The 144179-nt window shown below is 36.6% G+C and overlaps 5 protein-coding genes, 1 long non-coding RNA gene and 1 pseudogene across 7 annotated transcripts; 4 read left to right on the forward strand and 3 right to left on the reverse strand.

Annotated features, from left to right (window-relative positions):
• The first annotated feature begins 2557 nt into the window (after positions 1 to 2557).
• On the forward strand, positions 2558 to 2988 carry LOC120264628. The gene is made up of 3 exons (XR_005537500.1): positions 2558 to 2584; positions 2668 to 2745; positions 2845 to 2988. It is a non-coding gene; the product is annotated as an uncharacterized LOC120264628 (long non-coding RNA).
• A 3073-nt stretch (positions 2989 to 6061) lies between these two features.
• LOC120264541 (glucosidase 2 subunit beta-like) lies at positions 6062 to 12200 on the forward strand. The gene is made up of 15 exons (XM_039272360.1): positions 6062 to 6242; positions 6332 to 6445; positions 6562 to 6657; positions 7041 to 7280; positions 7872 to 8047; positions 9175 to 9267; positions 9683 to 10022; positions 10130 to 10234; positions 10307 to 10408; positions 10967 to 11024; positions 11120 to 11188; positions 11529 to 11616; positions 11706 to 11767; positions 11846 to 11897; positions 11982 to 12200. The coding sequence occupies exons 1-15, from the start codon at positions 6125 to 6127 to the stop codon at positions 12042 to 12044; spliced, it is 1776 nt and encodes a 591-aa protein (XP_039128294.1). The 5' UTR covers positions 6062 to 6124; the 3' UTR covers positions 12045 to 12200.
• Positions 12201 to 40262: 28062 nt separating this feature from the next.
• Positions 40263 to 41459, reverse strand: LOC120265287 (protein FAR1-RELATED SEQUENCE 7-like). Its single transcript, XM_039273160.1, has one exon. The coding sequence runs from the start codon at positions 41457 to 41459 to the stop codon at positions 40263 to 40265; it is 1197 nt and encodes a 398-aa protein (XP_039129094.1).
• A 26807-nt stretch (positions 41460 to 68266) lies between these two features.
• LOC120265288 lies at positions 68267 to 69026 on the reverse strand (annotated as a pseudogene).
• Positions 69027 to 83761: 14735 nt separating this feature from the next.
• Positions 83762 to 87861, forward strand: LOC120264265 (disease resistance protein RGA2-like). The gene is made up of 2 exons (XM_039272065.1): positions 83762 to 84052; positions 84586 to 87861. Exons 1-2 carry the CDS (start codon positions 83947 to 83949, stop codon positions 87696 to 87698), a joined length of 3219 nt encoding a protein of 1072 aa, XP_039127999.1. The 5' UTR covers positions 83762 to 83946; the 3' UTR covers positions 87699 to 87861.
• A 12391-nt stretch (positions 87862 to 100252) lies between these two features.
• LOC120265690 (alpha-ketoglutarate-dependent dioxygenase alkB homolog 6-like) lies at positions 100253 to 102578 on the reverse strand. Of its 2 annotated transcripts, XM_039273638.1 has the most exons (7): positions 102432 to 102578; positions 102287 to 102347; positions 102153 to 102191; positions 101232 to 101344; positions 100856 to 101129; positions 100659 to 100705; positions 100253 to 100582 (listed from the first exon to the last, which is right to left on the reverse strand). In XM_039273638.1, exons 1-7 carry the CDS (start codon positions 102567 to 102569, stop codon positions 100412 to 100414), a joined length of 843 nt encoding a protein of 280 aa, XP_039129572.1. In that variant the 5' UTR covers positions 102570 to 102578; the 3' UTR covers positions 100253 to 100411. The 2 variants fall into 2 exon arrangements, with proteins under 2 accessions (XP_039129572.1, XP_039129573.1); XM_039273639.1 differs by lacking the exon at positions 100659 to 100705 and having other exon boundaries at positions 100406 to 100582.
• An 8753-nt stretch (positions 102579 to 111331) lies between these two features.
• Positions 111332 to 113946, forward strand: LOC120265289 (putative disease resistance protein RGA1). The gene is made up of 3 exons (XM_039273162.1): positions 111332 to 111785; positions 112149 to 112238; positions 112832 to 113946. Exons 1-3 carry the CDS (start codon positions 111332 to 111334, stop codon positions 113944 to 113946), a joined length of 1659 nt encoding a protein of 552 aa, XP_039129096.1.
• Positions 113947 to 144179: the final 30233 nt, after the last annotated feature.

Here is a 144179-nt window from a genome sequence, read left to right on the forward strand (position 1 = left end):
TAATTCTAGCAAAGGTTGCAATAGAATAGGTGAAATTGAAACTGTTCATCTGGATGCTGACCATGACATTCTCAAAGTGACAATGACGGTGAGTCGGGGAAAAAGATAATGATGAGACATTAGTTGATGTCCCATTTATAGAATACAACTCAGATGCTGATGAGGAGATACAGGAGGCTAGAGATAAGGTGAAAAGGTATGTTGAGTTCAAAAAGACAATTCAGAAAGAAATTGGAGAAAACAGTGGTGATTGTGGTGATGAAAACCAGGTTGCAGGAAAAAATGGAGATGACCAAGACAATGTTAAAAAGGGTGCAGACATTGGTAAGGTGCATGGCTATGAAAGTGACTATTTAGAGTCTTCAGATCCTGGTAGTTATGAAGACACAAGTGAGGGTTCTATAGGAGATGACGCAAGAAGGCATAGATCCAGCGAGAGGGTGTTTAACCCAAGCATGAAATTGGATGATTTCTTTCTAGACTTAAGATTCAAGGATTTGAAGCAATTCAAAAATGAGCTGGTTGAACATTCAACAAACGAGAGGGTTTGAGTTCAAGTACCTCAAAAAAATGATTCAAAGAGGGTTAGGGCCACATGTTCGGCTACAAAGTGCAAAATGGTTGATCTTATGTTCTTGGTGCAGTGGTAAAAAAATGTTTGTTGTCAAACATTATGAATCAGAACACTCATGCTTACTTGGAGCCACAAAAAACAGGAGGGTAACAGCTCCTGCTAGCTAGCAAAAGATTTGGTGAGATCATCACTGCCATGCCTTTTATTAGGCCTAGACATCTGAGGGCATTAGTCAGGAAAGAATTAGGAGTCTTCATCACCAATAAAGTATGCGTAAAATGCCAGGATCTAGTGCTCGAAAAATTGAACAACAATTTAAGGAGGATTTTGGTGTGATAAATAATTATGCAATGGAGTTGAATGTAACAAATCCTGGATCTAATGTGATTGTTGAGTCTAAAAGGCAGCACCAAAATGAATTACCAGCTTTTCCAAAAGAATGTACATATGCTTGCCAGCTATCAAAAGAGGGATTCACTAGAGGTTGTAGAAGGATCATAGGTTTAGATGGGTGTTTCCTAAAAGGTATGATGAAAGGACAATTATTGGTGGCTGTAGGAAGGGATGCAAATAACCAAATGTACCCAATTGCATGGGCAATCGTGCAAAAGGAGACAAGTGAGACATGGGCATGGTTTTATTGATTTGTTGAAGTCTCGATCTTGGGATTATTGATGGGCTTGGATGGGCATTGGTCAGTGATATGCAAAAAGGTATACACGTAACACTTCAATTATCATTTTTTTATATTAAATGACACAACATTTACAAATTCTGTTTTGTAGGGATTAATACATGCAGTCAATGATCTTCTACCAATGATTGAGCATAGAATGTGTGCAAAACACATTTATGCTAGATGGGGAAAAAGACACCATGGCAAGGACCTCCAAATTAAATTTTTGGAATGTTGCAAGGTGTACTAGCCAACCCGAGATGCGGAAACAATTGGATCGGATGCGTAAACTTCCGTGAGGAGAGAGTGCTATAGAGGAATTGATGGAGAAATGGCCACTTTCAAAGTTGGTGTCAAGCCTTTTTTACTGATATTGTTAAATGTGAGGTAGTTGATAACAATATGTGTGAAGCATTTAATGGTGTCATTCTTGAATCTAGGAGTAAACCAGTTATTAGTATGCTAGAGGATATTAGGCAATATGTAATGACCAGGATAGCTATAAAAAGAGAGTATACCAAGAAATGGAGGTGCGATTGTGGTCCTAGCATAGTTAAAAAAATTGAAAAAGAAAAAGAAAGGAGTGCTAAATGGCAAGTCCAATGGAATGGGGGTGCATCTTATGAGGTGTACTGGGATAATGTGATACTACATGAAAGGGAGGGGTTTGTTGTTGTCCTAGCAGATCAAGTGTGCTCTTGTGGAAAATGGCAAAAAACAGGAGTTCCTTGCCAACATTCTCTTGCAGCCATTGCTTTTGTAGGAACAGATCCACTTAATTATGTCTCTAATTGGCTCAAGAAGGACATGTATTTGAAGACATATGGCTATGTAGTTAATCCAGTGAGGGGTAGACCATTCTGGCCAACAAGTGTAGAAGGCCCCTTGTCTGCCTCCCCATAGCAAAGAAGGATGCATCGCGGGTGCCCTACAACAAAAAGAAGAAGGGAGCCTTTGGAACCCAAAACCAAGAGGAAGACAAAGTTATCCAGTGAAGGAAGAGCATTTAAGTGCAAGATATGCCATACGGAAGGGCATAACAGCTTTAGTCATGTCCAAGAAGAACTTCATTGGTGAGTAATTTTTACTACATGTAAGGTTAAAAATTGCTTGTATAAAACTTAAATTTCTTCATTGTGATTATGCAGTTTAATAATGATGTTATCCATCATGAACCAACTTCAACAACAAAACATGGTAATATTACTTCAGATGTGGAGGTAAACCGACTTATACAAAATGCAGGAAAATCAAAAGATAAAGACAAGGTTGCCGCATCTAGAGGAAAAAGGAAAACACCTGCATCTAGTCAAAGTTCATTCCAAATTTTCAGAGTATGAATTAATTTAATTGTTTTGGTCTTGAATTGTTTTATTATAGGTCACTAATGCTGAAATTTATTTCTCTTAAATTGTAGGGTGCCCATAATGGTGGAGTTGTCATTGGAAGGGAAGCTCCTGATTCTAGTACATTTGTCACTGGCAATGAACTATTTGTAAGATTTTTTCCATTGTTTGAAACCATATTAAACTAATTTTAAAGGTATACTTTTTTTTTTATGCTAACAGTAATACTTCTTCCTTGACTTGATTAGAGGATGAGAAATAGAAGACTTGCAGAAGTTGGTGTTTCAGAAGTTGGTGTTTCAGAATTATCAACTCAACATAGTATTTCAGATGTTAGCACTAAAAAAAATCATTGAATTGTTACTAGGATCAATGACTGAATGTAATTTTTTGTTGGGATTTTGTTTTGTGCAACAATGGTAACTTGCTTTATTTGCTATGTGTAAACCTTGAATGAATGACTCAATGAATCAAAAAGCTTGATGATGTTCTACTCTAATTTCTTTGCTATGTATCATAATGTATGTTTAAATAGAAAATGATGTTCTTTTTCATTTTTCTTCAATTTTTTTGGACACATTAACCTAAACACAATTCAGCTTATTAAAAAAATGAATGAATGAATCAATCAAATTTTTGTAATTTAAAAATTTATGCAAAATTATTAGGCTATAATATATATGACTTTTTGGTGCTTCTTTAGTTTATCTATTTTTATATGTATGGACTTATATATATATGTTATAGATATTGGGTGATGCGTAGAAATGGTTGCTTTGATTAATGATAATGATTAAGCTCGATGATGCTAAGCAACTCAATTCTTTTTGTATCATGAAGTGCGTAGATTATGTTTACTTTTTAGTGTTGGTGGTTGGTATTGTTATCAATAAGATTTATTAATGTTAATATGACATGATTTTGTCCCGATCATGTTCTGACTCAATGCTTAGTGGCCTCGAAACTTTATACAAGAATCTTTAATTTTTGTTCTTTTCTTCTCATCTTTTTCATCTTGCATGTCCGGGTTGTTGACGCGGCACGCTGATGTCCTCCCGATCTTCGCAGAGGAAGTTGTGGCCGTGAACGAAAAATAGTGTCGCTTGTTGATGTGGGTTGATGATGAAGAGGGGAAGTGGAGAGTGGAAGATGATGAACAGGGAAAGTAAAATGTAGATGATGGAGTGAAAAGAATTCGATCCGGGTTTAATTTTTGGACCCGGATCCAATAACTTAAGATTTTGTTAGTTTTATCTCGATTTCTAGATATTTTAAACCGGTTTAGCATTATTTTTAATCTTTTAAAAATGCCACGTCGGCAATATTGGATGGAGAAACCAACCTCCGTTAATGGCAGGACCAACATTTTCCAAACTGAAAAATAGAGGGACTTCTGTGGGCCAAATTAGAATAGGGGGACCAAAAGGGCATGTTTATGTTGTTAGAGGGACTAATTAGGGGATTAAACCTTTTTTTATCATTTAATTATAATACGCTTTAGTAGCGGATGTGAGGTGGACAAATTGAAATTTAGGGATATATTGTTCTACTTGGTGTTATGAAGGGCATAAACATAATTAGAAGAAACTTATGAGGTTTATAAAAAAAATTTAACAGTAAACCATTGGTTTACTGAGTCTTTTGTATAAGGTATTCATCCCACTGAAGAGACGAGTTTGAATTTAATTTCACTTGGAGGTTATAGTGTGTTGTAGACCTCAATTTATTATTATTTTTTTTGAAAAAGTGGATAAACCACGTTCATTAAGAAAGAAACACCAAAAGGAGCAGAGGCTCAAACAAAATAAACCACCAGAAGTGGTTGAGAAAACAACAGACACAACGAAAGCTAGAGAGAAAGAAGGGGAAAACACCTAAAGGAAGGGAAGCTCCTTTAGGGATACAAGTAAAAAAGACTAAATCTCGCCCGGGGAAGAAGGTCTCGATGACGGGGCATCTTGCACCACATCTTTGGAACTCAGGAAATCCAGACTCCTCTTTATCTTTGACACATGTTCCTCAAGTTTCGCCTTTTTAGCTTCAGGGGCTGCATCGAACCATGAAATTATCATGTAAATAATCTTTAAAATAATTGCAACAGTCGAAAGGCAATTGGAATTAAAGATACGAGCATTTCTTTCAAGCTAGATATTCCAATTAATAGCTCTTACAAGCAAATCCCAAAACGGGATTAGATTTTTAGACAGATTGCTTCTCCAGTTTCCCCAAAGGTCCGAGATGGATCTAGGGGAAAGAAAGATCCCAAAAAGTTGTCCAAAAAAATTCTAGATATGCGAGGCGAAGGAGAAATGGAGAAGGAGATGATCAGCCGTTTCAATTGCCGCGTGACACATCACACAAGTAGCAGAATGAAGGAAATTGCATCTACGCAAAGCTAAGTTATCCAGTGTCAAGATCTTGTAATCCCAGGCAAGCCAGTTGAACAGATTAATTTTTTTTGGGCATATGCTTTTCAAGATAATAGGTGACTTGGAACACCTCAACCCGCCGTCATTCAAAAAATTGTAGAAAGATTTGACTGAGAAACTGCCATTGGCCGTGAGGGACCAACGTTTTTCATCATGCTCCGAAGAGAAAAGCGCAATGGATAAGAGTGCTCCACTCAAGGGAGTTGCTCAAAGGAGACACCGACTGTCGCTTCAAATAATCCCCGAATCGTGATCTCCCTAAGAGTGGAAAGTTGGAACAAATGAGGCCAGATGTCTGCAGGAGCACGCTCATCCACCCAATTCTCCAGCCAAAAGAGCGTGGAAGCCCCATTCCGAGTGATGGAGATTAAATTTTTCTAAAAGGTGGAGGGAGTGCAAAGATACCATTCCGTAAGAAGGATCGCTCTACAAGGTTTATGGTACAGGTTCCACATTGGGGAGTTCCGATAGTAATTTTCGCTGAGAATATCCTTACACACCAACGGGTCTCAGAAGCAATCTTCCACCACCATTTTCCCAGAAGGGCATTGTTAAAAGTATGTAAATTCAAAATTCCCCAACCTCCTTGCTCTTTAGAACGACACAGTCTAGTCCAGGAAACCACCGATTTTTGCTCTGATGATTGTCCGGTTCTGACCAGAGAAAATCTCTGCGAATCTTATCGATACCCTTAATAACCCAGGAATGAAGTTTAAATATCGACATCCAGTAGATGGGGATGGCAGTAAGCACTGAGTTAACCAGTGTGAGTCTCCCCCCTAGGGATAGTAATTTAGATTTCCAAGAAGCGAGCCTCAACCGAATTTTGTTAATTAGGATATCCCAATCCTGTTTTCTTAGTCTTCTTAGACCTCAATTTATTGTGTATATATGTTTTTCACGCAATTATGCTTGATTTATTTATATTTATTAAAAAAAAAAATAAATACACTCGGGGAGACTTTTTGAACATACAAGGGAGTAGCATATAAAAATTCCAAAAATACAAAAAATTTGCAAGTTTGTCCTTATTTTCTTATTTATTTCTTAATTTTCGTTACTGGAAATAAGCGCCGGTTTCCGATCTTCTTCTTCGGAAATGGGATTCATGGGAGCCGATCTTCGAGTCTCCCTCGCGATCGCATTGTTTTCTCTTCTTTGGATTTCTGGATTTTCCGTTGTTCCTTCGAAGGATTCCCTGGGCATAGCTCCACAAGGTACAATTTTGCTTGAAAATTTCTGTTTTTTTTCCTCCATTTGGTTTGGAGATGGATTTTTGTGCAAATTTTTGGTTTTGATTGATTAGATGAGGGTTACTATAAGTCCAGTGTGATCCAATGCAAGGATGGATCGAAGAAATTCACCAAAGAGCAGCTCAACGATGAGTTTTGTGATTGCCTGGATGGAACTGATGAACCAGGTCAGATAAACATTTCTGTTATTGTTGGGAATTTTATGATATGCTTTTTTTTCTTATTTATTTAATTTTTTTAATTTTTGGTTTTGTTGGTGAGTTTTTCTTGTTTGGATTCGCAGGAACATCCGCCTGTCCAGAAGGGAAGTTTTATTGTCGGAATGCAGGTCATATCCCTCTTACAATTTTCTCTTCCAGAGTTAATGATGGTATTTGCGGTAAGATCAATTTTTTTTTTTCTGTTGATAGTCTTGTGTGTTGTCTGTTATGCTCAAAGCATAATTAATCCTGGTTTTTCCTGAAATAATAATGAATCAATTGTAATGAAGGTTTGGTATGTGAAAAAGCAGAGACTTATCATTGGTGAGTTTGGTGATGAATTCTGTCATCCTTGGAAATATGGAAGGTTGCCAAGTTCTTTGATGTAATGAGCCAAAGGCCAGATAGAATCCATCCAGAAAGATCAAATTATGTTTATTTCATGGACTTAAGTTGCTGTTCTTCACTTATCTTTTGCTAACCATTTGAGAAACTCTTTCTTTCTGCAGTATAATTTGGGAATATACTAGTTAATATCTTGTATTCGTGTTCTTATATGCAGATTGCTGTGATGGGAGTGATGAATATCATAGTCACATGAAGTGCCCTAATACTTGTTGGGAAGCTGGGAGAGCAGCTCGAGAAAATTTGAAGAAGAGGATAGCAACTTATCAGGAGGGAGTTCGGATACGGAAGGGGGATGTGAACAAGGCAGAACAAGCATTTGATAAAGATGAGGCGGACTTGGCAAAACTAAAAGCTGAAGAGGAATCACTTAGTGCGCTTGTTCAGAAGCTTAAAGGTGTGACCTTGTTGATTGACTATTCAGATGTTGTGATTCAGGTTTTTTGTTTTCTTACATAGATATCATTATATAATATTCCCTGCTCTTTGCTGCATGTTTTTAACATTTACCATTCTTTAGTATTCAAATGATTCATATATTTTTAAGAAACTTGACGGAAAGGAGAGTTAGAGGTCCAAATTCTGCATTCTGTCTACCTGATCTTAAGCAGCGATTTAGACTTGCTGGATCAACTTTATTGAAGTTATTAGGTTTTGAGCCATTGGATTGTTCTTAGCCATTTATTTCTTAGACCTTGTTAATTAGTTGTTAAAAAATCTATTATATCTTGAATTATATATCTGGCTCTAGATCTGCACCATGCTCCTTCAACAGTCTTTCTAAACTTGAACCATGAACTTGTGGATTTTATGTGAGACTTCTCTGCTTTTTTAATTGATGAAAAAGAACTTGGTTAAAATGGAATAGTGGTAATGCAAATTAAGTGAACAAGATAAGCAAGCTATTTTTATTATTTTGACCGTGACAGAGAAACATAATACCTGAATAGTTTTCCTATTTTATTGATTTTCAAAACTTGCTGTGTAGAAAACAAAGAACGGATAGAGAAGGCAGAGGAAGAAGAGCGTAAAAGAAAAGAGGAGGAAAAAAAGTGGATGAGCGAAGAAAGCGAGAAAGTCAATGTGCAAGAAATAGCTCCTGAAGAGACTTTGCACAGTAATGCTGAGGCTCTTCATGCTGAACTTTCAGCTTCTGCAGATAAGGTAAGTCCTTTTTTCCTTTATTTTTTTTGTACAGTAGACTTGCCTGCAACTTACCAGGTAGGAATGGTATACTCTTGTTTGCAGTTAATATTTTTGCTTGCAAAGCTTGAGATGTATATTCAATCAGTAGATATAAGGATAATCTTGTTTGATTTGCATAGCATATTGATACTTTATTCATTGAAATGGCAATTGCCTTTGCCAATCACATTTCAATTATATGAGTCTTATGCACACCAATTTGGATTTTTTCCTTGTAGAATTTATGCCCACGCATTTGCTTCACTTTCTAACTTGAAATGGTTTTATGCTTTTAGATTTTTGTACAGGAGTGCACATTGCTGCTTGGAATCTGTGTTTGTATGGCTAAAAAGAGTAAATTTTTTTGTTCTAATTAAAGATGTTTTGATAGCATATTTGGGAGACATAGCTGAATCGCAAAAAGCAATCTGACCTTTATTATTGCATTATGTCCTTGTAAGTTTAAAAGTTCAGTCATGTTTCATTTTATATAATATGCTATTATATTATTTTTTAAATACCAATTAATTAGAGGACTCCAATGATAAAGGAATAACAGACTAAAACGTTCCTGTAGGAATTTTCATGCTCATTGGTCTGATGGTTTTGGAGTTATAGATGTCCTTTTTTTCGTAAAAGGAAACATAAAAATCGGGTGTAATCAAAACGAACAGTGAAATGGGATTTTTAAAGACCTTGTAATAAAAAATAAATATGGTAGATATCTAGCAGGCCTTATGGCTCTGATCTGGCTGTAGTAAATTAAAGGGCTTGCTTGAGATGGCTGTACTGTTGGTATCTGTCCCCATGTCTGTCTTATACATTTTGCTCAACTTCTTAAATTTCTTTTGAAGTTTGCTCTGTTTTTTGATCTCTTGGAAGTACTATTTTATTTTAATTTGTTTGAAACATGTGGAGGAAAAATATGATGATATCGTGTGAAAACTGGAAATAATAATGATGCTAGAATTGGGGTGGTATCATCTAATAATGCTTTTCAAGTTTTGAAAAGTCCTTTATAATTGTGTGATTTTTGCTTGCTTTTTTTTTGGTTTGGTCATAGACAATGCTTTTAGCTTTCTTGACCTTTTTGAGTCTCGTGTCAGCCTCTTGACGCTCAAGACGACCCATCACTTAAAGCTGAAGCTGGTGCTGAGAGTGAGGCTAAGGAAGTATCCCCTGAACATGTAACTGATCAGGTAAATGGAGTTGTTTTCCCCAGTCATTTGACCTTTTGCAAATTTCAATTATTTTTGTAACCTGAGGTTTTTCTTTACATTAAGTAAGCAGTTCTACCACATATTTCTTTTAAGCTTTTAATTGGTAAGAATGGACACATAACTCACTAAGACACTAGTGCAGCTATTGCCCTTTGCAATATAAGAAAACCGCACTGGGAGCTTGGGAATCCATGTAGGGGCATATATGAGCACATATTTATATATCTGATACACTGATCCATCTACTTAAGATTGTATATTAGCATTTATATGATAACTGCGTGTATTATGTAACAGTTATATATGTTGTATAATCATCCATGTGCATGAATAATCAAATTAAATAGTTTCTTGGAATTGAATTGATATCTATTGACTTGATCTAATCTTTCAGGTGCAAGAAAACGTTGATATGGAGAAGTTGTCAAAGGAAGAGTTGGGTCGTCTTGTGGCTTCTCGATGGACTGGTGAAAATGCTGCACAAAAGATGGATGGAGATACTACAATTAAAGAAGAGCATAGTGATGATAATAATCTTGATATGTCAAACAGTGGCAATGTACGAGGCGATGATGATGATGATAGTTATACTTCAGGAACAGATGCAGATAGCAAGTATGATGATGATGATGATGATGATGAGGATGATGATGATATCTCAGATGATGAATTTGAAGATGTTGATACTAGTAGATCTTTTAACCCTGAAAATGATGAGAAAGCCGAAGTTTCAGGTTTGTTTTTGGTGTTGTTCAATAGGAATAATCTTTTTCCTTCTTCAAATTATATTTTGTCTGTTTATGTCTTGAGAAGTTTGTTTTTAATGGTTCTACGAATCCAGATTTGACTAGCTCATCTACATCATCTTGGCTGGAAAAGCTTCAGCAAACCGTTCAAAATGTTTTACAGGCTTTTAACTTTTTCAAGACTCCAGTGGAAATATCAGGTAGTTTTTCCTATTGTGAATTGTTAAAGACAAACGAAGAGATTGCTCATCTTATATAATTTTTCCTTCCAGAGGGTGCTCGTGTTCGGAAAGAGTATGATGATTTGAGCTCAAAGTTGTCAAAACTTCGATCAAGAATTGCTCGTCTTACTGATATGCTTAAGCATGACTTTGGTGAGTAGGATATAGTGTATGAGTCATATAAAAATTTATATTTTCTGCTGATTTCTATAAATTTTGCTTTCATCTGTACATACAAATTTATTTTCTTAATGGGCAGCATTGCATTTGACAACTTGAATATGGGAGATGGATGCTTGGTCAAATTTTTTGATTGCTTCTATTCATGTATAGTTATTATATCTAATATATATTGACTATTGAGCACTTGAGAAAGTTAGCTCACCAAATTGTCTGACATTGATAAGCTGTTTTCGAGTTTTATCCCTCTTTCTTTCATTATTATGCATACTTTGCAAGTGTAAGATTTTAAATTATTTGTTTATTTATGGAGTTTAATTCTATATATAGTGGTGCTAGCTGCACCTCCAATATGATCAAGTCATCTCAATCAGCAGCTGCTACCTGTTAATTTCTCATTCTATGAAAAAAGTTCCACTTGGGTTAAGATGGCTTGAGGTTTCTAAGTAAAGATAAAAATGAGAAATTTTTTAAGAGCTTATATTTTCTAAGAGATGCTTTGATTGCTGAATTCTGTTATCCATTAACTAGGGAAGGAGAAGGAATTTTACTCATTCTATGACCATTGCTTTGAGAGCAAGCGGAACAAGTACGTGTGGTGTTACTTTTTCATGTTCTAAGGTTATCCTTGGTATAGATAATACTAATGTTTCATCCATGTGTGTTTGACAATTCTCTTTGTAGGTATACTTACAAGGTTTGTCCATTCAAGGAAGCCATCCAGGTTGAAGGCCATAGTACCACACGATTGGGGTAAGTTTCACCGTTTTTTCACCGTTTGAGCTATTTTTCTCATTACAATAAGGTAATTGTAACCCAACTAACGACCATGGTCTTGTCCTGGCTGTCCTCCTTTCTGTGGTAACCAAGTAAATCTTATTCATACATTTGACCTGTTTTTTGTTGCATAGTCATACAATGTTCTCATTTTATGATAGCAATGCCTTTTTCAGACTGAGGGCATTGTGGATTCTAGTATTATGACTGTTGTCTTGGGTTTTCACATTTTAGAAAATTGGAACATATGTGATATTAATCATTCTCCTGAACTCAAAAATAAAACAGCAGTGCTCTATCTCGTTTCTGTGAGCAGGAACTGGGATAAATTTGAAGACTCGTACAGAATCATGCAATTTTCTAGTGGTGCAAAATGCTGGAATGGCCCTGATAGAAGCTTAAAGGTGCATGGGTGATTTCTGATGAAAATTAACTTCTTCATTTCCTTTGCTCGACGCAATACAGATCTTCATCACAGGCTTTACTTCTTCAGGTTAGGCTCCGGTGTGGATTGAAAAATGAGCTTACTGATATAGATGAACCAAGCCGATGCGAGTAAGATTTTTAATTTTTATTGTAGTTTTGTTGAATTTTTTGATTATATAATATTGCATATACTGCTGTTCATTATAGATACAAAGCCATGCTTTCAACACCTGCAGTATGTTCAGAAGAAAAGCTACAGGTATTTTATTCTGTTATCTGATGCCAAAGTTGCGCCTATTTTCTCCAGCAAATTATAAAGTTTGGATCATCGTAAATATTACAGGAACTGCAGCAGAAACTAGAACAAATGAACTCCAATCAACCGTTGCCGCACGATGAGCTTTGAACTTATATCAGTGTATCACTAGAGGATCGTCAATCTTGGAAGGACCAAGAATTTTTTGGGCAGCATGATACTTGTTTGTGTTAGTGAAGTTTATATTTATTAAGTTAATTGAATCAATAGTTATTCAAAAGATTGTACAATGATATTGATTGTGAAAAATTGATGAAAAGAAAATCATTTTGAATTTGAATCAGTTCTGATGTTATTTCTTCTTTTATTTTAGTGAAGTTTGTGGTTTATCTAGTTTTTTTCAAAAAGTTGTAGGTGCTTAATATCACTAATAATATTGTTTTAATTGAAAAATTCTTTCATGAACGTATCACTGAAAATAATAGTGTGGCACGGACCATGTCAACTATTTTTTTTTTTAATTTTTTTATCATGATAGTTCAAGCATTAAAGCATTAATAAGGTAATTTATATTAAATTTAAGATTTAAAAACTAAGAGTATCTAATCCAGTTTATGGTCCACCTTAAGGGGATTTTTTTTTAAAAAAAAAATTAATACTATACAAAATTTTGAGCAACACTACTCAAAATTAATATTTTTAGTTAATGATAAGTGTATATTAACAATAATTTTTTTTAAATAGTGAAAATATTAATTTGAATAGTTAACTCTTATAATAAATCGATGAAGGAAGCATTTGATTGGCAAGTAAGACTAATTATAATATCAAAGTCACTCAAAAAAGGGTGCCTAGTCTATTGATATTTCGGGTTTCTTTTAGGAGAAATATAAGCCTAATATCTTTACTTCCCAATTTTAAAGAGGGTGAAATGCCTGCAACATTTTTTTTCCAGCCAGCATATGCCCATGAGTGTTAGTGCTTGTCACTAAATAAATTAAAAAAAAAGGAAAATCATCTCCTCCAAAATCATTATTAAATAAAAAACGAAAAAGAAAATTCTCAGTAACAACTTATCAGACTCAATTGTCAAACCAACAGAAACTGGCCTCAACCATTCTTTCAAGTTTCTGAATACATTCTTGAAGGCACATTTTACAAAACTCATGCTCCGTCTCTTTCTCAGGGGAGTAATTAAGCTTGGAAGCATCATTGTTCATCTTTTCCAACTCGCTTAACTCCGATTTCAGCCGCTTAATTTGCTCTCTTCTGCACGTGATCCGGGACGATTGTCGTCGAGATATTTGGAGAAGTCACCGAAGTGGATAGACGGCACCATACATTAGGTGCCCACGTTGCATGGGAAACCACCACGTTGCCATGAATGATGATCCAAAACGGCTGCTGAAGTCGGAGCACGTGAGAAGGCTGAAGGTGCCTGGGAAATATGGGTGAGTGGGGTTACTAGTGTTCAGGATCGGCCTGTCAAAGTTTGGTACCCAAAAAGATACAGTTTCAGTAACCAGTTTGAAACGAATTTTTCTCACTGTGGTGGAGTGTATTTCAGAGAATACTTTGCCCACAGATTTCATTGGGCCAGAGCAAATCTATTAAAAGGTTTTTCAAAAAGTTTCTCATCATAACATACTAGTTCCAATGCAAACAACATTAATAAAAACCTAGTACTATAAAGGTAATCAAAAAAGCTGGACGCCCATTGGTTGCAGTGGAGGCGGGAGAATCCTCTTCAACTTTAATGTGAGGTGAAAGCATTAATGCTGAGTGGAGAAAAGCCAACCCCATTGGCTTGTTGACAAGTCAACCATTCCTTTTCTTCTTCACAGCATTTCCCTTGACTCGCTGACCAGTCAAACATATCAGACCCAGTTTCAAGCACACTGCAACACCCTTCCTTGCTTGAAACATCCTCAATTCCAAATTTGAATTCTCGGGATGATTATGCTTCTTCAACGGTAGAGGTTTTTGTGAATATATCGGCCTTCGATCCTCGGGTTTTGCAATAACTTAAGATAATTAAACCATCGACAACTAACCCCGAATAAAATGAAAACGAATGTCGATATGCTTCGTTCTCCCATGATGTGCCGGGTTCTTTGCAATTTCAATGGCTGACTTGTTATCACACCAAATTTCAATAGCTTTCTCATTCTTCATTCCACAGTCCTCCAGCATTCTTCCTAGCGGATCCCTTGACGAGTTGCGAGCGGCAGAAGAACATACTCGGCTTTCGAGTTGTGCTCGGTCGTCACCTCTTGCTTCTTGGAGCTCCATGAGATGGCTCTCGAACCAAGATCAAAAATCATTCCCGAAGTGCTGCGTCTATCATCTATCGAGCCTCCCCAATCACTATCACTGTAACCCCTTAGCTTCCACTCTTCAACTTTGGTGTATTTTATTCCAAGATTAATTGTCCCTGCTATGTATCTTAGCAGATGTTTTGCTGCCCCGAGATGAGTCTTGCTGGGTTTACTAACAAACCGAGAGAGTAAGTTCACAGTGAAGGCGATGTCGGGGCGAGTGTGTGTTAGATACAACAGCCTTCCAATCAAGCTTCTATAAACCTTTGGATCTACATTTCCTGAATCATCACTGCACTGGAGCTTCTCACTGGTTTTCATGGGTATGCAAACTGGATTGCAGTGCTGCATCTGAAATAGTTTCAACGTTTCTTCTGCATACCTCCTTTGTGAGATAGAGATTTCACCTTGCTTTTGTTTCACTTCCAATCCTAGGAAGTAATTTAACAATCCCAGATCTGTCATCTCAAAACACTCCTTCATTTCATTCTTAAAACTCTCCACCATTGCTTGAGATGAACTCAAATAGATAATATCATCCACATAGATGCTCACTAACAGTAGATTGCCATCTTCATCACTTCTTTTATATAGAGTATGTTCATTCGCACTTCTAATGAATCCTCTACTCTGAAGATACCCATCAATTTTCGAATACCAAGCTCTAGGGGCTTGTTTCAGACCATACAGTGCTTTCCTTAACTTAAGCACCTTGTTTTCTTCTCCTTCCTTCTCATAACCTATTGGCTGCTCGACGTACACTTCCTCAAGTATTTCTCCGTTCAGAAATGCTGACTTGATATCAAACTGATAAACCGGCCATCTCTGTTGAGCTGCCACAGCAAGGAGAAGACGCACGGTCTCCATCCTAGCCACTGGAGCATAAATTTCTTGGAAATCAATCCCTGCTTGTTGAGTGTAACCCTTGGCAACCAAGCGAGCCTTGTGCCTTTGGACTTTCCCATCTGAGAGGTACTTGGTCTTGTATACCCACTTCAATTGTACCACCTTCTTGTTGTGAGGAAGCTCAGTTAATTTCCAGGTGCCATTTCTTTCAATTGCATCCATTTCCTCCTTCATTGCTTCTCTCCAAACCTCAGTCTTCACTGCCTCTTCGTATGTAGTTGGATCACAGACATTTAGAGCAAATGTGCAGCTCTCGTAAATGTCACTCAGCAACCTTACCTTTCTCACAGGTGATTCCCCAACTTGATCATGATCAATGTTTCCTCCTGCCTCTCCTTCAGTATTAACTGTATCAACTTCACTGGTTTGAATTGTTGGAGAGGAACTGTGACTTGAACAAACATCTTCACCTGAGCAACATGTGTCTGTTGCTGTGTCTTCATAGAGAATCAGTGGGGAATTCTCAGTTTTTGTATTGGAACTCCAGTCCCAACCTGCAACTTCATTAAATATTACATCTCTACTTACAATAACCTTAGATGTAATAGGATTATACAACCGATATGCCTTAGAGTTCAGGCAATATCCAATGAACACACATCTTTCAGATTTTGTGTCTAACTTTTGCAGTTTGTTTGAAGGAATTAAAGCATAAGCTATACACCCAAAAACCTTGAGATGACTCACCTTGGGCTTTCGATTATACCAGGCCTCATATGGAGTCACATTCCTCAGAGCACTGGTAGGTGATAAGTTGATAAGATACACAGCTGCATTTACTGCCTCTCCCCAGAAGCAATTTGGCAACCTTCTCTCCTTCATCAGGGCTCTGGCCATGTTCATGATGGTCCTGTTCTTCCTCTCCGAGACACCATTCTGTTGAGGTGAGTATGGAGCAGTGAGCTGTTTAATGATCCCGCACTCCTTGCAGAAAGAATTGAAGTTATTTCCAGTGAATTCACCTCCTCTGTCCGTGCGCAACACCTTGATCTTCAAGCCAGATTGTGTTTCCACCATTCGTTTGAATATTATGAAGGTTTGCAATGCTTCGGACTTTTGTTTCAAGCAATAGATCCAGCACATCCTGGTGTGGTCATCAACAAACAGCAAGTAATACTTGCTCCCGCCTAGAGAACTTGTCTGCATAGGTCCACAGATGTCTGCGTGAATCAAATGCAATGGAGCACGAGCATTTCCAGTAGTCTTTGATTGAAAAGGTTTCCTAACTTGCTTCTCCATAGCACAAGTTTCACATTGATTCACCTTTCCAATGTTGCCAAGCCCCAACACCATTTCACTGCTCTTCATATACCTTAATGCATCAAAATTCAGATGCCCAAGCCTGAGATGCCATAGCCTGGTTGTTTCCTTCACATTCATTGCAACATTTGCATGTCCCACATCTGAGACATTGAGAGGATACATGTTATTCCTTGTCACGATAATCTTTGCCATTACCTCACGGTTTTTATCACTACTGAATCACACATCCATCCCTTGCAAAGATTATTGAGTATCCAGTGTTTACAAGTTGGCTAGCTTCGGAAGATTGTGTGCCAACCCGGGAACGTACTGCACACTATGCAATAGCCTGGTTCTTCCTTCTGAGACAGCGAGTGACACCGTTCCTTTCCCTTGAACCATCATCTCCTTGTTATCTCCCTGACCCTTACGTTAATCTTCGGGTCTCATCAAGATTGGAGAAGCGACTCCCTCATGCCGGTCATGTGGTTGGAACATCCACGTCCGGCTGACCCACACCGTTGTAATCTTTTTCTCCTTCTTCACCCACTGACCATGAATAGATTGCTTGTCTCCTTTTTCTTGACAACCATAGTAGCTTCTTTTTACGTGTTCTTGTCTCTATACCGACCAATCCATCTTCATGTGGCGAATTTCTTGCATATATGGTATTGAATGTTTCCTTTGTAACTCCTTTGTTCACTTGATTGTTGTTGTCGATTCTCACTAGATCGACCTCTCCCTCGACCTCTGAATCTCCCTCGAGAACAACCTCTTCCCTCGACCTCTAGAGGCGAACTTCTCTTTATCTTTGCCTCCATATCCTTCACTCTTGATATGAAAAGCTTTTTCCTCCTTCTCATGTCGGTCATCGACTTGTCTCGTGACTGGCTTCATGTGCAAGCAGTGAACCACTCACGTCTTCGATTGTGAGCTTTGTTAGGTCCTTTGACTCTTCAATAGCTGTGACAACATGATTGAATTTGGATCCAAGGCTTCTCAGTAGCTTCCCAACAACCATAGCTTCCGAGATTGTGTCTCCCAGACTCTTCATCTGGTTTGCCACCTCTTGAACCCTTGTAATATAGCTTTGAACACCTTCATTTCCTTTTATCCTGAGATTTTCAAAGTCTTGTCTCAGTGTTTGAAGTTTAACAGCCACCACCTTTGGATTTCCTTGAACAACCTTTTTCAAGGTGATCCAAGCCTCATTAGCTGTGTTGGCCGAAGCAATCCGTGCAAGGATGGGCCGAGAGAGGGCTTGCTGTATGAAGAACAGCGCCTTGGCATCCTTCTTCCTATTCTCTCTCACCTTGACTTCTTCTTCTTTCTCTGAAAATCCTTTCTCCACTAGCTCCCATAGATCTTGAGATCTAAAGAGGGTCTTCATCATAAGACACCAAAGATCATAGTCTTCTCCATCAAAAGTGGGAACAGCTGGTCCTGAAACGCCTCCTGGTGGATTGCTGCTGGATGCCATGGATGTTTGACACAAGAACCAGCTCTGATACCACTGTTCAGGATCGGCCTGTCAAAGTTTGGTACCCAAAAGATACAGTTTCAGTAACCGGTTTGAAAGCGAATTTTTCTCACTGTGGTGGAGTGTATTTCGGAGAATACTTTGCCCACGATTTTCATTGGGCGAGCAAAATCTATTAAAAAGGTTTTTTTCAAAAAGTTTCTCATCATAACATACTAGTTCCAATGCAAACAACATTAATAAAAAAACCTAGTACTATAAAGGTAATCAAAAATTTGAGCGCTCATTGGTTGCGAGTGGAGGCGGGAGAATCCTCTTCAACTTTAATGTGAGGTGAAAGCATTAATGCTGAGTGGAGAAAAGCCAACCCCATTGGCTTGTTGACAAGTCAACCATTCCTTTTCTTCTTCACAGCATTTCCCTTGACTCGCTGACCAGTCAAACATATCAGACCCAGTTTCAAGCACACTGCAACAACTAGCCCCTCGTTGCCATGCATGATCCCATGCATGAGAAAAGTCAGATGCATGGTCCCACGTGTCCAATGCATGAAAAGAAAAGGCTCTAGCCCCACGCGGAGAAGAAGGATCCGAGGAAGGCAGACCTCTACAAGAGCACCTTGATGTAAAACTGGGGGTAGCTGGTAGAGAGAGAAAGTGATAAATATTATAGAAGTTTTTTTCTTCTTGATCCCACTTTGTTTTCCTGGTACCTTGTTTCCATTGTATTTGTGTTTTATCTTTGTATTGCTGTTGGAATTGTTTTATTTTGTCATCCACTCGAGGACGCCCTGTCATCGTGATCCTCCGAGGAATCAAGTGGTATCAGAGACTGGTTAGTTGGCCTGTGCAAACCAAGTCACGTTACAAAGCATCCGGTGAGTCATTTAAAGTGTTGGAGAGACATCGACGACCACCAAACAAGAGCCGGCTGACGTCGACCATGGCAGCCGAAGGAAGTAGCACACAGGAGCAAAACGAACTTTCTATGTAGGTTGATAAGTTGACCAATCAACTTGAGTCCGTGCTTGCATGGGTTCAATCACAATCATCTATTCCGCCTAGAGCTCAACCAACGCCATTGAAAGACATATGAAAGTACTGCAAGTTTAAAGGAAGATGAAGACGATAATCCAAATGGCGAGTCTAGTGCAGCGATGGCTCGAGTAAATCAACTGCCATTTAAGGTATAGGCAAGGATCGTCATCCCGACGTTTGATGGCACTGTCATCGATGCCAAGAAGCTAGACTCTTGGATTGACCAACTAGAAACTTACTTCACTTTGTATGATTTCAATAGTAGTGAAAAGGTTGCTTTCGCAAGACTGAAATTAACAATCCATGCCTTGGCTTGGTGGAATACTTATCTAAAGAAGAGGAGCGATGAGGACGTGCGGTGGAGTGAATTCATTTGTCTCTTATGCCATGAATTCTATCCAATGGGGTATTTACAAGATCGATGGTCACGGTGGGATAACCTTCGGCAACAACGTGGGTAAACAGTCCAAGATTACACCACGGAGTTTCAACGACTCGCGGTGGCGTTGGAAATTTTGACGAACAACGAAGAAATCTTCACCAAATATGTTGTGGGATTACACCGGTATGAAAAGAGATTAAAGAATATTTCTCATATCTCAATTAGAGTACAATGAGGGAATAAATAGAAGAGAGACAATAATCAATTCCCTAATTTACTCCCCAATATCAAGCCTGGAATCATGCTATCTCCTAATATAGTACAAATGATAACATAATTACAATCAATGACGACCCAATGCCTTCCTGAAGATATCAGCGAGCTGGAACTTGGTAGACACATAGGAAGCAGTAAGCTCACCAGACTGAATACGTTCCCGAACAAAATTATAGTCAACCTAGATGTGCTTAGTCCATTCATGGAAGACCGGATTAGCAGAAATGTGTAAAGTAGATTGATTGTCACAATATAAGCGAATAGGGACCGAGTGGCGCATGCTGAGATAAGTTTGCTGGTGGTGAAAACCATGGAACAGTACTCGGCTTCTACAGAAGAGCGAGAAACAGTGACTTGCTTCTTTGTGCACTAGGATATTGGATATCCTCCAAGAGTGATGAAATAGCCGGTAGTAGATCAGCAAGTGGTCGGGCAGTTAGCCCAATCAGAATTGCATTAACTAATCAACTGAAAAGAGGTCGGGCGATTGAGGAAGATTCCTTACTTTGGACTGTGCTTGAGGTATCAAAGAACACGAATAGCAGCGTCCCAATGACTCTCATGAGGCTCGTGCATGAATTGAGCCAGTAAATAAACTGTGTAGCAAAGCTCAGGACGAGTGATGGTGAGATAGAGAAGATGACCTACAAGGCGGTGGTAACGAGCACGATCGGATAGAATTAGAGCAGTTGAGGACGCAAGTTGATGGCGTTGTTCAATAGGGAATGCGGCGGGTTTAGCAGCAGATAAACCGCAGTCTTCCAATATATCAAGATTATACTTCCTTTGTGAAAGAAAGAGACCAGTGCGGTTGCATGTGATCTCAATGTCCAAGAAAAACTTTAAGGGACCCAAATCCTTGATCTTGAAGCAACTGTCAAGATAGGACTTGAAGGAAGTGCACCGACTGGTATTATTCCCAGCAACAATGAGATCATCAACGTAAACAAGGACCGCCAAAAAATCAGTACCCGAATAAAATGTGAATAAAGAATAATTTGCCTGAGACTGACGAAAACCATAAACTCGTAAAGTAGTAGCAAATTTAGCAAACCAATTATGAAAGGCTTGCTGTAAACCATATAGAGACTTACGTAACCGACAGACTGTCCTAGCAGTAGGCACTGAATACCCTGGAGGCAAATGCATATAAATGCCCTCGTCCAAGTCACCATGAAGGAAGGCGTTATTCACGTCCATCTGATGTAATTCCCAGTTATTGGCAAGGGTGATTATGAGAAGGCAACGTACCATGGTCATCTTTGCGACCGGGGCAAATGTTTCATGAAAATCGAGCCCTTCAACTTGAGTGACACCCTTCGCCACAAGGCGGGAATTGAAGAGCTCAATACTACCATCAGCCAGACACTTGATTTTATACACCCATTTGCAGCCGATGGGCCGCTTGCCCGGCGGTAGCAATTCAATTATCCAGGTCCCATTATTCTCCAGTGCCTGTATCTCAGTGGCCATAGCATCCCACCAACGTGCATCCTGAACGGCATCCTTGTATGATATGGGCTCAACTTCTGAGTCAAGAGCAGCTAGATAGGCAAGGTGAGACCGAGAAAAATTATGGTATGTGATAAATTTTTGCATCGGATAGACCATACTTAAGGAGCGAGACGAGGTGGGTGCGAGACAAAGGAAAGGCGTTGCAGCTGTGTAGCAGATATAGTCGTTGAAATGAGTGGGGGGTCGACGAGGATAACTAGATCGGTTTGAAGTAACATAGGAAGCCAAGCTAGTAGTAATGGCACTCAAAGGCTGGGCCGGATAAGAAAGAGTAGGTGGGTCATTGTGGGGTGTAGGCAGTTGAGACGAATCGATGACGGGGCTAGGAATAGATTGAGCCAAAGGTAGGTTGATGGTAAATGGGCTCATTAGGGTAGATTGATCAGACGAACGATGGGGTGGGCTGATTTGTGAATTAGGCGGTGAGCTCAAAGGTGATGGGGCGAGTGGAGAGGTGATGGGCTGGGTCGAAGTTGGAACAAGGATCAAATTAGGTTGAAAGTCTAAGTTAGTGGAAGTAAGATATGAGGAGCTTGAAGGAGGTGGAAAATAAGTTGGAGAAGTAGTTGAGTTTTCTAATGGAAAAATGTGTTCATGAAAAGTCATATCCCGAGAGATAAAAATTTCTTTTGATTCTAAATAATAAAACTTCCACCCTTTGGTAGCAGGAGGATAACCCAAGAAAATGCAATGACGAGCACGAGGCGCAAATTTATAGGTATTATATGGAAGAACCTTGGCATAACACAAACAATCGAAAACTCTAAGATGATCATAAGAGATGGATGTGTGGTAAAGAAGTTCAAGAGGGGATTTGCTGGACAATAATAGGGTGGGGGTATGATTAATCAAATGAATGGCTGTTAAAATACATTCACCCCAAAAACTTAAAGGGGAAGTGCTTGAAAGCGAAGAGCCAGGGCTACATTAAGAATATGACGAAGCTTTTGCTCAACACGACCATTTTGTTGAGGACTATAAACACATGTTGTTTGATGAATAATGCTATGATCATGAAATTTGTTTGAATTCTTTGCCTTTATTAGTACGAACAAATTTAATAACATGCCCAAAGTGAGTTAGAACCATTGTGCAAAAGGAAGTTAAGAAACGGAAGACCTCAGATTTTTCTTTCATCAAATATATCCATGTGGCCCGACTAAATCATCTAGAATGGTTAGGAAATAGTGCTCCCTAGAAAGAGACTTAGTATGATAGGGACCCCAAATATCAAAATGTAATAATTCAAAAATAGATTGAGCTCGTTTATAGCTTAATGGAAAATATGAGCGTGCTTGTTTTGCACGGTGACATGCATCACAAACATTTTCATGTTTCTTATTAAAGGAAATACTTGAAATCATACTCATGACTTGAAAAGACGGATGACCTAGTCTTCTGTGCCATGTATCGGTGATTGTCAAGGTCTCGGTAGAAGCACTCACGCAAATCTCCGCTGTCCCGATGTAATAGACTCCCCTTTGTAACTCACCCACTCCGATCAACCTCCTCGAGGTTAGGTCCTATAAAAAAATCGAGAAGAGGAATATGTCACATAACAATTTAAATCGGCCGTAAGCTTACCAATCGAAATTAGGTTGCATGAGAAATTAGGAATGTATAACACGTTATGTAAAATCAGATTTGTCCCAATACGTACATTCCCGCGTATTGTAGAATGTGAGATGTTGCCATCTGCTGCAGTAATAGGATAAGGTCCGTGGACTCGTGCTTGGTTGGTTAAAAATGCAAGTTGCCCTGTCATGTGTTCAGAGGCATTCGAATCAAGAATCCATGTACCATAATTACCACTGATAGTACCTTATAGCAGTTTAGCTGCTTGATTCGGCTTGAATAAGCCAAGAAGTCGAAGGAGTTACTGAATTTCTATCTCGGTCAGTTGACGTGAGGCACCGCTAATCTGAGCCGCAACAGTAACCCCGTCTTGCGCTGCATGAGCCACCGTTCCTCCCTCTACTGGAGCTGTCTTTTGGTCGTTGCTTCTCATGCCCACTGCTGCCAACATTGGCACTTTTCTTGTCTGAGCCATCACAGCGTGGCTCCCAAAGATCAAGATAGCCAATGAGCTCATAACAATAGGTCTTTTTTGCCCTACCTATCCACAATGATCACACCTTGGCTTTCCATCCTGACCAGTCCCTCGAGTAATGTGGAATCCAATAGCCGCCTCCTAAGACTCGCGGTCTCGAACAATAGCTCACTGACGTTCCTCCTGCATTATCAAAGCATATACTCGGTTTATTACAGGGAATGAATCCATGCTGAGGGTTTGGGATCGAATGGCATCAAAGGTATCCACATTGGGACCCATTAAAAACTGATAGATCTTCTCGACTTCTTTCTCCTTCATGTATTGTTGGGCAGCTTCACACGTACAGGAAAGCGGTTCGGAGTAGTTGTCGAGTTCATCCCACAAACATTTGAGGGCCGTGAAATATTCAGTCACGGACTTTCCCTCTTGTTGTAGAAGACTCAGTTCGTTCTTGATCTAATGCAGTCATGGTGCATTGCCTTGGGAATAGTGCCACTTCAGCTCCTCCCAGATGGCGTTGGCGTCACTCGACATGAAGCTATTCTGCAACGGCTTGTCTAGCGAATTGTAGATCCATGCCGCTACCATGTTATTGTAGATAATCCACCAATGGCGGTTCGGGTCATCAGTTCCCAATTTCTGGATCGAGCCGTCCACAAACCTGAGCTTGTTTTTCACCACCAAAGCATTCCGGATTGTCCGTGACCATCCTGCTTAATTTTTCCCTGTGAGCAATTGTGTGGTCAGTATCATTCCTGTATGATTAGACGGGTGGATGTAATAAGGAAAGAAGATGGCTGGAATTTTGATGTTTTGCTCGGCGGCAGTTGTTTGTGTTTGATGACAGCTAGGGTTGGCTAGGGTTTCGTGGTTCAGGCAAAGCTTTGATACCATATGAAAAGAGATGAAAGAATATTTCTCATATCTCAATTAGAGTATAATGAGGGATTAAATAAAAGAGAGACAAAAATCAATTCCCTAATTTACTCCCTAATATCAAGTCTGGAATCATGCTATCTCCTAATATGGTATAAATGACAACATAATTACAATTAATTACAACTAATTGATTAATTGATATAATGATGAATTCATTCCTTAATAATCGACAAATTTAAAATGAGTTGCAGCTACACTCGGCAAAGGATATTCCTAGTGCGAGTAGCATTACTATGGCCATCTATTTTAAAAAAGAACCAATGGGTAAAAGTCAGAAGAAGGTTGGAAGCAAGGAACATTCAACAATCGTCATTCAAATAAAGATCTTAAGAAGAAAGTGACAACACCCTTTACCAGAAGTGCAAAGAAGTTTTGTGAGCATTGCAAGATTGCAGGACACATCAAAGAGAAATGTTGGAAGGTACATCTAGAGCTTTTCCGAAAAGAAATAGAAAAAAGGTGACCCAGAAAAGTGCACTGTGGTAATAGTCATTTCTAACTACATAATCGAGCTGGGAACAATCGAAGCGGTAGACAAGATGGTTTTAATGGTGAGGCCAATGGAGGAATCGATGAACTCTGCTGGTGCACTTGATGAGAAGGAGGAATTATTTACACTGAAGATCCAAGTGAAACAAGAAGTAATTGAGGCAATCATCGACACCGGAAATCAAAAGTATCTAATCTCGGCTAGCCTTGTCTAAAGGTTGGGTCTAGAGACGACACCACACCCTCATCTTTATTTACTAGGATGGATTTAGAAGGATGTTGAAATGCAAATCAATTAGCAATGCAAGTTTCGGTTCGCCATCACAAACCAATACATAGATGAAGTCACATTCGAGGTGGTTTCATTGGACATTTGCCAAGTGATTTTTGGCAGTCCATATCTTTGGGAGCGGAGTGTAGTATATTTTCATCATGCACAGAAGTACCAGTTGGAGAAGAATGGACGCAAATATCTTGTCAACAGAAACAAGATCATGCAGAGGGTAGAGTTGATGACAGCTTGCCAAGCAAGAATAATGGTGAATGCTTCCCAAAGTTTTGTTCTCATCTTGATACATCCAGTGGAATGTGAAAGAAAGGTATCTACACTAACCCTTGTTTGTAGGGACGTGAAAGTAAACTTGATAACCTCATTGTAGAATATTCTTCTCTTTTTGATGATGTCCTTGGTTTTCCACCACGTTGAGCCATGGAACATGAGATCCTGTTAGTAGCTAACTCAACCTTGCCCAACATTGGCATGTACCGAAACTCAGCACTAGAAAATGATGAGATCAAGCGATAGGTGGAAGAACTAATCAAGGTGGGCGTTGTTAAACCAAGAAACTCTCCTTGTGGGTCACCGGTGGTTTTGGTACCAAAGAAAGATGGGGGATGGCGTATGTGTGTTGATTATAGAGCTCTTAACAAGGTCTCCATCAAGAATCAGTACACTCTTCCACGAATGCCGTCATTTTTACAAAACTCGACTTAAAGTCAGGATATTATCAAGTTTGAATCCATGAGGATGATACATGGAAGATGGCGTTCAAAACACGGCAAGGATTATATGAATGGTTGGTGATGCCTTTTGGCCTTTGCAACGCACCGGCAACTTTTATGCCACTGATGAATGATATTCTCCGACCCCATATTGATGATTTTGCCATTGTCTACCTTGATGATATACTCATCTATAGTCACACATGGGAAGAACATATGGAGCATGTGAAGAAGGTGTTCAACCTACTCAAGCAGCACCAACTTCGCTTGAATTGGAAAAAAATGTGAATTTTGTAAGAAACATTTGATATATCTTGGATTTGTGGTTGGTGGTGGTGAACTGCAGGTTGATTCTGATAAAGTCAAGGTAATCAAGGAATGACCATGACTAATGTCCGTCACCGACGTCAGAAGCTTTATGGGAGCATGTCAATATCTCTGGAAATTCATCCACCATTTCTCTATTCTAGCTTCACCTTTGCATGCTTTGACTAAGATGAATAGCAAGTTTGAATGGGCTACAAAACATTTGTGGACCCCACTCCTTGATTAGATCCTAGCCGCTAGATTTAATCTTAGATTTTTTTATTTATTGTAACTTTTCAGTTACCTTTTATACAAAACCCTACCCACGTCTCCTTCGACAAACCCACACTCTTCGCCTCCTCATGTTTTGGTAGTGGCGTTTAAGAAAAAGTGAGATCTAGCATCTTTCCTTAGTTCAACGTGGTTCTGGCGGCGAAGGTGAGGAACTCACCTCTGTGGGTGCTTGATTGCATGTGGTTGAGGTAAGGTTCTGATTTGTTTTTTTTTTTTTCCTTCTTATGTTAAGGATTGGATTTATTTGAGGATAAAATTATGAAATTGCTGTTAGCATAGCATAGATCCCTCTTTAATTTTGGAAGACCTAGAGACCGAATTTGGAGTAGATTAAAATACAGAATATGTAGATCTTATTCTTATCTGGTTTACTACAAAATTTCAGATTTTCTACATGTGTATTCTATAAGTTATAGCCCTTAAAATTAGTAGCCGGATAAGACTTTTGTGCAAACCTTGAGGAGGTTTTTATTTTTTCCATGACTTTAAAGTTTTAATTAGGTACTGAATTATATAGTAAAGTTGTAGAAGTTATCATTATATATAGATCTGAGAAATTTCAGAATTTATGCATTTGCAATGTTTGAGTTATGACCATATTAATATACTTGTACTCAAATAATATTTCTGCAGAAAGCATAAAGATTGCTTAGACAATTTGATGGTCATGTACATTGAATTTGGAGAAGAGTAATATAAAAAAGTTATATATTTTGATGTTTTCTAGATACCTGTAAAAATTTAGATTCTTTGGATGAATAGTTTAAAGGTTATAGCATTATTAGTGTAGTTGTGCCCAATGATATTACTGTGCAGAATCTGAAGTTTGTTTGGTGTTTTTCATGGTCTTAGATGTTGTATCTGATAAAGCATAAAATAAGAAAGTGATGAATTACTGAATTATCTTATTTCACGTAAAATATTATTGCTTTTGAAGTTTTATATTGAGAGATATCCATATTTGAAAGGGATACATCTGAATTACAAGCCTGCAGAAATAGTTGGAGATTCAATTGAATGTTATAAATTGTGTAGTACTCTAAGTTGTGTGAATTTCGGATATGTCATAGTGTTAGGTGTCTACGTTTTTCCCAAAATTTTGAAATTTGTGATTTAGAAAAGTGTATGTGAAGTTATGAGGGCTTTAGTACTCATTGATCATGTTGGAATTATTGATATGGCTTTTAGAGTGGGTAATTGTTGTTGTACCCTCGCAATAATCAATATTTGGGAGTGTAGAATAATAGTTTGAACATTTTGCATTTGTACCCTTCTAAAAATCTTTTTTTTTAATACTATTGCTTGTTAGCCTCAATTTTGTTATTGAAAGTTAATTGGATCTTTTCCCAAATATAGGACATGCCAAAGGTGTAAGGTTTGGGAGTATTTAATTTTGGGCGTTAATCAAGTAAGTATCTCACATATAAATCCTATTATATGTATATACTCAAAAATTCTAGTTTACTAAACTTCTGGAATTTTTGGGAAAGATACTGACTACTTTGATTTATAATTTGAATTATCATTATTATTTTCTGAGTTAGTTTAAATTATTTGAAATTTTTAGTTAATGATATTTTATTTTGGATTAGAATTATCTGAAAGGTTTGAATATTTATTTAAATTTATAATATTAAACTTTTGAATTTTTAGATAAATTATTTAAATTCGTATTATTTAATTTTTGAATTTCAAATATTTTCTTTAATTTTTAATTTTTATTATTTTTATTATTATTATTATTTTTATTATTATTATTATTATTATTATTATTATTATTAGTGTTATCTGTTTATGTTTGGATTCAAATAATTGGTTTGTTTTTATATGATAAAAATGGGATCACGTGACTGCTAAAAATTTTGCCTGGCAAATTACTTATATTTTGCAAAATCTAAAGTTTGACAGTTTATTGTTTTGTGAACAAAAAATATTTTGACATAGTACTCGTAGTCCCCAAATTAACTTTGTAATAACCCTGTCACTAGGGTTAAACACTAACTGTGTCGACATGTACTATGATACAGAAACTATAGTTTCCCACTGCTTTTCGTCGGTGAAGAATAACAGCCTCTGATAATTCTGGCTAGGGTCACTGAGGGTAAACATATGAATTATGTTATTTTGTTTTGGCAATAGTTGTTTGGGGGACCTATATGCTCAGTTTTTGATGTTTGTGTTTATTTGAAATAAATTTGATTTCTGATATTGATTTTGATAAATTGTGATTTTTGTAAATGATCCCTATATTTTTAGTGGGTGCTTACTGGGCGATCAGGCTTATAAATGTTGCTGATATCTTTTTTTAGATCAGGAGTAGAGTTGAGTGGTGGATAGCTTAGCGGGGATCGTTGGGCAATTGCCAAATAATTAGCATGTAATAAGTCCCTTTTTTGTGGGCCTAGGTTTTATTTGAATAAGTTTGTTTTGTTTTGGCAAACGACCTAGTCTGATTCTTTGTTCTATTTTGGATTAGGTTTTGAGGCCTTGCATGCCTATTTGGTTTCGGCCTTGTAGGTGTGCAGCCATTTGTCAGCGCACTGGGCCTGGCAAGCCGGGTTCAGGGCGTGACAACATGAGGAAGCGTTTATGGTGTTAAAGAAGAAGATCAGTGAAGCACCCATTCTTGCACTACCAAATCTACAACGGCCATTCGAGTTAGAGATAGATGCTTCTGGGTACGCGATAGGGGCTGTTCTATTACAAAAAGGGAGGCCAGTAGCATACCATTCGGAGATGTTCCAAGGAGCCCAAAAGAACTATCCAATATATGACAAGGAGTTGTTGGCTCTACACCAAGCAGTGAAGCATTGGTGTTGCTACTTGCTGGGCAAAGAAACAGCGATACACACTGATCACCAACTATTACAATATTTACAACACCAAGTCAAACTACAACAAGCACGCCACATGAAATGGATGACCTATATGCAACAATTCAATATTGTGATTAAATACAAGAAGGAAGTCCACAACAAATTGGCAGACATGCTATCTCGACCACCTGTTACCACACTTTGTTTGTCAGTATTCATGCAAGTACAATCATCATGCCATGATGATTATGCTGATGAGTATATAAAGGACCTGAATTTTCAATGAGCCATTGAAGATCTTTAATGTAGAAAACCATCAGAATTTACTTGGTAAAATGGACTCCTTTATAAGGGTTCATTATTATGTGTATCAAAAATAGAGGAAAGAGTGCGATGGATGCACGAAGCACACACTTCCAAAGTAGCAGGGCATTTCAGAGTGACAAAGACTCTCCAAAATCTCCAACGATATATGTTCTGGACACGAATGCATCAAGATGTTGCTCATTTTGTGAAAGGCTGCATGTTTGTGGTGGTTGATAGATTTTCAAAGATGGTAGTGCTCATGCCATGAAAGAAGACAATAACTGGAGAAGAAGCAATAAATATTTTCTTTGAAAATGTGTGGAAGATCTTTGGTCTTCCCAAGTCCATAATATCGGATCGTCATAGCTATTTTCTAAGCAAATTTTGGTGTTCTCTTTGATCTAAAATGGACACAAAGCTAAATTGAAGCACGACTTTCCATCCACAAATAGACGGTCAGACGGAGATGGTTAATCGTACAGTTATATATCTTCTTTGAGGGTATAATGCAAGACATCCAAAAACATGGGATGAAGGCATTCCATTTCTTCAGTTTGCTATTAACCAACAGTACATAGTTCTACCAACAAGGCTCCTTCTGAAGTTTGCTTGGGTTTTCTACCTCAAAGTCCGTTTGATTTGGAGTTCACAATCCAACCTACACCAACAGTGCTGGAAGAAAGCGGGGATACTAGAAAAGCACAAAGGTTTGTGGACAACATTAGAAAGATACATCTTGAAGTTGAGCAGCAGCTACAAAGGTCGTAGCAAAAATATAAAGAACGCCATGATCGTCATCGAGTTAAGGAGAATTTTCATGAGGGAGATCTTGTTTGGTTGTATCTTGGGAAGGATCGAATAAAGGATGAAGGAAAAAAGCTCAAACCTATTTGCTATGGACCATTCCGAATTCTCAAAAAATTGGTGACATTGCTTGCCAACTTGAATCACCCGGCTACATGGAATTATACTCTATGGTTAATGTTGATAAGTTGAAACCATTTGAGCCATCGATGCTTGATGATGTGATAGGTGAAACACTACCGACTGTGAATGACTTGGTGACTGAGCAAGAAGCCGTGTTACATGAAGATACTATTGTTGAATGGAAATCAAGCTCAACTCGACTGGGTGAACGGATGCCCTATCGGATAGGATGCAAGGGACAATGACCCAGTACAACAAAGTAGTTTTCTAAGGAAGTTGGTAAAAACCAATTTCCTCATCTTCAATTTTAGGACCAGCAGGAGCTGCTCCATTTCTCCGACGAAGGGGAGACATAATCCGGGATGATTGTCGTCGAGATGTTTGGAAAAGTCACCAAAGTGGATTAAAAAAAAAAACATGTCACCATACATTAGGTGCCCACGTTGCATGAGAAACCACCACTTTGCCATGAATGATGATCCAAAACGGTTGCTGAAGTCGGAGCACGTGAGAAGGCTGAAGGTGCCTGGAAATATGGGTGAGTGGGGTTACTAGCCCCCACATTGCCATACATGAGAAAAGTCAGATGCACAGTCCCATGTGTCCAATGCATGAAAAGATAAGGCTCTAGCCCCACGCGGAGAAGAAGGATTTGAGGAAGGCAGACCTCTACAAGAGCACCTTGATGTAAAACTGGGGTTAGCTGGTGGAGAGAGAAAATGATAAATATTAAAGAAGTTTTTTTCTTCTTGGATCCCACTTTGTTTTCCTGGTACCTTATTTCCATTGTATTTGTATTTTATTTTTGTATTGTTGTTGGAATTGTTTTATTTTGTTATCCACTCGAGGACACCGTGTCATTATGATCCTCCGAGCATATCAAGTGGTATTAGAGACTGGTTAGTTCGCCTGTGTATGGTGCAAACCAAGTCCGGTTACAAGCATCCGGTGAGTCATTTAAAGTGTTGGAGAGCAATCGACGATCACCAAACAAGAGCCGGCTGACATCGACCATAGCAGCCGAAGGAAGTAGCACAAAGTAGTAAAACGAACTTTCTATGAAGGTTGATAAGTTGACCAATCAACTTGAGTCCGTGCTTGTATGGATTTAATCACAATCATCTATTCTGCCCAGAGCTCAACCAATGCCATTGAAAGACAGATATGAAGGTACTCCAAGTTCAAAGGAAGATAGTCTTTTTCTCCTTGTTGTTGTTGTTGTTGTCCTGTGCTTCTTTATCTTTTTCCTCGTGCCAGGTGTTTGCTATTAACTTAGAAATACATTAACAAAAAATCGATGGATGATGATGAAGCACAGGACAAGAAGAATAATAAGAAGAAGAGGAGCAGCACAAGAAGGAGAAGAACAAGAAGACGAAGAAGGAGAAGAGCAATAGTAGAAGCTGCAACAACAACATAAGAAGAAGATGAAGAAGATGAAGAACAAGAGAAATTCCAGCTCGGGAGAAGAGGGATGAAGAAGGTGATGATGACGTGGCCCATTTTTTTAAATGACGTGGCTTATCTTTGGTGACATGTATTAAAATAATAATAACGAGCGGTCCACGTCAGCAGATGACCTGTCAAAATACTCACCACATCGTTACTCTGGTGTCCACGTCAACTTATTCCCATTGGAAATGCACGTGTATCCTCCAGTTGAACAGAAATCAAAGTGTAGTATTTGATAAAAAACAAATTGAAATGTGGTATCTGTTTTGAAATATGGGTATAGTTTAGTACCCAAACAAGATTATTACCCGAGTTGGTTTAGTTCTATCTTGTTAGTGAAATTGTACCACGTAGGCATTACCTTCAAGGGGGGGAAGACTGAGTCCAATGAAGAGTAAAACATTTCACTCAATCCTATTATTCTTCTTCATCATTGTTTGTACAAGACGACGCAGTTCAGTCGCTGGCAAGGGAGGAGTCAAACAACTAATCTTTGGTGATGTGAGATGTCTATGAATTGGGAGATACGACTGGATAAGGAGGAGATACTAGAGTATATTGTAAGTGCATGTCTAGAAACCCTAACCCTATGCACTTCTTTCTACTTTGTCTGTGAGCTCTATATTGTAAATGAGGTGTGAACTGAAGTTAGGGTTTACATCTCAAGCTAGGGTTCTGACTTTTTATTTTGGGGGTTTTCACCAAATGCCTTATATTTTGTTGTTCTGTTTAGTTATGAAAGTAATGTTTTGTTTTGTACAAGAGTTGAAGCAATTGTCTTCCTTCTTGTGGCCTCATTGCATGTTTGTGGAATGTACAACATACTTAGTGAAATTAAGCTCTCTACAAGTTAAATTAAGCAATCTTCTCTTTTTTTTTTAAAGCAAGTGTCTAGTTGTACATTCAACTTAATGCACAACATGTAATGACAGCCTTCCCTTTGGTTAGGACTTCTCAAATTAAATGTTTGTTTGTCTTTTTATACCCCCTTGTAAGCTTTAATCAGTAGCACCCAAAAATAAACAAAATAAAAAGAAATTTTTGTTAAGCCCTTGAGATGTGGTACATTGTAAATCCTACTGATTCTTTGTTAAATGTTGACACAGTTAATTGATACCATTGACATGGAATTAATTAGGGCTGCAATGAAAAGAAAAAAAAATATCTACAATAGGAGCAAAGGTACTTCCACAATTCCTACAAGAGATGCTGCTCAACTTAACCAACTTGCTAAGGTGATAAGCAGCACTAATCTATTCTTAGATGTTGCCAGGTAGCAGGTTTAAGAAAAAGAGAAGGATAAAAGGCAAACAAACAAAGGAGGAGGGTGTCCTGCAAAAAAGAGGAAGGCACGGGTCCCTCCAGGAAGTCCTTCTAGTGGTTGTGTTGCATAACATGGTCATTTTTAGTTTTGGTTGCAGATCTGATGATTTTTTTTGTTATTGTTGCTTCCATGTAATTAGAGCTGTAGTTAGATTTTCTGGATTTATTTCCTCCCAGAAGTGTTTCTATGTGTGTGTGTGTGTGTGTGTGTGGTAATGAGTTTTGTGAATGGTGAATTAGTTAATGTTTGACAAGACAATCTGTTCAATATTATGTAATTGGTTCTTTTACTTATTTGGTGTATTGTAAAACTTTTACACTTTGAATTAATTGGAGGTCTACTATGTTATTGTATTCCACTAGATCTCCTTATACACTTATAGTAATGAGATGTGGGTATCTTGTATTCAGTATACAGACATATGTTTTTAACCAATATCAGGTTGTAAATCAGTATGGTTTGCCTGTAATTCAGTATCATTGTAATTCAATATACATACAAGTCTTCAGTATACAAATATTCCTTTAATAAGGAAATTCATTGAATCAGGATTTTCGTTGAATTGGGAATTTCATTTCACCAAAGAACAAATGCAGTCATTGTTTGTAGTCAAGGGAACTAATTAATTGAAATTAGAAACAAAATTGCTCAAAAAATTTCACTTTCTTTTAATAAGCACATCTTCTACAACTACATTCCTAGGTTTAACTTAACATTATTAAGCACAACAAGAAATAAATTGCAAAAAGCACAAAAATAAATTTCAGAGAGCTTCATCCTTCCAACAACCTTAACTTGAATGCAAAATTTTAAGACAGGTGAATCCTCCATCACGATCAGTTTCAAACTTTGACCATTATTCCAAAGCTAGCTAGCTTCTCTTTCACCACCTCACAACCAGTGTAAGTGCTCTAGGCCTTCTTGTCTCATGAAGAACAAAGGAACATAATTCCTGATCTAGAGAAGATGATGACAAGGCAGAACTAGGCTGACTCATTATACCACATAAGCCATCAACGTGGCGTGGTGATGATGACTGGGATTCTCCGGTGGCCATGTTAGGAATTGGGTCAGAATTCTCTGGGTGGCTGATTTGATGTAAATTGAAGTTTGGTGACCGAAGTGAAAATAGATCATAGTTTGATGACTTACCCAAAAACTTACTCGTTCTTTCCTTGTGGTTGTCTTTTAAGAATCTTTTCTCAAACAGAAGAAACACACTGAAGTCAAAGATCTTGATGCTATTCCATCGCAAATTTTTTATTTTTATTTTTTGATAAAAATGATAAGTGCTGCCTCACATGGCCGTGTCAAGAGATTGACAGGTAAACATTTTGATGCTCTTTTAGATGAGAAAGATAGGAACCATACAGAAGTGATGGTGGCACTGCCGTCTTGGCATGCTCGGGAAATGGAGATTACAAATCCTATAGTAGAGGCTGTTGTCTTCCATAGGCCTTAGGATAGAACCAATTTGGTTCTTCTGGTAGCATTAGGGGGCGTTTGGTTCGCAGTTATGATATATTACAATGGTAATGAGATTACTGTGGTAATGAGATCGGGAATGTTATATGCCCAGGAATGTTGTGGTAATGTGAGATTACCATTTTGATTGAGAATTTATATTATTGGTAATCTTTTATTACAATCTTTGGTTAGTCATGGTAATCACCTTAGCAATATGTTAAATTTACCAAAAAACCCTTACATATAAAATTTTGAAAAATCTAATTTAAAATATTTAGATAAATAAATAATTAAATTATAATATTAAAAATTATTTTTTAACAAAATTTTAAAATACCTTTGTATTTACCAAATTACCCCTAAATATAAAATTTTGAAAAATATAATTTAAAGTATTTAGATTAATAAATAATTAAATTATAATATCAAAAATTATTTTTTTACAATTTTTTAAAATACCTTTGTATTTACCAAAATACCCCTACTATAAAAATTTGAAAAACTTAATTTAAAGTATTTAGATAAATAAATAATTAAATTATAATATCAAAGATAATAAGGGAAAATAAAAACTAGAGTTTTGATAATGAGTGTGATAAGGAATTAGATTAAATGAGTGGGAGCACAATTGAAAAAAAACATTACACATTACCACCTACTTGATAATCTGAATGGACACCTATTTTGGTAGTAATCATATTACCACCTTATTTGGTAATATTTCACTATTTATAATCTCACATTACTATCAACATTACCACTGCTGCAGTAACCAAACATGGTAATCTGAACACATTACTGCCAGATTTCCAATAATGTTTTCACTTTCGCTGATCATCCGGCTATGACCATCAAGATGGTCAGTATTCTGGTGACTGTGCTTGGTGTTGAGGCCATCTCCAACCCAAAACTCTATACTTGTTGTTTTAATATACCAAAATACAGCTTCTACAATGAAACTTTTTCCAACCACCATCTCTACTTTTAACTCTAAAATAGAATATTCTAAAAATATTCTTCTTACTTCACAATTTATATATTCACACTAGCAACAAATTTAAATATCTTTAATTCTTTTTCACTTTTAACCATTGAATTTAAATATTATACTATTTAAAATGTAGTTTTATTTTTTATATTTATTATAAATAGTTATTAAATATAAAATAAAATCTGGTTGATAAAAAAAATACAAATACAAATACAAGCATTACATTAATTACTTAATAAAAACATAACATACAGATAAGCACTATTAGTGTAAAACCACATTATTGGAAAATGAAAAATATTGTCCATGTAATTTTCATTAATTTTAATGAATTTATATTTAGTGTATTATTTTCTTTAATTTTTTGTTTCTTATTAATTAAAAAAATAAAGTTAAATTACAAGTTATTAATTTGATTGAAATATAAAGTTATAAATATAAATTTTATAAAAACAAAAAAAAACAAAACAAAACAAAAAACAGAATTACAAACAAAAAAAGAAAACTAAAAAGAAAATTAAAAAAATAACGCTACTATAGTAGTATAGAGTGGCAAAGAAGTCTTGCTGTTTTAGTTGAAGAACCAGTTAAAGTTCATATTAAACCTGAAGATCCTATCAGTGGTATCAGAGATGGCGAGTTCTTCTTCAGCAAGATATCCAAATGTTCCATTCTTTGATGGTGAGAACTAGGGGTGAGCATCTTAAACTAAAGTGTCTCCCATCAACCTTTCCTAATGTTACTGACCTAGTAATGATTAATGCATATGAAAGGGTGCTACTAATTGCCCTCGGGGATAGTGCCTTCCCAAATCTAGAGGGACGCTATACTTCAAGTGCTTGAAGATACAAGGCCCTCTCTATAAATTGAGTTAGAGTGGTGAATTGACATAGGCACCGAAGACGCGATAGAAGACAGCGGACTAGCGGAGCCAGACGATTTGTATGCGTGAGGCAGGCGCTTCTATGGATGTACTCCTCCTAGTTCTGAATTAGGGGTTATTAAAATTTTTTTAAATAATTATTACCCTAGAGTTACTGAATTTAAAAAATTACATAAATGAAAAAAATATTTATATTAAAAAAAAAATATGGCGTCAAGATAGTAATAGTATATATATATATATTGAACTCTAGAAAATAAAAACAAATACTTCACAATAATAGGATAATAATTTTTTTTTTCTAGATGAGAGGTTGAAATATCAATTTTCTCTCACAACATTGGTTAAAGTGAGAAGTTTGTCCATCTCATCCATATATATATATACAGATATAGAGGACCATTTCTCTATAGACGTCCAAAGATAAAAAAATCTATGAACATCCATTATCAGTCGTTGGATCTCGATCCAATGGGCAACATTGATAAACACTAGTTACCACAGTAACTGTACAACAATTACTATTTGGAACATTAATTATTGTTCATCAATGTCAGCCATTGGATCGTGATCTAACGGCTAATAATTGGACGTCCATAGATAAGAAATCTATGGACGTCCATAGAAGATGTACTGTCATATATATATATATATATAGGGAATTCATCTCCTGGGGACGTCCCTAGAATTCATTTCTAGGGATGTCCCCCATCAGCCGTTAGATGGCCATCTAACGACTGATGTATAATTTAAAAAAGATTTGGAGAGCGGTTGATGCCCACCCAGATCTTCGCCTCCCTTCATTCTGACACCCACCCAGATCTTCACCTCCCTTTCCCTTGCAGCAGCCGGTGCTGCCGTTGTTCTCTCCCCCCTCTTCTCTTCCATTCTCGAGCCGATGCTCGAGAAGATCTTCACCTTCCTCTCCTTTGCAGTAGTCATCGCCGCCATTGTTCTCCCCCCTCTCCTCCTCCATTCTAGAGATGACGCCCAGGAAGATCTTCGCCTTTTTCTCCCTTGCAGCAACCACCTCCACCGTTGTTCTCTCCCCGCTCTCTTCTTCCATTCCCGAGCTGATGCCCACCCAGATCTTCGCCTCCCTCTCCCTTGTAGCAGCTGTCACCTCTGTTGATGTCACCACCTAATCCGATCTCACCTACCAACTCCAGCGGTAAAAATGAACACATATAGTAGTAATGGAGTTGATTATGGAGCACTCATAGAGTTGATTATTTGGGGATAATCAAGAATCTCTTGGTCCCTATGCGATCTCTGATTTGCAAGGTAAGCTTTAGTAAATCTTCATTTTAGTGGTTGCAATCCTCTTTTATTGATTTGATTCTAAAACAAAGAGGGAAGACAGAAGGAAAGAAAGGAAATCTAAAACAAAAATAAAGATAGATTTTTTTTAATTGTTCTTTGAATGTGATGATATGGATTCTGTATTAATGAAATTTTATTTGAATATTTTTTTTTGGTTATAGTTTTGTTTTATCACCTTTTCCATGTTCTTGGATTTATCTTTTGGTAAAAGTAATTTAAAAAGTTATGGGAAAAATATGTGCGTATATGACGTTTGTTAGTTTTTGTTTTGGATAATGTTGTTTAACATAAAAATTACTGTATGATGATGTCAATTTTTATTGTATTATATATCTTTTAAATGATTTTTCAACTTTTATCTGCAAATATATGATTTTAATTGCTTTATATTTACATGCATAATTATTGTATTGTCTATCTTTTAAATAAGGGATTTTTCAACTTTTATCTGCAAATATATGATTTTAATTGCTTTATATTTAAATGCATAATTATTGTATTATCTATCTTTTAAATAAGGGATTTTTCAACTTTTATTTGCAAATATATGATTTTAATTGCTTTATATTTAAATCCATAACAATAATATTGTATTCTACTTAACTTATGTCAATTAGTGGAATTGTTGTCTAAGTTTTAAATTATTTTCAAGTCATGTTCAATTTATTTTAAAAAAATTATCACTCCGGAAATATAATGGCGTCAAAATTGAAATTGGAATCCTCAACTGCAATAGGAGCAACAGGGTTAGCGCTTCAGAAGTGATCGTAGCCGCCGGGGCTAAACGAGAACAAGAAGAAGATCTATATGTTGAATGAAAAATTATCAAGACTTGTGTGGGGATTGAACTGAAATTGTGTGGTCAGTAAAATTGTTTGTTGAATGAAAAATTAGAATGTCATTTTCTTTATGTAGGCCAAGCAACTCTTCAAGACTTGTGTGGTCAGTAAAATTGATTGTTGAATGAAAAAACAGAATGTCTCTAGGTGCTTTGAAGATTTGTGTGGGGATTGTAACTGAATTATTAAATTTGATTGATAAAATAGGAAGTCAAATGTTACATTATAGATACATTTCATTACAGAGATCCATTTGGACCTTCCCTTCGATGCAAAATTTGACACAAAAAAAAACCAATATGGAAAACATATTGTGATAAAAAAAGGAAACAAATCACTTTTCTGCATGCTTTGAGAAAATGTGAGCATAAAGAAGCTTGTTCCAAACATCTGAGCATAAAGAAAATGTAAGCATAAATTAACACACTTATTTCCAATTCATTATCCATATTTTCCTGCAACTATTGTGACCAAGTCTTCAGGGCTATCTCAAAACACTTAGTAATCACAAGAAGAAAAATGCACTACTATACTCACCAAATCATTCTGAAGTTCCCAAAAACTTCATCCAAAATTAAAATACCATAAAACATGACCATGATCACTATGTAACCATTAAAGATTCATCTTCCATATTAAGGTATACAATAAAATATAAATTACATAAAGCACTTGTCCTAGATAAAAGCTCGTTTTTAACTCCAAAATGAAAATCACGTGTAGATTCAAAAAGTAAGTGCTCCTTGTTTCTCAAGGTGGATCTACATTCACAAATAAAAAGTTTCATTTAGTAAATAACAAAAAATGATTAAAATATAAAATAAATCGATGCAACTTTTAAAAGAAAAAATGTCTTACTAAATGTGCAAGTAGTCATGTAATGACCCTTTCCTCCACATCTACTACAAGTTCTTTTTCTCTTGGCTGATAATTAAAAGTCGATGCCGGACTCAATCCTCGTATTCACTCTTGGTCGACCTTTGCTCTTGATAGGTTTTGGATCAAGAATACTAATGTTTGACCCATAAAAATTATCTTCACTTGAGAAAGCAAGGCAAGAAGATGAACCAATAATCTCTTGATTTTTCCCATTTTGCACGGTGCAAGATCTATGTTCTGGGGCACTAGACATTTCACCAAGAATTTCAAAAATGTCTTTAAGCTTAGGCATAATTTTCTCATACATCTCTAGGTATGATATAGATTGTGCAGTACGAAAACACATATTTTGTGCATTCCACTTCATCAAGGGTGTGAAGACATTGTTGCATGTCTCAACCATCATAACACTTGATCTATATCTTGCATCTATAGTCCAACGGTGTAGAATATATCTTTTGGGAATCTTTGCAACCACTTTTTTTTTTTTTAAATATTTTCAATATATGGCGACACAACACACCTTCTCTCTCAAACTTCTTACAAGAGCATGTAGCCAAAGGCTTCCCATCTTCACTACAATCTTTGCTGTAAATTATATATTTTGCATTTTAAGACCCATCTCGAATACGTTCGGCAAGCATACTATCACTTTCTTGCAATTCTACCAAAAAGATATTAGACACAACTCTTGTATACACTTCTCTTACATGTTTCTTAATCGGATGACTTGTGTAATAGTTAGCTATAGAGTCCAATGTTTTGAAGTCTTCATTTTCTTTATCATTTCGCCGAGAAAACAAATACTTATCATTATGCATAACAAACTCATCCAATGGAGTTTGTGCATTAACAAAGCCATAAAAAATGAGTTAATACTTTTGCTATGTTGTGTAGAAGTCATTCCAACTGTAAATATATCTTACCAATATAAAGACACCCATTTGTGTCGAATGTTATACATCTTACAAAACCAATGTTTATCATCAAAGTTATATGTTGCATGAAGTTCACCCCATCTATTTTCAAATGGTTTAATCGATTCACTACGATGCAACCAATTATTGTAGTCCCTCATGAAGCCCTCTTTACTCTTCAAATCTACTAAATACTTCATTGAATTTCTTCCTATGTTCCATGAGCAAAGTCGATGGCCAGAATTTGGAAACACTTTTGCAATGGCCTTCCCCATAGCCAAGTCTTGATATGTAATTATGGTTTTTAGATGTTTCCCTATCATACATCTCAACCATGTTTGGAATACCCATAAAAAACTTTCTTCTTTTTCATCTGCAATTAGAGCACAACCAAATAAAATTGATTGTATGTGATGGTTGGCACCAACAAAAGGAGCAAAAGGGAAACCAAATCTATTGGTTTTATAAGTAGTGCCAAAAACATCAACATCTCTAAATTCTGAATATGCCATTCTAGATCTTCCATCTACCCAAAAGACACATCTAGTTTGACCAAACTCATCAAGCTCCACATCAAAGAAGAAAAATCCATCATTGAGTTTTTTTTCCTTGAAAATTTGAACAATAGCCATGCATTCTTTCCCAATATTGTTGCTTCGGACTCCCCTCAAATGATTGGAACAATCAACCCTTGTAATTAGTGCAGATCCTGTATTTGGAAGTGTTTCATTTAATATTTGACTCATTTGGCTCAGTCCCACTCTACTCTTATGCAATGTCTCCCTCAAATTTCTACATGTCTCACTAATATGGCGGCGAGACCTTATCTTAGATGGAGTTGTTAGTAAAACATGATTATGCACATCATCAAATGTCTTTCTAGTCCATCGTCCACTCTTCATTTTTGACACTACCATTCGAGCTTGGCAATTTGTCCTTGTATCTCTATGCCTTTGTACAGTTTTTCCTAGTTGTCTTTTGTCTGACATAGATTTAGCTCCTTCCTTATCACAAACAAAGTATCGACAAGTAATCACTTGAGAACTTGATGAACGATACACATGAGCTTTTCTTTCCCCAAAACCTTTGGACTTTGCATAATCCAAGTAATATTGAAATGCTTCATCCTCATCCTTGAACTCCATACCAACAAATGGGATTCTTACCTCCCGTTCATCTTGAGATTGTGGACTCATTGCCATTTCTTGATCATCTTGTGTTGTCAATTCATGCATATCTTCAACTTGTTGGCTATCAATTCCTTGTGTCACATAACCTTCACCTTCTTCATGTAATCTGCATTACCCGAGCTCGTTTCTATCCATTTCAATATCCTCAAAGATGGAATTGTCATTTTTGTATAATTCATCGATGATATTTGCCATGATAGCCTATAAAGTAAACTACAACCAATTAGAATATATCAAAGCATATACCCAAAAAATATTTATTTTTGAAAGTGGAACAAATGATACATGAATTGCCACTGATACATGGATGGCAAATTTGTGTGTGTTGACTGAGGAGAAGGGTGAGATTAGGAGGAATTGCCTTTTTATTAATGCTGATAATCCTGGTAATTTTCTAATTGAGGGAAGGAATGTTATGTGGTGTGTCTCTGTGCTTCCTTTGTCTTCTTTTTTTAAAAAATTGTTATTATAATTATTATTTATTTTGGTTTTCTTATTTCTTGTTTGATGTGGCTGTTATTGTCAGAATAAATTTGGGAATCTTGGAATCTCTATGTTTTTCTTGTTTACTTGGAACATAAACAACGTATATGAGTGAATCAGGGTGTTAAATTTTCTTGAGGTAAAAGAGATGCAAGTCCATAAAGCAAATCAAAATTGCTTGGCATTTGATCTATTTGTTATTTAATAAATAAATGAATGTGAATACCTTACAGGCACATTAGAATTTTGTGCATGAAATCAACTGTGGCGGCGACTGTTGGAGTTGGTTGGCGAGATCAGATTCTAGCGGTGACATTAATGGTGGGCATCGAATCGGGAATGGAGAAGGAGAGGGGAGAGAACAATGGCGGCGGCGGCTACTGCAAGGGAGAGGGAGGCGAAGATCTTCCCGGGCGTTGGCTCGAGAATGGAGGAGGAGAGGGGAGAGAACAATGGCGGTAGTGGCTGCTGTAAGGAAGAGGGAGGCGAAGATCTTCTTGGGCGTTGGCTACGGAATAGAGGAGGAGAGGGGAAGAGAACAACGGCGGCACTGGCTGCTGCAAGGGAGAGAGAGGCGAAGATCTAGGTGGGCGTCGGAAATGGAGGGAGGTGAAGATCTGACTGGGCATCAACCTGTCTCCAAATCTTTTATAAATTATACATCAACCGTTAGATGATGGCCATCTAACGGCTGATAGGGGACATCCCTAGAAATGAATTCTAGGGACGTCCCCAGGAGATGAATTCCCATATATATATATATATATTGTTTTGGTAGTTTCCTAATTTGCCTTTTCCACCATGTGATCCATATATTTAATTTGATAAAAGTAGATAAACAAATACTTCATTAAAAGAAAAAAACTGGTACAAGGGAGGGTTACATCTTTCACTAGATGTGGAAAACAATGGAGAACACATACACAAGCTAGGAAAAACAACAAGGAAGTGCAACAAACCCTCGACGATGATTTGCTATTTACAATTTACGGTTTAGTTTTGGGTTTAGAAAATAATAAAATAATAAAATATTTTTCAAAAAATAGAGAGAATAATATGGATGATAGCAAAAATGCCAATTTGGCATCCACATCACTCATTTAATAATATGTATATAAAAATTATACAAGGAATAAAATTATTTATATACCCCCATGAAAATGATATTTATTCATAATTTCATATACCCTTAGAAATCTTTCCAATTTGTTTATATACCACTTTAAACTGAAAATCAATTAAAAATTATAAAAAATAATTATTTTTCTCTTCTTTTAATTCATTTTGAGAAAAAAAACAGAAATCAATATATAATATTTTCATGTAAGTTATTTTAATTATCAGATCATAAAAGCAAATAAAATTATTTTGGGGATTGACCCAAACCAATATGAATTTTATGATAGTATAGTAGCAATTATATGCTTTTATAGGTGTATGCAAGCAATTTTCTCATTAAAATATACAATGCTATTATAAATAATGTGACAAATAATATTTGGAAAATGGTGCAAGTAGAAACCTTTTTTACTTTTAATTTTCATAAACAAAAAGTATGAATTAAGCCAAAGGCCTCTTGGCCTATTGGCAATGGGTCTCTTAAGCAAGGTGTTCATTTTAGGGCAAGGTGAGGGCATAGATACTTGTTGAGCTTGCTCCACGCTTGTATATGTCTCTAATTTTCCTTTAATAGGGGCACTTGTTTCCTATTTATTAAAAAAAAAATGAAAACATGAATTGATTCGCCATCTGTTCAAACCCAAATTAATAGACTACCAAATCTCAAATAAATCCAAATACAAGTTAGAACATCCACTCACTAGTGAGGGTTGTCAAGTTAATTTTCAGTAAATCATTTAACTATGTTTTTTTCACTTTGGTAATCAAGATTTAATTTGTATCAAAGTGGTCACTTAAATTTGATTTGTTTCACCAGTAGGTCATCCAAGGAATTCATGTTATGGAAAAAAAATAGAGAACTATGGTAGAAATAAATAAAGAGAGCAACAAAAGAGGACAACAAAAGGTTTAACAAGGTTTGACAACTTGCCTATGTCCTTAAAGCTAGCCTATATTAATTGCATAAAGAGGAGAGAATACAAGAGAGATTGAGTTGTCATTCTACAAGTGAGACCTCTATTTATAAGGTAATTGGTATATTAAACACCAAAGATTTTTCTTGTTTTCCTCCAAAATATTTTGGTAAATATCCCAATATAACCAAAATATTCTACCAAGTAATTTCAAAAGAAATAACCTGTCTTCTAGACCAAAGAAAAAATCTACCTATCTTTGGATACTGCCATCTTTGAATATTTTGAATCTCTCTAATATTTCCCGCCAAGTTATGCTTTCACACCTAACAATCTCCCACTTAAAACAAAACTTGGTCCTAGTGTCCCAAATGGACTGTCTTCCTTCACTTCACATTGCCAACTTGTTATGTCACACCATTGAGCTACATCTCTGTCCAGGTGTATTCCAGCTTCTCCTCTTCTCCATGCAATTTGCATTGACCAGCGTTAGCTTCCACTCGACTAATGTTGGAGCTTGATTGAGGCAGCGCGCAACCTCAGTTTGTCAATAATGATAACCTTCATAAGCATGTCTTCTTGATTCTCTGTCCTTGCAATCTTTCTCAATGTTAAGATCCCATTATATATCACCTCATGGATATAGTGGTACTTTAGTTGGATGCGCTTTGTCCTTAAGTGAAATACAAGGTTTTTCGTGAGACACAAAGCACTTTGGCTGTCAATGTAAAGAACCCCATAGCCTTCATCCTTTCCAATCTCCCCCAGAAAATTTAGTAACCAAACAATCTTTTTTCCGGCCTTAGAGATAGCCACATACTTCACCTCTACTGTTGAAAAAGCAACACATTTATACAATTTAGACATCCAACTCATCGCCTTATCTCCCCATGTGAAGACATAGCCAGATATGCTTTTCTGACTATCTAAGTCACCACCTAGGTCCGCATTAACGAACCCTTGAAGACTCATGCTGTCTTTCTTGAAGCACATTGTCATACTTGTAGTACTCTTTATGTATCTCAACAACCACTTCACTATCTCCCAATGAGCGACCCTTGGGTTTGTTATGTAACGGCTCATATCTTCTACTGAATGAGAAATATTAGGTCTAATACATATGGTGACATACATAAGACTACCGATCTTGAGACATAAGGCACGGTCGCCATGTAGTCACGCTCTTGTCTTTGGTGATTGGTCCTTCAAGAGCTAGAATTGTCCTCCCAATGGCGTGTTTCTTAGCTTGGCATCTTTTACTTGAAATCTCTCCAACACTTTGTTGATGCACTTTTCTTGCGATAGAGGAAGGGTGCCTGCCGCATAGTTTTGAGAAATGCGCATACCATGAATTTTATTTGCGGAGCCCAAGTCCTTCATCTCAAACTCATTTGCTAACTCATGCTATGTGTAGATCACCTTCATGCTTGCCCCTATAATGAGCATATCATCCACATATAAAAGCAAAACAACATAGGAGTCACCAAAATCTTTGAAGTAGCAATAATGATCTATGCGCTTCTTTAAAACCTGCTATCACACATGAACTTGTCGAATTTTTTTTGTACCAATGCCTCGGAGCTTACTTCAAACCGTGCAAACTTTTCTTCAACTTGCTCATAAGACCCTCTTTTCCCTGAGATTCGAACCCCTCGGGTTGCACCATGTAGAATTCTTCATCCAAGTCACTATGAAGGAATGCCGTCTTGACATTAAGTTATTCAAGATGTAAATTTTTGGTTGTTATAATACCGAGAACCATGAGGATGGTTGTAAGCTTCACCACTAGAGAAAAGACCTCTGTGTAGTCAATACCCTTCTTTTGCAAAATACCCTTGATCACCAGCCTTGCTTTGTACCTCTTACTACCGTTCGCTTCTTCTTTAACTCAATACACCCACGTGTTTTGTAGCACTTTCTTCCCCTCTGGCAATTTACTTAGTGTCCATATCTTGTTCTTTTCAAGGCACCCCAATTCCTCCTTTATGTCCTACTCCCACTTGACCGAATCACGCATCTCTAGTGCCTCAAGGTAGTCTTCCCGCTCACCTGAGTTAGTCAAGAGTAAATAGTCTTGAGAAGATGAATACTTGGAAGTTGGCTTACAAATTCTAGTAGACCTCTTCAACTCTGGTGTTTGTGGATAAGATTCTTCATCTTGATCACATGCTATGTTATTAGCATTATCGTTTTCTTAAGCTGCATTGCCTTCTATTGAGCAAGTTTCACTGGTGGCCACAAATGTTTCATCATTATAACGCTGTGGCCACAAATATTTTTTTTGTAACGTTGTAACCACAAAACTATTCTCCAGTCGCACTGATGATCAAAATTTTTTTTTAGTAACGTTGTGGCCACAAATGTTTCATTATTATAACGTTGTGGTCACAAAGGCTTCCTATGTGGATAATGTGTTTTGTGGCCACGTCATCAACTTCACCGGAAATAGCCTCCAAATATGCCAATGTGGCCATTAGTGCAATTGGAGAATAGTTTTGTGCCCACAATGTTACAAAAAAAAATATTTGTGGCCATAGCGTTAAAATGATGAAACATTTATGGCCACCAGTGAAACTTACCTACCTTCTACTCCATCATCTTTAGTGTTTTTGGTATCTTCTAGAACAACCTTTCTTACTTCACTTTCATTGGATCTGGACCTTTCTTTGTATAATTCATTTTCATTGAAGGTAACATCCCTGGACCTAATTATTTTACAATTTTCCTCATCCAAAAACCAATAACCAAAATAATTAGTCCCATGCCCAATGAAAATAAATTTTTTGGCCTTGGCATCCAACTTGTCCCTTTTGTCCGAATCCATATGCACATATAACATACACCCAAAGTTTTTCAAGTTAGATAGAGATACCTTTTTACCCAACCACTTATATTCTAGCAACTTAAACTTTAACGCCACTGATGGACTTCAGTTGATGAGATAAGTTGTTGTGTTGATTGCGTCCGCCTAGAATGCCTTGAGTAGACCCACATGAAGCCACATGGCCCTAGCGCACTGGATGAGGGTTCAATTCATCCTCTTCACGATCCCTTTTTGTTGTGATCGATTTGGGACCACCCATACTAGTTTGACCCTTTCCTCCAAATAGAATGCCATGAAGTTGGCCCTGTCATACTCGCTACCATTGTAAGACCTCTAGCATGTAATCTTTAAACCATTCTTTTTCTCCATCTCTGTCTTCCACTTTTTAAATATTTCAAACATGTCAAACATGTGCTTGAGAAAGTAAACCCATACCTTGCGAGTGGAATCATCGATAAAGGTAACATAGTATCGTGAGCTATCATGAGATTGGACTGATGCCGGCCCCCACACGTCAGTGTGTACTAGTGTTAGCTTTTCCTCCTACCTTCGAGAAACTAACCCGCTTCTATTTGTAGAGCACAAAATTTTCACAAAATCCAATCTCGTTGGACCCCATGGTCGGTACCAACTTTGTTGATGCCAGAACTTTTAATCCCTTATCACTCATGTGCCCAAGTCTCTTGTGCCACAGGTTTAGATTAACCTTTGCAGCTACTACTGCTACCAAATCTCCACTACCATTGGTTAAATAGAGTGTACCCAACTTGGTGCCATTTGCCACTGCCATTGCTTTTTTGATAAATTTTTGAGAACCTTCCTGAAAGACAGTTTTATACCCCCCTCCCCGACCCCTCATTATCCAATTGACCTACTGAAATTAAATTCTTTTTCAGCCCAGGAATATAACGAACACCCCGCAATGTCTTCATTATTTAATATCATTTTGTATGCTGATTAGGCATGTATTAGAATGCTATTATGGAATTCTATGCTAAACATGGTGAATATTGTATCTTCAGGTTTCGGGTAGTGCTTTAGGATGAGAGAGTGAGAGAGAGAGAGAGAGAGAGAATAAGCATTCTAGAGAAAACGAGGAAGATGGAGCTCTGCTGGCATCAACCATTAAAGAATAAGCCAGACAAACCCCACTTACAGGCATCTTATGATCATGTTTATGAGCGTAAGCCTCATTTAGAGAGCCTTACGGGCATGCTTGTGCCCGTAAGGAGGAGCATAAGGACAAAATAGAGGGACTTACTGATGGGGCTTACGCTTGTAAGTTAGATCTTAATGGCTATCCAGAGGATCTTACAAGGATCAACATATGACCGTAAGGGTGGTTGTAAGGGTAATCTAGACAAGTTTACGGTGTAGATCTTATGGACATAAGTTGGACCTTAACACCAAACAAAAGACCTTATGGATGGGACATACGGCGATAAGTGATCCCATAAGGCTCGTGACCCATCATCTCCAGCTCCTTACGACCATTTTTTTAAGCCTGTCAGAAGCCTATAAGTGGCTAGGTATAAATATCCCTAAATAGGGTTTTGAAGGGGATCTTTTGTTCTTTGGACTATGAGGCTTGGGAAAGGTAAGGGGGCGATTCTCTAGAGATTTGGAGGTGAATCAAGATGGGGAAATAGCCCACCTACCTTGGAGGATAGAGATTAGAGTTGTCAAGGAGTTTATTGGGGGTGTCTTTGGAAGGTTCTTAGAAAGATTCGATAGCAATCTCAATGGCGCAATTGAGAAAGGGGTAGATGAACTCTAGGGTTTAATCTATTTTGATATTGGTTATGGATCTTTATTCTTTAATTATTTTCTAATTGCAATTCGCAATATTTGAATTCAATCATTTGTTATCAATGTTTTGAATGCTATCGTTTTGAATGCCCTAGTTTCATGTATGATTTGTTTTTGTTACTAGTCGAACGACCCAAATAGTATAGGCATGCTGTGATTGGAGGCAATTTTAAGTAAGCCTAGAAATAGGGTACTTTGGAGTTGAGAGTTCTCCTCCCACAATCTTCCCAAGTGAATTAGTAAGTAATTCCATGCTCTTTGCAATCATAGAGAATAAATTTTAGGAGAAATCACATTTCTATTATGTATGGAATTAGAGGCAATCATTTTGCAAGAACGGTTGTTTATTTATTGTATTCTTGTTAATTCACATTGAGATTTCATAGAGTGCAATGCAATCGTGGGGTGTCTGTATCAGCATTGTACTGGATTAATTACTATTCACATTTGCAATAGGGGTAGTATATTTTATGATTTCTTTCGAGTCAAATCGGATTGCTAATTAAAAACTTTTGTTCTTGATTTATAAAACCCTAGAGGGATTATATGCCCAAGCATCCTGTTTCCCCTTGCTTATTCGACTGATCCTTTCATATTCTTGATTTCTGTTTTTGTTTTTTTTTATTCACCTTCACACATCACAACTTTTGGGAGGGTGGTTATCGGAATTAGGATTAGTACTAGTACTCTCTATTTTTTTCCTTGTGGATCGATACCCTGCTTTTGAGCACACTTAACTACTTAATATGCGCATACACTTGCGTCTTCCATTAGGGGTACAGCTCACCTCCTCTTAGATCCGCCATTGCTGACTGACCCAATGTCTTTTAATATCACATAACAAATTATTATGATTTATAAACATAATAATTAGCATGTATATAGATGAAGTAAATCATTAGCATATATTTGATGACTTTATATAAAAAAAAAGAATAAAAATGTAATCCTAGATTTAAGATTGATTCGAATTAAGTTGATTTGATTCTAAAAATCTTAGTATTAACTGATATTTAATTAGATTATGCATATGAATATTTATGGCATGCGTTTGAGAATTAAGAGGAAGATGAATTTTTATTTCTGAAAAACAGAAAATTACAATTTTATTATAAAGTAAATTTTTATATAAAAAAACACATGATTTTTTTAAGATTTAAACCCAAAAGCTCACCTTTGCTTAAAAACCCACCTAACCACTTAAACTCGAGTTTTTTTATAAAAACCCGATCCGGTGGCCTGGCTGGGTCCGCTCGAGCAGGTTTCAAAACACTGTGTTTGTTTGTCTAGGTATCAATCCTCCTAGAGCATCCAACTAGTGTTTAGTGATGTAAGATAATATATTGCCAGTCATTGTGTTGGCCCTAATTACGAATAACGCATACTAAACCGAGATAGATAGTTATATTTGTAGCAAGGATATGTTTCAAGTCAACGGTTGCTTAATGGTTGCATGATTGCCTCAAAACAAAGAATAATAGGCTTTGATCTCAATATATATATATATATATATATATATATAGACAATACGTCAATCTATGGGAAGTTCGTAGAATGTCCGCAGCATGTTGTCGTGGAAGAGAGAAATAGAGAGAGGAGCGGGTACTTAGCTTGTTTTGTTTGGTTATATAGGTTTCTTGTAAGTCTATTAGAACTATGTTTAGACGGTTATGATTTGTTGAGGTACTGTGCTAAAATTAATTAGACGATTCAGATTAAAATATTGTGCATCTGATTTTTCACTGTGCTACTATTTGTAAGCACAATAAAACAACATATGACTTTGTGGACAAGACAAAACATAAGTTAGTTATAATATTAAAACTAATCTTATTAAAGGAAATTGGAGTAGAGGGTTCAATTAGTGGCAGAACTAGAACTAAAATTAAACAATGTTGAATCTAATTTTAAAATTATTAATATTAACAAATTATATTAATTTAAGTTTACACAAACCTCTCCATATTCTCATAATTAATAACTGATTCAACTAATAATTAACAACCAAAGTAACAAATAATTAATGCAATTAAAAAAACAACACATTCACAATCTAATTCCATTAACTAAACAAATATCTTACCATTTGCACAATAAATTTTTCAATAGTTATTCAACAAATATCAAGTATTTTATTTTTTTGGATTTTGAGAGGGGTTATGTCTTGCCGAGACAGGTTGCAACTGTTTTAGGGTATTTATTATTATTATTATTATTATTATTATTATTATTATTATTATTATTTACATGGATATCCTAAAAAATTGATAATTATGTATCGACAAATTCAATTAAAAATATATCTAAAATAATTTTTTTTAAAAAAAATATTATGAAGATACAACCATATTATTTATTATTGTCACTCAATATCAGTTTTATTTAATATAATATTTTTATTGTTTTTATTTAATTTATTGTAAATAGTGAGCGGTAGAATTAAAAAAAAAGTCACTTGTGATCACAAGTGCCTTGTTTTCATTTTTAAAATTCCATATGTGAATTAATTATTAAAATTTTAATTATATATATACATTAAATCATTTGAGCAGTGCGTACAACCCCTTTCACTTACATTTGAGCAGTGCAAGCATCAACAGTAAAAAAGGCGTTCCCGAACGGCTTCCTACTCGTACTAGCTCTGATAGGATTTCCTCGCTCCCCCCTTGCCAACCTCCTTTAACCCCTTCCGGTGTCCTCTCTTTAACCTCCTTCCCCCCTTGCCATGGCAAGCGGGGGGCAGATAGATGACCATTCAAAGCAACCTCTGCCTAGGTCTTGGGCTCAAATCGCTTCCCAAGCCACCCGCACTGTTTCTAGCTCTCCCCTCCATAATCCCGTGATTTTTGACAAAATCAAGGCGTCTTCTTCACAGTTCGTGCTGGTAGATGATGAAGCTCTTGGTAGAGCTCGTATGAAATTTTAGAACGCACTCTATGGTAAGTTCTTTGGCAAGCCCCCGTCCTTTGAGCAAGTGAAGCTGATCTTGCTGGCGAAATGGGCTGAGATCGACGAGGTTTGCATTTTTGATCTCCCGAATGGCTTTCTCTTAATTCGTTGTGGATCTCATATGGTCATGCAAAAGCTCCTTTAGGATGGTCCTTGGTCCATCAATGGCATCATACTTCAGCTCTCTCCTTGGAAGCTGTTTTTTGAGCCGACGTTTGCCAAGCTCAATACGGCGGCCATCTGAGTTCAACTTCATAACCTTCCTGTAGACTTTTGGGATGGTGAGACTCTTGAGTCGCTCACTGCTCATCTTGGCCCTTTGCTGAAGGTGGATGATCTTACTATTTCGTTAGCTCGGTCCAAGTTCGCGAGAGTTTGCATTGAAATCGATCTTTCAAAACCTCTGTGTCGTGGATTTTGGGTTGGAGATAATTCTCATCGTGTCTTTGTTTTGGTTTTGTATGAAAGGCTTCCTACGTTCTACTACCCTTGTGGGATGGTCGGACATGGGTCCAGCTCGTGTCCAGGAGTTGCGGCAACTGGAAATAGCGGATCCAATCCACCCCTCCGTTCTCAACGGGGGTTGGAGGTAGGTTCTGGCTCGATTACAGGTGTTGCTGCTCGGACGATGCTGTTCCGGATTCCTCGATGATGGATGCCTCAATGGAGCCTCCCGTTCCTATCTCGGAGTCGGAGTTTGGCCCTTGGATGCTGGTTGCTCGCCGGCGTGGTCGCGAATGCGGTCGCAGTGATAGGCCTCGTGCTAATCACGTGACTGCAGCCGAGGCAGCCAAGAAGCATCTCGATGCGACCAATGTCAGAGGCTCGGGTAGTGGGGGTATACGTGGCGGCTTCAGAGCTAGGGGTCGGGGCGGCTTGTTTGTCTCACATGCTCCTCGTTCTGAGACTCTTAATGGTGAGGTGACCTCTTCTGCAGACCCTGCTCTGCAGACGAAACTTCCGCTTGTCAGTGGCACGTCTTCTTTCTCTCGGGACCCTAATGTTCTCTTTTCTGGGGACCCCAACGGTGCTTTTCCTAGGGACCCCAAACCTGCCTCGTCTAGGGATATGATCTCTGACATTATCTCTAACCAGCAGACCGACCCCATGCCCCATGTTTCACCTACCCCCCTTGGGACTCTCAACCCGACTCTTTCTCGTGTGAGAGCATCCTCGCCACTCCTGGTCGTCCGTGCTTCTTTTCCTTTGACCTCTCCTCAGGAAATGGATAACTCTCTCCCCTCTCATTCGATGATTATTGATCACGTTTCCACATCCCTTCGTGGAGAACCTCCTGATGCTGAAGTAGATGATGCAGAAGGGTCCTTGGAGGAGAGCAGTGATGAAATGACTGACGGTGAAGAGCCTGATGACTTAATGACCCTGAGTCAGTGTCAATCGGAGGCGAGGCGAGACGCTTTGATTCGGAAAGGCTCGCAAGCTGCTATGCCTTCTCTCAAGAAGGGCAGGGTTGAGCTCCCGGGGAATGGGGCGTAGTGTTTGATTGGTCTTAGATGATGGGCACAATCTATCTCTCTATGATTATTCTCTTTATTTTTGTGTGTTCCTTTCTTTTGTTTATGAGTATGTTCAAAGCTATTTGTTGGAATTGCAGGGGAATCTCTGCGAGGGATACCTCTAATCAAGTTACTAAACTCATCCGAAAGCATAAGCTATCCATGATTTGTCTTACAGAAACGAGAGCTGATGATACCCGGGTTAATCGCTTCTGTCGTCGTCTTCCTAGTTCTTGGGATTGGACGGCAATCCTTGCAGAGGGGTATTCAGGTGGAATTCTGGTCGCTTGGCAGAAATCTCTCGGTAAGGTTACTCTAATTGCCATTTCTAGGCGGGCTCTGCATCTCATTATCTCTTCGGATTATATGGTTAATTGTATTATTTCTGTTATTTATAATTCTTCTCGTTTCCATACTCAATATTCTTTGTGGAATGAGTTATCCAGGATCTCCCCTGTGTTGGTTCCGTGGCTTATTATTGGTGACTTTAACGCCATTTGTAATAGGGATGAACACATGGGTGGTTCCTATTCCTATTATGCTCGTAAGGCCCGTCACTTTGTTGATTTTATTGATAATAATAATGTCCTCGATTTACATTTCTATGGTCCCAGGTTTACTTGGTGCAATAAGCAATCCGGGACGGCTAGGCGTTGGGCCCATCTTGATAGAGGATTGATTAATTTGGATTGGACTTCGAAGTGTCATTCGTATACTCTTAAGCATCTTCCTAAGATTTTTTCTGACCATGCCCCTCTTTAGCTTATTATTAGATATGCTAATAGTTATACTCGTAGTCCTTTTTGTTTTAATAATTATTGGTTGGATTATGTTGGTTGTCATTTGGCAGTCCGCAGGGCTTGGGAGTTCTCTCCTAATGGTAACCCTCTTCATTCCTTTACTCATCTATTATCTCGTTCGCGCTCTAATATTTTAAATTGGTGTAAAACTGGTCTAACCAATCTTGATTCTGGCATTCGTTGCACTGAGAATGTTATTTCTACTTTGGAGTTGGCTGACACTCTTGATGCAGAGTCCCAGGTTCATTTAGAGGAGATGTATGCTAGATACTCTGCTCTCGAGAAACAAAACACCAAAAAATGGGCCCAGCGTGCACATCTGAATTGGGTTTGTAATGGAGATAATAATTCCAAATTCTTTCACAATGTCACTCGTATTCGCAAGCATTTTAATTCCATATCCCAGGTACGAGATATGTCTGGTAATTTAATTTCTGATCGCACTTATATTGAGAATGCTTTTATGAATTTTTACTCTCATCTCTGGTCGAGCTCTTCTTCTAATTCTTTCTCTAGCATTCTGAATGATCTTCCTAATGATCTCCCTCACCTGTCGGCTCTTGATTGTGACTTTTTGATTCGTAATGTTACTCGAGAGGAGATTCAATTGACTATCTTTGACCTTCCTCTAGGTAAGAGTCCGGGTCCTGACGGGTTTACTGCTGAGTTTTATCATTTTTTCTAGGCTGACATCGGTGATAGTCTTTTTGCTGCTATTAATCATTTCTTTACTAACTCTTCTTTACCGAGTTCTTGGGGTAAAACCTTCATAGCCCTTATCCCTAAGAAAGATAATCCTAGCTCTATTTCAGACTATCGTCCTATCTCCTTATGCAATGTTTGTCTGAAGGTTATTTCTAAAATTCTGGCCAATCGCCTGAAGCTTGTTCTCCCAAGTCTCATTGGGCGTGAACAGGCTGGGTTTGTTTCGGGTCGCTGTCCCTTCGATAATATCATAGCCTTGCAGGAAGTTGTGCATAGCTTGGAAAATGATTGTAAAAACCCCCCTAGGATGTTAATTAAGATAGATGTGGAAAAAGCTTATGACACCATTAGCTGGAGTGCAATTCTTGCTACTCTTACCGAAATGAATTTCCCTTCTATTTGGATCTCTTGGATAAAAACTTGCCTCACTTATACCTCTTTTGCTCTTCTTATCAATGGCAATCACACCCCCTGGATTAGCTCCTCTCGTGGTATTTGCCAAGGAGATCCTATCTCGTCCTATCTTTTTATTCTTGTTGCCCAAAATCTCACTTCCATGCTTAATTATGCCCTTACCAATGGTCTGATCCCAGGGTTCGATAATCGGCTTAGAATTAATTTTAATCATCTTATGTTCGCTGATGATCTTGTCATCATTACTCATGACTCCAGACCTGCTGCTAGGTCTATCAAGTTTTGTTTGGATTTTTTTGGTAGAGTTTCCGGTCAATTTCCTAATGCCTCTAAATCTGCTATCTATTTCCTTTCTTGGATCAACAAGTATATGGCCTCTAGAATTCAGTCTATTCTTGGGTTTTCTGCTGCCTCCTTTCCTTTTAAATATTTAGGGATCCTTATATCTCCTAAGCGTTTGGCTAAAGCAACCTTTAATGTTCTTACTGATAATATTAAGTCTCGTTGCTCTAGATGGATGCATTCCAAGCTTTCCCCTGCTGGTAAAGGTGTCCTTATTAATTCTTCTTTGTTTTCCCTTCCCATCTACTATCTCTCAGTTTATCCTATCTATGATTCTATCCTAATGGAGATTAATAGAATTGTTAGGAGATTCTTTTGGAGCAAGAGTAGCAATGGAAAGGGCATCCATGTTGTTGCCTAGAATGAACTCACCATTCCTAAATCTGAGGGGGGTCTTGCAATCAGAAACCTTGTTCTTGCTAAACATTCCCTTATGGCTAAAAATGTCTTTAAGTATCTCAATGATGATGATTATTACTGGGTTAATATTTTGCATGTTAAATATGGTGTGTTTAATGTTTAGAGGGACCCTATCCCGGCGGGTTGTTCTTGGTTTTACAGGGGGCTCTGCTATTCTGGTTCTAAATTAAAATCTAATATGCGAGTTAGCTTTGTTAACCCAGAACAAACTTCTTTGTTGCATCATCCTTGGTGTTCTGAAATTCCTTTCTCATTAAAGCCTACATACATTAATATGTCTTTGGACCTTATATCCTTGAATGTTGCTGATTTCTGTAACAATGGAGCATGGGATTTTCAGAAGCTTGCTCTGTTGTTTGGTAATTGTTTGGATGCTTTTCTCCCAACACTAGCCACTATTGATGATACTAACTGTAATCATTGGGTTTGGTCTCATAATGCTCAGAAATGCAGTCTTTCGGCTAATGTTTATCAGAGTTTGAATTGTTCCCGCGTTGGGGCTGATAGCTAGGTTGGTTGGTAGAAGCTTTGGGGGTTAACCGTGGCACCTCGTGTCAAAAATTTTTTATGGCTTGCTTTCAAGGGTAGAGTTAACACATCTGAATATTTATTTGCTATCAACTTGGGTCCCCGCAGCCTCTGTGCCATGTGTAATATGGCCTATGAATCCATTGAGCATTTACTTTATACTTGCTGTAAGGCCCAGCTTGTTTGGAGCCTTGTCCAAGATAAGCTTAATGTTGCTATTTCATTCCCTACTGGCTTCTGTTCTGGAGAGTAGCTTATTTGTGCTTCTAATAATTCGTATGTTAAAGCTGTTGTTGCCGCCACAGCATGGTTTATCTGGAAGAATCCTTGTGATAAAATTTTTCGGAATTACTCTGTTTCCAGTCAGGTTATCATTTCTCGGGCTATTGCCCATGCTAAGGATTTTTCACTTGTTCATGCTGATCAGTTTGGGTGGCGGTTGCTCCTTAACAATTTCATTATGAATGATTGTCCTTTTCTATTCATTGCTAGATTCTGGAGTGAGGCATCTGAGGTAGGTGGTGCTGGTTTCTTTTGTGTTTCCACTAATTGTTCTGTGTTGGTTGCAGGTGCTTGTTCTATTCATGCCACGAGCGATGCAGAGGCAGACTTATTGGCAATCAACCTTGCTCTTCAAGCCATGTTGGACACTGGGATCATGATCAGGCATCTTTTCATCACATCCCCTGCTGCTGCCAAATCGCTCTCCTCAAACCACATCTCTGTCTGGAGACTTCAAGCTTGGGTCCTCGGCATCAACCTTCTCTTGTCTACCGCGGGACATCCTTGTATGCATGTTATTCCTAAGCTTTGGGCCTCCCCGGCATTCAAGCTAGCATCTTTTGCTATCAATTTGCACTTGCTGACTCTGTTCTTCCAAGGACGAGACTTGCCGCACTGGGTTATGTTAGCCTTCCGTAAGGCTGGTTTTGTCTTTTGATCTCTTTTGTTTATTCTTCTTTTCTTGGTTGTATTTGCTTTGTTGTTTTGTTTTGGTTTTTATTTGGCTGTTTGTATTATTGAACTCATTGTATCTTTTGCTTTGTATTAATAAAATCAGCTCTCTGAGCTCTTCCCTAAAAAAAAAAAGAGTAAAAAAGGCGTTGCATATACAATTCAACAAAAACTAGAAAATATGCTGGGTTAAATTATCACACCCCAAACCAAGTCATGCAGTGCTAATTAAAGTGTGGATAAAAGGCCGCACACTTATAATATGATGGCTTAATAGGCATACAAAGCCTCAAATCTATCTTAGAAAAGACAAAATTGACAGGATTACAAATTTCAAATCCCATTGAATACAAAAAGTTTCAAAATACAAGAGTTTAAAGTCTACAACATAAAGAATGCAGTAAACCAGTCTACATAATACTCACCCCTAATTAAGTTGTTTCCTAGACCATCTTACTGCTGATTTGAAAAAGAGAATATAACACTTTCAATCTAAATTTTAAAATAACCATAATCCCATTTATTTTTAGTGGATTACTTATTGGCTATTGAAATATAAAAATTTTGTTAGCTTCATTTTAAAACAAAACTAAAATAATCTAGCTATTAGCTTAGTTGACTGTCAAGTAATAGATGTACCCACTTGGAGTAGATTGAGGTATTATAGACAAAGTTATTAAACCTGAACAAACTTGATGGTCCAACAGTTCAACTTGGTGACTCGGGAACTAAACCAATCCAGTTTACTCTTTGAAATTTTTAAGAAATTAATGTTGTAAGAACTGTTCGACTAACCAAAGGGCTCATAGCCTAACAGTACTTGGCATTATTGTGGAAAACGAGGGTGAGACATTCAAAAAGTTTCGAGTTCAAGACTCGTTGGAAGCAATAACGGTAATAGGCTATCAGTAATGAGTGCACGCTAGTAGCCAAATTCCCTCATCCCCGGTTGCATGGGTTGGATGATCAATTCTCAGCCGATGCGCACTCCCTTGATGTATATACCACTTGTCCTTTAGTTAATAAAAAAATGTTCCACTAGGCCTTAACTCACTTTACCAAAATTTTTTTTAATATAAAATGATCGCATATGTGGTTTTTTTCCATATTCAATCTTACAAACAAGACAAAACTCTAGACACTTTCTTCGGGTAATAATCTTGAAAGGGTATTAAACTATGGCCATTTTTTAGAATGGATGCCGAACTTCAAATTGTTTCTATTTGGCTACCATGCTTTTATTTCAGTTCAATGTGAGACTACCCATTATTTTCCGATGAAAACTTATGGATGCCGAACTTCAAATTGTTTCTATTCTCTGAGTTCTTCTTTTTCTGGTTCTGTTTCTTCTCCTGCTTCTTCTTCTCTTCTTCTGTGAACTAGATGTCAACCATTAAATTAGAAAAAAAAATTTACAAACTAGCCTTGGTTAAGCCATTCTAATATTTACAATTGGGCGAAGATGTTGAACCATTAACCTGTTTAGAGGATTGCTAAGCCCTAAACATCTCTCTCTCTCTCTCTCTCTCTCTCTCTCTCTCTCTCTCTCTCTCTCTCTCTCTCGCATCAATCCTTGAAAATTATAAATTCAATTTCTTAAATTTCTAATACATATGATGTTTTAAAAAATCATTTGTGAAGCCTGTTTAATTATGCAAAAATAAGATTGAAACCTGGAAGGCAAATCATGTATTAATATGAACGTGTTGATGCAAAAGCCATAATTATATGTTCTGTAAAATTACATGTTAAAAAAATTACAATGTTTTGTTCATGACAAGGAAGACATGTTCTAAAATTTGCAAGAACTGCACATTCATAGAAAGGACACACATGTTTATAAAATTTACAACTTTGCACCAGAAGAAAAAAAAAACCACAGTTTATAAGATGCTTATAAACACTACAAAACTTACATAGTTTCCAAAATTTACATAGTTTGTTTGTTCCTATTTTATTCTTCTTAATAGCAAAGCTTTCATCTTGCAATACATCATTGGAAGTGATGAACAACATGTTCATTGCAGTATTAAAGACGAAGGTAATGCATTCGATTGGCAAAAACTCTGCAAAATGGTGGTAATTTTGATCCAGTCATCGCCATCAGTATCAACCAAATGATCATGATCATCATTAATCTCCAAGTTATATTCAGAACAATATTCCTTCTCATTCTCCGAAGGAAGAGGTGACGGAGGCGGCGGTGGAGGAGATGGAGAAGGCATAGTTAGAAACTCATAGCAAAAATTAGTCTGAGCTTTATCGATACCTCTAAAGGTGATTGACGACATGTCATAAGCTAATGCTACTTCTTCTGGTGTATCAAATGTATAAGTTTTTCTAATATCCGCTGCATAACGTCCCCATGGTCTCCTTTGTACTCCTAAGTACCCCGTTGATGCTCTACTTCATCTTCTCTGATGACAGGGTGAGATGATGCATTGTAAGTCAAGCATGTCCATAGATGTGCAATGTTAATTGTTGCAAGATTGTTTAGTATCCTGTCTGTATATATATAGTTGAATTGAAACACACACACACACACACACACACACACACACACACACACACATATATATATATATATATATATATTGGAGAAAGAATTGAATTAGGGTTCTATAGAGTAGTATAGGTGTTTTTGGGATGTCATACGGTGGCTGCTGTAGACGTCCTCATATTTGAAATCTAGGGCCGTCCTTGGATTACGAATCAATTTTATTTATTATCATTATGAAATAAGAAATAGAAAGTGTAAAACTTATCTTGTTTCTTTAATGGGAAATAGGTTCAATACACCACACTAAAGACAAAATATAATACTAACGTTGTTGTAAAATAACTATGCAATAACATCTTTTTCTAAGAAGTGAAGTAGTGTTTTGTTTTTTTAAAAAAAAAATTTCTCCTGTATAAGCGTGTGAAAATTTAAAGATAAATCATACAAAATCTATTTTATAGGTTGTAAAAGTCAATGGATTTTACATTTAACATAGAAGAGTCAATAATTGTGGCTTGATCATACTCTCATGCAAGCGGGCCCTCGTACACACAAAAAATCACAACAAAAGAAAATAAACATCAATATGTCATCACAAGATATGTAAATGGTGACCCGGATGTTTCGGTAGCAAGGTTAAAACAAAATTCAAGCAAAAATCTCTTGTCCATTATTTCACACAGCTAGAGATAGCTAGTCACATATAGGAATTGATAGAGAAAAAGAGAGATTGGAGATTTCTTAATAATCATAAATGTAAACACTTTTTCTCTTATTAACTATTGTTCATGCTTTCATATACTCTACATTTTTAAATCTAATGCACCCAGAAGACTTCTATATTACTTGTCTTAGAGAAATCTTATCATATAAATTGAGAGATAAGTAACATAAACAAATTGGCACATATATAATAACATACTATTGTATTCCAAAGATGATAGAATAATTCTTTCAACTGCTAAAAATTAAATTTTGAAAAAGTGAGGGGAAAAAAATAAAATATTGAAATAATCAAATAATGATCCGCAAGATAATAATCCGGAAGCTAAAAAAATTGAATAAATATATAAATCTGGATATTCAAAAAATTAACTAAAATATTTTAAAAAATGAAGAATCTATCATAGATTTGTCATTTAGACATTATAACTAAAACATAAACATAATATAGATATAAAAGGGAAAAATTGTACGTACCTCAAACTAGAGGTGCAAAGCGGGCCGTCTTAGGCAGCGAGCATGACCCCGGCCGACGAGTTGGGCCGTGCACGGCTTTACGCGGCCGGCTACGATGCCGAGCCGGTGGCACGGCCCATATCTGCGGGCGGTGCCGAGTCCACACTGGTGGCCAGCGGGCGGCACGGCCCGGGCCCTGGGCTGGGGCTGGCCCAAGCAGCGGGCCGACCCAGACCGGCCCGCCACTAGCCGGTCTTGGTCGGCCCGACACAGCCCGCTCGATTTTTATTTTTTTGTATTTATTTCCCCAACTAATTTAAATAAATGGCAATTTTTTTCCTATATCTATTTGTAATTTATTTTTTTAGTTTATCTCTATTTTTCTATGTAATTTTTATTTTTCTAATATTATGTTAAATTTAAAAAAGTTTATCTTTTTTGTATTCATGTAAATTAAAATTTTTTGCATATTTTTTAATTATTTTTTCTATAGTCTTTATGTGTTGTATATTTTTTACAATCAAGAAACTTATATTTTATGATATTTAGATTTTTTTTAAAAAAAAATCCATATTTTTAGTATTTTTAAAGTATTTTTTTACAATTTTTACAATATTTTTAAAGAATTTAAATAATTTAATATTAAAAAAAGCGGGTCGGCCAGGCACGGCCCGACCCAATCGGCTCGGGCGTGCCTCGGGCTGAGCCGACCCCCTTGTACTGGTGGGCGTGCCGGCCCGGACGACGAGTCTGGCCGGGCTGGGCCCGAGCACGCATCTGGGTGCTCCCGAGCCTGCCGTCTTGCGGGCCGAGCCCATCTTCACCTCTACCTCAAACAAATATGATAAATACATGAATCAGCTCACCTCTGTTTTTTAAACCATATGAAACAAAAGAATGTGAGATACAATTTCAAAATAGTAATAATTGTTGTTAATAATATTTTTGATGAGAAAATTACATTTATGTTTATTACTGCAATATATATATATATAGATATTAAATATTTATTTTGGAAAAATATAAATTTATTTTGTTTAGTATGATATATTTATCATTATATATATATATATATATATATATATATATATATATATATATATATATATATATATATATATATATATATATATATATATATATATATATATATATATATAAATGATATTAATTTTTTTATATATCAAATATTTATTTTGGGAAAATATAAATTTATTTTGTTTAGTAAGATATATTTGTCATTATTAAATTTATAAGTTGAATTCATCATTAAAAAATAATATATTTGTATTTTAATATATATCATATTGCTAATATGTTTGTATTATAAAACAATATATATATATATATGATAATATATGACCCATTATTAAATATATATATATATATATATATATTATAAATGATATTAATTTTTTTAGGTATGAAATATTTATTTTGGAAAAATATAAATTTATTTTGTTTAGTATGATATATTTGTCATTATTAAATTTATTTTGTTTAGTATGATATATTCATCATTAAAAAATAATATGTTTGCATTTTAAAACAATGCATATATATATATATATATATATATGATAAATATATGACCCAATCATATTGCTCCAAATGGTATGTCAAGATTCTTAGGGGATCAACTTTATATAATGTATATATATATATGTTTGTAGACATTGGACTATGCCTTGAAACCTAGTGAACAGGATTTCTTGAGGCTCAATAACTCAATTTATATGTAACTCAAATTTATCCAAATATCATAACCATGCTATACACACATCCAAACACACATCCACCCGGGTCCGGGATTAGTGTAATTCATTACATGCATTCTTATATATATATATATATATATACATATATTAAATTGTCAATATTTTTTTGCGTATTTGCTTAGGTTAAGCAATGTATCATCATCTAACCCAAATTAAGCAACAAAACTTGGTCATGTGGTCATAATTTATTTTATTGCACAAACATCGAAATTACATTCTACGAATCACTTACTTTCACTCTTTTACCCAACAGTAGTCATATAACATATAATAAGGTTTTTCTTCATGTTGATTTATCCAAAGTTCATATTTCCTTCTCAAGGGATGCATATGCATATCATCATATGAACTGGTTCAGCATCTCATATACAGTTGTATATTTGTGATCAGGGTACAGCTCCGTAGCCTCAACTCCAACGGATTTGTCAATCTCAAAATTGCATGTTTCACCTTTGATGAAGCAGTCGTGGGCAACAGCATAGATGAACTGCAACGGCTCTGAAGAACCTGCATGCATGAGTACATGCATGGTTTCAATTATACAAGATCTTGTTCAGTGTTCTTGGATCATCCACTGCTCTGATAGCATACATCGCAATGTTTTTCTCGCTATTGATTATGACTTTCAAGAAATAAGTTTAGATGAAACGTGTATAATGATGAGGCTTTGATCTTTGAAACTGAGAGAAAACACAGATGTTTGATGAAATGCTCAATGAAAAACTATGTGTTTGATGAAATGCCTTTTGGAATTCATTAACTGGGTCTCACTGGTCAACACAGATACAAAGATGAAAGACTTTGAAAAATAACTTGACCAACCAATCAGCTTCTTCCACTATCTATTAATTTATATCAAAAAGTAAATAGACAAGAAACACAAAACGCCAGTCACAACCAAACCTTAACCTGCTCCAGCATTGGTCAGGTACTACCTACCCTTGGATTTCCATGCCCCTTATTTGCACCCCATCTTCAATCATATCCTTAACACCCCTCTTGATTGAAAAGTTCTCACCCCAATCAAGATTCTCATGGCTACATGTTTCTCTGGTGGAAGTGGCTTGGTAAACAGGTCCACCAGTTGCTTATCTATGGAACAGTGGTGGAGAGATATCACATTATCTGTAACCAGCCCTCTGATAAAATGATAACGCACATCGATGTGTTTAGTTCTCCCATGATGCACAGGGTTCTTGGCCACAGCTATTGCCGATTGATTATCACACCACAGACGCATTGTACTGCTAATTTTATGACCACATTCCTCCAGAATTCTTCGAAACCAAACAATTTGGCACGCTGCTGATGTTACCGCGATGTACTCTACCTCCGTGGTTGATAGTGAAACAATCTCCTGCTTCCTTAAACTCCATGACACTGCACTCTGGTCCAAACGCAGCAGTATCCCTGATGTGCTCTTCCGATCAGATAGAGAACCTCCCCAATCACTGTCCGAGTATGCATCTAACAATCCCTCATCGCCCCGTGAAAACCACATCCCAAACTCCTTGGTTCCTGCTAGATATCTCACCACTCGTTTTGCTGCTGTGAAGTGATCAAGACATGGACCATTCATGAACCTGGACAAATAGCTTATAGCGAAGCAAATATCTGGCCGAGTGTGGGTGAGGTATAGCATCTTACCAATGAGACTCCTGTGTATCCTTGGATCAACTAATTCAGTCTCTGGAGCTCCCTGAGACCGATCATTCACCCCCATTGGAGTAACAACTGGCTTGCAATTCACCATCTTGAGTTGTTGTAACAAATTCTCAATGTAATTCTTCTATTTATAAAGATGCCACCTGATTCCTACTTAACTTCGAGTCTAAGGAAGTAACTTAATTCTCCCAAGTCAGACATTTCGAAGGTCTTCATCATTTCTGCTTTGAATTGATCAATAAGAGCAATAGATGAGCTTGTATAAATTATATCATCCACATACAAGCTTAGCAATAAACTTTCTTCATTCGCTTGCTTCTTTCTATATAATGTATGCTCACATTCACTTCTAATAAAGCCCTGCTCTTGAAAATGGCGATCAATTCTACTATATCATGCACGAGGGGCTTGTTTCAAGCCGTAGAGAGCTTTCTTCAGTCCATAGACTTCATCTTCCCTTCCTTCGATTTTATACCCTTCAGGTTGCACCACAAACACTTCCTCTTGAATGCCCCCATTGAAGAAAGCATACTTGACATCAAAGTGGAATATAGGCCAGCTAGCGTGGGCCGCCAGTACCAGCACCAACCTCACTGTCTCTAATCGTGCTACAGGTGAGAAGACTTCCTTATAGTCTACTCCAAATTGCTGTGAATACCCCTTGGCCACCAATCTGGCATTCAACTTCACAACCTCACCTTGAGCATTGATCTTCGACTTATAGATCCACTTCAAATTCACTACATGCTTCCCTTGAGGTAATTGACAAAGTTCCCAGGTATTGTTTTTCTCAATTGATGCAATCTCTGCATTCATTGCCTCCTGCCACTCCTTGTATTTCACTGCTTCGTGAAATACAGTTAAATCACCTGCACACAATGCAAATGTACAAGTGTTGTAAATATCAGTCAATAATCGGGTCTTTCTTGGTGGTGTGCCATCAAACTATGCAACTTGATTTCTGGCATTGCCACCCTCTGCATCAGATGGTTCTTCACTTGCATCTTCAATTGAGATTGTTTATTCACCTTGCTTGCAAACTCCCCAATTCCACCGTGACCATTCATGAAATACCACATCCCTACTCACAATAGTCTTGTAGGTGATCGGATTATATAATTTGTGTGCTTTGGCTTCAGAGCAATACCCAACAAACACACACCTTTTAGACTTGTCATTGAGTTTCTGGTGTTTTTGTGAGGGAACTAAAGCAAAGGCAACACATCCAAATACTTTAAAGTAACTTACAGTTGGTTTAACTCCATGCTAAGCTTCATATGGTGTCTTATTGTGCAATGCATGTGTTGGAGATCTGTTGATAAGGTGTACTGCAGTGGCAACGGCTTCACCCAAGAATTTGACCGGCAATTCTCCACTCTTGAGTAATCCTCTAGCCATCTCAACTACGGTCCAGTTCTTGCGCTCTACTACCTCGTTCTGTTGAGGTGAGTAAGGGGCTGTATATTCTCTTCTGATTCCTAACTTGTCACAGTAGTCTTGGAACTCTTTTGAAGAGAATTCTCCTCCTCGGTCACTCTTCAGTGCCTTTAGCTTCATGCCCATTTGCCTCTCTACGAGAGCATGGAACATTTGGAACTTCGTAAAGGCATGGAACATTTGGAACTTCATGCCCACCTACTATAGGAATCAACAAAAAAGTAAAAATACATGTTTCCTCCGAGTGATTCTTTTCTCATCGGACCACAAAGATCCATGTGTATGAGCTGGAGGCATGAATTGTCTCTTCGTGCTGCACCACTAGGAAAGGAGCTCCTTGCTTGTTTTGTTGTTACACAGTCCTCACACTATACCTTGTGCTTCAATTTAGGCATTCCTTTCACCATGCCCTTCCGAGCTAATGTTACTAAGCTCCTATAATTCAAGTGTCTGAACTGCAAATGCCATAGTTCATCTAGAGTTTGACTTCTCACAGTCATAGCCAAACCTTCAATCTTTGCAATGTCTAATGGAAACATATTGTTCCTTGATCTAGAGATAGAAATCACCTGACTTTTCTCTTGATTATCACTTATGATGTATTTGTCTTTATCAAACATCACTGAGTACCCCTTGGCGGGTAGTTGCCCCACACTTAGGAGGTTATGTGCAAGTCCCGGCACATAATTTACCCCATGCAACTTCTTCTATGCTCCTAACTGAGTGACAACAGACACCGTCCCCACACCTTGAACCTTAATCTCTTTATCATCTCCAAGCCTCACAGTGACCTCTTGCAATTCATCAAGGTTACTGAACAGCATCCAATCTCCCGTCATATGATTAGAGTACACTTGAATGAATATCAGTGGAACTGCTTGCCATAAAGAGATTCCCAGCATTGTCTTCTTCTGCTATACGGCAAGCTCCTTTTTCTGGTTGTTTTTTCCTCAATCTACACCCAGCTTTCATGTGACCGAATTTTTTACAGTGAAAACAATGTATATGACTTTTGTTTTCAGACCCTCTTCTTTGGCCACCCCGAGTTCTTCCTCTCCCATGAGCAAATGATCTCTCGCGGCCTCTGCCATCTCCACACGAGCTTCCTACACTCCCTCCTTTGTTGTGATTTATATTAGAGGATTTGGACTTTACAATGAGAGCTTTTTCACCTGTCTTCCCAACCGCCCGGTTCACTCTCACCTCGTGAGCTTGTAGTGTGCCACACAAATCATCAATAGTGAGTGTTGAGATCTCCTTTGACTCCTCTATTGCCACAGTAACCCAATCAAATTTCGGTGCCAAGCTTCGAAGAACTTTAGACACAATCTCAGGTTCTTCAAGCTTGCGACTGAGAGCCTTTATCTGGTTGGTAATGGTGACCACTCGTGAGATGTACTCCTGAACCCCTTCATCATGTCCCATCTAGAGTGTCTCAAAGCTTTGCTGAAGAGCTTGTATCCTCACTGCCATCACATTGGTCTTCCCCTGATATTGTTTCTTCAAGATTTCCTAGGCTTCATGAGCAGACTTGGCTTCAGCTATGCGATCCAAGTTTGGGCCATCCACTGCTTGTTGAATTATGCTCAGAGCCTTAGCATCCCATTTCTTGTTCTCTCTTTTCACAGCCTCATCCTTCGACTCAGCTACTTCCTTATCCACGAGATCCCACAACTCCAGGGACCTGAAGACCGTCTTCAATCGAAGACTCCACCTGCCATACTTTGGCCCCGTGAACACTGAAACCGAGGGCTAAGAGAGGGACATTGGAGTACCTGATGTTGTCGGAGTGCTTCTTGTCGACATCACAAGCTCTGATACCATTTTGATGAGGCTTTGATCTTTTAAACTGAGAGAAAACACAGGTGTTCGACGAAATGCTTGGTGAAAAACTATGTGTTTGATGAAATGCCTTTTGGATTTTATTAACTAGGTCTCACTAGTCAACACAGATACAAAGGTGAAAGACTTTGAAAAATAAGTTGACCAACCAATCAGCTTCTTCCACTATCTATTAATTTATATCAAAAAGTAAACAGACAAGAAACACAAAATGCCACAGTCATTGGCTAACACACAAACCTACACCCCATTGGTCATAACCAAACCTTAACCTGCTCCAGCATTGGTCAGGTACTAACTACAAAAGATTACAACAATATAATAATACTTCTTTTCTCAAAACACAACCGCCTTAACTACCACACCTGAGAAGCAAGCTAACTAGCTTCTCAACAGCACCATGCTTCACCATTCCAATCAGGTACAGTTCATACTTGCAAAGGATCCTTCTTCCATTCTCTTGCCCATTGCCTGCGAACACCATGCAGCACAAAACCCTCACCATTCCTTTGATGATTGCTACCCTTGGATTTCCATACCCCTTGTCTGCACCCCATCTTCAATCATATCCTCAACATATAATGCACAAAATGAGAAGCAAAATCTTTGGTGCTTATCATGTACATATACCTTTGGTATTTCAGTCAACTAAGATGATCACCTCTTCATTGGGAATTCTGGTAGACTCAACTTGGCCAAGGCGAGAAAGGAAATAGTTTGAGAAAAGGTTGCATAAGACAAAGGTAAAGGGAATTCCAGCCTTCCTAATTTCCTCCCTAATGTGAGCTTTAATTGCCAATGTGCTTTTTGCTGGTTCTAATATTTGAACTTTATCTACATCAAATCCAAACTCTGAAGGAAAGTATCTCTGCATTCCAAATTTTCAAAAGTAAGTTATTTAAGCATAGACAAAGACAGTTCATCTTACTGAGCTTGCTCAACCTTGACATTTCGTGTTGCTTTAATAGCAAAAACAATTTTAGTTTGATCAAAAATATGCTTATCGGGATGATGACCCATTAAAGAGAAGACCACATCAACTTGCTTGTAGCTTTCACCAAGCTCTCATGGTCATATAAGTTCCCTTACATTAATTGATAAGTATATATATATCGTATAGATATTCCCATAGGAAAATATGAACATTAAACGTAAGTAACAGGTCTAAACAGAGGAAACAGCTAAAACAAACAGAAAAACAAGCTTACAAAGAGTATAGTGATACCAGAGTCCTTCAAGTCCTGAATGTAGTGAGTCATTTCAGGATGGTTAGCCATGGTGGTCACTCTCACCAAGGCAAAGGTCGGGTGTCCCATACTCAAGCTTACTTCCACAATAAATTTTCCAATGTAGCCTGTCACCCCAATGATCAAGATCTTGCTCTTGTCAATCACTTCCATTGATAGTACTTCTTCAGCAATAACACAACACGTGGACAAAGATGTATGAAGCCAGAATGTATATACTTATGTAGATAGTTGCCAATGAAGTCATGGATATCCCTGCCTACAACATTACATGAGATTTACGAGGCATGTAGAAATGGTGTTAGACATGTAATTAATCAGACACTGAAAACTCATCAACCTAATATCTAGCTACTGATAATGAAGATTTTAGTTAGCCAACAGCTTGTGAATGATTCAATCCATATCCTATGTTTGGTATCAGTGGTATTATTGGTAGATGGTGATTCAACTCAAAACAAACAATTTGGCTCGAAATTGATTTCTTTCATATTTACTGCTAGCAATCAGTTGGAAATGTAAACTTGTGTGTTTGTTTGGTTCACGGAATGGGAATGGGAAAAGTAATGGTAATGATACTGTAGGAATAGGAATGAGAATGAAAACTATGTTTGGTTGGAAGAATATTTTATTGGGAATTGAAAAAATTTAAAAGGGAATGTAACAAAATTACTTTTATACCCTTAATACACAAAAATCCGATTAATGATAAATAAATTTTTTATCTAAAGTAAATTTTGAATATTATTATCCTCGCCGTTTGCCTATTCTCGTCTTATCATCCTTGCCATTTGCCTATTCTCGTCGGGCACCATTTTTTTTCCTCCTCTTCACTTCTTCTTCTCACCGTTGTTCTCCTTTTCACTGTGATTTCAACAACATAATTGTTAGGCTGAAGGTAAGAAGGTCTCTATGGGCGAGAGTGAAGGGGTTGGGTTCTTGGATTTCTATAAATAGAAAGTTTTAGGGTTTTCAATCGAGTTTAGGGCTTCTTCACATTTGTTTCTGTGTGATTCTTGTGTATTACATGTTTCTGACTATGTATTATTTATGTGTTAATGTTTGTTACTCTATCATCGTTCATCTTGAACTAATTGTGTGTATTGTTTTCATTGCGATTGTATGTACAAACAAAATATGGCCCCCTTTGTGGCAACACTTACCGAGTTGAAGCCTCACATGGCTTTGTAACAGTAGGAAATCATTCAAGGTACTCCTTTCGCGCATTTAATGGAAGTGGAACCCATATTGCAAGGGGGGGTACTGAACACACTTATGAAAATGTATGATGATCGAATCCAGCATTTTAAGATAGGTGAAAGCACACTTGCTTTCATGCCTGATGATGTCGAGCTTATTATGGGTTTGCGCTGTGAAGGGGATATTGTCTGCTTCTAACACCAAAAAAAGTACTCCATCTTTGAGCAAATGTATCTTCATAAAATACACAAACACCATTGAGATGCAAGAAAAACCAACCTTCTCAAACTCGTCAATTGCAAAGATGAAGAAGCAGAGACATTTGTGAAGTTACTTGTGGTCTATCTCATGATCTTCATTCTCTTCCCTAACACTTCACTGAACACACCAACCATGGGTTGCACATTATGCTGATGATTTGGCCAACCTTAGCTGTTACGCGTAAGCATGCACCACTCACAAGTGGCTGATGTCAGATGTCCCAGTAATAGCGGCCAGTGTGCAACTTAGGTGCAAGGGGAAGTCAACACCTGCAGGATACTTGAAAGGGTGCACCTTGGCCCTTAGCAGTTTTATAAAAAAAGCATCCATTTAACCTCTTTTAAAATCCCTTAAAGGGAAAAAAAGTATGTTTATACCTTCATTAGTGTTTTCTATTTAATTTTTTTTATGTGTAAATGAATATTATTTTTCTATGTAGCACTTTTTTCATATGTAATTCTTTATGCATCCTATGTAACCTTACAATATTAATGTGTATACTGTATCTTTACAATGTATGTTTATATACTTCCTATGTAATGTTTTGCCATATGATGTGCAGTTTTTTGAACTAGTCCCCGCCAACGATGAGGAGTTTGCACTAGCGGGATCTATCATGGGTAAGGGATGACATCGGGATCGTTCGCCCTCTGGCAGCCTAAAGAAGATGAGGAATAGCCCCACGGAGGCCAAGAAAAAGTTCAGCAAAGAGCCCGTAAGGAGAAAGAATGTTCTCCCTCCTCCAGTCCTGAGAGAATGCCCCTCATTGAACATCTACTACTAGATGCAATTGGAGGATTGGTGGTGATGATGATGTGCCCTCGCTTTTGCAACAAGTTTTAAGAGAACTTGGAGAATTCCTCTAATGCCTTGATGATCGGGACGGCCAAGTTGATTGATAACAACAGGCTAACCCAATGACACCCCTGAAAGAGGAAGATGTCAAACAACTTCCACCACAAGTTGCTCGTTCTCCATCTACAAGGACCCACAAGAAGAAAGTAATGCACAGAAGGTTATCGAGGACCCATGTTCCCCTATTAATTGAAAAATCTACTCCAATGGAAGAAATACCTGCACCTGAAGTATAGATACCTCCCCCGAACATAGAAATAGCTGTGATAGAAGCCGATGTAATTGCATCTACCATGGGGAAGTTTGCCACTAATGTTACTCAATCTGAGACACGTGCTCGTCAGGTTACATAAGCCACAATTGCTTGTACTATTGCTGAAAAAGGCAACACCAAAATTCCTCCAAGAAGAGCTCCAGTGAAGAGGGCTCCACCAAAAAGGGCTGCATTAAAGAGGGCTCGTAATGTGAAATCCAGAGAAGAAATAGAAATGACCCCAGCCAGAGGAGTGTCACAGGACGACAATGATGACAACGCCATCAACGTTGATGAAATTATTGAATCCTTGTGGAACCCAAGCAGAAAACATCGCAAACTAATCAAAAGGATCCCTCTAGTGATCCAGCTACAACTGTTGAAATGTCGTCACCTAAAGCAACCTTACTACCATTTGAGGGTCCAATGAACATGCCTTCACCAAAGAATGAAATGAGTTATGAGTAGGGCTGTAAACGAGCCGAGCCGAGCCGAGTATCACCAGGCTCGAGCTCGGCTCGAGTATACTATTCAAAGGCTCGAGCTCGGCTCGAGCTCGTTCGAGCTATTTTTTTTGTGCTCGAGCTCGGCTCGCTAAAAAGCTCAAGTAGCTCGAGCTCGGCTCGTTTAAGCTCGATTAGCATGTATACATAAGTATTTTTGTAATTTTATATAGGTTATATAATTATGTATTTTTGTAATTTATATATAAATAATTTAATATTTTATATATAAAAGCTCGTTTAGGCTCGCGAGCCTCACGAGCTGAGTATTTTTGGGCTCGAGCTCGGCTCGTTAACATAAACGAGCAGCTCGAGCTCGGCTCGGCTCGTGAAAAATCGAATCGAATTCGAGCATTGACCGAGCCGATCTCGAGTAGCTCACGAGTAGCTTGGCTCATTTACACCCCTAGTTATGAGTGTTGACGGCAACGACAAAGGGAAGGAAGACAACCCAAACCCCAGTTAGCCATATCATGAACTGTAGAGAAAGGTGAAATCGGAGTTCTTTCCAAGGAAAAAGAATTGCCCAAGATTAACCCGGCTTGATGAAATACAAAAGCTAGCCATCATTTTTTTTTCTCAACTTTAGCATAGATAGGTACGACTTTCGGTGTATAATGACATTTTCCTATGTATGATTAGTGTTTTCCCATGTGTTAAAAAAAGGGGTTGGCGGGGTTTCAATTCGGATCCTTTTTTTTATCCGAATCCGAGGTTTATTATCATTTTTGTTATTTTTTGTTATTTTTCCACATTATTTAATAATATTATATTCTAGAAAAGCCACATAGGATGAAATAAATGGTAAAACTGATGGTGAGTAACGGGTTGAACTATTTTTACTGGTTTTCAAAAGTATAGGAACTAAAAGGGTGGAATCTTAAGTGCGGGGACTAAAAAGGTAGAAAGAGAAAAGTGCAGGGACTAAAATAGTGATTAAACCCTTTAAATTATATGAATATTAGTGGTATTACGATTAGACTTATGAATTTTCTTTTTTGTTTTTAATATAAGCACAAATTTATTTTCACAAGCTTATCTTCCTATTTTATATATATATATATATATATATATATATATTTCTATTGTTTTAGTTGCATTTGTTCCAAATTCCAAATAGAAATTAGAAGGTTTGCTAAGCTATTTAGATGCTTATTATAAGTTCTTAGCATATAATTATTCATGCTTTGATTCCTTTTATACTCGAGAGGATCTATAAAAAAAAACTTAATTTGATGGGTGAACAAATTAATTGCAATCTTTTCATCTTTTATAAGTTATTTTGAATTATTGAGAGTTGTTTCAAATTATTGTGATTTATTAGGATTTTTTATTTTTATTTTTATTATTTTTAAAATTATTTTTAAAGAATCTAGTTACGGAAAATGTTAATGAGTAATTAAATACAATTTATTAATTTTTTACTTGTTAGAAATTATTTTTATTATTTTATTTTTAAATTATTTTTGGTTAACTATAAGCACTTCATCACTCCTTTAGACTATTTACTATTAGTCTAATAGCATCACAATTCCTATATTTTTGAAGTTTCTAGGTACTTGAGTTGCTTTTTGTTCCGCAACACAACAACAACAAAACTTAGCTCAAGTGGCTAAAGCATCCTTTGATGAAAGCAAGGCCTAAAGACTTTTATTTAATAATAAAAATATTCATTGTAGAATAGGATGAATCAAAGAGTTCACAATCTCAGAAGATTATACAATATCAACAACTTCAGCATTGAAGTCATCCCCAGGAGTGGAATGGTCTAGCTGATAAACAGCCAACTCAAGGGAGGTCCTGCTATGACATCTCTCTTTTTCACCAGGCATGGATCTCCTAAGATGGTTTATGAAATGTGTTAAAAGCAATTACTATTACTTTTGATCTTTGTCTTTGTTTGTGTTTTTTTTTCCAGCTTCCTTGTTAGTTTGAGTGTTCTAATTGTCCTCGGGTTTTGCCCTTCTTTGTTTTCTTTCTTTGCCTTTCTAACAAAGTAGCTCTCGGTAGCTATTTTTCTTCAAAAACTAATAGTAAAAATAAATATTCAACCCAACGTGTCAGGATCTAGCTTGCCAGACTTGGTGAATTATAGGACTGACCAGGCCAGGCCTAGCTCACCCAAATTCACTGTGCTTTTGGTTGCCGACTTGGCCTAACAGGTATCTCTTGTAGCATGAGCTGGTTTGTGGTCCAGTTTTTGCTGACTTAGACCATGAGGGTTAGGCCCGTCTAACCGGTGCACCTTCTACTGTAAATATCTTAGATGTGTTGCTTTATTTGTTGTTGCAACATTTAAACACTTCAGGTGCATTTGATTTGTTTCTAAAACTATCACAAGTAGTACAGTCTAACATAAGTGCTTGTGTTGTTCTATGTTTGATGTTTATTGGATAGTATTATTATTATTTTTTTGCTATTTAGTATTTGCTTTATAAAAGTATAGAATAAAAAATTATAAAATTACTGTAATATCTTTTGGCTATTCAATGTTTTTTTTACAATATATAAATGCTCACCATAATATATTATTAAAATCCAAAGATTTTATCCAGACACAACACATTTTAAAAAGCTTTCCAGCCACAACCAACAAACTCCCATTAAAATCCTAACAAAAAAAACCAATAAAAAATAAAAAAAACAAACAAACAAACAAATAGACAGATAAATGAATAAATAAATAATGCGATAACAATGGTCTAGAATAAAGAACTTAAAAATAAATCTCATCATCATCCAAAAAGAACACAAAAACCTAATTACATCAATTTGAGTTTGAAATGGACGGAAAAGATGCCCAATAACTTTTTGGAGTAATCACAAGTTGACATGTCCGAATATGCGTGTGTGTACCGCAAGTGCACGAGTGTCAAAGTAATAAAATACCCGGTGAGTCGGGTAGTCGAATCCACAGGGAATAGGGCTACTAGTACTAACTTCTTTTCTGCTTTCTAGCCTAATGATAAATGGAAAGGTGTGGTGATCCAATGTACGAAGAAATGAATACCGGAGACGAATATGCAAGGGTAAAATGGATGGAGAATCTCAATCAATAAAGATGAGGTACCCAGGCAATGCTCCCCATAGTATCTAACATGAAGTTCAAGATTCGCTAAATGCTTCTAAACCGAGTCTAAAGAGTCGAGATAATCCAAGAAAACCTGCCCTTGCTCCAAGCCACCGGTACTAGTCCCTTACAAGGTCCCGGAGGAGAAATCGCTCAATCTCAACACCTCACACTCCATATGACCGCAATACGTTCTAGGGACACCTAAGAGTGAAACCGATTCCTAAAGATAGATCCAACCCTAATTCCCAGCGAAGGATCCCTCACCCCCTACAAGGTCGCGGTGGAGAAATCTCTCAATCTCATGCCTCACACCAAATATGGTTGCATAGAGTATAGGATATACGGAGATAGGAAACACTCAATCGGAAGGGAAAGGAGACACTCCACTATCTCATAACTCACCCTCTCAACCCTCTTTAACCTTGAAGTTCTAACTCTAATGGAGACCTCTCTCTCATCAAAGTAACAAATCATGCAAATCCAATCAACCACAAGGATTAATAAACCAAGCAAGCAATGGGAAGACAAGATTAAAACTCAAATCAACTCGGATTTAATAGAAACATAAAGCCAATCAATACAAAAACATAGATCCTAGGGTTCACATGCCCAAATACCTACTAGTGTTTAGCCCTCCATGGGGCAAGTTACAAGACAATGATTAATACAATGAAAAGCAACAAAAACCATAGAGAAAACCCCCTTGAATTCGTGATGATAGGCCTTGGTGGGTAGTTCAACGTCTTGAAGGATTCTTCTCCGAAGCTAGGATGTCGGTGACTTCCCAAGTGCTATGACGTCGAAGGAAACTATCAAAGTTGGTGAAAAATACCCTCCAAATTGGCAAAGACCTCCTCTCCAAACCCTAGCCGTCTCACCCCTCAAGAGCCGCACAAAAGATGAGAAAGACTAGGGCAAAACGGCTATTTATAGGCCTTAGACCGCGTCTGTCACGTGCCCCCATGCGCCCATGTGGATTTTTCACGTGCCCGCGTGGGCTGCAGAAATTTCCACGTGGGCGTGTGAATAGTAATTTTGCTACAGTAGAATTGCTACGTTACTTTACTACAGTGATTTCCATAACGCGATCCAAATATTCTTCTCTTGAGACCACATAATCGGGCACACGATTATGTGGTAGGCTATAAGACTTTTCTTTATCGACGCGTCTTGAAAGATCTTGAAATCCTCACAAAGAGTAGGAATGTGAAAATGTGACTGCCTTTGTGCCCTTCCAAACGGTAAATTGACTTGCATATCTATGGAAATTGGCACACAGCTCCTCATTCACAAACTCCTCTTGTGTTTTCGTCCTTGATTTGGGCAAGAACTCTAAACATAGTGCCTTAATAGCCTATCTTTGCTTCTTTTTGCATTTCCAATGCATTCACAACCTATATGCATAAAAGAACACCCAATACATGATATGAGCCATAATACACATATAAAATGATGCTCAATGCATGTAAAACACGTATAAAAACATGTTCACTCAAGCACTTATCACAGGTACTGTAACCGGTGGACAACTGTGCAACATTGTTGTTTTTTGCTTTGGCGGTCACAATGTTCAAGAAGGGAAATAAATTCGTTTCGACCTAGTAAAACCTAACCCCCTTTCAAAATTGTCATGTATGGGCTTTAAGTTGTCATGTATTTAGAATTTTTGTACCGTGGTTTTGGTGATATAAAAAATTAGCTAGTTGTGATTTCCTTAATTAGTCGTTTGTGTTGTACTCTTAATATATTTGTAACAATAAAAGTTGTTTTGCGCTATCGTTTAAAATCTTGCCTATCAAATGGATTATCTAAGTTTTGATATTATTCACATAAGAATCTTTCAGATGAAGAGCGGAGTTGGGGTTGCTTGGCTACCAAGTGGCTAATTAAATTAACAGGCAAGGTGATTTATAGACATGCTTTTAGTTTGACACGTTTTATAATTGTGCTTTGGTTGTTTAGATGCCAAAGTGTTCCTTCCAAAGTGATAGGTGAAACATTTTCATAATTACATATATGAGCATTATGATGAGTGAAAGTCAATCTTCTAATCACTTAGGTGGCATTTGGTTGGATGTAAGTTTAAATGTAGTGGATTTTTAGTTACATTGTAACTTGAAGTACTTGATTTTTAAAATACAATATAGCCAAATTTAGTGTTTGGTTGTATGCACTTAGAAATGCTTTATTAAAATTTGGTTGGAGAGATTTGTAATATATATGTGTATATATATATATGTATACACATATACATATTTGCATATGTATATTTATACAAACATACATATACATATACATATGTATGTTTATATATATACTTATGCACAGACTTATACAGATATATAAGTATATGATGTATGTATGTATACATATACATATGTATAAGTGTGTGACAGGGGTGTATTTGAGCCGAGCCGTTCGTGAGTAGCTTGGTGTTCGGCTCGATAAAGGCTCGTTCGTGTTTAGCTCATATTGTAAATTAGTCAAGCTTGAACATCATTTTCAAGCTCGATTAATAAACGAGCCAAGCTTGAGCAGCCAAAAGCTCGGCTCATTTTGGCTCGTGAACACAGCTCGTGACCAAGCTCATGAACAAGCTCGTTTATAAGCTCGATTGTGAGCTCGTTTATATATATATATATATTACATTATATATATGTATATGTATATGTATATTAAGGTGTATATGTGACTATGTCATTGTTGTCAATTTGAGTTACACATATAGGGCTATAAACTACTATTCGAAGGCTAAGCTCATTAAAAGCTCAGGTCAACTAGTTCATTAAGTTAAATGAGCTCATAAGATAAATGAGCCAAGCTTGAACACCACCAAACTCGGCTCATTAAATCTTGTGAAGAACTCGTTTATTGTATAATTAAAAGCTCGTTTATAGTATCATTTACAATTTTATTTTTAACAATCATTAATATAATCAAACTCAAATCGAGTTGAGTCACACTTGATAATGATTCATTAAATAAGTTTACTAAATAAAAAAATAAAATATAAAAAAAATAGTCAAGCCTTAATCAAGTTAGCTAGCTAAGTCTAAGTTTCGAATTTTCTTAACAAGTTGAGCTAGAGCATGAAGCTTGAAAAAAGCTTGATTAGAGCTCGAGCTCGGTTAAAATAGTAACGAGCCAAGCTTGAACATAAAAAATGAAGCTCGAAGAAAGCTCTGCTCGAGTTCAAGCTCGATTAAATAATAACGAGCCGAGCTTGAACAAGGCAAAGCTCGGCTCGGCTAGGCTCATTTACAGCCCTAGTGTGTGTATAAGTATGTATATGTTTGTATATATGTATGTATTCATATGTGTATGTGTATATGTATATATTTTTGTATATGTATATATGCATGTAGAGATATATAAATATATATATGCATATGTATATATACACATATATATACATCACCTAAGGATTTTCAACTCCCGGGATTTCAACTTACGCCCAATTTGGACGTAAAGTCCAAATACATCCGTGGGAGTAATTGGTTTTACCTTGGTGCTTTAAAATCCCTCAAACCAAACAAAGGATTTTTAAATGTAGTATTTGAAGTTACAATGCAACTTCAAATACCACAAAACAAATATTACCTTAGACCCTAAGATAAACAAGGCTTAGAACAACAAACCCCAAATTATGTGATCTATAGTGAATTTGGCCCATGAATTAAGCTGCTTACATTAGTGCATAGCTTGGGACCAACAAAAACGAGGTTGGCTTCTAACAAGTAACAAGGCTTAGTCCCAGCTTGATAAATGGGTCCAAATGTAATGGCTTGAGCCATGATACATGGCTGAGTCACTGACAATTGGGTTGGTAATAGGGTGGGATCCTAGCAATGGGCTTGTCTCAGTGGGGTGTAACGTTCAACCATCCAATGTGACGCTGCCCACAACCAATGAGCACTTGCCATGCCCTATAGACGGTGGTGCCATATAGCCGCCAACCTTGCGGCACTCAATGGGGCAACCAGTGGTCGAGTGCTAGCGAGAACCTAACTTTGAATTAAAAGTTGAATTCTTGAATATAATATATATCAGATATATGGTTTTTGTCATGAATTGCTACAACTCTAGAAGCAAAGAAAACACGATTGGAAGCCCTAGCTATTACTACTAAGCACAGCCTGGAGTTTTTCAGAGAGCACCCAGGGTCATGCGATGAGTGAATAGAAGTGGAGTGGAGTGGAGTGGAGTGAGGAAGAACCAGTGTCTTGTTTATAAACCCTTTTGTCCCTATTTCCCCGGGGCTGCATGCTTTATTTATTTTCTTGTTTTGCTCTATGTTAACTCTATATTGTATTTCTTTTTCAGTTCTCACGTTTAGTGAAATGTTTTTGTTTGTACTTCGCTTAAAAGTTTTAATAAATATGCACAATAAAGTCAAGGTCATCAATTCAGTATTGATGTTGCAAGGAAAATAGCCCACTTTGAGATAGGACCTAAAATTAATATTTCATTTTTTTTTTCTTTCCTTTTTTCCAATTAATATAATCACTTTGAGATAGGACCCAAAATTATATTCCCACATTTACATTCTAACCACATTAATTGCTTGTGGACCAAACAAAAATTGAGCATAGTCCAATCAATACAATCACATTTTTGGTAATGCTATATATTCCGAGTAATAATGTAAGATTTTGTGGACAAACAACCCTTGCGGTTGTCTAAGTAATTTGTGTAATATTCCAATCGTATGATAATTTTATATTAGATTTCAGGGGTAATTTGATAGTACCCTCAACCAAACGGCATCAAAAGCTTATATATATATATATATATATATATATATATTTCCTGTTTTTCACATTGAACCCCAGTATTTTTTTTATTTCAATCCTTTTTCACATTTTTTATTTTTCATTTGAGACACCCTTGCTCTTATTTTAGTTCTATTTCAACCCCTTTTTTATTACATTGACCCCCTAATGACCATTTAAAATATTCTTGCTCAATAATTATAATATTTTAATACAAATATATAAAAATAAATAATAATGATGCATTACTATACACAATTGCAATTTAATGCGAATTTAATCAATCACAGTTTTAGTTCAAGGAATGTAACATATACAATATAATAAATCTAAAAATAAATAGACTCAAAAATAAATAAATAAATAAATAATACATAAATAAATCGAACGTGAGAGGAGAAACTTTTAAAATAAGTGGATCAAAAGTTGCACATAATTGATCCCCTGGTGTACAAATCAAACAGGATATGAATCTGCTATTTTTTTTTTCTTATAAAAATGTTGGTTTACGTCTATCTAGAGATGTCAAATGGATTGTGTGGGTCTAGGCTTGGCACGAGATGGCCCGTGTTTAGCCCAAACATAATACTACAGTACCATGCCAAGGCACATACTCCCAAATAGAGTGATGGCGGCTGAAATAACAGGCTGGAAGTTTGCAGTCTACACGCCATTACTGGCATGAGGCCACATCAGGCTCGCAGGGTTGGGCACATCCCATAGGGGTTTTCTTACTCTTTTTTTTTTAAAATTATTATTACTTGTAGTATATTTTCATTTTTTTTTATTGTTGTGGCCCTCACTTTTATTTTTATATTTTTGGAATTTAAATATATATATATATATATATATATAAACAAAATGAGCCACATGTTAGGCCTACCTTGGTGGTAGTGGATCGTGTCAGCATGGCACGAGTTCAGTCGGGCTATGTCGGTCTAGACATAAACAGTGTTTTAGCCACAGTGGAACCGGATTGTGTTGCCTCACTTAATACCACTAAGTAGTGGTGTCAAACGGGCCGGTCCGACCCGGCACGGCCCGGGCCCATACGGCCCACGCACTATGCGTGCTTGGGTCGGCACGGCCTGTCTAGAAATCGTGCCGGGTCGGCACGGCCCACCAACCACCAAGGTTGGCCCAGCACGTGGCCCGGCCTGGTTATATTATATTTATATTTTTTTATTTTAAACCCTAAAAATATAAAAAAATACCCTAAATTTGCTAAAAAAAATATATAAAAAAATCCTAAAATTCAAAAACATAGAACTAAATGCCTTATTGACTAAAAAAACAAAAAAATATACCAAAAATTAAAAACTGAAAAACTTACATTTTAGCGTGCCACGTCATTGACCCTGAAAGCAGTCTCGGGCCGTGCCCGGGCCCATGGGCTGCAAACCCTCAGCCCAAGCACGGCTCAGGGGTTTGGGCCATGCCCTGCCCGGGCACCTGATCAGAGACCATGCTTGGACCAAGCACGGCCCAACTCGTGTCGGGCCGTGCCGGGCCCGGGCCGGCACGGTCCGTTTGACACCACTACCACTAAGCATCACATGATTTTAAAATTTTTATTTTTATAAACTAAAAGAGGATAAAATATCAACCATGTTGTTGTAATGGTGGCCGATGTTGTAAAGTAATTGTCTTGTTTTTACTTCATCCATCCTATTTTATCTGTTCATTTCAATAGTTTCACAAAGATTAAAAAATTAGATTTGAGAATTTTAGGCACATTTACCTTTGTTTCCTATTGTATTCATTTCTCACTGTTCATTTACTAATTCTCTCTTTCCCTTCTCTCTCTATTCAATTTTTATTTTTTATTATTTATTATTTGAAAGTCACATTTAATATGACATTGGTCGATCTAATGCCTTTAAACATATTTATACAATTAAATTTGAAAATTTAATTTTTACAGTAGTTTTACGGAAAAATAATTTTGTAAAAAAAAATCTAAAATTGAACAGATAAAATGGGATGGAAGGAGTATTATATTGCTTTGTGTCCCCAAACACCCTAGCAATAACAAGAGGAAATAATTGTCTTCTTCCATAGAGTCCACACTTTAGAGTATGTTGTGAGGTGAAGGGGACATGAGGTGAGCAGGGACAGAATCAAGAGGGGGTTAGCAGCGGCTTCAGCCCCCTCTCGGCACCGGAGTTCTTCTTTGCTTGGCCGGAAAACACATAATCAGCCCCCCTTCGGCCTGACCAACAGCCCCTTCTCTGGACCTCCGCAACTCAGCTCCTCGGCTAGCAGCCCGGACAAACGGACAGCCATGAGTCATGACTCATGGGCGGAGCCGCAGAGGGAGAGACGGGGGCAAGGGGGCGGCCGCCTCCTTGTCACCGGCCGGCCCCCTCTCTCTCCCTTATACCTCTCTCTCTCTATATGTATATATATATATATATATATATATATATATATATATATATATATATATATATATATATATATCTTTATGGATTTTTTTTATTTTTAATTTTTTTAAATATCTCTCTCTTTTATATATATATATATATATATATATCTTTAATTCTTCATAGATTTTTGTAAAAATTTTTAAATCTCTCTTTATCACTATATCTTCATAGAACTTTTATTTTTATCTCCGGGCTTGGCCCCCCAGACGTAGGCGAGTGGATGCCGAACCCAAGCTACCAACGCTGCGTGCCTCCTCGCGGTTTGTTTTCAGTGTGCTTTTTTTCTATTGGTTTGTGAGACTTCTATGAGTGCTTAAGTGTTACTTATCAATCGACAAACCACAATTTGAGAATCTAATGTATTTAATTAGAACGTCATAATATCGCACTATTTTCAGATCGAATACAACTGATACTAAAAATAGTTTTGACAATTTTCCCTCAGCCCTCCCAACAACAACAATGAATAAGTCCTGAAACCACATAACATACCCGGTCCCCACTAATGAATAAGTCCTAGTTCCATCCCTAGGGGTGAGAAAACTTGGCTTGGCCTAGAAACCACATAACATATCCGGTTGTGTCATTGGGGCCAAGTTGCCAAACCCAGCAAGTGAATTTTTTTTTATTGATTTTAAAAGAAAGAAATTATCGAGAAAACAATCACTACTTGGTATAGTGGAATATTATGATAATAGTGAATGGGTAAACCTAGGATTGACAGCACTGTTTTAGTAACGCGCAAACACTGTAGAACACTATATAAATACGCCACCACTATCTCTTGACTTCTTTTTATAGGGTGGAACTTGTTGCTTTTGTTAAAAAATAAAAAGAAAATATAATTATCAAAAGTTACTAACTCTTAGGAGTCGAATCATTTGATTTACATTAATTGTCATTCTTAGTTTTCTTCGATGATCGGAAGCATACTAGAGTTTGGCAACAAGTTCATAACCCAGTGATTTCTTATTCATTGATAACATGATGAGTATAACAATCACCCTCTAAGTTTAAGCAAGAACCAGTATCTAATGCTAATGAACAAGTAATTGGGTGCCAACAATAAGATCTACATGGGCTTTGATTATTTTTTTTTCATCCAAGAGAATGTGCAGCCAACTTAATTTAATAGATAAATAAATCAATTTCAATCCTTTCTACTTGTTTTTGAATTATTTTGAGTTATCTTTCATTCTTATGATTTATTATTATTTTTTTAATTTGTTGATTAATTAAAATATTATTTATTTATTATTTAATAATCCAACGGCCTGCCATTTATGACGAGTCAGTTCTAGACCCGACGGGTTCTAGAGGTCTGTTTGGTTAAATCCGGATCATCTTGTGATGACCCATAATCCTCCAAGCCTATTTAGCCAACTCGGTATGGCGGCATAATACTGCATGCTAGGCCGATTACAGCTTAATACTGTATGCAATACATTTAAAAAATAAAAAATAAATAAATAAAAAGAAATCCGATGCAAGAAATGAAGTCAAGGTCATCCATTGTTCTTTTCTCGTGGCTCTAGCAAAAGGCCCATCCTCCTGCAGTCCTACTCCCACAATCTTTTCTCAAACAGAAGAAACACACCGAAGTTCAAGATCTTGATGCTCTTCCACGCCAACTCCTCTCTTCAGCGTTTTGATGAAGTGAAGGGAAATTGCTTAGAGGGAATATTCATTATTCCCGGATTGGGAAATGAAGTTTGAGACCCGTTCGCATGTTTTATTCTGTGATCCTTTCTGTCAGGTTCATTGCTTCGTTCCTCCTCTCTTTTAGTTGTCTCTCCGCTTGTGGAAAAGGAAGCAGGAAAGGGATTGTCAGAGGTTTCTCCATCTTCTTAATCTCAAGTTTTGATGATGTATAAACTTGGAATGTTACTTCAATAACTTCTCCTGAAGGTTTATTTTCAGATCTTTTGATTTTTGGTGATAACGTTGTGAGATGATTTCCAAATCTTTGTTTTTCATATACTTGTTGATCTCTTTAAATTAGAGCTATTTTTGTTAATTTAGTTTGTCTTGAAATTATACTCAGAAACATTTGCTTCTCTCCGAATAACCTCCACGCCAGGGCAATTAAGTCAAAGTATTATCTCAAACTGATTTCTAGTTAAATGGTTACTATAGCAGCCATCTTAAAAAGGATTTCTCCAATAGAAAATGTTAGCGTTGACTCAATTTCTCATGTTTAGTATAAGCATTAATCTGAGATTCCAAAGAATACAAAAACAAGGAATGTAAACCAATAAAAAGATAATGTATGATCCTGTTTTACATTTATATATATATATATATGATCTCTGAAGATTTGAGATATTTGTTTATTGCTCCTAATCATTTGTTGTTACAATCTACAGTCATGGCAGAGGTAGTGCTTTCACCTCTGATTAAGTTGATTTGCGAAAAGGTAGCTTTGAGAGTAATCAAGGAGCTCAGCCCCCTGACCGGCGTTGCAAAAGAGTTCAGAAGACTGCGGAGCACTCTGTTGACAATCCAAGACGTGCTTGAAGACGCTGAGGCGAGGCAGGTGAATGAGAAGTCAGTGAAGAGGTGGTTGAGAAAGCTCAAAGATGTGGCTTTTGATATGGATGATGTCTTGGATGAGTTCACGGTTGAGATGGCTGATGCTGAGAAGCGGAAGAAGAAGGGAATGAAGGGAAAGGCGTATAACTTGTTTATCTCAGCACCAAAGGTTCGTTATAAGATGGCTGACAAGATGAAGGAGATCATGGAGAGGTTTGATGAGGTCGCTAAGGAGAGTTCCATATTTGGTTTGAAAGTGGGCGCTATCAAAGAAGAAGAGGTTGGTAAGAGAGAGGAGACTCATTCGTACGTTAACGAATCAGAAGTCTATGGAAGGGATGTAGACAGGGAGAAGATTGTGGAATTTCTGATCAACTCGTTGTCATCAGCGTCAAGTGAAGCTAATCCTGATGTTATGCCTATTGTTGGGCTAGGAGGGTTGGTCAAGACCACTCTGGCAAAACTCGCCTTTAATGATAAGAGGGTGTCCGAGGCTTTTACTAAGAAGATATGGGTCTGTGTTACTGAAGAGTTTGACGTCAAGAGACTCACAAGATCAATTATAGCATCCATCACTGAGAGTGAGTGTAATCTCCAAGATATGGACTCGTTGCAGAGGTTTCTAAGAGAAAAGCTCAGAGGAGAGAGGTTCTTTCTTGTTCTGGATGATGTATGGAATGAGGACCAGGAGAAGTGGGGCAACTTGAAAGATCTGCTTAGTGGTTGTGCCACGAGAGGAAGTAAAGTCATTGTGACCACTCGCAGTGAAAGAGTTGCTTCCATTGTGGGCACCGTCTTGCCGCACTTGCTGACCGGGTTATCAGATCAGGACTGCTGGGTTTTGTTTGAGAAGATGGCGTTTGGTTTTGGTGGTGCAGTGAAAACACCGAACTTGGTGGCCATTGGGAAGGATATAGTGAGCAAGTGCGCAGGGCTTCCTTTGGCTGCCAAAGCTCTAGGAAGCCTGATGCGTTTCAGAAGAGGAGAAAGGGAATGGTTAGCTGTGAAAGACAATGAGGTTTGGAGATTGCCTGAGCATGAGAACCAGATACTGCCATCATTGAGGTTGAGCTACAACCACTTGCCTTCACGCCTCAAGCTTTGCTTTGCCTACTGCTCTATATTCCCCAAGAACTATCTGGTGAGGAAGGAGACACTGGTTCAGCTGTGGATGGCAGAGGGCTTCTTGATCCATGATTATAATTCATTTGAGACTGAAGACATTGGGAATGGATACGTTGACGAGCTACTGGAACGATCACTCTTTCAAAATGGGTATGCAGACATTGATGGCGTGGTGAGACAGGTAAAGATGCATGACCTCGTCCATGATCTGGCTCGCTCTGTTGCAGGTGAAGAGGGCTCTGTTACTGATGAAGCTTCAGGATATGCATTTGGGCAAGGCTGTAGATACTTGTCCTTAGTTTATGACAGACCAATACCAGAGAGGAAGTCGCTACCATTTCTCAATGAAGCAAACAAGTTGCGCAGCTTCTACTTCATTGCAGAAGAAAACATGGAGGGCCAGTGTCAAATCCAGGGACTGTATAGCCCTTATAATGCAGGACCTATGAAAGAGGCACTTGAGTGCATTGTATCTAAGCCAGTATCCAGTCTAAAGCTCTTGCGTGCATTGCATCTAAGCCAATATCCATTGATCAGAGAAATTCTGGATTCAATTTGTGAGATGAAACATCTGAGGTACCTCAACCTCTCCAGCACCGACATTGGAGTTGTACCAACATGCATTGGCCTCCTTCATAACCTCCAGACTTTGAGTCTATCTTGTTGCAATTGCCTTCATATATTGCCGGACTCTATTGGTCAGCTCTCCAACCTATTGACCTTGGACCTCAGATACTGCGGATGTCTGCAATCTTTGCCAAGTACCATTGGTTGCCTTAAGAATCTGAGGATAATTGATTTGTCCAATTGCAATCTTCGAGCATTGCCTGAATCACTGAGCAGACTCTCCAACCTACAAGTTTTGAATCTTAAAGATTGTCGCTATCTATGTGAGCTTCCAGTGGCGATGAAGGAAATGAAAAGCCTCATTCATCTGAATCTTGCTGGCTGTGTTGGGCTGAGTTGCATTCCTGCAGGAATAGGACAGTTAAGTAATTTGCGAACATTGTCAATATTTATAGTTGGTGGAAAGACCAATTGCAATATCAGAGAATTGGGTAGCCTCAACATTGAAGGTGAACTACATATAAAAAATCTTGAGAATGTTAGAGGCCCTGATGAGGCTAAGGAGGCCAATCTGAAGGAGAAGCAGGGCCTGCGGTCACTACGTTTATCATGGGATGAGAATGTGTACAGGACACCAGCACAATCTAGTGATGATAACTTGCATGACATGGTTCCACAATCTGATCTTGTGGATGGTGTGCTTGAAAACCTCCAACCAGGCGCGAACATCAATAAGTTGGCGATTGAAGGATATGGGGGAAGGAAGTTCCCCACTTGGCTGATGGACTCATCATTGCTTCACAATCTGGTTAATCTAACACTAGATTCATGCGTTAGATGTGAAGTTCTTCCACCACTGGGACAGCTACGTCATCTCCAAGTCCTCAGAGTCCGTCGCCTCCTTTCTATCAGGTGCATAGACTCAACCTTCTATGGAGGCCATGCTCCATTCCCTGCTTTAGAGGTACTTCGTTTATATGGGTTGCCGGTGTTAGAAGAGTGGTCTGGCACAAGTGAAGGAGAAGTCTTTCCTTCTCTTATTGTTCTAGGGCTAGGGCACTGTCCAAATCTAAAGTCTCTCCCATCAACGTTTCCTACTGTTACTGATCTAGTAATGATTAATGCAAATGAAAGGGTTCTACTAAGTGCCCTCGGGGATAGTGCCTTCCCAAATCTGGACAGACGCTATTCTTCAAGAGATCAAGTGGTTGAAGACGTAATGCTCTTTTTACGGCTTGTGGGTCCGCTTCAATGAAGGTTTTGTAAAATAAGGTAAAATAAAGTTATGGGAAGTAAAAGAAAGTTTTTAAACCTTTTCTTGCTTGGGGCAAGTTAAAGTAAATAGAGGTTTTGAAACCTTATTTTGTTTGGTTTGAAAGTAATTGGAGATAAGATTTTATAGTAATATTATTAAATTACCCTTATGTTGAAAGACAAAAGTTGATTTACAATTACGGTAATGTTTGTTTTGAAGTGGTAGCTTCAAATACCACGTCAAAATATATATATATATATACACATACACATCAAATACACATGCACATACATATACATATACACACAAAATTATATATGTATACACATACACACAGGCATACATATATACATATATATACAAAAATATATACATATACACATATGCATAATGCACACATGCATATACTTATACACATATATATTTATATAAATATACATAGGTATTTTTACACACATATACATATATATATATATATATATATGCATATATGCATATATACACACACATACATCCTTTATAGCTTAAAATTAATTGTTATATTAATTAATTAATTAATATTTCTTTATATTAATTAATATGTTGGAATTTTTGTAAATGACCAAGGGTATTTTGGTCAACAAAAAAATAATTTCTATTCAAAACCTCTAAAACCCTCCAATTTGGAGGGTTGGAAAATAGAGGTTAGATGGAGGTTTTAAAACCTCCATCTAACCCCTAAACCTTTACCTCCATCCTTACTCCTTCCCCCAAGTAAGGTTAATCCCAAAATCTTTTTTTACATTACCTCCCAAAATCTCCATCCAAGCACACCCTGAGTCAAAGTGGTGGACTGACACAGGCACGGAAGACGCGGCAGAAGACAATGGAGGCAGGTGATTTTATGGATGTACTCCTTCTAGTTCTGAATTAGGGGTTATTAAAAAAAATAAAATAATTATTGCTCTAGAATTATTTAATTTAATAAGTTACATAAATAAAAAAATAATATTTATAGTAAAAAAAATTTGGTGTCCAGATAGTAATATTTTAATAATTTAATTGATTTTTATGTTAAATTTTTGTATAATATCTTTAAAGCAACATGTGTTTTGAAATGAAAAGAATAATATTTATATTTGTTTTTTTCCTTTTGTTGTAGTTTTAGCTTCTCTGTTTTTGCTTTATTTCTTAATAAATTTAGTGATTTATGTATTTTTTTATAAAAATATTTTTGAAGACCTTTGCTTTGATAGATGTTAATTTATATTCGCAAGTACTTGTTTCTTTTAATATAATTTAGGTATAATACTTCTAGGTGATTTCGTATCTTTCTCTTCCTCTTTGCTTCCATTAACTCTCGACAAGCTACTCGAACGGTCCACCTCTAGCTTTGAAAAGTGTGCTACTTGGTTAAAAACGGCTCACCGGGTGCACTCTACTTAGAAAGTAGTGACCCATAGGTGGGCAGCATTTTTAAAACATGAAACTGGACATTTTCAACTAGCAGGCGACTAATGAAAGATCGAGCGTTTAATGAGAGTAACCAGAGAGAAGAGAAAGACAAGTGACTATTTTCTATGATTATACCTATAATTTATGATTCGTCCTTTGTTTCAAACGAAAAAAAATCAATGTATTTATTTTTATTTTTTTGTCTATATAACTTAGCTTGTTACTTTTTCTCAAGAATATATATATATATATATATATATATATATATATATATTCTTCCACTGTGATTTGTTCCTGATGATTCATCTACATTCTCTTTTCCGTGAAGAAACATCCATAGTTCTTTTAAAAAAAATTAAAGCCTAACAGAAAATACCAGTTTTTTTTTTTAATAATAAGAAAATACCTGTTATTTCTTGTTAAAAAGCATAATTGTTGAAAGATTCTACTCAAATTATAATTGTGTTATTCTAGGAATCTAAAACATTTAATGTTAATTTGTAATATTTTGTATAGGCTAGTTTCATACATAACTGATTAGATACATGCCTTTTTATTTTAATTTTTATTTATAGATGTTTTATGTGAGGTTGTTAGAGCATTATAAATCTGTCAATTGCACACACATATATATACACACACACACATATATATATATTGAATTTGGGAACATAAAAACCTACCTTCACATTAGGAGAATAGTAATTTTTCTTTTCCTTATTAAGAGTCATGATATCAACTCCCTTTCACAATATTGGTAAAGTGATATCTTACATTTGTTTTGCTGTTCTCCTAATTTACCTTTTCCATTGTCATTGTTTGGCATTTGAGAATTTTATTATTTGATTCTATTTTTTTATTTTTTATTTTTGTATAAAACTAGATAAACTATTGTTTCATTAAAAGGACAAAAATGGTGAGGATTACAGCTTTCTACTTTGCTAGTTCTCTTTTTCTTGCTGCTTTGCTCTTTGAACTTTGTACTTCTCTGTTTTTCATTTTAATAAATTTGTGGTTCATCCACCTTATTAACTCGGTGCAAGAAGGGATTACATCTTCCACTAGATGCAGAAAAAACTCGAGAACACATTCAAAAGCTAGAAAAGAACAAGGAAGGGCAACAAACTAGATGCCTAAAAGCACAAGGAGAAAGAGAGAGCTAGTGCAGCTCTAGAAACTAACATAGGGGTGTTGTCCATCCAGGTAATGCAACTGAACAACGCAACCATGGCAGTCTTATGTTTAGCCTACGCAGCTATTGGTTGTTGTCTTTCTGGGGTAACTCACATGGGATCCCAACAACTATAAGTTTTCTTTCACCATGGCAACCAAATCTTCTAGCTATGCTAGTTTCTCTCAGGAGCTGTAGAGACCTAAGCAAGAACATGTGATTAATCTTGAAAATAATTGAAATTGGCGGAAGAAATTTGGAGTTAAACATGCTAGCATTTCATTTCAACCATATGTTCCAAATAATAGCCTTAGTAATAGCGTCTCAAGTGATCCTAGTGGTTGGAGCAAGATTGTTCCTCCATGAGTCCCATAGTACCTAATGACTTAGGAAGCTAGGCAATATTGAATACTTGACCTTAGTGGTTCCAAATTCATGCAGAGAAATCACAGTGGAGGAAGTGATGATTGACATATTCAATTGTAGAGGGGTATAACAAGCATGTAGCTATTGGGAGTCTATTGTACTCTCTGGCAGCCATGTTTTTCAAAGTGAGCATCTTCCAAGCTAGCCAACTAAAGATATAGACCTTTCGGGGACAAAGGCCTTCTTAGATGGCTAGTATCTCATGTTTATGTAGTCCACCATAGGACTTCATCAAGAAGGCCCTGTTGTTCATTATTAATGATAAGTGTGTTAGAGAAAACAGAGATTGAAGAAGAATTTAGTGGATTTTGAGGCGTGTAGAACACTGTCTTTTAGGAATTTATCACCCTCAGGTCTGCACCAGGTTTTGCAACAATTCCCTCAGGATACAACAAAATCCCAAGATCAAACTTTGCAGAAAAGTAATGATCTTCTTTGAGAACTTTTCTATATTTAAAGAAGGTGAAGAGGTGTGAACAACGGTTGAATTTTTTTTTTCTGTTAGAGAAAACAACTGGCATCTCTTCGTTAAAATAATAATAATAATAATAATAATAAGTCTTAATTCAACCCAAGATGCCCCAGTGCCCATTCATAGATTAAATAAATAAATATATAATTATAATAATAAATATATATAAATATATATATTGGAGGGCCTACTTGCACTTTTCTCAAATTCAATTATTTAATTACTTTATTATCTTGTATTATATAAATATATGCCCGTTCTTCTTTTTAACCGATGTGGGACTAAACTATTCACACATACTATATTAACAATCCCCCACTTAGTATGTGTGAAATTGATATAGTCTCATATTATAGCTAAATGCATTTATAAAGGTAACTTTCGTTTTAAACCTTTATGCAGTGTAAGTAATTCAAGAATTTAGCAAAATCACAAGTAACTGAAGTTTAAACTGTGATTCTATCTGCCAAATCGGAATTGTCACACATGTTTCGCTAGTAATGACATTCAAAACATAAGTTCTCAATCATTATTAATGATAAGTGTGTATTAACAATAGTTTTTTCAAAAATAGTAAATATATTAATTTGCTTAATTAAATCTTGTAATATAAAACGATGGAAGAAGGGTTTGATTGGCAAGTAAGACTGACCATAATATCAAATTTACTTGAAGAAGATAATATACTATTGATCTTCAGAGAGGTCTAATGATCATGGTGACTAATGTGATTTTGATATGATAATGACTAATTAAAATTTCATCCAATCAATAAAATAAAAGGGGTACATAGCCAAGTAGTACCCTAAGTCCCCTCATTTGGGAGAGGCATGAGTTCAATTCTTTTGACCACACCAGCTTGCGTACATTTTGAGGGTTGGTGCTTATCACCTTATCTCATGGAAAAAAAAGATTACCAAGAGAATTACATCACATTAAACATTCAATACTAGAGATTCACATGTGATTTGTCACAAAAAATAATTCACATGTAGATAGACAAAGTAAACCATGGTAATCTAATATAAACTAACAATTCTTACATAGACAAAAAAGTTAACCAAATATGAAGTCTTTGTATCTAGAAAAATTACCACTACATAAAAATCTTTTCCTTCAAATCACTATTAAAAAAAAAAGGAAAAAAAGAAAATTCTCATTACCCGCTTATTAGATTCAACTCTCAAACTAATAGAAATTGGCCTCAACCATGTGTTCAAATCTCTGAATACATTCTTGAAGGCACATCTTAGAAAACTCATCCTCCATCTCTTTCTCAGTGGAGTAATTAAGCCCGAAAGCATCATTTTTCATCTTTCCAACTAGCTTAACTCCGTTTTCAGCCACTTAATTTGCTCTCGTCTGCGCATAACCATGTTCCATTGCTGAGCCAAAAGGTCTTTGACAATGGTGAACATCGAAGAGCCTATTTGGCCACTTTGGCCCATCTTCGTCTCTTTGTCCTTAAGGTCAATGAGTGTTATAAAATTTGGAAGGAGATGTATAAAAGATTTAGTACTCATCCTTTTTCTTCTTCTTTTTTCTTCTTGTGTATCGCTTTTTGTTTGTGTGTTACAAATAAGTAAAATATTTATAGTTTAATTGTGTTTATCTAAATTGAGTTTGAATAGAATTAGTTTGTTCAAGTCCAAGTAAGGATTTGGGTTTGCTTTTTTATATATATTCCAAGTGTTAGAAAAATAGTGATTTTGTAAGGGAAATTAAGATAGCAAGAAGACAAAGAAAACCCACAAGATTTATGAGGTTTGGCAATGTTCCTATGTTCTTGGGAATGGAGCGGCCATGTTTTGACTTAATCACTCATCTCTCATCGGAAATATCAGGGCTACATGAATTTATAGGTAAAAACCTAAGTCTATCCGGATCCTAATAGTATCTGTATCCTAAACTATCTAGATACAAGTCTTATTCTATTTCTAACCCTATCTAGATCCTAAACCTATCCGTATTTTAATCTTTTTCGGATCCTAAACCTATACAAATAGAAATCCTACCAAGACGCAATTTCCAACCCATCAAACCACTGATCCACCAATGGGACAAATACTGTTACTTCACTCTACTCCACTTCCACATCTGCTCGTTTGCTTATGTATATGAGCCATATACAATAATCTCCATCTTAGCAAATATACCTCATGAAGATATAAAGCAGAGAGATCCTTATCATCCAAATAGGTTGGGTGCGATGCCTCCTTAGCACTTAGAGATATTGATCAAGTCCAGGCAGTGCTTAAACTTCTTAGTAGTGACAACCTTGATGTGATTCTGAAATTGCAAGTCCACATACAACTGTTCCCATAAGGTTGTAGATATTTCCTGCACTCCTTTTCCCTTTCATCACTATCAAACCATCCTTGCTCACCCTAATGTTATCATTTTAGGTTTTATAAGCAAAACCGTTTGCATGCATAATACCCAGAGAAATAATTCTTCTTTAACTTTGGAACATGTCTAACATCACACAAAGTCCGAACAATGCCATTATGTATTTAGATGTGGATTTACCCCTTTCTAGCAATAGCGCACGCTTTATCATTGCATATGTAAATAAAACCAAAATCACCTTATTTGTATGAATCAAACTAGTTCTTGTTCGAAGTCATGTGACATGACCATCTCGTATCCAAAATCTATGAAGTTTCGAACTGACGTGATGAAACTAAGAGAAAATCCCTATCATTGCAATTAGAATCATCATTTTGAACAATTAGAAAACATTGATGACTCATTATTCCTGTCATCAATCTGCTACTTCTTATTTGGACAGTTTTTTCAAATATACCCCATATGCTAATACTTATAACACTGCATATGTTTTCTGCCTACGGATTTCCTTTTGTTGAAGTCATCTTTTTCTAGCCTTCTCTCATGTTCTTGGTTTTCATTTACATACAACACTTCGGTCTAAGAATCTTCAACAATATTTTGTTTTTGTTAATTATGAATCAACAATTTGTGATCTTATCTGCTTGACTATATCTTTCCCCCTTGTTATTGTAGTCAACAAATGTTCATACAAAGGACGTAAAGAACACATCAAAATCATAGCTTTGTCTTCATCTTCAATCCCAACTTTAATTCTTTGCAAATCAGTATTTGTGTGATTAAAGAAATTGATATGTTATACCAGATTTTCACACTTCTACATCATTAGGCAGTATAGGTTTTTCTTCAGATACAGCTTTGGCTTCAACATATATTGACTCTCCAATTTGCTCCAGACCTTCAATGAAGATGAGAGTTCCATGACGTGATACATGATGTCATCCATCAAACACAACTAAATAAGTGCTGCCACTCTAGTTTATAAATCCACCTAGGTATGGTCTTACACACCCTAAGGCTTCGTCTCTTCCAGCGCTCTCAACATCCCTATTGCGTTAGCAAATCCTTTACCCTCTGCTGCCACAAGTCAAAATTCCCAGTTCCATCGAACCTCGCGACTTCAAATTTTGCAATGGAGCTCATCATGCCAACAAAAACTTTTCTTTGATACCACTTGTTAGAAAAATAGATAATCCAAAAAGAAAATCAAGAGAGCAAGAAGACACCACAAACACATAAGATTTATGATGTTTGGTAATGTGCCTATATCATCGGGAGTGAAGTAGCCATTTTTTTTTACTAATTCACTCGTCTCGTACAGAAAATACTAGGGTTGCATGAATTTATATGTAAAAAGCTAAGCCTATTCGAATTCTAACCCTATATGGATCCTAAACCTATCTGAATTCTAACCTTATCTAGATCCTAAACCCATTCGGATATAATTTACAGGATTACTAAATTGTAATTCTTTCTAGATATAAATTACCCTTGTACTATATTACAAGGCATTGCCCTTGCACCCCAAGCCATAAAACACATGCTTTCCGAATGGGATTGATGCTGTTGTTCCACTCCATTTCCATTTCTGCATCTACTCATTTACTTTTGTATATGAGCCTTATACAATTAGGGATGCAAGTGGGGAGAGGCGGGGAATGGGATCCCCATCCCCACTTCCCACGGATGTGGGAATTCCCCTCCTCAAAATTCCCCTCGGTGGAGAAGTTCCCCCTACTCACCCCCCATGAGGTCGAGGAATCCCCGCCCCACCAAAATTTTTTCTATAACATTACACATGTAGCACATCATATATGAAATTAAAAAATAAATAAAATATTCCTCAAAATAAACATAATATAATGTATGAGAAAACAACAAACTAATTATTATAAATAACATAAAGTTTGAAAGTAAATTAAAAGTGCAAATTCATTTATAAAATTCGTAATATAAAAACTAGTACAACAATTTCATGTTTCATTAATTTTTTTCATTCTTCAAATCATTCAAATTGAGAATCCACTACTGCTACCATCTTGATATGAATTTTAATATAACATATTTATCTATAATAGGAAATAAAAGTTTTGATTAAAATTTTAAATTTTTTTTATATATTTATCTATAATACTAAAAATATAAAACATTATTAATAAATATCAAAATAATTTTTTTTAAACCCAAATATTTGGTCATTAAAATATTATATCAATATTGAATTTTTTTAATAAATAAAATTAATAATATGAGTTATTTTTAATAAATATTATATATATGTATATATAATATATTTAATTTAAAAGTTGGAGAATCCCCTCGCCCCGTGGGGATTCCCCACAGGGAGCGGGGCGAGGATCCCCACGGAGCAGGGAATACACTCCTGACTAGACTCTGTGTGTGTGTGATGTATAAATATGTAAATAAGATTAAGTCTGTGAATAGCGCAAGTGCACAGACCATCAAGTGATACCTCGTGGGTGAGCACGAGGATCGTATTTCTCAGTGAACAACAAGAGTTACTTCCTTTTCACTTAATCAAAAGCCTAAACGTTAAAGTGTTTTTAAGTTTACTTCTACAAATTTATTAAAATAATACAATTGAGGATCATTAAGCACAATTGGAATGAGTGGGTTAATCCATGAAAGTTTTCTTAACAATTGCTTATGATATGCGTTGCATTATGACAATCGTGTTCTAGTGCTGGACCAGGCGAATTCAGAGACCTACTGGTCTCAATCTCTTGGCGATCAAGTCTAAATCACTAGGAACTTAAGATGAAATCTATTCCTATCTTAGCCTCCTATGTTCGCCTGAAGAATAAGAATTCCTCTAGAAAGGTTAAAGCAACCATAAGCTAAAGGGATAATCAAACCCTAATCTCTTAGCGCATGCATAGATCTAACAAGATATGTGTGCTCTAACACAAGGTCATATCTTCCTCACCACATCAACAAGATAATCATTAAGTAAATATGCAATGAATCACAAAAGACTAGAATGATTTATTGAATTGCCAATAAAGGTTCACAAGCAATAATCAAAGTACCTAGACATATAATTTCCCTCGAATTTGGGTCCTATGGATCAAGAATAAAGATCTAGTTAAAGATAAATCCACAAGAACAAAGAATAAAAAATTCCTAAATTAACTCTCTCTAATAGATCTCCGAAGTTTGAGGTTGAGAGAATCCCAAGATCGTCAAGACGACACCAGATCTCTTCGTGCGCCCTCCACTATTGATGCACGTTAGATCACCCTTGGAAAACTCATTGAAATATGCTAAAATAGTGATGAAATTTGTCTCCAACTACTCAGGTTTCTAGAACACTGGCCACTTTGCCAAATTTAGCAAAAAAACCTCTCTTTGATTAGAAAACCCTAGGGTATTTATACTATCGGGTCTGCCATGGCCTTACCACAAGCGTTGTGATGCCTATGGTGAGTAAGTTGTTGCTTGGGCTCCAAGTCATGTCCTGGCAAGGTCTTCTTTGGGCATTGTATAGATGGATCACGGTCGTGATGGTTCACCATGGTTGTTGTAAAGACTGTTCTGACTTCTGTATTATTCTCTATGATTCCACATTGCCACGACTTGATAACAACTTTGATGGGAGTGGATAAGGGGCGTGGTGAGATGCCACCATTATCGTTGTGAGCCGTTGTGATGCTTTGATTCAACGAGTTAGTCTATTTTGCTTCGAAACTCCCCCATATTCACTTCTTTGGCCCTAAGACGGAATAAAAGCTCGTGGTGAACAAAAGAATGAAATTAAGAACTATTTTGGTGTTAAACATGTCAAATTTCATACTGAATGCAGTGTAAATGATATGGAAAATATGCACTTTCAAACATTTATAACCTCCCTTTCCTTGCCTTACCCCCTAGTAGGGGAGGAGTTTTCCCAATTCCCCGTCGCGCAGGGGGAAAGGGGGTTATTTCCTGGAATTCCCTTCTTGCCAGGATGAGTCCCCTTAGAGAATGGGGATTCCCCGGCCCACTTGCATCCCTATATACAACACCAAGCAAGGTGGAACCAAGGATGGCGATGGGGGGCTTTAGTCCCTCTCGGGTTAGGTGAGGCTGCTTTTCGACACCTAATAAGGTTTTTTATATGTATATTAATATTTTGATAATGTTTTGTTTGCATTTAGTCATTATGTAATGTGAAAGTGCTTGAGTGGTTGGTGGGAGTTGGTTGATAAGAGCCCACCATGGTTCAAATCTCGTGGGTTGCAATGCTAAGTTTTTGATATTTTTAGTAATTATAAAAATTTAAGGAAAAAATTAAGTTGATAATATGACATTGAAATTTCAAAATTTTAATAAAAATTTATGAATAACATTAATAAAATTTATAAAAACAATTTAATAATTAAAAAAATTAAGTTGATAATGTGACATGACAAATATAAATTAGTTGTTATAATATAATAACATACATGTTAGAGTTAATGAATTATAATTTAGTTGTCTATAGTTGCTTTTTGTAGTAGTACAAATCATAGTTAATATTTTTTTTATTATATGTATATTCAAATTATAGTTACATTATTGAACTACTTTTTACTGTAGATAAATTTTTTACGCTTTGACTTTAGTCCCTTTATCTGTGAGTTCTAGTTTCGCCACTGACGCTAAGTCCTATTAATAGACTTCAACAATGCTGATTTTAAGTTTGTTTTTATAAATATTTATGATGACTAAATGTTTTCCCGCCATTTGCTGAAAATTTAAAGATATAGCTATATATATATATATATATAGTGGTGAGTAATTAGGTTGTAATTTAAAATCTTGAAATTACCCATACGGATTTGAATTGTATGTTCAAATATTAATTGTCACTTTTTTTAAAAAAAATTATTTAGCTTCTTATTGTTAATTTTATGTTTAAACTTTGGTAAAATAATTTTTTTATTTGATAAAGTGAATAAATTGCAAATGCATTAAAAGAGAAAAACAGATAAAAAAAAAGATAACAGTCTCACAGTACAAAAGAAGAATAAAAAGAAAATTAAAAAAATCTACTGGGAATGAAGACAACAATAAGAAAAACAACAGATATCCCCAACCGAGGAAAGATGCTCCTTCTAGGGAACAAGGAAGCAAACAGGCTACTCGGTAGCGTCAACTAGACCACTTCAGGGCCACGCTCCTCTCATATGGAAGGCCCTGAGAATCGACTACTCCTCTTGATAATACCAACCAAATACTGCAGCTTCTTTTTTTTCTACAGAAGTTTCGGAAACCCATAAAAGGAAAATGTAACAAACTTTCAAAAACAAGGCAGATAGTGAAATTGGAATAGAATTAAAAATGCAATTATTTCTTCTTAGCCAAATCTGACAATCAATTGCTTTTGCAAGCAGAGAACATGCCGACCTATCTTGAAGACCTAATCCCTAGCACCAACCTCCCAAAGGTCAACAATCTAGTTTGGTGTCCTACTAAGACCTAGAATCTAAGCATAATGATTTTAGGTGAAAGTTACAAAAGTGATTCTAGGTGAAATAACTTTCTTACCTTTTATTTGTAGGAGTAATACTCCAAACAGTCCCTCTACTTTTCAAAATGTGCATGTTTGGTCCCTCTACATGTTTTCGTGTCCCCCTACTTTTCTAAAACGCGCCTCATTAGTATAGGAGCAAAAGACCATCACATTTTATAAAAGTAGGAGGATCAAAAGGGCACATTTTAAAAAAATAGGGGGCCAAAATGACACGTTTTAGAAAAGTAGGACCAAATAGGTACACTTTGGTCCCCTTACTTTTTTAAAATATGACGGTCTTTTGCTCCTGGACTAATGAAGTGCATTTTAGAAAAGTAGAGGGACAAAAAGGCACAAAAATAAGTAGGAGGACCAAACGGGCCATGTTGGAAAATATATATCTATTTTGTAATATATATTATTATATATTAGATTATATAATTAATCTTAAAAAATAAAACATGGATTTTTATTAAAAATCAAAGATTCTCGTATTTCATATATAATATTTAATAATATATATCAAACTATTATACAAAGACTAACATAATTTATATACCCCTATTAAAAGGATATTTATTCATATACCCTTACAAATTAGTCTAATTTGTTTATATACTTTTAGATTAAAATTCAATTAAAAATTGTATAAAAAATGAATTATTCTTCTCTTCTCTCTATTCATTTTGATTAAAAAAAGCCAAAAATTAATATAGTATATTTTCTTATCAATTAATTTTAACTATAAGATCATATAACCAAATAAAAATAGTTTGGAGGTTTATATAAACAAATATGATTTTTATAATAGTATAGTAGCAATTATATGCTTTTACAGGCAAACAATTTTCTCATTAAAGTATAAATTTGCCCTAGATAAGGTGCTGAATAATATTTGGAAAAAGAGTGCAAGTAGAAACCCTTTTTATTTTTACTTTTCATTAACAAAAAGAATGAATTAAACCAATGGCTTCTTGGTCTATTGGCATAAAATCTCTTGTGTAGGATATTTGTTTAGATGAGAAACTGAGATTGAACTCCCAAAATCCATGTAAAGTGAAGGCACAAATGTTTTTTGAGTTTTTTGAGTTTGTTCGTACATATTCTTGACTTTCTTTAAATAGAGGCACCTCAATTCACTATTTGTTTAAAACCAAATAGATCACCAAATCACACATAAAATCTAGACACAAATCAGAACACCTCTCCACTCTCAAAGTGATGTTCGTCACTGCATCGGCAGATACAGAGTGTTGCTATACATACATCAGAAACAAATAAATCATAGATGAACACTACTTTAGTGATTGTTCATAAAAATGACTACAATATGATTGTTTAGAACCTTGAAACGCTCATAATATATCTTAGAACTTGAACAGGTTCTTGTGAACTTTCAGCACCAAACGACATGTTAATGAAACTCTAGTATCAATTCGTTTAAAGCAGGTTTCATCTATGACATGGTTAGACTCAGCTTCCAAGCTCAAAAAGGGTTCTTGTTTTTGTAGTTTCATGCACTCCAAAACATTTACAACCTGAGCAAAATGTTTAAGACAAGAAAAATGATTGTGTTAATTGAAGATCTAGCTAGAAAGAAACATTCAGTCATACCTTATCTAATCTATGAAGTTTAGTATCTTGTATGCCATGCAAGTAATCTGAACAATGAAAGCAAATAAACATTCACATAATGAGCAAGTAATTTCCAGAGCTATTTTTTTGTAGTCTGAAGTCAGAGTTTCAGCATGTAATCTAAAAGGTAGTGAAGGTAACTTGGAAAAGAAGTGCTAATCTGATAAAAGTTGTACCAGAATATGCCTGATCTTTGAATATCAACAAACTGCATGGCATCAGAAGAAGTGAGCAAGGAGATATGCTGTCCTTCTGTGTGTTTAACAATCCATCATCTCGCTCATCATGTTCCGCTTCCTCTGCTTTGCTCTGAATTGTTAACTCTTCACCTGAAGATTCTTTACTTGCACATTCTCTTAATCTTGGATGTGGAGTAAAATCAATCACAACAGGTGACTTGAGAGATAATATTGCAACAACAGGAAAATAGGCAAGACCATCTTGGTGCGGCTGATATGCAGTGAGTTCAGAGTTACGCCAATTAATATTGTCCAAAAGAAACATGACAAGAAAAAAATGGAGCTTATCGAATCAAAATCTTTAGATACAGACCATAATGCCCTGATCCGGAAGATATTCGTTGATGAGTACATGGTTGAGTTCTGATGGAAACAAGCCAGTACACTGATGAATGCGCCCAGTGACCTTTTTCAACCAAGCAGGCACTACAACAATATAAATTAGTTAATACGCTTCCTAGGTGTATCATAATGGGGAATGAGTCAGGTAAATGGTTAATTAAATGAAAAGCAGTTCCTTTTAGGATGAACAACAAGCATGCTGCAAAATTTAAACAAGAAGTACATCAAAATAGTAAGAATAAATAACTACAATGATGCTCGCTCTCTTTGTCTGGTGTTTCTTTGCATCAGATAAATCTATTTTCTACAGTTGTGCCTCAGTTCATCAGATTGGCTTTCACTCAATTGCCAATAACTCAACTTGCAAGAATGTTCCTAGCTCCAATAAAATTCAGTACTTGCAATGCTTTCAGGTGGATTAGTTTTATGCAATCATAAGAACCAGAATGTAGCTAAGATTTTTGAGTAAAACATTGAATTTATCCTTTATATCCTACTCAAAGATTTCAACCAAAAATTTATCTTCAGTTCAAAACCCATTGCTATTATACATCACTTTCATGTTAAGGAAATTCAAAACAGATTCAACGCCGTAGATTTTAACATCACGTCTACATAAAAAAAGATCACAAAGCATAAACAAAAGAAGTTGTGTTGAATCAGAAAATCCAGAAAGCTAGGCAATTCTACAAACAGTTGAAGGTCACTAAATAAAAGCTAGGATATACAAAGAAAACAGCACCTCTAGTCAAATTCAACTCATTGATCCAACTAAAACCAGATAATTTTAGAATTAGAACTTGAAAAAAAAAAAAAAATACTCCAATTAAAAGAAACATTTAACCAAATTCAAATAATAAGGAAAAGCACAAATCAATCTTTTGTCACTCACACTCTTGTGGCAAGAGTCCCTTTTCATGAACAACTCCTCCTGTCATTCAAACACCAGCAAAGAAACATCAGCACACAAACAATGTAATGAATCAAAGAAAATAAATAAAAAATAGAAGTTTTTATACGTCATACCCCAGTTCTGCAACCTCCTATTTTTCAGGTTTTTCCACTTGGATGTTGGTACCTCGTAAATCTGTATGAGAACAAAAAGCAATCCCCATCACCAAAAAAGGAAGAGGATTTTGAAGAAAGATAAAGATAGGGATGGAAATATTACATGGCGGAGAAGTTGGGATTGCTCAGAGTCAGTGATGAAGTTTGGGATGTAGATCAAAGTAGCAAGATCACCCACAACATAGTCCTTGATTTTCAATTCTTGTTGATCACTAGGTTTATCATCGGCAAACTCCATCATACTTTTCAAACTTCAGTGGTCGATTAATATGTCCGTTTTGTTAGATATATATATATATATATAATAATAATGATTGTGTTATTATTTGATACTCCCTCGCCCGTTCCTTTTTTATCTATCGTGGTTAACCGAATCTCACATACAAAAAAAAAATTTAGTTATTACATAAAATTTTACAAAAAATTAGTTATTTTTCCAAAACTACCTCTAATTTATATCTTCACAAATGTTTTTTGATGTTAAAAAATGACAGATAAAAAGAACATGGATTAATTGAAAATCATATATTTTAACTTATATCGATTTGTTATAACTGAAAATGCTGCATTTACTTTTTATTTATTTAGTTTGATGTAAGTTTAAGTTATAGTTATCTCATGAGTGGGATGGTAAGATTACCCCAAATATTTATTGTTATTATTATTTATTTAATATTCTTCATTAAAACTATTTTAAGTAAAAAATAATTAATTAATTACTTTAATAAATTATTTATTAAATAATAAAATATTTAATATTTCTTTAATTTTATTATTGGAAAATTTTATAATTAAATTTTAAAAACACTTTTTTAATTATTTTTATAATATTTTCAATTATAATAATATTTATGATAAAATTATTTAATTATATAAATATTAAATTATGAAAATATAATATTTATTTAATTTTATTACTCAAAAGAATTTCTATAATTATTTTTTTTTCAAAAATATAATATTTTAATTAAAAAAATATTTTTGTCATAAAATATTTAATTATATAAATATTACTTTATAAAAATTTTAATATTTTTTAATTTTATTACAGAAAAATATCTTTATAATTAAATTTAAAATTAATTTATTTATTAAATATTTTTATAATTAAATATGTGAAATATCACGATGCGAGGTATACCACTTATGATTATTATATTTCAAATCTGACAAATCTTTACATGAGTTTAAAATGCTACAAAAATCTAATGTGGTCTAGTTGTTGTCTGTAGTCGAAATTACATGTATGTGAAATAATTCAGAATGTAAACGCCGAGATTTCATTTACATTCATCAAGCCGCTCGTCATTGCAGAATTGATACTCTTTTAATTGTTCTGACTCAATGCACCGAAGAAGAGCCGTAGCTACAGTAAGAGGTGAGACGCCTCAATATATATTATTATTAATTATTTCTATACGATGATAATTTAAACTAAAAATAATTAATTTAATTTAATTTAATTTAATTTAATTTTTAAATTAAATTAAAATGATTTAATAAACAGTATTTATTACATTTAAAAATAATAATGAGAACCTCAAATAACCAAAGCTCAACATAATCAAATGAGAAAACTTAAATAATTAAATACTAACTCCTAACACTACATCTAACTCTCCCATCTACTCTTTAACACTAATGTAAATTAATTAATTAATTAACTTAATAATAATTTTATTAAATTAAAAATATATAAAAATTCTTTAATTTTATATAAAAATATAATTAAAATTGAAATACAAATTCGGTATATTTTAAATAAAAATAAATCTAATAAAATATAATAAAGTATAAGTTTAATTATATTAACAATTGATTACATGTGAAGTCTGCTTTTAACGACTAATTTGGAGATGAAGAATGCAGTGATTTTAGTCTCGATGGTGTCATGTGATTTCAACCTACAGATAAAATTTCCTGTGTAGTAAATGCAGAGAAAAGACACAAAAACTATCAAAACTGCTTACATGTAAAATCGATTTCACGAAAATGAAACCGAAACATTTTACATGTAAAACCAAGGCATTATATCACTAGTGCAGTGAACTAAATGCTCTAAAATGTAAAATATTTTTACATCGTAAAACTCATTTTACTAATAAACCAAAATAATATTTTATACGAAATCGCACATTACACATACTATACATCTACTTTATGTGTAGAATCAAATGACTTTCAAAATGTAAAATATTTTACATGTAAAACTCATTTTACAATAAACCAAATAATATTTTATTACTGTAAAAATCGATTACATTACATTCTACATTACCTATGTGAATAAAGCAAAATTTTCTAGTATGACTCTAAGGAATAGACTACAGAATAAAATAGATAAACCACATTAATTAAAAAGCAAAAATTTAAATACAACTACTATATAGAAACAAATAATACAAAAAAAACAAAAACTGTAATAGAGGAACGAACAATAAAAATAAAAACTAAGACACAACACAAAAAGAAAAAGAAAAAGGTCAAAAGACAAAGGAACATTTGACAACAACTGATGAACAAAAAATATAAAGAATCAGTGAACAAAACAGAATGAGCTAACGGCCTATGCGACCGTGTTAGCTCATAGCTAGAATATCCAATTTGTGAAGTCGCTTAAATTTGTGTGGTATTTGAGGAACTCCAAGTTGCGATTTTGTAGCCAAGTCTTCTGATCTTGCCTTCTTAGCTTCGGGAGCTTCGGGTGACAGAGTTCTAGTTCCCTTCTTTGCTGATTACAGAGGAGGAGCCATGCACATAACCTGCTTCCTTTATCCGCATGAAGGAAGGGTGTTTCTCGTTTCTTCACACGTTAGGGTAGGAGATGTTTTGCCACATCAACAGAATCTGCAACACTACTTAGGTCTGGGAACATGTTCCTAATTTATTATGTAAAATCCGGTTCAGAATCAACTGATGATTGTCTCTCCTCACTTTGTATGTCTGGGGATAGCTGGCTTTCATGATAAATAGAGTCTTCCCCCTGCATATTTGTGAGTTCCTCATCCAAGTTTTATTCGAACACCTCTTTATCTTCCCGACTATCATCCAGGTCTACAAAGTCAATTAGATCAATAGCGGATGATTGGTCATGTTCTCTGTATTTTAAGTGGTTCTTTTTATTTGCTGAGGTTTCTCATAGTTTTTTTAAATGTTTTTTAAACATATAGACAAACCATCTAATATGAATTAAAAAAAGTACTTAGGGTGTGTTTGTTTGGGTGTATTTGGTTTTACATGTAAAACCAAATACTTTATTTTATGAAATTCATTGTTGTTTGGGTGTATTCGTAAATCCTGATGTAATTGGGATTACATTACAATAGCTCTTTTGGTGTACGCGTAAAACCAAATCCCGGGAGTTGAAAACCAATGTATATATATACATACATACATACATGCATACATATATATAAATATATACATATACACACATACACATACTTATACATTTACATATTTATATAAACATATACAGGTATTTTTACACATATGCATATATATACTCATATACATATATGTATATATATACTATATATATATGTATATATGTATATGTATATACTTATAAAGATATATATATATATACATATATACTTCTATATGTATATGTATATACTCATATATGTTTATGTATATATATACACACATACTTATACAGATATATATATATGCACATATATACATATATTTATATATATATACTCATATACATATATGCATATATGCATATATACACACATATACATACACATATACACATGTGTTTTCCAATTCCATATTTATAAATCTTTTCAAGTAAACATAAAATTTTATAATACAGTAATTTCAATTACATCCAACCAAACATAAGATTTTACTGCACTGTATTTTCAAAACCAAGTATTTCTAGTTACATTGATGGGATGGGGTGATCAAAATAAAGACATGTATAATAAACCATAATAGATGGGAGTCATTGTCTATAGTTGTTCTGTCAATTCTAGATTGGACTAATGTTTGAAGGGAAACTATGCTGGCATCAAAAGATGTGCAAAGAAAATTGAGAAGGCAGGATAATTGTCACAGTATGCCTAGTTTAAGCCTTTTAAGATCTTAGACTTTTTGAGGATCACCTATAAACGGTTTCTTTTAAGTCGTCCACTTTGGCAGGTGGGTAGGAGTGGCCAGCAAAGATGATCGAGGAGAGCATGATTTGTCAATTGATTTATTATTATTATTATTATTTTGTAGCTTTGAAGTAAAGATCTAAGTTTGCTAGAGATTTTGTGCCGGTCGACGTCACCAACAGAGAAGATGCGGAGGACAAAGAGGAAAACGGGAAAAAAGGGCCTGAAACCAAGGAGACAAAGATAAGTGGAAGACCAAGACGTGGCAACAGGGCTCTGACTGGGGAGACAAGATTCAAAGACTTTATCATGTGAAGAGTCTGAAAGTTGGTGCTAAAAGTATTATATTAACATGGAGATGTAACCTTAATCTGTTATTAAGGGTAGCTTGTGGAACAAGGAACCGAATGATTATGTTCTTTTAAATGTAATCCATGAGAAGGGGAATGAAGAAGATGCTGCTCCTTTTCTCTTATTCTTCTAATACTTTTCCTTCTATCTCTCCTTTCTTTCTCAACTCTTCAGCTTCCTTCTATCTCTCTTAGAAACCATAAGACTGAAGAGATCGCTACATTGGTGCTTTCATTGACTCCGTCGGCCACATGACGGAGGGGACGATGACGCGATCTCAAGTAATGGAAGAACATCTCACCTTGATCAATGAACGGCAAGATAATATGCTTACGCAAATGGAAACATTATTTGTCTCCATCCAGCAACACTCAGAGCTTTTCGAAACCCTTCAAAAATCTTTCACTGCTCAGCAATCTGTCATGTCTGAACTCATGCTCAAACTATCAAAACTGGAGCGCCCTGGAAATCCTCCATTGCTTCCATCTCCACATCCAGCACCAGGAATCGGAACCCTCACCAACCTGGCAACATCATCGTCAACTTGGTCCGTTCCACCTCCTTCAAACCGTCTTCCCAAGTTAGAAGTGCCATTGTTTACAGGCGACAACGTTCTCTCTTGGATTTTCCAAATTGAACATTTTTTTCTTCAGCTTGCCACACCTGATGATTAAAAAGTCCACCTTGTCGTCTTCTACATGACGGGCAGTGCCCTACAGTGGTATCATTGGCTCTCATCTACTAATCAACTATCTACCTGGACGACCTTCACCCGCCAAGCAGAGTTACGCTTTGGACCTTCTCGATTCATCAATCATGAAGCCCGCTTGTTCAAATTCAAACAATGCACCACAGTGGATGCCTATCTTACCGAGTTTGAAGCCTTATCAACCCGCGTCACCAAGTTGAGTGATACTAGTTTGCTTAACTGCTTCCTTTCGGGTTTGCGTGACGACATTCAAAGTGAACTCTATCTCCTTCGCCCCGAGTCACTCCATGACGCCATCGGAATGGCTAAATTACTAGAAGATAAATGTCACACCACCAGAATTTATGGGGGACAAACCCGTTTTTCTGGCCGGCCATTACCTCCTGTTTCTTCTTCAACCACTACACACCTTCCTCAACGGCCGCAACACATTCCACCAACCTTATCAATCAAAAAACTCACCCCGGCGGAGATGGCCGCCAGATGAGAACGTGGTTTGTGTTATAACTGCGACTCTCCCTACACCAAGGGACATCGGTGTAACCCACCGCAATTTCTCTGCCTCTTAGTAGGCGATGAAGAGGACGAACATGTTGATGACTGTGGACCACCTCCCCCATTACAAGAACCTGAACCACCACCTGATATTTCCATCACCAACGACTTACCAGGTATCTCGTTTCACGCCCTCACCGGAGTGCTCGTACCCTCTACTCTAAAACTGGAAGGCAAGCTTCATGGGCAAGACATCATTGTCCTCGTCGACGGAGGCTCTACAAATAATTTTATTCAGACACGCTAGGCCACCCATCTTGGGTTACCTGTCCAACCCTGCAATTCTATGAAAATCACAGTTGGTAACGGCACCAAGATCCAGAGTGGCGGCATTTGTACACAAGTTCCCCTACACCTCGGCAACGCAGTGTTTACGGTAGACCTACTCTTACTACCGGTGTTTGGTGCTGATGTTGTTTTGGGAGTGCATTGGCTACGAAGCTTGGGACCAACTCTCTTTGACTATCACCATTTGTGGATGGAGTTTGACTACCAGGGTCTACGTGTTCGTTTGCATGGCTTACGCCATCCACATGCTGCTCACACCTCTGCTGTCGCTTTCAAACGGCACGTCCACCGCCAACCTCAAAGCCAATACTTTCACCTCTCTGTTTCCCTCCACTCCACTGTGATCACCGACCACGACACCTTCACCAATCACCGCGCAGCTTCCCCACCACCAGAATTTATTCCCCAACTCCAAGCTTTATTACACTCTCATGATGATATCTTTGCCATACCTGCAGGCCTTCCTCCGCAACGATCTTCTGATCACCGCATCCCATTAAAGGCCGACGTAACCCCCGTCAATGTTCGGCCTTATCGCTACTCGCATTTTCAAAAAGCTGAGATTGAGCGTTTAGTTGGCGATATGCTGCGCGATGGTGTCATTCGACCGAGCAACAACCCATATTCCTCTCCGGTGATCTTGGTCAAAAAGAAAGACGGCAGCTGGCGATTTTGTGTCGACTACCGGGCCCTCAATGCTGTGACAATTCGTGACCGATTCCCCATTCCAACTGTGGAGGAACTTCTCGACGAGCTCGCCACGGCCACCGTTTTCTCTAAACTGGATTTACGTTCCGGCTACCATCAGGTACGCATTCATCCCACTGATAAAGAGAAAATGACATTTCGCACCCATGAAGGGCATTATGAATTCCTAGTTATGCCCTTTGGGTTGTCCAATGCCCCCTCTACCTTCCAGTCTCTCATGAACGACATTTTCCGGCCGATTATGCGGAAATATGTTCTTGTTTTCTTCGATGACGTGCTGGTCTATAGTTCCACATGGGACGAGCACCTGCTTCATCTCCAAACTGTGTTTGTAGCCTTTCGCAAGCATCACCTCGTCGCCAAACAAACTAAGTGCGCCTTTGCTTGCTCTAGTATTGCTTATCTCGGTCATCGTATATCTGGCGCTGGCGTTGAAGTTGATCCCGAGAAGATCTTAGCGGTTACTCAGTGGCCTCTTCCAACAACCGTGCGCGGCCTGCGTGGGTTCTTGGGTTTGACAGGATATTACCGCCGCTTTGTACCTCATTATGCTACTCTTGCATGGCCATTGACTGAATTACTGCGTAAAAACGCTTTTGTTTGGACCTCCGATGCCACCAACGCCTTTGCAGCTCTGAAAAAGGCCCTTACTTCCACACCAGTCTTACAGCTTCCACGGTTTGACCAAACATTTGAGATTCAAACTGACGCCTCCGCCACGGGGATCGGTGCAGTTCTTCTCCAAACCAATCACCCTATAGCATACTTCAGCAAACCTTTGACGATGCGCCTCCAAGCATCATCCGCATATGCTAGGGAAATGTATGCCATTACGGAGGCGGTCCGACGTTGGCGGCAATATCTACTTGGTCGGCGCTTTATCATCTACACTGATCACCAAAGTTTGAGATCCCTGCACTCTCAAACTATACAAACACCTGAGCAGTCTAAGTGGTTGGTTAAACTACTCGGTTATGATTTTCAGATCCTCTATAAACCTGGCAGTTCCAACCAAACCGCAGATGCTTTATCTCGCCTTCAGACGGATCCTGAGGTTCACTTCTCTTCTATTGCTATCTCTCGGCCATTCCCTGCCCTATGGAACGCCTTGCATCAGGCATACAAGGATGACACCCAGATCCAGGCTCTCATGGCCTCCATTCAACAAACACCAGTAGAATTTCCAAATTACACCATCAGAAACAACATAATCCTCCTTCATGGTAAAGTGCTGGTCCCGGCCAATGGCGCTTTACAACAATTGCTCATTTCCGAGCATCATACCACCCCCGTAGGAGGACATGCGGGTATTCAACGGACACTCCATCGCATTAACAGCACCTTTGTGTGGCCCGACTTAAAACACCATGTTCGAGATTTCGTTAATCGCTGCCAGGTCTGCCAAATGGTCAAACCTTTCAACCGCGCACCACAGCGGTTGTTACAACCTCTTCCCATTCCAGGTGCCGTTTGGGAAGCCGCAACCATGGACTTTATCACTCATTTACTGACGTCCGATGGCAAAACTGCGATCCTGGTTATCGTGGATAGACTATCTAAACATGCACATTTCACGGGATTACCAACTAAATTCACGGCCTCTCTTGTCGCTGAAGTTTTCATTCGGGACATAGTGCGCCTTCATGGAATACCTTCTTCCCTTGTATCCGACAGGGATCCACTCTTTCTCAGTAAGTTCTGGCAAGAGCTATTTCGACTTCAGGGCACACAATTGACAATGAGCAGCGCGTACCATCCTCAAACGGATGGTCAAATGGAGATTCTCAACCGTTACCTTGAGGATTACTTACGTTGCTTCACCGGTGATCATCCTCGCACATGGCACCGTCTCCTTCCATGGGCCGAGTGGCACTACAACACCTCATGGCACTCCTCCATACAGATGACCCCATACGAAGCCGTATTCGGTCACCGGCCTCCCTCTCTCTTAGATTATACTGAAGGATCGGCCACTGTCACTGCCGTCAAGGAACTCCTTCAAGACTGTGACCAGGCACTTGCTACTTTAAAAACAAAAATCTTCAGAGGGCCCAGCTACGCATGAAGAACAAGGCTGACGCTCATCGCACCGACATCACATTCCAACCACGGGACTGGGCATTTTTTTAAAGTTACAACCTTATCGGCAGACATCCTTAACTGGCCAACCGACTCATAAGCTCTCTAGACGATTCTTTGGGCCTTTTCAGATCTTGGAACAGATAGGCTCTGTTGCCCATCGGCTGGCTCTGCCGGACACCGCCCAATTACACGACGTTTTCCATGTTTCTAAGCTCAAAAAATGCAACGGCGATCCCTCTGTCCAACTGCTTCCACTCCCTACCACTTTCAAAGACAACCAGCCTGTCTTTCATCCTGCAGAGATACTTTCCTCACGACTGGTTCTCGCAGCAAGGGCGACCCCAACGCCAACACCTCATCCGCTGGGAAAATCACTCTGCTGCTGACGCTACCTGGACAGCGGCCGACGATCTTCGCCGGAACTTTCCTAACTTCTACCTTGAGGACATGGTGGCTCTCGAAGCCGCGGCCCATGTGCCGGTCGACGTCACCAACAGAGAAGATGCGGAGGACAAAGGAAAACGGGAAAAAAAGGGCCTAAAAACCAAGGAGACAAAGATAAGTGGAAGACCAAGACGTGGCAACAGGGCTCTGACTGGGGAGACAAGATTCAAAGACTTTTATCATGTGAAGAGTCTGAAAGTTGGTGCTAAATGTATTATATTAACATGGAGATGTAACCTTAACCTGTTATTAAGGGTAGCTTGTGGAACAAGGAACCGAATGATTATGTTCCTTTAAATGTAATCCATGAGAAGGGAATGAAGAAGATGCTGCTCCTTTTCTCTTATTCTTCTACTACTTTTCCTTCTATATCTCCTTTCTTTCTCAACTCTTCAGCTTCCTTCTATCTCTCTTAGAAACCATAAGACTGAAGAGATCGCTACAGATTTTATCTTCATTCAGCGTTTTGATGAAGTGAAGGGAAATTGCTTAGAGGGAATACTCATTATTCCCGGATTGGGAAATGAAGTTTGAGACCCGTTCGCATGTTTTATTCTGTGTTCCTTTCTGTCAGGTTCATTGCTTCGTTCCTCCTCTCTTTTAGTTGTCTCTCCTCTTGATCTCTCCGCTTGTGGAAAAGGAAGCAGGAAAGGGATTGTCAGAGGTTTCTCCATCTTCTTAATCTCAAGTTTTGATGATGTATAAACTTGGATTGTTACTTCAATAACTTCTCCTGAAGGTTTATTTTCAGATCTTTGATTTTGGTGATAACGTTGTGAGATGATTTCCAAATCTTTGTTTTCATATACTTGTTGATTTTTTTTTTCTCTTTAAATTAGAGCTATTTCTGTTAATTTAGTTTGTCTTGAAATTATACTCAAAAACATTTGCTTCTCTCCGAATAACCTCCACGCCAGGGCAATTAAGTCAAAGTATTATCTCAAACTGATTTCTAGTTAAATGGTTACTATAGCAGCCATCTTAAAAAGGATTTCTCCAATAGAAAATGTTAGCGTTGACTCAATTTCTCATGTTTAGTATAAGCATTAATCTGAGATTCCAAAGAATACAAAACAAGGAATGTTTTTTTTTAAACCAATAAAAGATAATGTATGATCCTGTTTTACATTTATATATATATATGATCTCTGAAGATTTGAGATATTTGTTTATTGCTCCTAATCATTGGTTGTTACAATCTACAGTCATGGCAGAGGCAGTGCTTTTCACCTCTGATTAAGTTGATTTGCGAAAAAGGTAGCTTTGAGAGTAGTCAAGGAGCTCAGCCCCTGACCGGCGTTGCAAAGGAGTTCAGAAGACTGCAGAGCACTCTGTTGACAATCCAAGACGTGCTTGAAGACGCTGAGGCGAGGCAGGTGAATGAGAAGGCGCTGGAGGGATGGCTGAGAAAGCTCAAAGATGTGGCTTTTGATATGGATGATGTCTTGGATGAGTTCACGGTTGAGTTGGCTGATGCTGAGAAGCGGAAGAAGAAGGGAATGAAGGGAAAGGTGTATAACTTGTTTTTTTCTCAGGTTCGTTATAAGATGGCTGACAAGATGAAGGAGATCATGGAGAGGTTTGATGAGATCGCTAAGGAGAGTTCCATATTTGGTTTGAAAGTGGGCGCTATCAAAGAAGAAGAGGTTGGTAAGAGAGAGGAGACTCATTCGTACGTTAACGAATCAGAAGTCTATGGAAGGGATGTAGACAGGGAGAAGATTGTGAATTTTCTGATCAACTCGTTGTCATCAGCATCAAGTGAAGCTAATCCTGATGTTATGGCTATTATTGGGCTAGGAGGGTTGGGCAAGACCACTCTGGCACAACTGGCCTTTAATGATATAAGGGTGTCCAAGGCTTTTACTAAGAAGATATGGGTCTGTGTTTCTGAACAGTTTGACGTCAAGAAACTCACAAGATCAATTATAGCATCCATCACTGAGAGTGAGTGTAATCTCCAAGATATGGACTCATTGCAGAGGTTTCTAAGAGAAAAGCTCAGAGAAGACAGGTTCTTTCTTGTTCTGGATGATGTATGGAATGAGGACCAGGAGAAGTGGGGCAACTTGAAAGATCTGCTCAGTGGTTGTGCCGCGAAAAGAAGTAAAGTCATTGTGACCACGCACAGTGAAAGAGTTGCTTCCATTGTGGGCACCGTCTTGCCGCACTTGCTAACCGGGTTATCAGATCAGGACTGCTGGGTTTTGTTTGAGAAGACGGCGTTTGGTTTTGGTGGTGCAGTGAAAACACCGAACTTGGTGGCCATTGGGAAGGATATAGTGAGCAAGTGCGCAGGGCTTCCTTTGGCTGCCAAAGCTCTAGGGAGCCTGATGCGTTTCAGAAGAGGAGAAAGGAATGGTTGGCTATGAAAGACCATGAGATTTTGGATATTGCCTGAGCATGAGAACCAAATACTGCCGTCATTGAGGTTGAGCTACAACCATTTGCCCTACACGCCTCAAGCCTGCTTCGCCTACTGCTCTATATTCCCCAAGAACTATCTGGTGAGGAAGGAGGCACTGGTTCAGCTATGGATGGCAGAGGGCTTCTTGGCCCATGATTATAATTCATTTGAGACAGGAGACTGTGGGATCGAAAATACGCGCCCTAGTGTCATGTCGGTGCAAGGACACCAGGCGATATATCGAATCACAAAACGTTATTTTCTTTTTATTTATTTTTATCTTTGTGGACTCTTTCCTTTTCCTAATAGATGAGTCCTCTATTATTAATCTACCCTAGATCGAAATCTTGAACCTCCGATTAGCGGCTCAAGTATAAGTAAAAGCAGAAAAAGCTGCAATTATAAATTTCATTATGTATCTGTTACATATGTGTGTATGTATATATATATATATCTTATATTATATATTGCTGCATGTACCTTGTTACTGCATTGCACACCGCGTTGCTGTCTTGAGATATATAAAAGTTGCCACCGCCACAAGATGAGTATTCTTGTTGTTGCTTCAGAATGAACATTTTTTTTTATATATATATAGCTGCTTCGGGATGGGTATTTTATTCTCATAATTTCATCATCAATTGCTTTGACTTTTGCTATTTCAAGGTCCTTTATATCATCCTTTGCTGGGTTGAAACTTCATTAGTACTTGATCTTTATGGAGAGCTAGCTGGTAAAGTACTAAACAACTCCAGTAATGAATAAATCATTGCATAAAGCTATGATGCATGTACTGCTTGATTGATTGTTAAATCATCATAATCTTGAACTCTTCAAAGCTTATAACACCATCTCCATTAATTAATATCAAGCCTCCTGATCATCTTCTTGCAGTCCTCTATGCTTTTGGACTTACCAAAACGGCCAAGAGATCTCTTAAAGCTTTTGAGTGTAATGTAACCCTTTACTTCGATCTCGTATATTTTGAAATTGATAATCTTCAAACTTTAGTTGTATCTTGTGATTCCCCATGAAACCTCCTGAAAGAACATGGAGCTCTTGATACTCACAGGCATGTTCCAACTAGTGAGACGCAGCCAAGTGTCAAATTCTCATATCACCACTCGATGCATAAATCCATCTTCCTTTTCTTATTCTTTGATTAATAGGCTTTTCAAAGGTTTGGTGGGGATTTACGTGCTTGCATGCATTCATATATATATATATATATATATATATTAACTATTCCATATATATTTCTCAATGGTGGGCCCGGCCCTTTTAAAACAAATTTAATTCACATGAGTGCATGCATAGCATAAGCCCATGTTCTCATTTTTGATCATTTTTAATTTATTTATTTCATTTTTATATATGTGAGTATGCATGCATACCATAGATCCATTGCATGGTTCTCATGGGTTCATTTCACTTTATTTCTTTTTCATATATATATATATATATATATATATTGGAGATCATAGGCTTTCATCAATGGATCCTCATGTGAGTATGTATGCATGCATGGACAGTGGTGGGTCCCATGTTTCTTAATTCAATTCACAGCTTCAAACAATACTTGCATCAATAACTATTTAAAGCTATACATGCCATGCATGGCAAGTGGTAGGTCCCCTTTATACATGATTATATAATATTGGGTTGCATTTCTTTCTCCAAATAACGTACTTACTTTTTAATAATACTATCATTATTTTTACATGAAAGTTGATCCCAAACCATGCATGTCAATCTTGATTTTAAACTTTAAAATGTTTATCACCGTTTGATTAATTCACATGAATAAATGTGAATATGAGGGTAATGATTGTATTAGAAGGCTACTGCATGGTACTACCACTCTCTTGAGTAACTTCAACATAAGTATCATGCACAGATCCTGGAACATTCAAAAAGAACCCATTATATATATATTGTTGATGATCCACCAATTGAGTTATATAACCTGTCATCTGAATGATGATACCCACAAGATCTTTCCAATGTTTGACATTGGATAAAGCAATCAGATTGCAAAGCACGTAGACTCTGACATCCCATTATTCTCAAAGCCTTCAACTAATCTGCGTAAGTGGCTCCATCATACCTTGCTTAAGATTTTTGCATAAGACGATCGAGAACTTCAACAAAGCAGTAATAAAGAAAAAAATTAAACTCGCTTTCATGGTAACCAAGGCAAGCCTTGTTTTGAATTTCCCTTGACTTGACCTTCAATGAGCACAATTCTTGGAGCCATTTGATCTCGAAATTCATAAGACAATGCTTGTCGATCTTGCAGAGTAACCCCTAGGTGCAGCTCAAGTTTCCTTACCTTGAGCTCAAGCACCTGACTTCAATTTGGAGACTCTGCACCCATTCTTTCTCCTGAGTGAGCTCAAGAGCTGTCGATGAGTTAGTTCTTTGAGTTTCCACAACAAATTCATCTATGAGTGCTTGTAACTAACTTGCTTCAAGTTTAAGTCGTGAAATATTTGATTCACCGCCTCCCGCTTTTACATGAGCCTATTGTTTTTCCCCTTATAAGCAATGTACCAAATCATCGCTCACTGAATAGTCGAACTCCATCCATGAATTCAACCATTGGACCCTCGTGCCCAAAGTGAGTATTGTCATTCGCTGCCTTCTTTCTTAGGAGGATGACTTGAACTATGGGAGATGCCCCAATGTCACCGTATTCAAAGAACTCGAATGTTTTTAGAAGCCCTAAACCCTTGTACAGACTCCACAAACGCCCTCCGATCATCTTCTCAGACACCGATCTCTTCCTACCACATGATCAACCCCTCCGCCCCCTTTCTTCCTTTGCCCATTGATCGATCCTCACCGACGCCACCACCGAGATCGTCTCGGCGCTTGTCGCCGAATGTCAATCCCTCATCGATGCCACCATCGGGCTTCCCCCACCTTTTTGTCTTCGACATCACCGCCCCCTAGTGAACTCCCTCCATTCCTCTCCGCCTCGCGATCATCTCCTCCGCCACCCGCATCACCAACCGCCTCCTTATTCTCGAGACGGAAGATCGCCGCATGTGAGAAGATCGGTCGTCGATGATCTCCTTGAGACCGAGAAGGATCTAGAGCTTCTTGTTGAGCATCTCTCCTCGCAGTAACTCCGCTTTTCGCCTGCATAGAAATTGTTTACTTTTTGGTAATTTTCTCCAGTCCACAAAGAACACACCCTCTTCAATGGGTAGCAGGACAACGAAGCTAAAAGAAAGGCTTTTTGATTTGATGAAGCTTCCGAGATGGCAAGATTGTCTTTGATTAGACAAACTGCACTTGTTGTTCTTCTTTGCATAGGTCACAATGTTCTTGATTATAGTAAAGGCGCCCCTTCATCTTGAAATCACAAGTGCTAGAAAATTCGGAGGATGGTATCGCTCTTCCTCATCCGACGAGCGGAGAAACATTTCAAAATGAATACGACTTTAGATGGCGCACTGGGTATCCTCCCGTTGTTGCGTGGTCGGTGGCTTCTCAAGCTCTTCTTCATGCTTCTGACCCTTTGTATTCACAACTCTAGATTTCTGCACTCTTGTCGTGACACAGCGAAGAAGCAAATGGGCAACGATGTTAGTGTCGACTCGTTGGTGATGGCTGAAGCTCCAATATATATTTCTTCGATGTTGATGACTTAACTCACGCGAACAACAGCGTACGGCAAGTAGCAACTGCAACCACAATGGCAATTTTTATATAGATATATAGATATAAGAGGAGAAAAGACCTTCTGTCTTCTTCTTCGATTCGATCTTTTTCCTCTCCTTTTCTTATACCCGTCCCTCTTCTCTCGGGTTTCTTCCTCCTCCCTCGTTCCTTCTCCCCGCTCTATTTAAAAGCATTCTTCACTAACCGCCTCGGGTCTCACATGGAGGCTGCTGCGCGATCGCTGATGCCTGGTAGTGTCTATCGTGTCGCGACCATGCTGCACACGCTCCACCTACTCAACAATAATTATTAATTAATTAATTTTAATTTAATTTTCTTTTAAAAATATATATATATATATATATATTTATATTTTATTTTATGTAATAATTTTTATATATATATATATATATTATTTATTTATTTATTATTATATTTTATTATATATATATCTTTATCTTTATCTAATTATTATTATTATTATTATTATTATTATTATTATTATTATTATTTTTATTTTTTATCAGATCCCGATTATATTATATGTATATATATTATTTTATTTTATTATATATATATTTTATTTTATTTTATTTTATTATTTATTTATCATTTTATATATATAATAAATCTTTATTATTTTATTATAATCGTATACATATATATTATCTTTATCCTATTTTTAATATATTTTATTATTTTGATTTATATATATATATATATATATATATATTTATCTCGATTTAGTTTTTGATTGATTTAATTTAATTTTAATCATCATTTATTTTTATTTATTTATATAATATAATTAAATCTTTTTATCGTGTGTAATTATTTTTATTTTTATTTTATTTTTATTTTTATTTATTATATTTATTATCATTATTTTTATATATATATTTGCATCGTGATTTGCATTCATGATCGATCTTTGGGATTGAGATCGCCTTTAAACAATTAAAAATCGCTCGAGATCTACGCTCTAGCCGATCTTGAGATTTTTGGATACTTTAGACCGCCTTGAGATATGTACTCTGGATATATCTAAGAGTTTGAATATTTAAGATCACCTCGAGATCTGTGCTCTTGGCTGATCTTGACATTTGTGCATTTTAGACCGCTCTTGAGATCAGGTGCCTCGATCGGGTCCCCGAGATTTGTGTATTTTTTGATATTTTGGATCGCCTCGAGATCGGTGCCTCGCTGATCCCGAGATTTGTGCATTTTAGACCGCCTTGAGATCGGTGCTCTCGATCGGTCCTCGAGATTTGTGTATTTTTGGATATTTTGGATTGCCTCGAGATCGGTGCTCTCGGCTGATCCTGAGATTTTAGTATTTTAGACCGTCTTGAGATTAGTGCTCTCGACTGGTCCTGAGATTTGTGTATTTATTTTATATATATATTTGCATCGTGATTTGCATTCATGACTGATCTTGGGATTAAGATCGCCTGAGATCTCGCGTCTCTGGGTCGATCTTCAAATTTAAAACTATTTAAAATCGCTCGAGATCTATGCTCCAGCCGATCTTGAGATTTTGGATACTTTAGACCGCCTTTGAGATATGTACTTTCGACGATCTAAGAGTTTGAATATTTAAGATCGCCTGAGATCTCGCGGGTCTTTCGTCGATCTTGACATTTAGGCATTTTTAGACCGCCTTGAGATCGGTGCTCTCGACCTGGTCTTGAGATTTGTGTATTTTGATATTTTTGGATCGCCGAGATCGGGTGCTCTCAGCCGATCTTGAGATTTGAGTATTTTTAGACCGCTTTTGAGATCGGTGCTCCTCGATTAGTCCCGAGATTTGTGTGATTTTGATATTTTGGATTGCCTCGAGATCGGTGCTCTCAGCTGATCCTGAGATTTGTGTATTTTAGACCGCCTTGAGATCGGTGCTCTTGGCTGGTCTTGAGATTTTGATATTTTGAATATTTTGTCTAAATTAGGAGATACATTTTATTTATTTATTTATTTATTATTATTATTTTTTATATAAAACAAATGTCTCCTGCTTCATACTTCTCTCACGAAGAAATTTTAGTGAGATTGAGTGAGAGAAGTAGGAACTTCAAAACTTTTTATATGTCATAGCCGAACACATTTTTGATTCATGAAAATAAAACTTTAAGATAACATGGTGTATATTTCATTATAGACAAAAGTACATAAAAGTTAATGTTTGCCTCAGGAAGTACGCATAATCGTACATGACCGGTCTACCTTTTTTTATTTTAAGGGACCAGACGTTCCGTCATAGACAAACATTCTACGTTATACATAGTACTTCTTTAGAAAACGAACATTAATAGGTGGCATGGGTCTTTCTCCTTTGTCATCAATAAGTTGGTATGCACCTGCTTCGTAGATGATCTCCACGACATATGGACCTTCCCAATTTGCTTTGAATTTGCCCCCAGCTCGCTTGTTGGTGATGATAGGCCTTCTGAGAACAAGAACCATTTCTCCCTTTGTAAATGTACGGAATCTGGCCAGCTTATTATATGCTTGAGACATTTTTGCTTTGTAAACTTCAAGATTTTTGCTCGATTTCTATCCTTTTTCATCAAGAGAGTCTAGTTCATCTAGGCGTAAGTCGAATATTATCTTCATTTGATATTTCATTCTCGAACGGCATTCTTAATGAAGGTATTTGAATTTCAAGTGGCAGGACTGCTTCAGTTCCAAATACTAGAGAGTATGGTGTGCATTGTGTTGGGGTCCTATATGTGGTACCATTGATGGGCCCATAGCATCTCGTGAAGTCTTTCATGCCAATCCTTTTTTTATTTTTTGGACACAGCTTTCTTTTAGCAATTTTGAGAGAGTTTTTGTTAAATGCTTCCGCCAACCCATTTGTTTCTCAGATTATAGATGGAGGTATACCTCCCGCCTATTTTGTGATGTTGTGCATATCTCCCAATTTTAAAACTTCTAAAAGAGGGGCCATTATCTGAGATGATTCTTCTTGAGCTCCAAATCAGATAGGATATTTTCTCCTAAGAATGTTATGATGTTTTTCGACCTTTACTTCTCTTAAAGGAATAGCCTCTCGCTCATCTAGAGAAATAGTCTCATAGCACCAATATGAATCGATGCCCTGAAGATGATGGAGGCTCAATAGGACCAATCACATCTCGTTCCCTCATATCTCGAAAGGCTATGAAGAAACTGTGGGATGTAAGGATTCGGATGTTGATGAATAAAAATCCCCATGAATTTGACATAGATGGCATTTTTGGCATATTCAATGCAATCTCTGACCATGGTTGGCCAATAATATCCTATGCGCTTAATCTTAAGTCGCATCTTGGGTCCGAATTGGTGTGTACCACATATCCCGGAGTGTACATCATGCATGACTTCTTTTGCTTCTTCATATGAAAGACATCGCATAAGTAGTCGATCATATGATCAGTGGTACAATGTTTCATTAATGAGGGTAAATCTTAGAGCTCTTCGCTTTATTTGAAGACTTTCTCGATTTTGTCCCCTCGGTAATTTATCATATTTCAAATATTCCATGAATGGTTGTCTCCAATCTTCCTCCTCGTATTTTCGAGGGTGAAGGCTTCCATCTTTTTCTTCAATATTTTCTTCTTCAACATCACTCGCGAATTGTACTTATGGGTCTTCTATTTCTTATAGTGATTTGAACTTCATCATGATCCGGATTTGCAAGCTCTTTTCGCTATTCTTGCCAAAGAATCAACTTCTCCATTTTTCTCGATCTTGAAACCCCCGCTCAACTCGCACTTGGGGAATTTTTCTTCATTAACATTTTGACCTTCTTATAGTATTTAAGAAGTTCGACTTTTGTATACTTTTGTACTCTCCTTCGACTTGTTTGATGATGAGTTGTGAGTCTCCAAACATATGGATACATTGAATTTCCCATTTTGATCTGCCAATTCCAAACCAGCTATGAGAGCTTCATATTCCGCCTCATTGTTTGTGCATGACTCGTAAGGGAAAGTGCATATCCGAGGATTCCTCCTTCGTGTGTGACAAAACACAAGTCCTATCCCGGCTTTAATTTGTGGAAGTTCATACCTCAGTGTTGGCTTTATGGACGACGCCCATCAAAAGCATACCGCCATTCCGCTTCTTTCATCAGAAGCTGCCTCTTCATCGTGAGATCATAATTAAGGGGTGAATCATCGTGAGAGGATGCGCCGCCAAAAAAATCTGCTAGTGCTTTGCCCCTTTAATAGCTTTTTGCGGAGTGTATGTTATATCAAACTCCATTAAGATCAGCCCATTTTTGCAAGTCTTCCCGTGAGTAATGGCCTTGTCATAAGATATTTGAGAGGATCAATTTTTGGATATGAGGATAATTTGTGTGCCCGCCAAGTAGTGCCTCAATTTCTTCACTCGCAAAACACCAAGGCTAAACAATGCTTCTCAATGGGTGTATATTTACTCTTAGCTCCTATCAACATTCTGCTGAGGCAATATAATGCATTTTCCTTGCCATCTTCATTGTTTTGAGCTAGCATGGCTCCCAATGATCCTTCTAAGGCAGCAGATATAGGATTAGTGGTTTCCGAAATTGGGGCCGCTTAATCATCGGTGGATTCAAAGAATCATCGCTTTATATCTTCAAAAAGCTTTTCTCGACATCTCGAATCCCACTTTAAAAGGTGTATTTTTTTCTTGACCAGCTTAGAAAAAGGCTTGCATCTTCCTGATAAGTTGGAAATAAATCTTCTGATATATGCCAAACGCCCTTGAAAAGAACGCAATTGCTTCAACGCTTTGTGGAGGTGGCATTTCCATGATTGCCTTGATCTTAGAAGGATCTATCTCTATCCCTCGACAGTCTCACAATAAAAACCCGAAAACTTTTCCCCTGATAGGACTCCAAAGGCGCATTTCATTGGGTTCTATTTTTCAATTTATATTCTCTCGAGGCGTATGAAAAACGGTCCCTCGATCATCAAGATGTTTGTCTTTTTGAATTTGTTTTCACAACCGTATCATCTACATAGCATTTAATGACCTTATGAATCAAATCATCGAATATTCTCGTCATAGCTCTTTTGATATGTTGCCCCCAGCATTTTTTCAAGCCAAATGGCATTACCCTCAGAATAATATATGCCCATAGGTGTTCGAAAGGCGAGATGTTTCTCATCATCTAGGTGCATCTTGATTTGATTATACCCTGAGTATCCATCCATAAAGGAGAACATTTCATACCCAGAAGTGTTGTCGATCATGATCTCCATGATCTGTAAAGGAAAATCATCTTTGGGACATGCTTTGTTTAAATCTCCTCAAATCAACGCATATCCTTATCTCGGCCATTCTTTTTCTTCGCGTGTACTATACTCGGGCAACCCAATTTGGGTATTTTTTTCTTCCCCTGATAAAATTTGCTTCTATCAACTTTTTGTTTCTTCTATCACTTTTTTTCTAAATCAAATTTCATCTTTCTTGGGGCCTGCTTGACTGGAGTAACATTGGGATCAATAGCTAATCTGTGAACAGCTACTTCATTCTCCAACCCTGGCATCTCATTATAATTCCAAGCAAAACAGTCAATATATTTTTTCAAAAGAGCCTTGAAGGATTCTTTTTGTTCTTCTGTCAGTTGCGCACTTAAGAAAGTTGGTCTTGGGTCTTCATCACTTCCCAAATTGATTTCAATTAACTCATCAATTGTTGCTTGACCACCATCCTCTAATTCTGGGTGGTGCACTTTTCATCTTAACATCTTCTTCTTCCTCAGACTCCATCATGTAACTACCTAATATCCGAAGGTTCGTATCAACCTCACCCTCTTGTCATGATGGGAATGGTTCCATAATTGATGAAAAATTTTTGATATGATTTCTTTGACTAGCTTTTATTTTTGCCCCCAAACTCTTCAACTATCCTCCCGAGTTTTTTTAGGATACTGGCTTTGGAAAGTTTATAGGTTGGATTTCACTATCCTCTTCTTGTTCAATGTGTATAATGTCATCATTTGAAATTTTTGTTATTTTTTTAACTCTGAGAAGAGAATGCCTCTTCCATCCTTATTTCGAGTTGGCACATAGAATGTCTTCAATTGCTCAACTGTGTCAACCTTCAAATCATCTAGGGATTTACAGAGGCCATCTAGAACCCTTGTGATATGCAATGTGCTTTCTTGGGCGGACCCTCTGGTTTGACTTTGTGTCATTTTTCATCTCCCTGAAGATTCAGAGATCACCGCCATAGCGAGGCAATGCTCGATTCTTTTCTTTTTGGATATTGACATAGCATTAGATGGTTTTTGCCAAAGTCTTTTCCATCAAGTTCGATATTTTGCCCCTTTGGAGATACCAAGGTAGTATTTTGGCATCCCTCATAATGTATTTCATGGACACCAAAAGGTTGAATTTCACCCATCAATTCCGTGTTCTTCTCCATCCACCATATATTTCATGCATTGATGAAGGGTTGAAGGGACCATCCGGTTTTCATGGATCCATGGCCTACCCAACAAAGCTTTGTATGAGGCATCAGCATCAATTACATGAAACTTCACATCAGATATGATTTTTCCAAACTTGAGCGGGAGAGTGATAGATCCCAATGCTTTCTGACTATGCTGATTAAAGCCTTGGATAATGATCCTTTCTCGGAGATAAATGACATATTTCCGAGCTAATGCCGAAGAGTATTGAGGGTCATTAGGTTTAAGGAAGACCCTCGGATCAACAAGAATTCGATTGATCTTTATGCGTCACAAGACCCCTCGCCACATACAATGGTCTATTATGCTCGCTAGCTCCAAGTAGTAAATCTTCATCGGTGAATGATACTGAAAGTGTATATGTTACATACATAGCTTCTATCATATTAATTTCAGCAAAATAAGCCTGATACTCCTCAGGGTTTTGTAGAGCATGTATTAAAGATTCCCTGACTTCTGTTGACATCATCAGTGCATCATACATGCTAAGTAGAGCCGGGACTTTCTTTAGGTGTGCAAGGATATTATAATCTGGTTTCTTCAATGGTTTCTTTGGTAAGACATTTTCCTCTTCTATCATTTTCTCTTTATTTTTACAATTGGAAGTAGAAGCTTGTCTTGATTGGAGTAACTTGCCAGTTCTAAGTTGCATTTGATGTACATGGCAGGATACTTCATCCTCTTCATCTGGAAAATTCAACTCATCATCAGAACCTTCCAGACATATTATGGCACAACAAACACCTCTCACTTGAAATAATCATCGCTAAGTTCAAAATTTCCGTGGAAACTTGCTTTTGTAGCCATTCTTGAAAAATTCCCGACAATCTTCAATAGTGTGTCCCACAAGTCGTGATATGGACAATAATTTGGGTAGTCAGTCCAAATACATCAAGCACGACCTTTTTGGGCTTAGGTAAGTCTAGCTCCCTTCTTCCATGGCTCGATTAAAAAAATATCTCTTCTTTTGTCTTTTTCTCGATTTCGATGATTGAAGGAATAGATTTATCCTTAGCATTTGTCTGCTGAGAATGTCGGCTTCATGATTTTTTGAATCAACATTATCGCTTGTCGACTCACGGAGGATATATCCCGATTCATCCCATTTATTATCGCGAATACTGCTAGCTTGTATTAGCCTTATCACTGATTCCTCCGACACTCTTCGTATGAAAGAAGGAATTTCTTTAGCAGGCATCACTTTTCTCAAGATTTTTATATTTTTGGTTTCTTTTGGAGTATAGTATGGATTCTTTGGCTTTTTCCGAGTGGTGTGGCTCGTAGAGTTTGGCATTTGCCTTCTTTACTCTTTCTCCTGAATGCCATCTTCTTTTTTCTCGCTTCTTGCTAATATAAGACCCGACCATGGCAATCATACAGCTTCTTCCGATCTCGTAAAAAAACTATCTCCATCATCATTTTGGTTATATATGGGGTATTCACCTCCAGAAATAGCCCTGCAAGTTTCCACTTGCATTGTTTCATCATTTTCTTCATCTAATTCCTCAAGTAGCTCTTTCACTTCCTCAGGGAAATACTCTTTAAGAGTGATCAACACCCTTTCCTTCTGTTCATATTCTTCAAGTGATTCAATATATTGTTCTATGATGGATTTCTTGTGTTTTGAGTGCTCCCGCTTTTGCTTTTTCTTCTTATTTTTCTTCTTTGTTTGCTTTACTGGAAGTCCCTCAGGAGGTTTCTCGACGTTTCTCCACCTGATCCCAGGAAGCTCAACCAACTTCTTCAACATTTTCTTCGACTTTTTGGATATAAATACCTCCCACAATTCTTCTGGAACAGAAGGAGGTTTACCATCAAATACAGACAGGAGCATTATTTTATTACCCACCATTGTGATTTCCCTTTGGGATGATCCCTCATAGTCTGGGGTAGTCACATAACGGACATGTTCAACAGGCTGTTCTAAGAGAACACTCTTGGAGAGTGTGATCTTCCCTTCTTGATATTGGCGCTCAAGCCAATCTTTAAAAACATAGCGATCTTTCAATTGTATGCCCCAACACTCTGTGGTATGGACAATAATTAGGATGATCTCTCTTGCTTTGTTCTTCTGGTCTTTTGCACTCAGGCAGTTGTAGACCTCCATTCACGCGGATCTTTAAAAATTTTTTAGCACTTTATCTCTTCGAAAAAGAGTACTTTTTGTTCATTCTATCTTTCAAAGAAGGAATGGGTCTTGGTTCGAGTTCCGTGAGCACCTAAACCGGAAAGTGGCTTAGTTTGTTCTGCTTATATGATTCTATAGTGCTTTTTCCTTTTATCAACATTGAAGGTTGTAGCAATGTACTTGACACCTCCTCGCTTTTTAGGTTTATCATTTCTGAAGTTTGGAAATTAGGCAACACCCTTGGGCTAGTCCTTTCCAATTTCTTGGCTTGTGAGATCAACTCTTGAAATGTCGTGATGCCGGATGTACTTAGAAAAAGGTGTCATCCAAATCTATCAATGTTCCCGAGTAACAATCCAACTCGCTTGAGGTTGGTCCAGAGGTTGTTCACATTTAATACTCGTGTTTCTCCATCTCATAATGTAATCAACTACTTTCTCATCTTTTGTTTTGGCGTAGTGGCGCAAGATCGACTATTGTAATCTTATCATCGACACCTCCAAACCGTACTCGGAATGCATCTTTCAGTTGTTGCCAATTTTGAATCGAATCGGGTTGCAAACTTGCATACCACTCAAATGCAACTCCCCGTGAGATCAAGGCGTAAAATTATCTCGAGGAGAAGTGATGGTTTTGCACTAGTGTCTCCACATGTTGTCACAAAGTGGGCCAAGTGTCGATCGGGATTACCAATCCCATTGAATTGTTTGAATTTAGGCACGTTGTATCCTTTTGGGATATGGGTACTAAATCATGATAGCCGTGGATAAGGTTTATCACTATCAACTCTTATCTCGCTATTTTTGGCATGTTTGAGTTCAAGAGCCACCATCCTGCTGTATCTCCTCCCGAGTCATTACAAACGTAATGTTCTTGGATTGGGATACTTGTTCCTTCCCGGCTCCACCGCTGAGCGCCTCTTTTGGTTGAGGGATTAGATTATTTTTGCCTTTGTACTGCTCGGGGCCATTTGCCATCAAAGGTGCCATCCGCTTTTTGCATCTAAAACACATCGTATCCATTAACACCATCATATTTTTCATTCATCTTCTTGTATTCGACTTCCCTATTTTTCCAGTTTCTTGGAATTTCTTCATGATGTTGTTCTGGTCTAAACCAAAAATTGGTTCATCTTCATCGTCTTCGTTTGGAGGGTCTGCCCCCTTGTAATCTTTTGGTGTATCATGTGGAATATGGCTTGAACCTTCCTCTCTAACCATACTTTTGAGAATCCGGGCCCTGCCTCACGTGATCTTGTGACCGGTCCCTCGATTGTTCTCTGCTCACCGTCTGGATCTCCCTCGAGCTTCGGTAATCATTCGGACAGTGTATATTTCAATATCACCATCAGACATATATTCATCTTCACTCCTCTTCTTTGGTCAAACTTTGAGTGAGAAACCCGAAGCTTGACCCCGTGAAGCCTCGGAGTTGTGAAACTTGATCATTTGGCAAAGCGATTCGATCAAAAATAGCTTTTACGTGCTTTTCAAAGACTAATCGCTTCTTCTTTTGATAAAAATTCCCTTGGCTTCAACTTTGTCTCGATTGCAATTTCTTCTGATTCGCATATATCTTATAAAAGATTTTTCCAAAGGAAGTTTTATGAGATTTTTGGTGGTCTCACCGCCTTTCTTGCTCATATGGTCGGTAACGCTACTCGCAGCTGGTTGCGTTCTTCTTAACCATATTAAGTGGTCCGAATGAGTTTTTTGAAGGAACCCATTCGATTATCCTTTCCGGTTTTGGAATGTCACAAAAATTTAATTTGTGATTTGGGGTTTTCACTTTCTTGGGTATCGCCTTGAAAAACACACTTTTCCTTGGCTTAGCTTCTTCAGATTGAAAAATCCCACTTTCCTTCCCTTTGGCAGTAATAGTGAAAGTGGGTTCGTCATCTTCATCATATGCGTAAACTATCTTTTTGGACATGATAGCCCTCTGAAAGACGTAGGTTCTTGGTTTTTCATCAGTAATATTCTTCTCAAATGCAGAACAATGACATTTTGGGCTGACGACCCTAGATGGCAAACGTGGGATCCTCGTAGGTTTTCCTCGAGATATAAAGTTCTCTTCACTGAACTCGTACAGCTGGAGATTGTGCCGAACCTCATCTCAACTCCAGCAGCTCCAATGTTGAAAACACAATTGGTGAGCTTGGACTCCGATCCTTCTCCCAGGAAAATAGTGAGCTTCGGGCTTCCGGGTGCAATTGAACTCTTAAACGCCATTTCACCTGCAATAAAAAATATCAATAATATTAACTTTCTTATACATGAGTTATAAAAAAGAAATGCCTTCACTTGTACTTGAGCCTCAAAGATAGGAGGAGGAATTAAAAAGTCCCCACCGGGCGTGCCAGAATTTGTGGGATCAAAAATACGCGCACTAGTGTCTTGCCGATGAAGAGACACCAAGCGATATATCGAATCACAAATGTTATTTTATTTTATTTATTTTTATCTTTGTGGACTCTTCCTTTCCTAATAGAGGCAAGCCTCTATTATTAATTACTCCCTAGACTCGAAATCTTAGGAACCTCCGATTAAGGGCTCAAGTACAAGTAAAAGCGTAGAAAAATTTGTAGAATTATAAATTTTGCTATTTATTATATATATATATATAACTATATATCATACAACATATAACTTTTTATATGTATATATATATATATATATAAACTTGCATTGCATGCCGCTCGCCGTTGTTTTAAAATATAGAACTTATTACTCTTAAATTTATATATTTATTTTAGATATCATCGCCTCGAGATAATCTTTCCCCGCCATTGCTTTTGGGATGAGTTCATCGCATTGGATTGATACATCAATTCTAGATAACTCCAATCTTCACTCGGGTTGATACTTAGTAAGCTTCGAAGTTGCAAAACATGAGCAACAACATAACATTAAATGTAGTCCGGTCCATGCATCTTAATATATTAATCCATGCTCATCCCATGGGCATCTTTTGAATGGTGGAACCCGCCTTTAGATTCTTCTCTTTAGTTCACGTATGCATGATAGCATCATCATTATCATGATTATATCATCATGTTTAGCATCAGGATCATCATTGATAGCATTATCATTATCATGGTTAGCACACAATAACATGCTTCTCATTTCATGCTTCTCATCATTTTCATTCATGATAGCATCACCATCATCATGATTATATCATTATGTTTAGCATAAGGTCATAGGGTTGGATAGCTAGAATTTCATCATCAATTAGAAATAGCCTATGTTTGAGGCAATATATAAGATGGACGGTTCTGATTTGATAATCAAGAGGTATGACTGGAGGGCTATGATTTCATCATCAAGAAGAAATGTTTAAGTTCGAGGCAACATGAGTGATTCAGATGTTTGTATGATTGGAAGGTTGTGATTTCATCATCAAGCAAAAATTGCTTAAGTTCGAGGCAATCTGAATGACTCAGATTTGATCACCATAAGATAGATGTTTATATGATTGGAAGGTTGTGATATCATCATCAAGCGAAAATAGCTTAAGTTCGAGGCAACATGGATGACTCAGATTTGATCACCATAAGATAGATGTTTATATGATTGGAAGGTTGTGATATCATCATCAAGCGAAAATAGCTTAAATTCGAGGCAATCTAAGATGAATGGTTCTGATTCGATCATCAGGAAATACGATTGAAGTAAGTTCGAGGCAATCAGCTCACGTCCATTCCATGCAACTTACTTATTAATTCATTTATTATTACTATTTAAGCCATATAGTTTACGTTGGTGACCAAGGTTATTATTGATTCGTAAGGGATCAATTACATTGAAGTGTTTTGAAATAGAAGGGCTGGCCATGGCTCTTTTTGGACTCCTGGGAAAACAACATACACCATGCTGCATGAATCAAGAAATCCTTTGCTAAGCAATAATTCACCACCATTTTTTTTTATTATTATTATTTTTTATTTTTTAGCCAAGCCGTCACTTTCTCAATTCTCCAACAATGGTTCTCTGCATGTTCTTCAATATTATATATATATATATATATATTTGACATTAAAGTTGATTCTAAAACCATGCATGCATGAATAGTGGCAGGTCCCACGTTCCTTTGATCATTTTGAAGCAACCTCTTTTTTTTTTAATTTTATTTTATAATTCACAGCTTCAAACATTCAAACAATGCTTGCATTAATAGCCATCTAAAGCCATACATGCCATGCATGGTTAGCTAGTGGTGGGTCCCCCTTATACATGATGACATTGGGTTGCTTTTCCTTCTTCAAATAAGAGATCCACGTAAGTATGCATGCACAAAATGACATGCTCTCTTTTTTTTCCTTTAGTTTATTTCATTTGATCTCTTTTTCATATATATATATATATATATATATATATAATTGAAATCATGGGCTTTTCATAGTTCTATATATATATATATATATATGAATGGACAATGGTGGGTCCCTCCATATGCCATACATGTTCTTGTTAGATCAACACAAACATCTTGATTTATGCAGCACTTCAAACTTAGCAACCAAGTCTTGTGTAGTCACCGGAGTCATCGCCAAAAGGACAACGTGTTGCTTGAGAGTAGTGTGTATGTCCGTAAAGCCTTTCAAATGTTTACATTGGTTGGGTACATACATGCATGCATGTAATCCTTTTTATATATATGTATATATATATATAATCTAATACCATTCATGCAGGTTATTTGAGGTACTTCATTCAAGTATTCAACTTCTCATGTAGGCTTTTCTTTCCATATGCATTTAAGATGAAACCAACTTAAAATCCTTGCTTCCATTATGGACGTAGATATGAAACATCACATTGAAAATTATTGTACCTTTCCTTATCACCCTACACGTGGCGTTATATGGCTCTGCCTTGTAGCTTCATCACACGTAACGCATCAAGCGAACTGATCTCGTCCTTGCAATTGCGATAGATTCCCAGGATGATGACACGTGTTTCTAGCGATCAGTGATCTCCACCATAGTGAAACTAGTTAATTTCATTTAATTTTCATTTTTTTTTCACATCAATACCGAATTAAGAGCAGGTGATTTCCAAATCACTATAAGGTACCATTACAACCTCCATGATCTTTTTTTTTTACTCATTCGATTGGGTATATATTTGATGCAAAGAAATTTAATTTCAAGTACACATGGACATGCACATGCTGCATGCATAATAGATGTGACATGCTTTTTTTTATCTTCTCTATTTAAATGAACAACACCTGGGAAACAAGTATTGTCTTCATTAAGTTTATTTGTGCTTTTAGAACCTCATCTTAACCATTTGTTAGGCAGGAACTCATTTTATCGTTTGGTTATTAGACACTAGTTTTACTATAAATATTGATGAGAGAAAACAAGTCATGCATCCTCCATACAAAAGTCTCAATCTTAGCATTATAACATGAGGAATCATGAACCATTACAAAGCTTTTAACTGATGTTGGCCTCACTTGGCTCAGTTTTTTTTTTTATGAGATTCTTCTTTGCTGGTTATTGCAGTGGTGGCCTTCACAGTTACATCACTTCCATTGATTAAATCCAAAGGGAACTCCCACTGCAGGGTGCAGTGTTAAGAATAAAAAATGAAGCTTTCCATAAAATCCATCCTACGGATTAATTTTTTTTTTCTCCATGAAATGCATCTTTTTATCCAACTTAAAATTTTACTCTTGGGTTCTGGCTTAAAATCACTCCCGTCATCAAAAGAAATGATCTCTGGCTCACTATCCATCTTATACGCATACCTGCATGCAGGATTTGGAAGCAAAACTTTCCCAATCACGTCTCCTCTTGGCAAAGGCAATCCCCTCTACTCCGAGTACAGTTCAAGAGCCTCAGCTTGCCTCCTCACCTCCAAAACCGGGTCTGAGAAACTCTCAGGCTTATGCTCCTTATCACCAACGTAAACCTAGTCTCCACGAACCTGCAAATGTTCGTCACAGCGACAACCATCGACTTCTTCTTCATGACAAGTATGATGTCCATGTGCTGGGGAGTACTGGTCTTTAGGTCATGGATCCGAAGTCCGATGGGGTACTTGTCACCATAGATACTCTCAAGCCTCAATTTCTTCTCTCAACTTCGCAGCGGCTTCAATCTTGGTGAGCGTCTCTCCTTGGTTTAGGACATATGGGAATTTTGTGATAACTTGTGAGCACCTAATAGTGTCGGAGCTACGAATCATGGAAAGTCCTCAAGTACTACGTGAGACCTCACGAAAGAGGCATGTTCGTCAATAGGAGACACAAGGTTCTGAGTCGCAACAGCCTTGCGGATGACTAGTCTGAAGCTCCTCGACAATTCAACGTTCGGCACATAGCTCCATCTCTGGCCATCAACTTTCTCGCAACAAAGGATCCTGGAAGCTATCCCATCCATAGCGAAACCATCTCATAGCACCTCGTACGAGGATACGGGTTTTATAGGAGCCGACGAGGATCTTCACAAAGATGGAGCAAACGCCGGCCTGAACCATTCGATTGATGCTCTCAAACTCTCGCGACAGAATATGACTGCTCTTAGACTTCCTCTTCCTTCTCGTAAGGAGATAGCAGTGACAATAGCGGCGGCGGCAGCAGCGGCGATGATGACGTAGCAGTAATGACGAGCATCGTGACGATGAGACGATTATGATAAGGCAGCGACGAGCGGCTTCAATGATGATGACGAGCAACAAATCCTCCGTCTTGATTGTTTCTTCAGGCTTCTCGGCTCTTCCATTCTTCAGGCGACATCCTTGGACGAGGGATTCCCAGTCTTGAGCTTCTTCCTCTGAAGCTTCTTCTCCTTCGATCTTCGCTCTTCTACTTGTTCTTCCCCCTCATCAAGCTTTTTTTTTAGAGTCATTTGTCTTCACAGGCTCCTCATCAAAGGAAGCAGCTTCAATATACATATATGTATTTCTTCAGTGATGATGATGAAACACGGCAATGACGGCAGCGATCAACAACGGCAGTACACAACAATGGCAGCAACGACGGCAGGCGGCAATCGGCGACAGGCGGCAACTTTTTATTTTTATTTTTTAACATGTGTATATATATATGCATATAGGTTTGGAGGAGAATGAGAACCTTCTTCTGCTTTTTCGTCTTTCTCCTTCCCTCTTCCTTTTCGATCTCGCCTCTTCTTTTTTTTTCCGTCCTCCTCCGATCTTCCATGGCTGCCTTTTTAAAAACTTTTCCCACGTCGTAGTTTGTTGGAGGCGTGGCTGACTGAGACGATTGCTTTGATCGTGGAAATGGTAATCTTAATAGTGGGTTGTGTCATGCGAAACCGTTTCATCAATAATATCGAATTCAATTGCCATATTTCCCAACTCAACTAATCCATTGACTCATGAAACCATGTATGTTTATTTGTAAAATGAGACCCTTGGAAAATTAGACTGATACATATCTTATCCTCGACCATATCAGATTTGTTACGTGGTCACTCCATTAAAATCGCCCCTCATTTATTTATTTATTTTTTTTTATGGGCGGTTGATAATGGGTAACCACGACAAACGCCATGTCCCACTTTCTCCATTATCTTTTTATAATAATAATAATTATTTTCTTTTTTTATCTATTTTTATATATATGTATTGTTCTATTGTTATATGCTTATTTATTTGTTTATTTATTTATGATTTTTTTTATTTAATTAATTTTTTTTATTTGATTATTTAATATATATATATATATTTATTTATTTAATATATTTATTTGTTTTATTATTATTTGTTTCTTCTTCTTTTTTATTATATATATATATATATATACACGTATATATTATCTTATCTTATTTTGGTTTGATTTTTTTTTATTTTATATATATATTAATTTTATGATATATATTTTTTTATCTGATTTGATTTTATTATTATATACTTATTTATTTTTTTATTTGATTTGATTTTTATTTTATTTTAGTTTTAATTGGTTTATTATATTTATATATATTATTATTATTTTTTATTTTTTTATTTATTATTTAATAATTTTTTTATTTATTTTTATTTATTTTATTATATATTTTTTATTTTTTTATTTTTTTAAAAAAAACATTAATTTAATATATATATATATATATATATATATATATATATATATATATGTTATTTTATTTGATTTGATTTTAATTTTTATTTCTTTTTAGTATTGTTATATTTGATTGGATTTATTTTATTTTATTTTATTATATATATATATATATATATATATATTTTTAATTATTATTATATATTTATATTTTATCAATTATTATTATTATATTTTTTTATACGATTTTATTATTATTATTTTTTTGCCTCAGTGATTTGCATTCATGAGTAATGTCGAGATTTCGAATATTTTGGATCGCCACGAGATAAATGCTCTTGGCTGATCCTGAAATTTGTGTATTTTGGATATTTTGGATCGCCTCGAGATCAGTGCTCTCGGCTAATTTTGAGATTTGTGCATTTTGGATCGTCTCGAGATCGGTGCTCTCGGATGATCCTGAGATTTGAGTGTTTTGGATATTTTGGATCGACTCGAGATCGTTGCTCTCGGTTGATCTTGAGATTTTTTGCATTTTTGAATATTTTGAATCGCCTCGAGATCGGTGCTCTCAGCTGATCCTGAGATTGGAGTGTTTTAGACCGTCTTGAGATCGGTGTTCTCGACTAGTCTTGAAATTTGTGTATTTTGGATATTTTGGATATTTTTGATGGCCTCGAGATCAGTGCTCTCGGTTGATCTTGAGATTTGAGTATTTTAGACTGCCTCGAGATCGGTGCTCTCGGCCGGCCTTCAGATTTGAATATTTTGGATCGCCCGAGATCGGTGCTCTCGGTGATCCCCGAGATTTGATGTGTTTTGGATATTTTTGGATCGCCTCGAGATCGGCTTTGCTCTCGGTGATCTTGAGATTTTTTTGCATTTTTGAATATTTTTGAATCGCCTCGAGATCGGTGCTCTCAGCTGATCCTGAAATTTGAGTGTTTTAGACCGTCTTGAGATCGGTGCTCTCGACTAGTCCTAAATTTGAGTATTTTAGATTGCCTCGAGGTCAGTGCTCTCGGCCGGCCTTGAGATTTGAATATTTTGAATATTTTGAATATTTTGTTTAAATTAGGAAATACATTTAATTTATTTATTATTATTATTATTATTATTATTATTTATTTATTTTATTTTTTATATATATAAACACATTTGTCACAAAAAAATTAAGTATAAATCATTTAAGCTATTCTAATATATCCAAAGTAAAATGATATGTATACTTTTAATTGTATTGACACACCTCTTGCGAGTGTGTACCGCAAGTGCATGGGTTGTCGAAGTAATAAAGTACTGTGGTGAGTGGGTAGTCGTATCCACAAGGAATAATGCTCAGAAGCACAAGAATTGCTATTTAACTATAGTGAAGATGATTTAAGAGTCTTGTGAACAATATCAATGCAAATAGAAATAAAGTAAAGAAGAAAGAAAAAGACGCAATAGAAGTAAGGAGAGGCAATCGATGCAAGATGGGGCACCAGGACAATGCTCACCCTAGGACTATTGTTTCAAGTGCAAGACTAACCATTATGCCTCTTAACTGATATTTAATGAGTCATGGAAATCCTAAACCATATGGTCCCAAATCTAAAGTCAACCATGACTAACACTACACTATGCCCCGGCCAAAAGGAAAACTCTCAATGCCTCACACTGCATGGGGTTGCAAGAATCTCTGGGGATTCCAAGTGATAAACATTATTCCCTAATATAGATCTAACACTTTGGTCCAAGTGAAAGACCCCTAATCATGATTAAGCCCCAGCACTAAGGGTTACTTCAACGCTTTACTCTGTTGCTTGCGCAACTAAGCCTCAGCGGAGTTTGTCTCTTAGCACTTCACTCTATCATGACTGCAAAGAACTCTTGGAACATGGAGGTAAAAATAAATCACATCGGAAGGAAAAGAGGATGTTCCGCTATCTCTCGACTCACCCTCTCGACCCTCTCCAACCTTGCTTTGTCTAACCCTCATGGTGTGTCACTCATCCATGAGGATTACCAAGATAGATTCTCAACCCTAGTATCACTCTAAGGAAAAATCAATGCAATAAACATTCATGGATGGAACTCAATTAAAATATCAATTAAAGAAGCATAATAAAGGTCAAAGAAACAAAATCATCCTAGGGTTTACAAGTCCAAGCACCCACTAGGGGTTTAGTTCTCGATTGAGCAAGATACAATCAACAATGAAATCGAATGTAAAAGCATGCAATCCATAAGAAAAACCCATTCGTAGTCCATATCGATGGTCTTGTGGAGTTGCCTCATCTTCTCCAAGGGTTCCCTCATCAAGCCTAGGGCACACCTCACTGAATCGATGCCGACGAAAACTCCCCCAATAACTATCTTCCGAAGGAACTCTATGCCAAAGGCTATAGAACCACTCCCAAGACCTAGCCAAAGCCTCTCCAAACCCTAGCCGCGAGTGTCTCCAAAGATGGGAAAAGATGAGAAAAACAACTTTCAAAACGTCTGAAATCGCGTCTTAAATAGGGCTAGAATCGGGCATCCACACGGGCGTGTGGAATTTCCACACGCCCATGTGAATTTCTAGGAAACTAATTTTCTGCTAGCTGTGAACAGTAACTGCTACAGTACTTCGCTAAAATACTCCCGAATCCACACTTTTCATCGAGGCCACATGAATGGGCACACATCCATTCGGTAGATCCCGTTGTGTATTCAATCCACATTAACGAAGATCTTGCTAGCATTGCACAAGTTGGAACACATAAGTGTGAATACCTTTGCGCCCCTCCAATTTGTATGTTCACTTGAGCACAATGGAGGTGGGCACACACTCACATGTTTTTGAGTACAACTTGCATCTTCACATTTGTTCAATCTAAGACTTCATAAAAAATTGCATCCATGATCTACTTTTGGTTCCTTTCTTCCACACTTGTCTCCACAACCCTTCATGCACAAAAGAACACAAATACACATGCATATGCGATAAAATCTGAGAAAAGTAATGCTCAACGTAAGAAAAGAATACTTCGTATTATTATTACACAAGCACTTATCATGTATCCCTAAACACTTTCATTCCTAAACTTTCATTTTGAAGAATACATTTGGTGACTTTTGATTAGATAACATGTCACATCATGATTCTATCCTCTAAAAACATTTTTTCTTTCTTGGTAACTCTTGATTAGCTAATATGCCACATCTTTCTTCTATCCTCTAAAGAATTTTTTCCTTCTAAACTTTTATTTTAGTTTACTCTTAATTCTATCCCCTAAAAACTTTCATTCCTAAACTTTCATTTTGAAGAAGACATTTGGTGACTTTTGATTAGCTAACATGTTACATCATGATTCTATCCTCTAAAGACTTTTTCTTCTTCTCGGTGACTCTTTATTAGCTAACATGTCACATCTTGATTCCATCCTTCTTGGTGACTCTTGATTAGCTAACATATCACATCTTGATTCTATCATCTAAGGATATTTGCTAACTCTTAATTACCATATCATTTCCCACCCACCCTAATTATTGCGAACCCGTGATGCCTTTCTTCCCAGATCTCCTCTGTCATGGCCTTCCTTACCAATCTGGATTCACTCACCAACAAGCCCTTTCCATGCTCTTCTCTCTCTACCACTTTGGCCCCAATCTCTTCCTTTGGCCTCCTCTTGCTAGCAACGAGGCCACCTCCCGCATTACCACTACCAAGAGAAGCAAAGGTAGTACCTTGGCAACCATGGAAAACTATCACCTTTCTTCCTCTTACCAACTTTCTCTTTATCCCTTAAAGAAGAAGAAAGCAATGTAGCTCAAAGGCTGAGTTTTCTCTGATTCTTTGCTTGTTTTTCTTATTTTGCTTTTGTCGTTTTGCTTCTTTTTTCCTTTCTCGCTTTAGCCTACAGCCTTCAGCCTTGAATGATATACACACTTCAATAAAAAAACAATATAAATATAAAAATATGATTCCATTGGGTATCGTTTTAGCATGAGTGAAACAAAGAAAGGGAAAGAGAGAAAGAAACCTTTTAATTATCTGCATTTACAAGTTTTTTTTCTAAATTTTGTTTGTATTTTTTATATTTTTTTGTTGATTTGATGGCAAATCTTCCATAATTTTTGCATTTAGCTATTTTACTAAAACAAAAATAATTTAAACAAGTCATATTTTGTTTGATGCTTATATTATTAGTTGAATTTTAGCCTAAAATGTTGTCATGAAAAGGAAAAATACATAAAAATAATTATTATATCAGGAATGTTTCATTCTAGCAAAGTCAAATTTAAAGATGCAAATGGTTTGTATTTCTTCATCTATTCGAAGATATATTTGACACTGCCGGAGATGATGTTGGATTTGAAGTGTTAGTGGAGAGATAAGGCGTAGAGTGTTAGAGGTCTCTATTGAATTATTCAACAAATTTATGTTTTTTTAAATATCTATTTATGTTGTAAAAATATGACGAGCTCATAGAGTTTATTGGATTATGAATTTTGGGAGGAAACATCTTCCAGTAAATCAACAAGATTCATTTTATCTCAACCATGCTCTAGTTTTTGTTTGTTTTTTTTTTGGTAAAAACAAAATTAAAAAATGTTCTTTTTTCTTGATATGGATAAAAAGTCTCTTGAATTTACTCTTTGATAATACCGTCGAAGTCCTTACGCTGGTCCTAAATGTGGATTTCATCGAGAACAAAACCTAGCTGGCCTTGTTCAGCGTCCTCACTACCGATCAAAACTGCATCATCGGTCTTCTTGAGATGAGTTCATATTGCCTGGTTCCAGAACCAGGGTATTACCTAGTTCTAGCCTATTACAGCTTGACAAGTGTCATTTTATTTTTTTTATGTTATAGTTAACTTTTTTCTGGGGACATGTGTGAGGCTGTGATAGGCTAGAACCAAGGAAGGAATCAAGCAATATGAGCACCCCTAGAGACGATGAGGAGGTAAGATTCGGAGGTGCCGGTGGATGCAACTAGGGTTCTAGATACGATCCACACCTCTTGGTTACTTATTATATTTTTGGAGTTTGTATGGTTTTTCCCTTTTTTCTTGTTTTTTTTCATATTTTTTTATTTTTATTTGTTGTAATTGAATGATGGTAATTGATTATCTTTTTACATTATTTAAATTTAAACTTGGAGATAAGATAGTATTGGTGTTGGTGTGGTAGATAAAATAGTTATGAAGTTGGTGCATGATTGACTAGATTTTGGATGGTTCAAAAATGGCCTTTCTATTCAGCTTCATCTCATTTTTAGCTCTTATCTAATATTGCATTTAATACAAGTTTGATAATATATATTTTATTGGTAAATATATTGCTTTCTTCCTTACAATTATAATTGATTAATTCTTCAAACATTATGATGAAAAAAACACTAAATTTGTGATTTAAAACATGAGATTTTTTTAAAGAAAAATTAGAAAATATATTCATTGGTAAAAACAAAAATTATTTCGTTTCAAATATTTTTTAATGTGAACTGAATGGATATAAAACTTTAAAAATTAAATAAATATATATATACTTAATCCTTTTTTGTTTATTTATATATAATTAGAATCACTATTGCGACATGAATGATTAGTAGTATATGTATATTATATTGGTTAACGTGTGGCGTTGTTTGACCTTGAGACAAGAACTTCTCTTTCTTCCCTACACATGAGGCTATCAGGTTTGAAAACAAAACAAGGAAAATAAAACTAAAAACAAGGTAAAAAAAAGTTAGGAATGGGAAGACAAAGAACAAGAGACACACAAGGGTGCCATGTGAATGGTGCAAGGATTCTAACATATAGGTCAAGGAAAAACATAACAACTATACATTATAGTAAAAAAAAAAAAACATTGGCTATGTCCTGACTAATAAAAAAACAAACAATGTTTTCTTGTATATTGACAAGGACCTCTTTAGGGTTTGTCATGGAGACAAGGCCCCCTCTTTCTTATTTGTAAGACATTTTATTAAATCCATAAAAAATAACAAAGATAAAAACAAAGAGAATATGAAGTGTTAGGACATAGCCGTAGACAAGGTACAGGAGACACAGAAATGTAGCTGTGAAATCTTGATAGAGGCTTTTATTTCTCTTCCTCTTTGAAAAAAACACTAAATTGTGATGAAAAACATTGGATTTTTTTCAAGGAAAATGAGAAAATATATTCTTCTTTGCTAAAAACATATTTATTTAATTCCAATATTCCTTTTATGTGAACCGAACGGAACTAAAACTATAAAAATTAAGTATATATACTTAATCCCTCTTTGTTTATTTGTATATAATAAGATTCACTATTGCAACATGGATAAATAATAGTATATATATATATATATATATATATATCATATTGGTTAATGTGTGAATTTGATTGACCTTCAAAAAAGGATCTATCTTTTTTATCGGTACATTAGTCTATAAAGTTCGAATGGAAGACAAGGAACATGAGACACACAAAGGTAATATGTGGATGGTGCAAGGATCCTAACATATAGGCTAGGAAAAAAGCAAAAACTATATATTGAAGTCAAAGAAATATAGGCTATGTCCTAACTAATCAAAGGGAAATCATGTTCTATTGCCTATTGACAAGGACCTCTCTAGGGTTTGTCTTGGAGTCAAGGACCCCTCTTTCTTATTTGTAAGACATTCTATTAAATCTACACAAAAATAAAACCGAAGATAAAAACAAAAAAAAGAAAGAAGTGTTAGGAATGAAAAGACAAGGAATAGGAGACACGCAATGTAGCTTGTGAAATCTTGATGGAGCCTTTTCTTTCTCTTCCTTAGAAAAGAAAAACAAAATTTGTGATGAAAAACATAGGAATTTTTTTAAAGGAAAATTAGAAATATATTCTTTTGTGGTAAAAAAAGCATTTATTCCATTCAAATATTTTTTGTAGTGACCTCTCTTTCTTATCTAATCAAGACAAATCATGTTTTAATGCCTATTAACATGCACCGCTTTTTCTTATCTCCAAGTCAGTCTATCAAGTTTGAAAAAAAAAGAAGAAAAAAAAAGGAAAGTGTTATGAAATTAATTTATAAGATAATCAACCAACTTGCACAAGTGGTGGACATGGTGTTCATGGTTTCAATCATAAAGTTCAGCAATCAATTAGAGATGGTGTTAGAGCTACATTCTATGTATTGGGAATGTTAGAAATAGTATAAGTCTTTAAAGTTGTATATATTGTTGTAATTATGTGTGTTTATGTGTTAAATAAAAAAAATGATCAAATTAAGTATGTGTTAAAGTATCTCTTAGTATAATTTTCCTTCAAAATAGTCTTTGGAGAGCACAATAATTAAAAATTTTTCAAGTAATAGACAAAATAAATGTATCTATGACTTCGTTTTTATTATCCACCATTTTTTCAGTTTTGTTCTGAAATACAAAAATAAAATACAATTAAAAAAAAAATATGGTTGGTACCCTTTCATTATTTTTTACAATATAAATAAATCCCACTATTGGAAATTCCTAATTTAGCAGTATTGATTACTTTCTAAAAATGCATTTACATTTCCATTTGTAAAGGGACATCTTAGTAAAATTCAAACTACCTAATTTATTTAAATAAATAACAAATAAGGGCTACAAATATATCTATCTATATATATGTTTCAACAACAAGTTTTTTTCTTTAATCTTTTTTGAAAAAAACATTCTTCCAAAACCAAAACACACCCTTAGAAAAAGGGCGAAGAGATACAAAAAGGATTACATCATTGTTAACTTGGCACTTGAACCATGGTAAGTATAACAAGATTATCTATAGATACCTTTGTATGAACTATATACTAGGGTTTGAATAGAAATACATAGAGAATGAAACCCTAAACACACACACACACACACACAGATTTGACAATGATGACATAAAACAGAGAGCACAGTTTAGACTACAAGGAACCAATTTTCACCATTTTTGATGAACTGTGCTCTATCTCTTCAGTCATCTTCTTCACCTTCATCTTCATCATACCATCACTATATATCCCCTCTCCATGCATTACACTAACCTTAAAAAACATATCAAAACAAGCATGCATGATATCTCACATAATAAATAATCATTTAGGTTTATATGCATGCATCTTTAAAACCAAACCATATCACATATATAAATATATATATATATATATATATAAAAGAAATATGAGGACAATAGGAGAAGTATGAGGACAATAGGAGAGAAGGTTTGCTCTAGGGTGTGAAGAGCACAATAATTCAAACTTTTTCAAGTATTAGATGAAATCAATTTATCTATCAAAGGAAAAATATAAAACAATTAGAGATCAAGCATATTAACATATTTATATTATGATAGCTTATAATATGATATATTTAATTAACTCATATTAATATATAACCATGCACTATATAAATTTTGTATATTATATACTTATAAAAGAAAATTAGAAAGAACAAACCACTCAAAGACAAATAGTGTCAGCTCTTATCAAGACGGGAACAAGCTCGCGAGAGATATGAATAGCTATAAGCCGATCCAAACCATCAACCAAATATCCCCCAATGTATACCATTGGAAATAACTGTGCAACCAAAGTCTTATCATCGCCACTAAGAATCATTCCAAACTTATGCATTAATGTCAGCTTCTTTGCCAATCCTTCAATATCTTCACACATCGTTGGATAAGTTTTCAATACTTCCAACAATCTCTAAGCACTATAACTCATATAACAACCTCTTCTATCTACAACGACCACCATAACTTACCTCCACAATTCGTCTCGGACATTCCTCTTCCATTGCTACCATCAATAATTGCTCCATCGCTATCTCTCTCTATCAAAGAGTCTGAAATGTTACATAGGTTGTTCTCCTCACCTTATTCATTATATGGTATAATATATATAGATAGATAAAGAAAACACTTTATATATCATTAGTATATACTGTTCTTCCTATTGTGTTATGTGTATTTATTCCTTTCACCTATAAAACTACTTCCAATATAGAAAATAATTAACTTAACAAAATTTTATAGATGTAAAGACAATTAACAAATTAATTTTTTCAAATTTTTTTTTGTATTTTAAGATAATAATATATAAATATAAAAAAACAATTCTGACAACTTTAGCTTGAATAGTTTTTAAGAGGACAATGGTCATGCGAACCAAATTTTATAAGATCTTTATAGTAACTGATATTAATTTTCCCCCCTTTACCATGTATATAGTAGCCTATCAAGAATAGGTTACTTATAAATATCATCGACATGGAGCTTTCTGTTTTCTTTGACAACTTACTATCATAAATAAATCATTTGAGTCCATGTGCATAACTAATGTTGCAAATATCAAAGCTAAATACACTTGCATTAAGACCTAAACCCTTGTTATGTGTTTCACCAGTCATTATTAGCAAATTATAAGGTCTGAAATGTAATCTGTCCTGTTTTCCCCAACTGATTAATTGTCCTATTATGATATATATATACTATTGAAAGTAATGTACTGATGTTTTTGATGTGCATTGATTATAATTGTACTTTTACTACAAAACGCTATTTCAGATATGCAAAATAATTAACTAGCAAATATGAGATAAAAGGCAATCAACAGTAGTTTACCTTTTCTCAAGTCGTTTTGGTAATAAGAGAGAGCATATGTAACAGAAGATAAAAGGACATCTCATAGTTAAATCAAACTGGGCCCAAACTTTACTCTTATATTATTACATAACTAAATTAACTATATAATAATATAAAAACAATACAAAAAGCGATTCCGATATTAACTCTAAGCTTGAATAGTTTTTAAAGAGGGATGGTGATGATATAGGCGCATCTTATAAGATCTATATAGAAAATGACATGTAATTTGCCTCTTTTACTATATATATAGAAGTACCCTATCAACAATATAGTTATATATAGCTTAACGAGGTG

This window comes from Dioscorea cayenensis, chromosome 7 (genome assembly GCF_009730915.1).
Source record: "Dioscorea cayenensis subsp. rotundata cultivar TDr96_F1 chromosome 7, TDr96_F1_v2_PseudoChromosome.rev07_lg8_w22 25.fasta, whole genome shotgun sequence".
NCBI classification, from domain to species: domain Eukaryota; kingdom Viridiplantae; phylum Streptophyta; class Magnoliopsida; order Dioscoreales; family Dioscoreaceae; genus Dioscorea; species Dioscorea cayenensis.

What these genes read in the sequence shown, in the direction of transcription:
- LOC120265287 (XM_039273160.1), bottom strand. Translation starts at nt 41,459, where the DNA reads ATGGCAATGAGTCCACAATCTCAAGATGAACGGGAGGTAAGAATCCCA.
- LOC120264541 (XM_039272360.1), top strand. Translation starts at nt 6,125, where the DNA reads ATGGGATTCATGGGAGCCGATCTTCGAGTCTCCCTCGCGATCGCATTG. An exon ending in GCTTGTTCAGAAGCTTAAAG is followed by an intron (nt 7,281 to 7,871) that starts GTGTGACCTTGT and finishes CTTGCTGTGTAG; the next exon opens with AAAACAAAGAACGGATAGAG. An exon ending in TATGCTTAAGCATGACTTTG is followed by an intron (nt 10,409 to 10,966) that starts GTGAGTAGGATA and finishes TCCATTAACTAG; the next exon opens with GGAAGGAGAAGGAATTTTAC.
- LOC120265289 (XM_039273162.1), top strand. Translation starts at nt 111,332, where the DNA reads ATGTTTCTAAGCTCAAAAAATGCAACGGCGATCCCTCTGTCCAACTGC. An exon ending in TCTGAAAGTTGGTGCTAAAT is followed by an intron (nt 111,786 to 112,148) that starts GTATTATATTAA and finishes CCTTTCTGTCAG; the next exon opens with GTTCATTGCTTCGTTCCTCC. An exon ending in CAGGAAAGGGATTGTCAGAG is followed by an intron (nt 112,239 to 112,831) that starts GTTTCTCCATCT and finishes TTTGCGAAAAAG; the next exon opens with GTAGCTTTGAGAGTAGTCAA.
- LOC120265690 (XM_039273638.1), bottom strand. Translation starts at nt 102,569, where the DNA reads ATGATGGAGTTTGCCGATGATAAACCTAGTGATCAACAAGAATTGAAA. An exon ending in CAAAGATCAGGCATATTCTG is followed by an intron (nt 100,706 to 100,855) that starts GTACAACTTTTA and finishes TTCATTGTTCAG; the next exon opens with ATTACTTGCATGGCATACAA. An exon ending in AACTTCATAGATTAGATAAG is followed by an intron (nt 100,583 to 100,658) that starts GTATGACTGAAT and finishes CATTTTGCTCAG; the next exon opens with GTTGTAAATGTTTTGGAGTG.
- LOC120264265 (XM_039272065.1), top strand. Translation starts at nt 83,947, where the DNA reads ATGTTTTATTCTGTGATCCTTTCTGTCAGGTTCATTGCTTCGTTCCTC. An exon ending in CAGGAAAGGGATTGTCAGAG is followed by an intron (nt 84,053 to 84,585) that starts GTTTCTCCATCT and finishes TACAATCTACAG; the next exon opens with TCATGGCAGAGGTAGTGCTT.